This window comes from Malaclemys terrapin, chromosome 11 (assembly GCF_027887155.1).
Source record: "Malaclemys terrapin pileata isolate rMalTer1 chromosome 11, rMalTer1.hap1, whole genome shotgun sequence".
Taxonomy (NCBI): Eukaryota; Metazoa; Chordata; order Testudines; family Emydidae; genus Malaclemys; species Malaclemys terrapin.
The window spans coordinates 17,815,279-17,921,625 of NC_071515.1; the positions used below are offsets into that span (position 1 = coordinate 17,815,279).

At 44.3% G+C, this 106,347-nt stretch overlaps 3 protein-coding genes across 5 annotated transcripts; 2 read left to right on the top strand and 1 right to left on the bottom strand.

Moving 5' to 3' along the window:
- The first annotated feature begins 1,316 nt into the window (after nucleotides 1–1,316).
- On the top strand, nucleotides 1,317–3,549 carry FZD5 (frizzled class receptor 5). The gene is given in 2 exon segments (XM_054043874.1): nucleotides 1,317–1,458; nucleotides 1,460–3,549. Coding segments are annotated over 2 exon segments (2,055 nt in total). The 5' UTR covers nucleotides 1,317–1,407; the 3' UTR covers nucleotides 3,464–3,549.
- Nucleotides 3,550–13,513: 9,964 nt separating this feature from the next.
- On the bottom strand, nucleotides 13,514–62,894 carry CCNYL1 (cyclin Y like 1). The gene is made up of 10 exons (XM_054044275.1): nucleotides 62,523–62,894; nucleotides 46,601–46,675; nucleotides 42,271–42,305; nucleotides 40,106–40,206; nucleotides 36,942–36,977; nucleotides 34,528–34,579; nucleotides 28,216–28,335; nucleotides 24,576–24,742; nucleotides 17,578–17,740; nucleotides 13,514–14,431 (listed from the first exon to the last, which is right to left on the bottom strand). The coding sequence occupies exons 1-10, from the start codon at nucleotides 62,734–62,736 to the stop codon at nucleotides 14,315–14,317; spliced, it is 1,080 nt and encodes a 359-aa protein (XP_053900250.1). The 5' UTR covers nucleotides 62,737–62,894; the 3' UTR covers nucleotides 13,514–14,314.
- A 25,461-nt stretch (nucleotides 62,895–88,355) lies between these two features.
- METTL21A (methyltransferase 21A, HSPA lysine) lies at nucleotides 88,356–102,857 on the top strand. 3 transcript variants are annotated; one of them, XM_054044758.1, is made up of 5 exons: nucleotides 88,356–88,439; nucleotides 90,085–90,261; nucleotides 91,733–91,844; nucleotides 95,992–96,427; nucleotides 101,955–102,857. In XM_054044758.1, exons 2-4 carry the CDS (start codon nucleotides 90,103–90,105, stop codon nucleotides 96,387–96,389), a joined length of 669 nt encoding a protein of 222 aa, XP_053900733.1. In that variant the 5' UTR covers nucleotides 88,356–88,439; nucleotides 90,085–90,102; the 3' UTR covers nucleotides 96,390–96,427; nucleotides 101,955–102,857. The 3 variants fall into 3 exon arrangements, with proteins under 3 accessions (XP_053900733.1, XP_053900732.1, XP_053900731.1); XM_054044757.1 differs by lacking the exon at nucleotides 101,955–102,857 and adding an exon at nucleotides 98,017–98,816; XM_054044756.1 differs by lacking the exon at nucleotides 101,955–102,857 and having other exon boundaries at nucleotides 95,992–96,776.
- Nucleotides 102,858–106,347: the final 3,490 nt, after the last annotated feature.

A 106,347-nucleotide genomic window follows, 5' to 3' on the forward strand; every position in this document is an offset into this window, starting at 1 on the left:
TCATGGTCTGGTGTCTAGCAAAACTGGGAGCTGTTCAATTAGCTTTTTATCAAAGAAAGTGAGCTGATCCGGTCTGGTAGGGCCACGTGCTGCTGCTGAAAGAGCAGTTGGGATTCTGCAGGGCCAGAAGAAGCTAACTGAGAGTCCAGGAGACGCACCTCAAACAAGAGGGATCCAGTTAGATTCAAAATAGCTGAGACAAGGGGTTTATAAATGTTTCCCTGCTACGTTTGCTTATCCTATTACTGGGAGCTATTTTTCATAGCGGAAGGATATGTTGGCGAAACATCCAAAAAACTGTGTGTGAGTTTTGAATGAAATGTATAATTAATGAGCTCTCAGGCTCTCCGGAGTATGCATTAGTAGGTTATTGATGCACTTCTTAGGTGTTGAAAGCACAAAGCCACAGCTTATTTCTGTCCCGTTCCTTCCTGTTCTTCACTTTAACTTATCTCTGTGGAGGGAATCGGGTTTGTTTCAATGAGCTCCATTATCCCAGTCCACCTATCGCCAAGTTTATATATAAGGTCATATAAGCTATCTTTGTGGACATGCATGGGGTGAACTACATCTCAAACATATTAAACTTATGAGCCTTCTCTAGATGTTGAAATATTAGCAAATGAGGACACCTAGAAGGTTTTAAGAAGCACTGTCAGTTTACAAATCCCTAAGCTGAGATTTTTAAAATTCCTCATCTGTGTTATTAATCAACAGTCTTGATTATGACAGCTGCATTGATGGCACAGATCTATCCTCCTTATAGGGATTGTTTACTATTTATGTTTGTGGTAGCTGCAAAGAGAAGCTCTGCAAGTCAGTTTCGCGCTGTGGGTCTCATGCACTAGCACAGTGCTGTGATGTTGTGCAATCAGGGCAAGAGAAGGGACACATCACAACACCCAACTTTGCATTTGACACTGCAAGTCACTTCCCCCGCCGGTGCCTGTGTCGAGGTGAGAGCTCGGGTGCTCCAGGGTGGCCTGGATGGGGAGCTGTGCCTGAGGACTGGCAGTGGCTTCCCTTTGGAAGCGGAGACTTCCCGGTTGCTCGGGGAAGGGTCCCCGTTTAAGCAGATTCAGAGGTGGGGCGCCCCGCCCAGCGCCGGTGTGTGCCCCAATGGGAGGGGGGGAATGAGACGTTCCCTTGGGGAATCACCGCGGGGAGTGGGTGGGGCTAAACGCGGAGGGGCGTGGCACTCAGCAGGGGGCGTGTCCAGCAGGCGAGGGGGCGGGGCTGCAGCCCGTGCATTTGAGCGCAGGTGGCCGTGTCCGCGGCTCCACTCCGCCCGCGCCGGCTGTAGGGGTGGCGGTGGCTGCAGCGAGTGCCAGGGCCGGAGCCCGCGGGCGGCAGAGCGCAGCAGCGGCTGAGGGGGGCTACACGGTGCCGGGCGCCCGGGGCAGCCTGATGCCCTTCCCGCCCGACCGGATCGCAGTGGCAGGGACCTCGCTCCCCTTCCCCTTTCGCTGCAGGTGGCTGCCCGCGGCCATGGAGCCCCGCGTGCGGGGGCAGCGGGCCGGCCGGGGCTGAGCGCCGAGCCGCCCCTCGCGGGCGGGCCATGCCCCAGGGGCCGGGCGCGGCGCAGGGACCGCTGCCAAACTTCTCCGGGAGCCGAGCGCCGCCCGTGCCTAGGGAGCGCCCCGGCCCGCCGGACTCGGGCTCCCCGCCGCCGGCGGGCGCCGGGGAGAGACTCCGCGGCTCCTGCCCGAGCTCGTCTGCTGCTGTCCCGGGCCAGCCGCGGCCGGTGCCGGGGCGCGCTGCGCTCACGATGGTCGGCGCCGGCCGGGGGCTCCTGAGCCTGCTGCTCCTGCTGCGGCTCCCGCTGCTCGCGGCCGCCGCCGCCAAGGCGCCCGTGTGCCAGGAGATCACGGTGCCCATGTGCAAGGGCATCGGCTACAACCTGACCTACATGCCCAACCAGTTCAACCACGACACGCAGGACGAGGCGGGGCTGGAGGTGCACCAGTTCTGGCCGCTGGTGGAGATCCAGTGCTCGCCGGACCTGCGCTTCTTCCTCTGCAGCGTCTACACCCCCATCTGCCTGCTGGACTACGCCAAGCCCCTGCCACCCTGCCGCGCCGTGTGCGAGCGGGCCAAGGCCGGCTGCTCGCCCCTCATGCGCCAGTACGGCTTCGCCTGGCCCGAGCGGATGAGCTGCGACCGGCTGCCGGCGCTGGGGGACCCGGACACGCTCTGCATGGATTACAACCGCAGCGAGCCCACCACCCCGCCCGCCGCGCCGCCCGCCCTGGCCAAGCCCACCCGCGCCTCCAGGGGGCCCCAGAGGAGCCTGACCCCGGACTGCGGCCGGGTGTGCCGGTGCACCGAGCCCTTCGTGCCCATCGCCCGCGAGTCCCACCCGCTCTACAGCAAGATCCGGACCGGCCAGGTGCCCAACTGCGCCGTGCCCTGCTTCCAGCCCTACTTCACCCAGGACGAGAAGACCTTCGCCAGCTTCTGGATCGGGCTCTGGTCCATCCTCTGCTTCCTCTCCACCTCCACCACCGTGGCCACCTTCCTGATCGACATGGAGCGGTTCCGCTACCCGGAGCGGCCCATCATCTTCCTCTCCGCCTGCTACCTCTTCGTCTCCCTGGGCTACATCGTGCGGCTGGTGGCGGGCCACGCCAGCGTGGCTTGTAACCCGGAGTACCGCCACGTGCACTACGAGACCACGGGCCCCGCGCTCTGCACCATGGTCTTCCTCCTGCTCTACTTTTTCGGCATGGCCAGCTCCATCTGGTGGGTGATCCTGTCCCTCACCTGGTTCCTGGCCGCCGGCCTGAAATGGGGCAACGAGGCCATCGCCGGCTACTCCCAGTACTTCCACCTGGCCGCCTGGCTCATCCCCAGCATCAAGTCCATCGCCGTGCTGGCCCTGAGCTCGGTGGACGGGGACCCGGTGGCGGGGGTTTGCTACGTGGGCAACCAGAACCTGGACAACCTGCGGGGCTTCGTGCTGGCTCCCCTGGTGGTCTATCTCTTCACCGGGACCCTCTTTCTGCTGGCGGGCTTCGTGTCTCTCTTCCGCATCCGCAGCGTCATCAAGCAAGGGGGCACCAAGACGGACAAGCTGGAGAAGCTGATGATCCGCATCGGCATCTTCACCGTCCTCTACACCGTGCCGGCCACCCTGGTGGTGGCGTGTTACGTGTACGAGCAGCACTACCGGGAGAGCTGGGAGAAGGCGCACAACTGCTCCTGCCCCGGCGACCCCAGCAAGCCCAAGCCGGACTACGCCATCTTCATGCTCAAGTACTTCATGTGCCTGGTGGTGGGCATCACCTCGGGCGTGTGGATCTGGTCCGGAAAGACGTTGGACTCCTGGAGGCAGTTCACGGGGAAGTGGTGCCGGGGGAGGAAGCCCTCCACGTACAGTGAAGCCGGCTCCGCTTTGACAGCGAGGGCTGGGGGCGCCCCCGCCGCTTCCTACCACAAACCAGTCCCGCTTTCTCAGGTGTGACGAGCACCGGGACCGCGCCAGGCTCCCCCGGGGCCAGGGTTTGCAAAGCAGGAGAGTGGGGGCTCTGCTCCGGGGGCCGGGAGCTGCGGCATCCCCCAGCCCTTTGTAATGGGAAGGGGATCCCGCTGGGAAGGGCCAGAGGGTCCCCCGAAGCGCCTGTGGCCACCTGTCTGAGCGGGGAGAGCTGACTGCTCCGGCCGGCCCCGCTCAGAGCCGCTGTACGATACCTGAGCTAGCAGGTAACTCCAGCCTCTTGATCGCGCCCCTCTCGCGGGTACCAGCAGGGCCGTGTCTCTGAGGCGGGCTGGTAGATTTCACTCCCCGTTGCCCACGGGCGGATGTACCAGGAAAGGGAGCCCGTTGAACGGAGCCTTTTATCAACGCACTGGAAGATCAGCTTCCAGTGTAACTTTATTCAAAAACCCTGGCTGGCGGGGGCGGAGAATAAACACGGGGTTTTCGTGCCCTTTTTACCGATCCTTGCTGCCTTTTTCCGCGGGATCCCGCCCCAGGGGCATGGGACGGGCAGTCACCTAAGCATGATGGGGGTGACCAGCCAGAACGTGTGAAAAATCAGGCTAGGGGGTGGGGGGTAATAGGCGCCCCCCTAAGAAGAAGCCCCAATCTCAGGCCTGTCCCTATAAAAGCGGGACAGTTCTTGGGCTAATCCGTTGTCATCCCCTAGAGCAGAGCCCGAGCCCAGGACGTGGGATGAGCTGGGTTCCTAGGGTGAAACGACCCGGCCCCCGAGATTGTGAAACGGCTCCCTGCTCTCAGGCCAGACCCCGCTGGTGGCTGCCCTAGGCAGGGACACCCCGGTTACACCGCGGGGCTTTAATCAACTGCGTGCGAACGGAACCCCCCCCCCCCCTGCTGGGTGCTCGGCCACCCGGCTCCCTGCCCAGGAACCAGACCAGAGCCCGCCCCCACGCAAGGCTGGGGCCATGGCAGTCCCCGGGAATCCTGCCCCGTGGAGGGGGGGGGGGAGTTTAAACCTCGGTGAGCTCTTGCGAAGCAGAGATTCGTAGTTTACAAGGGGCCTTTAACAGTCCGCCTGTTCAAAAGAGAGTCAGTCCCCCGGGTTAGTAAAGCGGGGGGGGGGGGGGGGGGGGGGAGGGAAGCAAGCGCAGGTTGCAGTTACAAAAACCAAGTGTCGGGGGAGGGGGCGCTTTTCATCCTCCCTTAAAGGGCCGGGGAGGGGAAAAGGCCCCGGCTGCCAGCGGTCGCTTATTGGCGCTGCGCACTTAAAGCCTAACCGTGTTTGCAACCTGGAAGTTTTGCCACCGTCTTGAGCTGGGCAAAGATCTGCGCCTGCCCCAGCCTGCCCGGGCGGAGTTTACTGCCGCCTTTGCCCCTCGCTTTCCCTCCTGCTTGCAGTGGGTTAGGGCTTTGCCGAAACCACCCGAGGCGAGCCTGCCAATCGCCGGCCAGCTCTTAGCGGACAGGCCCGTTCTCCCCCAGCCGGGCAAGCAAAGCTCAACGCGCCCTTTGCCCTTTCTGCGGGGGGAGATGCCGAGCGGCCGCTCAGAGCGGGCTTGAGCCCAGGCCACGGCCTGCTGCAGTAGCACTGGCCTGGCTCTCACTCCCCCGGGGAACCAGGGCCAGGGGGTTTCTATTGAAACCGGCTTTGCCATTTCCTCCGCCGCTCTGGTCTAGGCAGGTGCCGCCCGGCCGGGTTTCCGACTTCAGCAGTAGGGCTGGGCTGGGCTGAGGGGCGGATTAAAGCGCCCTAGAGCCAAAGCAGCGGCCGCCGGCCTTGCTCCAGCGGCTGGGCGCTGACAGGAGCTCTCGCCCGGGACACGCTGGAGCGGGAGGCGACTTTCCACCACCGGCGTGAACCAGGCTGCTGGCTCCTCTGCGGTTGCCCCTGAACTGGACACACTACTCGGGGCCCGAGCACCGCCCCTTCCCCGTCTATCCCCTGTCAGCCGGAGCACGTGGCGACTTGCCTCGGCTCATGTCAATGTCATGGGCTGCTCCTAAGCCAGGCTCCCCGAGCGGGCAGGGAGCACCAGGCCCCTTTGCCTGGGTTTTTAGCCCTGGGAGGGAGAATGAGCTCCCCGCCCCTCCCCCTGGAAAGCTGGCAGCAGTGGCTCACTGCTCCCTCCTCATGACTGGGGCACAGGAGTGCAATTGATAGGGCGCTTCCCCTCCCTGTGCACCTGCCTAAACACGGCCACACATGGAGGCGTTTGCTCCCCCTACAGTCAGCCAGTGCAGAGCAGGCCGCAGTCGCAGGCCTGAACGAGGTCGGAGGAAGGAGCTATTGCCAAACTGGGCCCTCCGCTTTACCCAGCATGGGGAGCTGGATGCGAAGCTCCTGGCTGCTAAGGGGCAGGAATTGCCAACTCTATCAAAGGAGCAGCGCCCCCCCCCACCCAGCTGATTTGAGTTTCCCACGAGGAGCTGCTTCCACTCCCTGGAACTAAATTTAGGAATAAAACCCCAGGGTGCTCTTCAGTTTCTGCTAAGCCAATGCCTAATACCTCCCTGCCCCCAACCTGTCCTTGCACCAGCCTCCAGCTTTGATGCAATGTGGCAGTAGCCCAACACCTGCTTTTGGACTATAAAGTGGTGCAGGTTTAAAGCTGGCACTGAGCAGTGAGCACTCAGTCAGCAGGACCCACATGGGTAAGGGGACAGGGCTGGTGCATTGACCTGCACTCCCCAGACACAAAAAGGGACATAGCCCCTCCCCCCAGCAGCAGGATATTTCAAGGCCCAGGCCCCTGAGTCGAGAGGCCTCTCGCTGTGTGGGCAGTAGGAGGAGTGAGGGGGAAAGCTCTAAAAACCCTGATTTCCCCAGAAGCAGGTGAATGTTCTCTGCTGAGTTGCACCACCTCAGATAGCCATGGCAGCGCCAGAGAGCACCTGCTCCCTGAGCTGGCCAGGCTTTGAAAGCTCTACATCCCTTCCTCCCAAGGCAGCTCTATAGGCAAAATTCTACTCCCCTGCTTATCAGAAACCAAGATGGAAAGCAAGCCCCCAGCCAGCCAGCAAACCAAGGATGGCCAGTGGTAGTGGTGGGAATATGAACAAGCCCCCAGCAGCTGGGCAATAACTTTCCCCAGCACAAGTTAGCAGCAGCTGTGACAGAAGGGTCCTGCCATGCAGTGAGCGTACAGTACTTCACCTGGAGATGGCTCAGTTACACGCTGTAAATAATTGTACTATGGAAGCTGGTCTGTATATAATAGAGAGTTTTAGTGAACTTCGAGACGGGTTTGTTCTCATTAATAAGGCAGTTTCAGCCTAGCTCCACTGGGGCTAGTTGTGGGGTGTAGTCCAGCATCCTGACTCATTTTACAGTGGTCAAATTCAGGCCCAGTCTTACCCGGCTCTTGGTGTAGTGGCCTTGTGTAGGCACAGCTAGACATGCTTCATTCAATACTTTGAACAAAACCACAGCAAAGGATTTTTCTTCTTCAAGTGTAACTGCCTCAGTGCAGTTTTTTGTTTTTTTTAAATCAGCTGCAAACTGTGGACTACTGGAAAAAATTTGAGCATAGGTGAAGCAGTGGTCAAGATAGCTCTAGGCTAGTGACAAATCTTTGCTACAGACAATCATAACAGCTGAAACTTTACTTGCCCTGGCTTTCAGGATTCTCCAAATTTTCACCACTGCATTCTCAGCAGCAACTAAAAGCAGGAGGTGGGTAAAGAGACATTAGTTTGTGCCCAGCTGGGTGGGGCCTACACTTATCCGCATTAGACTTCACACACTTCAGTTGCTGACCCTGTGACTTTTTTTTGTTTAAGAAGTAACTTTGTATGTATTCTATTTTGTGAAAAGTTGAAGAAAACCTGAGATTTTATTCAAAGAAAAAATATGGAGATTAGCTATTTATGAGAAAACAAAAGTGTCTATTTTTATTTCTTTGTTCCTGATGATGGTAGAGCAAAATAAAAGGAACAACAGAGGGGGAAATGAACGTGCTGGAGAATGTTTTCCCCCCATTTCTTACCAGCAGGAGGCACTGAAAGGGATGTGCTGAGACTAGCCCTGAGGCAATGAAATAGGGCTTATAGGAGTAGTGCTTAGCTCCATGAGGCCCTATTCCCACATTGGGGACTCCAGGCATTATTATACAAATAATAAACATGTCACATTTCCCTGCAGGAAATAGGAATGCAGCTAGTGGAATCCCACCAGAAGTCTTCACACAGGTTATAAACAAAGCCTTGTAAGGCAATGTTACAGAAATGGGGGGGGGGGGGGGAGGAGGGAAGCTTAGGTCTGTTCTGTGACTTTAAAAAAAAGGGGGGGGGTAAACACACATAGATGAAGAGTTACTTTCAAGGCAAGCATTGCTGTTGGCTCCTGTCCATAACAGCTCCTGTAAAGTGCACTGCCCTGACTGTTCCAGGTAACACTGCATAGCTAGAGCATAGGCCTTACTATAAAATGTAAGTGTCTTTTGACTTGGAATAGTGTCAGGTCCTTATCAAGCAATAAACTCAAGCACCACACACCTGTCCTTTGGTACTTACCAGTTAACACAGTCAAGCAAGTCTCAGTCAACTAGGAGTGTATGCCAATCTCAGTCTTGTGTCCAGATTTGGTGCAGACCCACATAATCCACAAGACAGACCCTGGAAATCTTCCTCTGCAGGAGCTAACATCTCATTTTGCAAGGATTCAGTCTAAAAGGTACCCATGCTGTAGGAAGAGCATTTAAAATAGGGAGGCTCGGCATTCAGACTTGCTCACTTGTGACTAATCACGCAGCACTCAGCTATCCAGTTAGCTTTGAAGTGTGCACGCCTAGCATCGGCTGGATTTCTGTCACCCAAGCAGCTCTATCAGAAGTGATCATGGACAAAATATGGACACTGACCCCCAAGATTACGATTCCAAGGCACCAATACCTGTCTGGCCATTCTCCATCAGTGCAAATAAGATGGTCACAGGGTCTGATCCTGCCGTGCATCAAGATCCACATCTTCCTTTGGGTAGAGAGGCTGCAGTACCTCTCAGAATGGGGCCTTTTCTAATAAACTAGGGCACACTCACTTCCTTTTAAATACACCCTTTAAAACACACACTGGGTCTCGTCTTGTTCCAGCCTTCCCCTCTCCTGGAGTCTGCCATACTCTGTGATTTGGAGGCCTGGATCTGCATGGGGAGTTAGAATGCGTAGGTGAATAGGAGGTGTACAGAAGTGGCACACCAGGAATCAGCACAGTGCTGGTCCAGAGTTCATCCCTATAGCTGGGGAAGGAAACTGGTTACTGTAGGTGGCAGGTTGCTAGTCACCTGAGCTAGTTAGTCCCTTACTAACAAGCCATTGGAATAGTTTATCCCCCAATTAGGCATCTCATCACTAATCTAGGTCCCCCAGGGTGCGTTCAGTCCGTATCTGTCTATTCAGACCAATCTCAGGGCAGCTGCTGCCTCTTCCATTGTCTTGCACAGCACGTAAGAGCTGGCAGGGAACAGGTGCTGTAGAGATCTTAGTCTTGTGAGGCAAGAACTGCACTACAGGGGACAAACTTCTGTATCTTGGATTAGTCTCCTCCTGCTGCTGCCCTCCCCCCCAGTTGTCTTAGAACTAGGCATAGCCTTTACAGACTGACAGGTTAGCCTAATTCGCCACCCCCAGTACAGCAAATCAGCAGTCATTCAATGGAGCCACAAAGATGCGAGAGACAGGAAGATCAGGTCCAATGACCCAGAGCGCTCACAACTTCTAAGATACCATGCACCATGAGAAAGGAAGGTAAACGTGAGTGTTAAGGACAAGAGTGACAACACTCTTAAGAAAAGAGGGGTGTAATTTGGTGCACTCTATAAATCCTTTCTGCATTTATCTCTGGTATGCCACTTGGCAGGAGAACATGCGTCACGTAAGGATGGATATTTCTTACAAAAACTGGGTACAGGTCACGCAAGAACTACATGAGCAACAGGGAACGGATCACTTGATGATTACCTTTTCTGTTCATTCCCTCTGGGGCACATTGGTCACTGTCAGAAGACAGGATACGAGGCTAGATGGACCTTTAGTCTGACCCAGTATAGCCGTTCTTGTATGGAAATTAGGTCTGAAGAGATACCACCACCTCCTTCTGGTGGAGCTCTCTCCACTATTCAGATTTGCACTTCACCATTGACCAGCAGCCATCCCTACTTCAGTGCGTGGAACATACGCTGTAGCGCGTACTCCACCTCTCCCTCCTTCAGCGCTTGCCTCAAATCGCTCCCTTCTCCTCCTCCTCCACTTGCCCACATTATGCCTGATGCCTTTTCTTGGTAAAAATCTGGGTGGTGTTGACATTTATTCTATCCCAGGAGTACTTGTCCTCCTACCTGCCAAACCCACTTTAAGTGGGTCTCATACTAAATTGCCGTAGCAACAAAACACACAGTTCCTGTATCCAAAGGGCAAAGGTTGCGCTGAAGCAAGTTTGCATTCTTCAGCTGGGATTCTATCAGACTAAGCCCGTATCAATGAATGGTTGACAGAGCGTTGATCTCCACCTAACACTACTTGTGGATGGGAGCGGAGTTGATTCTAACTAGCCTGCATTGAAGCAAGCACATAGCTGGGCAATTTGCTGCCAGCGATTCAGTGTCACAGCTACGACTAGAAGATGACAGTGTTGCAGCTCAAAGATTTAAGTATCCAACTGTTGGATTGGTGGGCATTTTTCATTGGGTTATCTATACCCAGTACACATAGCCCAATGCACACACTGATCTATCCTGCCAGGCTGGCTCATAGGCAGAGAGAGAAAAAGAATTAACTTGTCCTCTATAATAAAATCTCATTACTGTTTTTAAAGGGACATTTCCAATAGTGATTATGAATAAATTCCCTCTTAGCAATGGCTTGTTTTTGAAACAGCACGGTTGACACCTTCTAGGGAGCCTTTTCTAAAAACACCAGGCTTCCCGGGGAAAACCTGGGTAAGATTCCCTTTGAAACACACAGATGCTGTCTCTCCTTAAGGTGTCTTACAGCACCAAAAAGCAAAACCCAACTTCTTTGCTGCTTCTATGTATGTAAAAAGGTCCAAAAGATTTAATATCCCCGATTTCTCTGAGGTTGAAGAGCAGATTTTAAAGGTTTGTCTTTTGTGTTTTAGCTGGAAAACTAGAGCACTGGAGTGGGAGTTAAGTCCTCAACAAAAAGGGAATGGATGTTTCTCACAAGCGGTTGTCAGTTTCTTTTGTTAACTCCTATTTAACTCTTTTAAATAGATTAAAAATCACTTCCCCCTCCTCAATAGCTCAGATTTCAGTTTGGTTATAGCAAAATCTCACTAGTTCTCCAATCAACCACCGACTCCTCTTGCAAAAAACAGGGTAGTAAGGACTTGCTTTTCCAAAGCAAGTGTTCTAAAAATATTCATGTCTTTATACCATCAAGAAGCAGCAAAAAGAGCATACCTTTTATTCCTCCCTAAGTCATTTTCAATAGCTTTTAATGCAAAGATGTAAACCAATGGGTAAGGAGACTCAAAGCATCTATAATATAGAAATATGATCACCTACACCTAAAATGAAGAACACTGAAATATCAGTAGAAATGCAGAGAAAGTAAAAGATGATTCCACACAAATATCTTACTGTGTAGAAATTTCATACAAGATATTTTTCACAGGTTGGAGAAACAAGGTGGATGAAGTAATAGCTTTTGTTGGACCAACTTCTGTTGGAGAGAGAGACCGGGTTTTGAGCCACACGGAGTTCTTCAGGTCCGGGAAAGGTCCAATAAAAGATATTACTTCACCCACCTCGTCTCTAATATCCTGGGACTGACAGCTAGAACTACACTGCATATAACATCTGTAGGGGTTGGTCACCAAAGGCTGGCTGAACAGTGGATTTCCATATGGGGGAGGTGGAAAGGAGAGAATGAGCATTCTGACTGATAAGTAGCAATTTGTTAGCCAGTCTGTCAGATTAATGCATCAATGAAAGTTGATTTTTAAGGTAAACTGACTTTTTCAAATTCAGATTTTATCTATTTTGCACGTGTTATCAGATGCCCTATGCTGTTGCAGCCCCACATATCAGGCATGATACTTGGTAACTTAAAATGCCACTGAACAAAGGCAGCTCCTGATTTCAGTCTGGTGATGAGGAGTCAGACGCAGTTAGCGCCTGTACTAGCTACACAAAAGATTAGCAATACGCCCTGCAGATTCATGTTACTTTGTGGGGAGTTTTTTTCCAATCCTCCCACACTGTTAGGAAGAGGTCTATTGACACATCCTAAGATCGGTCATGCGCCTACAAACCAGGATCATAAATCTCTTTTCTTACTGTGCTATTACATCCTTCACTATTTCATCTGTCAAAGAAAAGATGAATACCAGGCCCAGGTGATGCTTTCCTTAGAAGTGCCAGAAGGCACCTGCTACATTTGTGAAAGCTGTATAACCAATCAGCAAAATAAGCACAGGAAAAGTGTGTTTATATTCACCTCAGAAAGTTCAAATCAGGTTGCAGAGTATTAACTAAAACACAGACTTGTAAGAATTAGGTTACAGGTCAACCTGAAAAATCAGATTGGAAATTAAAAGCAGCTAACCTCGCTCCAGAGTAGATTCAAAAGCAGGACTAATGCAGCAGCGTGAGACAAGTTACCTCCAGCAAGTTTCTTGCATTTAAACTAAAAATCTACCAGTCACCATTAGTTAAACATTGTTGTTCACAAATGTTAATAAATAGGACCTGGAATCACAGAAGTTGTCAGCCAGCCATACCCTTCCTTCAGCTTAAAACACACAAACTGCAGTTGACTGCAAACTGTATGACCCCAGCACACCTCTAATATTCATTTTTGGCTCCTAAGGGATATTTTCAGATAAAGGTGGTAAGACAAAAACTTTAATCAGCTCATATTGGGGTGGATTTCACACACCATAGGACTAAGATTTGGTGAGATTCTAAAGTAGCCACACAGGGCCACGTCTTCATTTTAATCTGTTCAACAAGTTATTTGCAAACAAACTCAGAAAATGGTACAGAACACTCTAACCACCTTTAGCTTTAATTAAAATAGAGTTTATTATTAGCTTTTTTTTTTTTTTTTAATACAAACATGAGAAAGGAAAACCACCTGAAGATGTAGCATTATTTTCAAAATTGAATCGTGATCAATACCTGAAGTTCCAAGTTCCATGGATTGCGGGGCTGGAGCTGGTAGATTTGCAAACTTTAAAATACTATACATATTTAAATAGTTTGAATGCTGCCAAATTGTTATACTCAGAAGTCCCTAATCTCAAAGGCATGGGGACTTGATAACTTACTGGACCTTGGATGGAAGCAGGGTTGAACAGAATTTGTCCTAGGAACTAATGTCATTTCTAGGCACTTTGTGCCATACTGATCTATCTAGAACTGGGAGAAGGAGGTATAAGGGTTAGTAACAGGAAAAGTCTATTAATACTTATCCTGTTTAGAGTTTTGAAGTTTGAAAGGAAACTTCATCCCAAATTCTCATTCTGGAGGAGTAAACTCTATCTTCAGGAAAAGCAGAGTTACACAAGTTATAATGTTCACTTCTCCAAAAAAATAAGTCTGACAACTTATACATTTGAGTTTTGTTTTTTTTAAGAACTCCTTTGAACGAAATCTTATGTGCTAATTGGGAATAAGTATCTACCCCTATCAGGGAGTCCAGGATCCTCGAACTCACTGTCCCACCACAAAAGTAAACCCCCATCTGAAAGCAAGAAGTCTAAGGGAACCAAAACAGACACGATAATCTTATCAACTTTGTCAGAACTCCACTGCATAAAGCACAATGGATCTGTAGTGGAAGAATTCAGAGAAGCAATGCAATAGGCTATTCATCACTGGATTGCCACACTGTTTGGGATAGTGACTTTGTTTCCAATTTCAGAGTAACAGCCGTGTTAGTCTGTATCCGCAAAAAGAAGAACAGGAGTACTTGTGGCACCTTAGAGACTAACAAATTTATTAGAGCATAAGCTTTCGTGGACTACAGCCGGGCTGTAGTCCACGAAAGCTTATGCTCTAATAAATTTGTTAGTCTCTAAGGTGCCACAAGTACTCCTGTTCTTCTTTTTGTTTCCAATACAGCTCTCTCTCATTCAGTGCCTCAGAAAGATATACAGGATGCATATTTTCCTAAGCAGTAGTAAAAGTATTAGAAAGTGAGAAGCACCATAGTTCACAAGAAATGCAGCATGGACCCTATACATTTGAACAATCAATATGTAACACCATTTCTCTGCTTCCAACCAAAACATTCCAAATCCTGTGACAGTCTCTACCGGAACGACACTGCTGGTACAGTTATTATATCCTGCTCAAACAGCTTCTTGGTTTTGAACTCATCACCAACAATAGCAGCTTTTGAATAGCAAAACCCCTCAACACTTATCTATGCTACCATTTCGAACTCCAGAGTGGCTTTATACTTTGTTAGAGTCCTCTTTTTTTGTGTGTGAGAGCACTGCATTCACTCTGAAAGGCAAACGCAGCAGGATTCTGGATGACCGGGAGAAGAGGGAAGAACATTGTAACTATCGTCACGTGGTTAGTGTTTAAATTCTAAAATTTAAAACTACTCATTATTAAAAACCTCATCATTCACAGCTATAGGCCTACACAGTAAGCAAACATCTGTGGGGGGGAGGTGGGGAGCTTGTTTTTGCACCTCTGGATACATTTAAAGGAGGAGCACTGATTTGACAAGGTCCCATTTTTTGAATGGAATATGCTCCTCAGGCCCTGGGGTCCCTTGGCTGGTTTTATCCTTCCTCCCCTTACTGGAAGACACCATCACTGCTGGCTTATGTGCATGGAGTGGTGGTATTCCTCCGGTTCATACGTACGCTGGCTTCACGGTGCTGCACCCTTCTCTCTCCTCAGGAGAGGATGGCATTAGAACGACGGATACCAACTAAATTATCAGCACTGAAAGATCGTCTCATAGCAGCTTTGGACAAGTCTTTGTATTTGTCCTCACAGAGCCTGGAGATAGCCTGTAAATACATTCAGATACAAAAGAATGAATGCGGGAATTAGAAGCGTTCAAACATTTTAAGAAAGCTCTTACAACGGCAACGCTAATGGACCAAGCACTTACAGTGCCTATATCTTTCAGTGACGCTACTGGCTGCTGCCCTGGGTAGGCTATTACCAAAAAAAACCTTTTGTTGAGGGAAACCATTAAGGGGCTGTAGAAACTGCATCTTTAAGGATCTCTCCCCATGTTCACCCGTATCATTATTAGTCACAGGAGATTATGATTTTTAAATGCAGTTCAATCTCCACATCTCTAAGCAACTTAAATCTTATACCAGCCTCTACAGCTTAATGGAAATCTTGGATCCAACTTGAAGGATGTGTGTTCATGTGCAAATTCCACTCACAACTCCATGTAAATAGATGGGGTTTGGAGCCCAGGCTATGGATATGAGGCTCAGGAGGGATCCTAGAGATTCCCAAGCCATGAAGGAAGAGGTTACAGGCGGCTGCTGGTTCCCCACCACCCCCCTCTCAACATAACCATCTAGGATTCTTAGGGTGTATAGTGGAGAATTTGAAAGGGAAATTTATTAGGGCTGGTGTTTTTGCACTTCCTGAGCCAGACAACTTTTTGCTGACGTTTGTAACCCAACACAAAGGGTTTGTGAATCCAATAAGGAGATCCTGGTGCTGAACTGTACAGTACCATCCACCCTGCTTTAGTGCAGGCAATGTCCTATTAACACAGGTCTGAGAATTGTATTTAGTATTTGAACTGCTTTAACTAAACTGCAGAGTAGCTCCGTTTATTGAACGATTAAAGCAGCATGTACACTGGGGTGCAGTTATTCCAGTAGTGAGATTCCCATTAAATCTGTGTGTCAACTAATTCGATTAGAAACGCTTCACGACAGTGTGATTGGGGCCTCTAGGGGCCATCATAATGCAAATAAATACATACAGAAGGGTGTCACTTTCTATTTGTATGCTGAGCTGTTACTATTAGGCTCAGAATGTCAGTTGTGAGTATTAACTTCCATTAAAAATTTACCACCATCACCAGATGAGCTTTCACAGCTCTTCATTCAGTAAAGAGACTGCACCTTCCCTCTAGGGTAGCACCCATTCTGCTCAGCCCAATATTCTCAAAGTTCAAAAGGTGAGCAGTGCTTCTCAGCATGAATAGATTGCTAAGTGTATTCTAAAATAATTATTTACATTTCTTTCTGTCAGCCTCCTTCTGGAGGCATTCATTTGGCTCAAGAGTGGCATGCTTTGAGACACTGGCTGCACAAGCCCCCGCTGCAAGACCAGACAAAACCTCTCTTTGGCATTAATGCGAGCACATCCATCAGAAAGGAACCCGTGTGTCACATTAAGCCCCACTCCCCCATATGGTGCAAATCAGTTTTCAATCTGCTGGAATACTAATTCGCTGCTTAAGACAAGCTCCCAAACCGACCTTTTTGTGTTTTTAAGCCAAAGGCAGGTTTGTTTTTAAATTCAGAAAAAAACGTTTAGCAAATACTTTGTAAATTGTAAACGTTTTAAATCACAGAATATGCAGTAAATATTTTTCATATATACACACATTAGTGAGTATGTTGTGGCAAATCATATGCTGTGCTGAGAACCATTCAGTGAAGTAATATTGAATAACAGGCACCCAAATATTTGAAGCAAAGAAGTGCAAAACTGGGGCTCACGCCTGTCCAGAACTCATCCACCTCTGCCTATGTACTGAACAGATTAGAGAACAATTTTCTGAGGAATAGATTAGTAGTAGTATTATTGGCGTGCTCAAATATAAAAACATTTATTATTTGTAGCACGGTAGTACCTGGGAGCTCCCCGTCCTGGACCCCGCTGTGGTAGGTGTTGGTACAAACAACTTAAAAAAAAAAGACATTCCCTGCCCAGAGCTGCACTATAATCACAGAAGCAGTTAGTGACAGTATTAGCTTTAACGTTACTTAAAGGTTGAAAAAAAACAAAGAAAAGCAAAACAAAATCTGCGGAAAAATCATGAAGTGATATAGTTCCATTTTTAGGCATCTCTTGTCTACTGTTTCAAAGGATCAGTAAGTGATCACACCTTCTGAAATGCAGCCATTTCTGAAATGGAGTTAAGAACCCAGCATGCTGCACAATTTTTGGGGTGTGGATGAAAAGTGGTTTGGGCCAAGAATAAAGTAGCAAAACTCTATTATGAAAGGGGCTATCGGACCTTTTAGTGTCTACACAGAGTGTTTGTTTGTAAGGTCTCAAATTAAAGACCAGACTGCATGGTAGTCAATGTATCTACCTCAGAAAGAGAAGGGATTGAGTTGACCCAGACAGAAGTTTTGCCTGGGGTTCCCATGTAATTTATATGCCGTTCAAATGCTTCTCCTTGTACTCTATCATGTTAAAGCAACCATGAAGAAAGGTTTGTGCTGTGAAAAGCAATGTCTGTTTTAATTAAGTGAGCTTGGATCCTAGAGAACAGTAATGGAGCTCTTAAGGCAGTCATGAGGACTCTCTGGCAGGGGGTATTTTTACTAGCCAAGTTCTGCTAGGTCAGTTATAGTACATAACATTTAAGTAGAGATTCAAGATTATTCATAAAATAGTTCTTTCCATTGATAAAGGATATTAGTTCACAGTGATTTTTTTCAAGTTGTGAAGTGAAACTACCACCTCCACATCCAGTTTAATAAATCATAATTAGGAGCATTAAGAACTCCTTTAAAGCTCAAAAAGGAGCTGTGCACTAGGTGCTATGGAAACCTGAATTTCAACAGGTTTGAAATGGATGTTTTAGGGCGCTTGGAAAGGAGAAGTGACCAGGGAAAGAGAAAAACAGTCCATTACGAACACAGCTTTTACTATTAAGTGGCCTAGCCGAACTACAGTTCCAGAAACTAATGCCTTGTGTTTTATTTAAGGACCTAAATAGACTGAAGCCCCTCTTACGCCGTCTCCTCAGGATATATGTTTCAGTTATAAAGCACCAATGTGTTTTACAAGTGATAACTCCCATTATTAAGGGGTTAAACCTCTCTCATACACTACTCTAAAAGCTTTTTAGTTTTGCTAATCACCACATAATACAATTAGCCAGAGAAGCTGTTATTATGCAGCCACAGAGTGCCCAGCTCACCAAGTCTCAGGCCATTACCTCCAGTTTCTGTGCTCTCTCTTTACTAAGAGGCTCCAGCAGAAAATTCAGGTTGTTGTCATCTGCTAAGGAGCGAAGGTCAAAGTAGTATTTGGCATAAACACTGGCAGGAACATTTATATTAAACTGCAGCAGCTCCAAGAAGTGTCTTTCCATCTCATTCCTAAAAGGGGTAGCAGGGAAACAAGGAAATGGGATTCAACATTTGCAACCAAGTCAAGCTGAACAGACCACAAATCACTTTCACAATGACCGGTTATACAACAGCCCTTCAAATTCTGTACTGTACTATGGTTTTCAAAACGCAATGGATTAATTCACTAGTGCTCAAAACCAGGTACAGCTTCTGAGCCCCCGCACCTCTAGCTTAGGGAAAAAGGTCATTGCACCGTTGCACACTCACTCTACTGACTTAGAAGGTTCATTCTTCAGACTTCCATTAGGACAGCTGTACAATTCCTACTCCATTCTTGTTCTCTCAGAAGGCCCTACTCTAGCAATCAGATGAAAGGAATGATATATGCTGTTCATTAGCTCTGAAGAACTTGCAGACATTTTCACCGGGCGGATAACAGGAAGGGGGTTTATTGAAGTAGAGGCGGACCAACAAAAGGAGTAGTCACATCACCACGGCAACAAATGGATCTATGAAGAGCTGCTGCTATTATCTCAGAGAAAAAAGCCTCTTGAGGCGACATGGATTCATCTCCAATAGGTAAATAAATAAGCAAGCAGCATTAGGTGGGAAAAGGAATTTTCTTCTCAATGGCATTAGGCAGGATAACAAAGTACTCTGTCAGAGCACAGGCACTAGTTTTGACTCACTACGCTATCTGTAGTGTCCAAATCATTTGGGGTGAGGGAAGTGGGAAGTGACCTGTTACATGGGGGGGGGGGGGGGGGGAGGGGGGAGGCTTTCTTTGGCTATTGCAGGTATCGAACAGGTATAAACAAACTGTATGCAATTTGAAAGGTAAGTCACACACACAAAAAAATCAGTAAGTTGTTCTTGCTCTTTGGAAGCTTTTAAGATGGATGTTTTTAAGATGGCCCCACCAGAGAGGGAAAACAAATTGAGGAATCATCCAGATTGTGTCTTGGGTTGGATGGCTGGTCTCATAATGTGAATAGCAGCTTTATGTTAGTTTCTAGCAGGGTGGACTTGAGTCCCATTGAACCTACTGCCAAAATTAATTTCCTGTTCATATGGTCATAAGCCTATAGAAATGTAAATCAGATAATGTTTTGATGATCGGCTGATCAGGGCTTGATTTATCCCATGAATAAATGCTCTTCATCAACCCTTTTGTTCTTGCTACACTAATACATTTTAATTGTGTAAAAATACAATACTTCATAGAATTAACAAGTCTATTAATAGCAGTTTTTAAAAAAAATCTAGCAAAAGCACCCATGTTTTTTCTGTACAAATGTAGGTAGCCAAAAGAATGAACAGCATGTTCCCTCTTTTGCACAATGTAATTCACAGGATTAGCAGCTGCACGGTTAATTTTGTCACTGATTAGAGACAAAATCCATCAAGGCAGAAAAGTTTATAGTAAAGAAGGGTTTCCAAATATCAAATTAATTTTTTTAATTTTTCAATTAAGAAATTAAGAAAGTGTCTCTAGGTCCAAACTTTCTGCTGGGGAGACTGAGGTGAGGCAGAGGATGAAGATACGCAGAATGTTGATGCTTTACTTTTGGTCATGTTGCCTCTCCATTTGCCCTTCATATCAAAATTAAATTCATATACCCATAAGAGGACTTTATGTAGCGTTCACTTTCCACAGCTCCAAAAAGCTAATTTTCTAACAGCTAACCAATGCATTTGGGACCCCAAGTACTGTACCACACTGCAAAATTAAGCACTTCAGTGGCGTTATAAATAGGGGAAAGTGAGTTTATTTCTGAAATATGCCTTCTTCTGTGGCACTGCCTACTTGGTTTATAAGTGGCTATAGAACTGTAAAGCATCTTTTTCATCAGTTCTGCAATTACCACTCAGGTAGGTAGGGGTGTGAATGATAGATCAGTCAGTCCTCGAACTTCCAAATTTCAGCTCAAAGAGAAAATGAAGCACACAGGCTACTAGGAATCAGCTAGGTCTAACAGCTGCTGTAGAGAGTGAAAGGCTTTATTTGCACACAAAAGTTGCACCAAACTGATTTAAGTGGAACTGGTATAAATCCTTGTGACACACAAACGGATTTAAGAGTGTTCACACAAGGAGTTACACCAGTTTAGTTAGATCGGTTTCTAAATTGATTGAGGGCTTGTCTATACAGGGAAATTTACCAGCAGAATAACTACAGCAGTATAATTATTTAGTATGGGTCCACTGGTAAGTTTCCCCATTTAGACAAGTCCTTAGTTAAAATCGGAGCAGCTTGTGTTTAGACATGGCCCAAGTGTTTGGAAAATAAAAGTTGCACTCGGACAGCTGCTCTGGTGTCACTCAAACAATAAGGCTCTGCTTAGCACTTGCAGCAAACTTAGCACTTGCTACAAAGTGGTCTCCAACATCTGAACACGACCATTTCTGAAATTCTTTCCCAGGTATTTCGCTCAGTAGGATTAACATAATAAAAGGACTTAATTCCCACTATTGGAAAAGTAGTTTAAAAACAGCAGAACAGCTAATACTGGCAAAAAAAAAAAAAAAAAAAAAAATACACTGCCAAGTACTAATTAAAGGGAGACAGACTGAATTGGGCCTAAGTCAGGTTTGGTTAAGAGGAAATCACTTACCAATAGCAGTTTCCTAAAGATCTAGATCCCATTAGGCCACCACAATTGGGTTTGTTTTGCACAAACTCCAAACTCAGAGTTCTAAGCTTCTAGTTTCAAGCAGGGGCTAAACCCCTGCAGTGAAACATAAGCCACCTCCTTTCAATCTAATGGTGGAAAGTTGTTCATGTGCATGAGAGGCTTGATCAAAAAGATCACAGAACCTTCAACTCAGCAACTGTCTACACTAGGGAAAAACCCATCTTTAAAAAATAAACTTAATTTTCAGCCCTATGTGAATTCAATTTGCTCCTAGCAGGGTTAGAGGATGAGATGCTGACTGTTAACAATCAGCAGGATTCCCCAGCATTGCCAACACCAGTTCAGCGGTACCAGGGATACCTGTGTGAAATTTTTCAAGAATGCTGTTAGTGTAGACAAGTGCTTTGAGGTAAGATGAATGGCGATTTATCACAACTGGTATCTGCTAAAAGAACACCAGTTCCACTTCTCTCCTCCAAAAACAGTCAATAGAGCTCCATTCTTGAAGACCAGTCTGCAGGAAAGGGGTGTGTATAAAACAAGCAGACAGAGTAAAAGCCAAGGGAAATACCTTGAACAGTAACAAAGGAATGTTTTTGGTGTGAAGGATGATAAACACAAGGTTGGTTGGTTTTAAAAGGATCATTATCTCAAAAACTCTTTTCTGATATTTTATTGTTTGGAAAGTACAATTACTATTTGGGAAGTGAAATGTGTGACCCTAGTCCTCAAAAAAAATCCTGTAAAACCAACAGGTCAAAGTTTGAGTCTCAGTTTGAGGCTGAATCCAAAGTACAGTGCTTAGGAAACATACGCAGAGTCCTTCACATTTCTGCATTATAAATCTACTACTGAGAAAGAAACCAGACGCCTACTGTTATAGCACACACAACTGCTTTATATTGAATCAGACTGAATGTGTACTTGGAATTATAGCTCTATCAGGCTGTTAATTTTTTTTTTTTTGTTAACACATAGAAGAGCCAGCTAGAACCTGGGAGAAGTGAAGCACCGAATCCAGTGTGAAGTTCCCCATGTACAATGCTTTGTGGATTCTCTGAGGTGCTTAGATACCATGACGATAAATAATTAAGAACAGAGATAAAACCAAGATTAACTAAGAAATATAATTAAACTGCGGCTTTGACAATGTTCTCTTGGAGACCGAGCCTATTGAGGTGTAAATTGAAACCAAGAGCTGATGGGTTTTGAGAGCTTAAGTCCTCACCATATAAAAGTCTAGTGACATTGGTTTTGGGGAAAAGGGAAAGCAGCTAGAATAAAGTCTTCCCATTTTCTGATGGCCTTTCAGGAGGGAGTTGTTGTCTATAGTCTCAAACTGCATTCGCAAGGGGACACTTTGGAGAATTCTCTGAAGCTAATTAGCCCTGCTAGCTAATGCCTAAGAGGCACAAGTCCACAGCAATGCAAGCTTCCTGGGGAGGTGGAGGTAAAAAGGCTTTTGGTGTCCCTACAACAGAAAGATCCTTTGAAAGAGAGATCCTGGTAGTCTGGCTGGTTTCCCTACCTCAGAAACCTTGACGCTATTTCTTGTCTTAGAGCCTCGAAACACTTTGGCTTTTCACAGGAAGGCAGAACACCAGTTTTGGATGTTGTAAGCAACCCTGCAACCAGACTCGTGGGCCGGCTTCTGTCTGATGCAGTCTCTTTATTCCATACTTGATTGGAAGAGGACTGGATGACTGAGCTTAGCATCTGCGACTAGCCTTTAACTTTTGCCTAAAAGACGTTCCCCATCCATCTTTTGGCAGATCCTCGAATTTCTGCTGAACATGTGTGTGAAGTCTTAAAAAAGGCAGTCTTGTTCTCATGAAAACCATCAATACTGTAAATAGTTTATCATACTATCATCTCACTGATATCAAAGGGGATAGATACCACTGCTGTCGCCACACTGCCAAATCAGCTTTTTGAGAACCTTTATTCTGTTTGGGAAGAGAATCTAACAAGTGCCTGGGCTGTCTAACACAGCTCCAGTTAGCATCTGTCCATGAAGTACAGGTAGTTTCCAATGACATCTGCCATTGAGGTGAACTGGCAAATCTTCATCCAAAGGTGACCCAACGTTTCTGATTATGGTCCTGAAGTGCTGTAATCTGTGTCTAATCTGACAGCAGTAGTCATCAGAACCAGGATCGAAAAGGGAGTGTGATGCAACAATCTTGGTGTTCCTACCCTGAAGGTACTACTTACCTACCATCTTTGACCCAGCTGGGGTTGCAGGACACAGAAACATCAAATAGCCCAGAAGGAAGTGGATGGGCAATGCTATCCTATCCCCAGATACCCTAATATGTATGCTTTGTATCCTAGATGGTCTCCAAATTTAAAGGACCTTATCTTCAAGTCTGTAGAAAGTCAAATCCAGAAAGTTAGAAGATTTCATGTTCAGAGTCTTAAAATACTATGTAAACATTAAATATCATCCTGGAAAGAGTTTGCTTACTGGCTTCTTCCCCAGCAAAGAAATGCTTTGCATCAGAAGAGTCCTCTTCCTCCTTAACATCCAAATCTCTCCAATCATTTTTAAAACTGCCTTAATCCCAAACAGGCATTGCAGGTTTCTGCAAACGCAGGAGCAGCTAAACTACCCCAGTAAGTGTGTTAACACTAGGACCATCACAGCAGACTTAGACATAGACATCAGCCCAGAGACCAATGCATCTTGTGGGAGTCCAAACCTCTACTTCAATATACTCAATGCTTCCACAGCACTGGAGACAACTGGGTCTCAAGATACCATGTCATAAAGTGGTTTAGTGTAGAAATCTGATGCAACAGGAGTTCAAAACAAAAAAAGAAGGCATCAGGCTGATCAATACTTCCTGCTGTCTTGCACCGGAAATCTTGCTGACCAGAAGCTGAGGCACCTGAAGGTTTTGACCAGTTGCTTGCTGAAGCCAGCATAGACCAGTCTTAATGCATACCCAGTTCAGAAGAAGAGACATTTCTCTAAACAAAGAGTCGGAAACAATCACCACTGAAGTAGTATGAAACTTCAGGACGTCCTAAGGAAAGCAATATACTGGGTCTCTTTCTGGCCACTGAGGGAATCCCAATCTTTCAGCCCCTATTGATGGGAAAACACACAAGATGCCAAAAGAACTAATGACCAGCTGGTTCACACATGGCAAGAGCCTTTAAGGCTTTCTGAGTTAGGCCAGAAGAGATTCAAATGGTCAGGTCCTGGCCTGAGTGCCTCCGGTAACATGTGAGGAAGTGTCATAGCAAATCAGTCATGAACTGCTGTGAGGCACAAAATACAAGTCAAGCTTCTACATGAGGGACACAGTGTGACTGTTCAAAACATTCACATTGTTTTGTGAACCAAAAAATGTATTACCCCCCAACCCAGCTCTTCTCCACACATTTTTATCTATCAACACAAGCACAGAATACCACAAGAACACAGCAGGAGCTGTGGGGCTCAAGGCCTATTTGTAATGACAGAGGTGGTTCACGGTTTCCTAAGATTTGCAATTGGAGAACCTGAGACAAAACGAATAGGCAAGAGGAACATTTATTTGTAGGATGAGCAATTCAGCTGAAGAACTGATTGCAGAGACCACGGGAAAGTGCTTTCAACAACTCATTCAAAAGAGAAAGGCAGTCGCAGTACTAGGGGTGCCTATGTGCCACGGTAGGTTCTGGCACAAGACACCTGTTTCTGGACTAAACGGAAGGGGGTGTCCTGATTTGGCTGAAAGCTGGAATACGGATCCAGGAGTGAGAAATCACAGCTAATCCTGAAAGCTCTTACAAAAAAATCCAAAAGCAACAAAAAGTATTTTAATCAATTCTTAGTTTAAATTTCAATGGATTTTTTTTAAAGATGTCCATTGTGTCTATAAACCAAGTATTTCTTTATTGCACTAGCAAATAGAAACCTGAAAGTGATATCGATTAGTGACTAGCTTGTTTTTTTATTATGAGGCTAAAGGAAGTGAAAATGGCAGACACTAATAACTTTTAATAAATTTTTGCTAACACCAACATGGACTTGTTCTAAGAGAACGCTTTTATCCGGAGTTTCCCTGTTAACAGACAGAGAATTCTACTTTCAAGGGAACGAAGCTGGACAACATGAACTATTTCAGTTCTCCATACTGCATACCAGCCTTAGAATGGACAACTTTACAATAATGGCAGCTCTCCAAAAAACATTGTTTTTAAGAAAGCAGCAAATTGACCAACTTGCAACTTACATGTCCTCAACCGTAATGTCCTTCAATATTTGGCAGTAATCCACATTCCACACAGCCTGATCATCCCAAACTTTAGAAGCCAGCAGAATAGCTCCTAGAACTATTCTTTTCCAGTTACTAGGACAGATGTCAATCTCCGCATAGGTTAAGAGTCTTTCCAAGTAAACCTACAGAAAGAGAACTCATCTTAGACATCTCAATCTGAAGTTTGAGTTCCAAACAAGTGTTCAGTCAGATTTAATTAGACTTTACCAATTATGTTCGTTTATTTATCCCAAATCCATTAAGCTACCAGAATTAATGGCGATTACTGAATTTTAGCATTCAGACTTTCAAAAAGATTACACATTCCATTTTAAATGCAAGATATTAAAGGACTGAATGATCCTGAAGTGCAGAATACAATGCATGAAGTAAAACCAGTTTCTAACAATAAGCTCTGCTGTACCAGTAAGACTCATAATGAAAGTCATTTACAACAGTGTGACGTTTTCATTAATGCCAACCCAGGATTATTAACCACTCCACTCTAATGCATTAGCTTTCTCTCTTCATGGCTGGGCTGGTGTGTTTAAAGCAAGATAGCAAGTATCGCAGCCTGCATTTAAGCCATTTTTTCCACAGCCTTAAGCTGTATGGCATCTATTTGCCCCATGCCCATCATTGTGGTATCCAGGTTCCATCACATCACAGCTCCACTTCGATCTGCATGAAGCAGATTGGTAGCCACTGCACACACATCTCAGTAAGCGCTGCCCTCATGTCTCAGCTTGCCGCACTGAGAGGTAGGTGGTGACAAAACCTCAAGTAGAAAACAGAATTTCAAAGTTCCCAATGGATTTTCTACCTCCTCAGATACGATTTCTACCAGCCCCCAAGCAGCTTGAATCTCAACGGTTTCCTTACAGACACTGCTCTTCCTAGAGGTACATACAGGTTTACTCCAGGGCTACATGTGCCAAGCAGCTGGCACATTTATAGAAAAAAAAATTACTTTTGAAGAAAAAAAAATCTACTTGTGAATCAAGATTTTAAACTCCATTCACAAGTGGGTGCGAGGGCCTGGAGAGAACCATAGCTTAGTGACCTCAATATGTTTTCAATACTTTTTCATCTACACCTCTACCTCAATATAACGCGACCCGATACAACACGAATTCGGATATAACGCGGTAAAGCAGTGCTCGGGGGGAGCTGCGCACTCCAGCGGATCAAAGCAAGTTCGATATAACACGGTTTCACCTATAACGCGGTAAGATTTTTTGGCTCCCGAGGACAGCGTTATATCGAAGTAGAGGTGCATTCATAAGACGTTTTTGAATGGAAAAAATTGACTCAAATAGTGAATTAACCTTCTGCTTGTAGCCTTAGACTGGAATCCCAGAGGTTTTCAAATAGCTAATAGAGCCACCTACTGGCTGAAGTCCACTTTTTAAAAACAAACTTCTTCAGATCAGGGGAAATGCTAATTTCCAAATATTTGTATTGGCCAGAATGCCTGAGGTCAAACACAGGAAAGCAACACAAAATGTTTGCAGAGTTTCAGTAGCTCAGTGTAATTATTTAGCCTTCGCAGTCACAATTTTGATTAAATCATTTCTTAACTTTAGGAGTCTGCTTCTTTGCCACACTCAGTTCTGTTCTCTCTTTTTGGTTGTAATTCTTTCCTCCTCTACTCATCTCTGCATTATTTCTTCCGCTCCCAGATGTGAAACTAAACTGAAATTACCACATAGTTTTATAGTAGGCAACTAAAGCCCACATTTCAGTAGTCCACACCCCCAGAATAATTATATAAATTCAGAAGTGGTTTTTGGACCATCAGTGTCAATCTTCAGTTTCTTTATCTGCTGCACTTTTCAAAGTCACATAGCAAGGACATAATGGGATGGATGTATGTTTTGGGTGGGGTTTTTTTAAGATACTATCAAACATACCTGCAAGCAGCTATTTGTCAGAGGACTAAACTTAACAGCTGGATATTGATAAAATGGGTGGAGGGGCTCCAGCATTGCAATGGCAAAGCGGCTCAGCTGCTGGGATTCTTACCAGAGCGCTGTTCCTGGACCCACTTAGGGGCTCGATCGTCTACATCAGTCTCTGGCTAATATACATCTGATAAATTAGAAGCAGCCCACCTCCCTCAACTGATGGAAGGGGAAAGGAGTTAATTCCCCCCAACTCAGGGCCAGCTCCAGGGTTTTGGCCACCCCAAGCAGCCAAAAAAAAAAAACAAAAACAAAAGCCGCGATCGCGATCTAAAAAAAGCCGCGATCGCGATCTGCTGCGGTAATTCGGCGGGAGGTCCTTCACTCCCAGGCGGAGTGAGGGACCGTCCGCCGAATTGCCGCCGAATACCTGGACCTGCCGCCCCTCTCCGGAGCGGCCGCCCCAAGCACCTGCTTGAGAAGCTGGTGCCTGGAGCCGGCCCTGCCCCAACTCTAGAGGTGTTTAGGGTGGTGGTCCATTACTATATCTTCCTCTAAACTCCCAATTTCTGCAAAAAGTCTCTACTATATTATTATACACAACCACATTTTGTTTCTCCGCCACCAGTAAATGACTCCACCGGCCCTCTGGTATCATATGCAGAAGCAGAGTAAATAGGACCTGGTTAGTTTTACTGTTGCTCACAGGTTTCTGAATAAACCAGTTACATTCAGTGCACTGTGGCTTGGAAAAGTCATGATCAGCAAGGGCTCCACTGCTTCAATTTATCCAACAGTATATCTTAGTCACCATAAGGGCAAGCAGCTTATTTTTAAATGAAAGCTTAAAATGCTCTGAAACTGATTACTTAAGATCCCTTTAGAAAAGTTTCACTGCTCTCCAGGGAAATTAGCCTATATACCACCGGTGAGTGGATTTTGAGTGCCCTGCCGGCCTACCTCAGGTGAAATGAGACGTGATGTCAAAGGCCTTCAGCCATATTGTAAAAGAAGGTCACTGCTACATTTGCAGTTAAGAAAAAATAGGAAAGTCTATACGTGAATTTGAAGTTAATGTGCCTGACTGACAGGCCTGGAAACCAAATACTGCAGATACCACATGGGCAGACATTGCACGCTTCATAGTGTTTCTAGGATTTAGACCGAAGTTCAGTCAATTCAACCCTAGTCAATTCATCTGTGCGATGAGTAAGGACAATAACTTTCTAATGTGGATATTTCCCTTAAGAATTATATTGAAGCCACAACTCTGTTCTTATTGGCCAACGAACGGCCATTCAATAGTGGTTGTTTTTAATCACTACTGACAGGGGCTAGATTCAACCTGTGGCCCAGCGGTTAAAGTGCCATAACCCCTTCACCATTCCCCTATAACTGCATCTCACTAGTAACTATTCACTTTTCATTAATTTTATCAAATTGGAACAAATGGTTCATTTTACAAACTGACCAGACCTTGCATATGCAGACACAGGAAAGGAAGTGTAAGTGCCATTCCTGAAATATCAGAAAAATTATAAATACAATTTTGCAGCGGATTGATAAACGCTGATTTGTGGTTATATCTGCATTACATCCAGACAGACGCCTTTTTCAATTTACGTATACCTTATATTCAGCAGAGTTTAATCAACTTGTTCAATGGAAAAGAAATGTTGACAGCTTGAATTGAATGATCGAGCATGGCTTACCAGTGTCACTATTGCACATTCAGCTGTCAGCTGCGCTGCACTAAAAAGCGTCCGTACAAAACGGTAAATGTGCTTGTGATCAGGGTCATGCTTGCTGTAGTCATTTGGAACTTCTTCCCGCTGAAACAGAAAGCGCCTAGAGTTAGTCATTTAAATATACAATGTTACTTGGCACTGCTTTTTACAGCAATACACTATTGTTTCCTTTCACCAATCTGAAAGGCAAATCTACACAAACTTTTGCTTTGGAAAGAGAAGGAACAAAATCCTATACAAAATAGAAAGCAGCACTGGCCATACAAGTAAATATTAGGAGAGTCCTCTAACAAAAAGCAATAGTTTTACCTGGTCTTTTGTAGTCCAGTTTTAATTCACATTTTGCTCCTATAAGAATATAGGTTTGAATGAAAGGCAGACTACTGCCTGTCATCCCGAAGTTACATTTCTTGGTTATATCCTTGGAGTGATGATTAGAAGTATGTAATCTTGACAGGCGAGATGGTGGGTAACATTCTTGGCATATCAATGCCCATGCTGCATTCTTCTGTAGCCACACAGCAATTACATAACATCAGGAATCCCTAGGCATTCTGCTTCTCAGAAAGTACCATGCAAGATTTTGATTGCTCTGCATGAGCTACCTAGCACGAGGCAAGGGAAATTCTAAGTTCTGAAAAGGTAATTCTTCTTGAAGAGCTGTGGGCAAGAGCATGAACCACCCCCATGGGGGACTAACTCATCCATGGAACTTTCCTATTTAGCAGGAAGCAAAAATTCCATCCCCAAATAAACCACAATCACAAATATTGGCCAAACCAGACAATCTCTACATAAAAGAATAAATGGACACAAATCAGATGTCAAGAATTAAAACATTCAAAAACCAGTTGGAGAACACTTCAATCTCCCAGGTCACTTGATTACAGACCCAAAAGTCGCAATATTACAACAACAAGAACTTCAAAAACAGACTCCAACGAGAGACTGCTGAATAGGAATTAATTTGCAAACTTGACACCATTAAATTAGGCTTGAATAAAGACTGGGAGTGGATGGGTCACTACACAAAGTAAAACTATTTCCCCATGTTTATTTCCCCCCCTATAGTTCCTCACACCTTCTTGTCAACTGCTGGAAATGGGCCATTTTGATTACCACTACAAAAAGTTTTTTCCCCTTTACTGCTGGTAATGGCTCACCTTAACTGATCACTCTCGTTACAGTGTGTATGGTAACACCCATTGTTTCATGTTGTGTGTGATCTCTCTCTATAGAGACACAGACAACATGAAACAATGGGTGTTACCATACACACTGTAATGAGAGTGATCAGTTAAGGTGAGCTATTACCAGCAGTAATTATATAATTTTATTTATAATCTTCCTACTGTATTTTCCATTGCATGCATCCGATGAAGTGGGTTTTAGCCCCCAACAGCTTATGCTCAAATAAATTTGTTAGTCTCTAAGGTGCCACAAGTACTCCTGTTCTTTTTACAAATATTGGAGGCACTGACTTTTCAAAAGACAAAGTGATACCTCATAAGGTTCCCCATACAAATACCTCATAAGGTTCCCCTCCAGGCTGAGGGGAGGGTGGTGGATGAGAGTAAATCCTGCAAAATGATCCCAGAAAAACAAAATTAGAAGGTACCTATCCTTTCTTTAAAGATACCATCCCTGAAGGATTCTTACTCCTGGCAAAAAGGAAGTTTAAAGGAAATCCCAAAACAGTTTCAGTAAGACAAACCAACGGCTACATTAAGACCAAAGCCAAATATAAAATGTTTTTGAAAATGGGAGAAGACAAGCATAAGGCTTACAACAAAAATAATCAAAGTCTTCAAAAATTCGGTCAACTCACATAAAGGACATCCTGGTATCTAAAACTTTATGGTGACGTGAGAGAGTTTGGGCTCTGCTGTTTTAAAAACAGGTTTTGCAGGACTGAGATCGAAGAGAGTTCTTCCTCAAGTCCAAAGCAAAGCAAAAGGGCAGCAAATGTATGGGATGAGAATTGAACGCCTGCTTTGCACAGGTCTAATAGCAACAGCCTTAACGTAGGCAAGCAGAGGCTGGTTTGTCTCAGGTCAAATGAGCTGACATTGACTTGGCTGGCTTGAAACGAGGCTTTAAGAAAGCAAAAGCAAACTAAGTCAGACATGGTGCTCTTACGTAAGAATGCTGTCCAGTGAAGAGATGTCAAAAGAAACAAAAATGATGAAAACAGTTCTTGCCAAATAGAAACCCAAGACTTTCTGACAAACCACACATGAAGAAAGGCCTCTCCAGAATGGGCATGCAAACATGGGAATACCACCGGCAGAATGTTCATCTGCATCAAAGGCCACACCACGCACACCTGATGCTGAGCCAGGCACTGACTTTGAGCGCCTATCATTTGTCTAGAGAAGCAACAACCTGGTAAAAGGCCTCTGCCCTGAGGTCCACCTGCCTTTTGGCCATGAAGGCCCAGCTGCCCATAACGTAACATTTTACTGCTGCATACTGGTTAACCTGTCAGAACAGATTCCTGTATGCAAGCTCAGGTTTCCTGGGCACAGTACTATAGTTTCTGTTCTTCCCTCTGGCCAGACCATCCACAACCAGCCAGATTTCAGGTATAAGGTGGAAGACATAACCAGAGTTGTGCTCAGCACAATATTTTCTCAGCTGCCTTTGAAGCAGGGCCAGTGGAGAGAATTATTTACCAAAGCTTCACTCATTGGTTTGAAATAGGGTACACCTTTATTGGACAGGTATCTCTTGAACCCAGTTCCTGCAAATTCCTGGACTGGAACCCACTCAAACTGTCAACTTCATTACGTTTAATAACTTGGGTATAGTGGAATCCACACATGCAGAGTCAATAGCCTACTAGTCCTTTCCAGTTTTGAAATATACTTGGAAACACCCCCCCTCCAGCTCATTTTTGTTTAAGGGACCGCCATTGCGGCTACTCAGACCCAGATGATCTGGAGAAGGACATATTTCCAAGTATCTTGACAGATTAGAAACCATGATCAGCAAGATGATCAGGTTCCAGAATGCCAATGCTGATCTTAGCACAAACAGAGCTCAAACTTGAGAGCTCTGATGAAACACAATGTACAGTAGTTTTAAGGACAGCATCGAAGGTGGTACCGCACTCAGATGGCTAGGTCTCTGGTTCTGAACTTGTACAGAGAGGGGAGGCTGGAGTCTTTGGGTACGTCTACACTGCAGTTAGACACCTGTGGCTGGTCCATGCCAGCTGACTCAGACTTGTAGGGCTCAGGCTAAGGGGCTGCTCAAATGCGGTGTAGAGGTTTGGGCTGCAGCCGAGCTCTGGGACTCGCCCACCTCACAGGGTCCTAGAGCCTGGGCTGCAGCCTGAGCCTGTACGTCTACATTGCAATTGAGCAGCCCCTTAGCCGAGCCTAAGTCAGCTGGCACAGGCCAGCCTCGGGTATCTAACTGAAGTGTAGACATACGCTTTGAAGCGGAGCTACCCTAAGTTAAAGGCTTTAGTGGCTGAGAGTCAGGGGCAACTAGTCGCTTGGCACCTCCTGCTGATGCTTCATTTGGGAACGTAAAGTCTTGTTCGAGACAGACAGACCTCAGTACTACTGACTTCAAAACAGACCAGAGGATATTAGGGACTCTGCAAACGGTGGAGTTCCTATCTTTGTAGGGGATGATGTTGGACTCTGACCTCTGGGCTGAAAGGGAAGCGGAGTCTGTGAGGGCACAAGTGGCACTGGCACAACCCAGGCATCCAGCTGTCAAACCTGACTCTGCCATACAATTCAAGGATTTCTCCAAGTCACTGAGCCAGATTCATAAGTCTCTGGGGTATCTAAAGGAGGGAAGAAGGGATGCTTTTCTCCTGTCCCAAGTGGCTGAAACAGAGGATGATATCCTAAACCAGGGGTGGGCAAACTTTTTGGGCCGAGAGCCACATCAGGGTTGCGAAACTGTATGTAGGGCCAGTTAGGGAAGGCTGTGCCTCCCCAAACAGCCTGGCCCCTGCCCCCATCCGCCCCCTCCCACTTCCCACCCCCGACTGCTCCCCTCAGAACCCCCCACTCATCCAACTCCTCCCTGCTCCTTGTCCCCTGACCACCCCCTCCCAGGACTCCCTACCCCTAACCACCCCCCAGGACCCCGCCCCCTTATCCAACCCCCGCTCATTGTGCCCTTACCGCCCCCTCCGGAGATCCCCCTGTCCCTAACCGCACCCTCCCCCCCCAGGACCCCACCCATTATCCAACCCTCCCTGCCCTGACTACCCTGACCCCTATCCACACCCCCGCCCCCAACAGGCCCCCTGGGACTCCCACACCTATCCAACCCCCCGCCCCCGTCCCAGTCCCCTGACTCCGCCCCACCCCCCCACAACCTCTGCCCCATCCAAGCACCCCCTGCTCCCTGACTGCCCCCCGGGACTCCCTGCCCCATATCCAACCGCATATCCAACCCCCCGCTCCCTTACCATGCTGCTCAGAGCTGCAGGAGCTTGCAACCACACGGAGAAACGGGCCAGAGCGCTGGTGGCATGGCGAACTGAGGCTGCGGGGGAGGGGGAACAGCAGTGGAGGGGCCAGGGCTAGCCTCTCCGGCCAGAAGCTCAGGCGTCGGGCAGGACAGTCCCGCGGGCCGTAGTTTGCCCACCTCTGTCCTAAACAAAGGAATTCTAGAAGCAAGTAGCAGTGAAGTGAGTGAACTCTAAGGCAAAGCTACCTGAAATGCCTGACACCGGAAATAAAATACAGAGCACAGAAACAAGATTCCTCAGAGACTGCTGGAGCATGGAATCCTACCGATGATCTTAGGCCAGCATATTCAGGAGGGAATAAAGGGGGAAGTGAAGGAAAAAGAGTTATGATCTGACTGGAAGGCAAGGAGGGCCATGGAAAAGGATACCGGGAACAGTCAAAGCTGGACAGGATGAAGTGGTACTGAAACATCTGCTGAAGAGGTTCAGTTCCTATAGGGAGGACCTTTCTTTGCTGACTAAAATCAAGCAGGAACAGCTGCAAAAATTTCAAAAGCTTAATCTCCGTGGTGACGGGTGATCAACAGGCAGAGGTGGCTGCACTCCTACTCACTATCACTGTCTTTAGGGACAGAAAAGATGTAGAGCTTGCAGATTTCTGCAGGCCTCACACACGGAGTTGAGACACTGGAGCGAGACTCCTCTATGGAAGGTATCTTTACAGAATAATTCTTTTGCCAAATTAAACTTCTTTTAAAGAAGTTTTAGATAGTAGGAGGTCAAACGCTGCCGCTCCACAGACACTGTAAAGAATGATTTGTAAAGTTACTTTTAAAAGGATGAAGCTCAGCTAATATAAGTCAATACACACCCCACACCAGAAATATGTATATTTTTAACATTAATAGTAATGTTAATACTAAAGCATATTTTTAGGATCTGGCAGGAAGATTAATCAAAGCTTTATCTGTTTGAATATTTGAAAGGCAAACTGAATTTTTATTTTTATTTTTTTAAAACCACAAAAGTCTTTTAAACCAGCACAGGCACTTCTACGTTCAATCCTGATGAAAAAGAAAACAAAGTAAACGATTAGGACTCGGCCAGGCAGTCATAACTTGACACCACTCAACAACTGCACACTGAAGCGCACAGCCTTCAGCTCAAATCTACTATCAGGTTTTGTACCTTAGAAGATTGTCTGTAAACAGGAGCATGAAAACGAATAACTTTAGAATAATATGTTGAATGCCCCAAACTGCCAGGGTAAGAGACGTTAAGCGTATTTACTTTAAAATTTTGCCTTTCAGGTTCATTAAAGGCCAGACTCACCGTCTCCTGCTTTGTGTGATGCTTCATGAACTATTTGCTATCACTTAAAGGTTAGGCACAAGGGCTGTAAAGGTAAAGCATGCTTCCTCCAAAATGATTATACAGCCTCAGCCAAGTGCTTGGCATGAAATAGTGTTAAAAAACCCAGACATGTGAATACACACGGAACTAACATGATGCATGTTAAATGTCACCACTTCACTTTTTGTTGCATCTTATTCTTCAAATACCATGAGGAAAAGTGAAGACTCTACTGCAATTCACCTACTGACATAATAGTTGGTTGTCTATACATAAACCAATTTGGTTTTAGAAACTCCAAGAGAGGACCATATATCTTTGCCTGCACTTAGATCTAGATTAACAAAAAGTAATTTAAAAGAAGGTGATTTTACTCTTTTAAAGTGAATGCTATTTATACTGGACACACAACACCGACAAGGATGAAAATAAATACATGATTAACAAAAAAGAAAAATATAAACTCAAGAAATTACACTTACCGTGAGAGGATGGGATTTTTCATCAAAAATATCCAATGATCTGGCTGAATCTCTATCAAACAAGAGTATGCATTTTACCAATGGAGATTAACTATTGGCAGAACAAAGCATTTGATATTGTAAAAATTGTTTACCACATTAAAGTATTTTTTTTTTTTTTTTTTTTTTTTAAGTTTTGTAGGTTTTTCCTGGAATTTGGCACTAGGTTTTGCTGCATTCCCATAAGCATGATTATGAAGAGATTTTCCACAACTGACAGAATTTAATAAGCTAAAGCCGGCATGTGAACAGCTAGCTAGGTTCTCACTACCAGAAGTTAAATTAAGCATCTGCATAAAGGCCCTAGAGTTGACGTTCTATGAAATTTATTTACTGTATAGGCTCTTCTGAAAACAAACTTTCATCTCATTATAAAGCAACACTTCTCATAGTCATACGATGTATGCTGAAGCTAAATATAACGCGACACAAGCCCTGGCAGCACAGCAGTCAATGGACCTATGGTAGGCCCTTGCCGCAGAAAAACGAAAACATGTTTTTACATTGAAACCTCTGTCTTGAGTTAGCGGTCTTGATGTAAAATGCTAGCAGAGACAAAGCACAGGTGGTTTGCACTCAGTGTAGCTAGCTGAGGCAAACCCCAGGTGAGGGGTATAGTGCTGACCTCGACTAGCGGCATCAAGGCAAAAAACTACCTGCACCTTGTCTCTACTTGGATTTTACAACAACATGGTTAACTATCTCAATGTCAAAAGCACCTTTTTTCTAGGGGAGATATAGCAAACATTACATTGGTGACTCCCTCAGCTGCAGCTATCCCTCCTGGGAGCTTCCGTTGGCCCTGTCCTCACTTGGAAAAATGGTGTGGTTATTAATACACGTTAAAATCCTAGTATAGGCAAAGCCACTATATTTTTAATGTGTTAGCTAGTCAAAATAAAACCTTTGCTCCCCAGAATCTACCTCATCCAGCTAACGTTCGTAAAACTACAACAGCCTTGCCTACAGTAGGATATTAGCTAACATGCTTTAAAAAACACATCTTTTTTTCTAGTAAAGACAAGGCCCGAATGTACTTTTTTCAATCGTGTTAGCTGAATTAAGTTAACTGAACATGATTGAAAAGCCCTCTTACTGTTCCTTATGATGTTCGCTGGCCACATTGTAGCCTAGGCTTCCCTTAGACTTTAACTAGATTAGTTTAATATATGTTAAAGGCAGTGTATGCCTTGTCTACACAAGACTTGGTACATATCCCATCTTAAAGCCTAGTCTATACAAGACCTCAAACATGAAGAGTACTTTTCAAACATGTTACACTAACTCGATTGAGCTAACAGTGTTAAAACATGCCCCATTTTTCCCCAACCAAGAAGGGTGGATACCTTTTCAAGGGTATTCTCCCCTCCCTAAAAAGAAGGGCTCTGTAAAACCTGTAGGGGTGAAGTAAGATGACATGCATCCTTGCTCTACCCAATCCTTGGGGCTGCCCACTCTCCACCCTGAGAGTTATTTATCTCAAATTAATCTATTCATAATTGATCAGGGCAGTTTATAGGATTGTAGAGGCTAGCTTGGACAGTCCCCAGACATTTGCAGTTTACTCTAGAGACTAGTCTCCACAATCACACTGGCAGTTCTCTCAAGGTAGTTAATCTTAGGTAAGACCTCTAGCAAAATTAAGACTGCAGCAGATCCCAACTTTACAAATCGTCACAAAGAGGGACAGTGACAGAGATGGCTGGCACCCCTCTGCTGCCAGATCTTATAGACATGATTGGGCTTGTTTTTAAGAAGCTGCTGATTGTTTGTTTAATACATGATCAGACAGTTCATGTTCTTCTCTATTTCCATTCTCTGAAAGGGCATCTCTAGCAGCTTCATTTGAGGGGCAAAATGTTCTACAAGGCTCAACATTCACTTCCCAATTCAAATATTTAGCATCATACCATGGAAAGGGATTAGATCATATGTAATGAGGTTACTAGTATGTGGTATTTGTATATTAATGTAGTACACAGGACAAAATTTTCTTATGAACATCTAAATTGTAATAATCTAAACCCCATTTTATTTAGGAGACGACCAGCCAAAGCCCAGAGCAAGTGCTGGTACACTTAAAAGCAGCAGCAGGTTTTAGAACAAGTTCAGTATGTTTTTCCAACACTGCCACTTTAATTTTTGTGCTTCACCCTCGACGTAGTATTGAACATAAGCATTGGTTTACAAAAAGGTTGATCAGCCTATGACATAACTATGAAGGAAAAGCAGAGGCTCCATAAAACTGTATGATGTTTTGAACCTAAATTACTTACTAATTATGCCAACTACAGCTCAAATGACTTGGACATACAACTGTTAAGCCACAGTTATGATTTTGCTTAACTAGAGAGAAGTTTATAGAGAGTGCTCACCTGTTCTTTATGTGGTAGTATATTGCTAACGTCACACTGCGAGGAAAGGGGGAAAAAAGGTTATTTTACCGAAGCATATTCTGCCTTCACAAGATGTTGCTCAGGACAAAAACATTTCTAGAACCCATTTAGAGTATGACTTTATTCTATTTCTGAAGTTGAAATGAAATTAGTGATTCCCCATCTCCCAGGTACATTTTTTTCCTTAAGTTCTCATTCCCTGGTTCTGGTTCTCTCTGTGAACGGAAGTTAGCCAAGACAGATACAATCTGATTTGCTAGCTACACTCATTTTAAAACTACATGTATACATCTTTGTATCATAAAAGAAGTCTGAGGTACCTAGTTGAATGCATGTCTGATTAACCACTGACAAAAAGCTTCAGCATGCCAGAAGCCCGATCATAAGCTCCCTTTGGAGTTTTGTTTTTTTAAATAGTGTACTTTAATGGTAAGATGGGCTTATTGGCTGAAACATCTGTTCGTTCCACAACCAGAAAGCAGCCAGTCCATAATGGTACTCAGACACTACGGCGACATGGGCCATATAAGTGGAACAGATGCATTGGTGGAAAGCGGCTAACACCCACTACTGTATGGTACCGACATACACCAGAAACAAATCAAGTTATTGATCCTGAGTTATACTGACAATATCATGCTTTGAAAATAAACATGTCCACATTTATTGACAGGGCACCACTAGTCTAGCAAAATAAACAATTCAGTTATAAACTGTCATTTTAAATTGGTCATGATTTTATTTTATGCCTAGTTCACTATTAACCCTCTAAATTAGAGCGGTTGTCGTCTTCGTTTCCAAAAACTGGCCAAAGAAAATTCTGAGTAAGTCTCACTTCATCTTTAAATCATCCAACTGGGCCCAAGTTCTTCTGTATGGTAGTTTCTAAGAAGTGAGCAGCCTTAAAAACTGACTCACGCAGAGACAAAAACACATTAATTACATGTAAGCAGAGCTTCAGTTTGGAAGTTCCCTTGCTACAAATATACTCAAGATCCGATTTTAAAAGTTTCAGGTATTTCAGGTACTTGCCCAAGCTCCCCTGCCAATTTTTTTTCCTGCTCGTTTCCTACTGTGTATGAGACCCACAAAAACAAGCTAAATAGTAAAACGGACTATAATGTCACATGTACAAAGTCAGAAGTCTGGAAAAAACTGTTGTAATTTCAGTCACAATAACCTTGGGTAAAAATTTTCAGACAAGTGATTTTTCCCCTTTCAATATCCTTTATAAAACTAAAATCAAATGACCCTGCATTTAGTCAGTGGATTGTTCAGTGGCTGAACGGGTAGGAGCACCGCAGCTCTTCAGAGTGTAGAGTACAGAGAAAAGCCCGGTCTACACAGGTTTTGCTACAGTGATGGTCAGTTTTGAGCTATGGTTTATTTTTACTGATGTTGTCACAGCAGTTTGATATGCAGCATGGACACAGTTAGACCAAAAGGTGTCTTATGCTGGTATAGTTCGTTTCCCCTGCCCAAATATTTACACTGGGGGGAGGGGCTGTACAAAATAGTTAAAGCAGTACAACGCATGCAATACAATTGTTCTCTTATTACACTTGCTGAGATTTGGTGCAACCCTTTGTTTGAGTAGAAGTACAAAATTTAAAAAGCCAGAACATTCAGAGTAATGAATTTAATATTATGCAACATTAAATTGACAGCTGTAGAGACTAAAGTATCTGTTTAGTCAGAGAAAAAGGGCATAAGGGGAAACTCCAGTGCCCGTTTCCCCACCAGGGAGTGTCAGTCATAGCCCCAGAGGCAGACAGGAGTAGAGTTCACTCTCTTGTCCATTCAGTCCTGGCCACACCTGTTGCGACTCGAACAACTCATTTCACATGGGCAATGAAACAGCCTTCAGACGGCAGTGACTCACTGCTAGTACTGGCCAATAAAAGGGGAACTGGTGATTCGGTTTTCCACTTTGGCTGGAAGACTTCCTTTTGAAACAAGTCTGACAGTTCTATTTGTCTGGATCAGATGTGAGAGGCAAGCTGTAGGTGCAGCTTCCTAATCCCATTACAATTCTGAGCCGCAGAGCCCTCTACTAGAGTAACCTCAGAGTCCTACCAAAAGAAGAAACTTACCAAGTCCTAAACAAAGTTAGACATGCCCAACATGCCACCTAACCCATTGCTGAAAGGTCAGCCAGGCATATGGCAAGGCAAGAGAGGACAAGAGGGGATGGGATGGTTTGAACTCTTCACCTTCAGCACCTCCCTTCTGGCCAAGCAGCAGCTGTGTCACTTTCAGGTCTGGATTCCAATATCCAAATCAGCAGCTTAATACACTTCCAAAATTTGTTCAAACTTTAGCATCTGCCTGCAGGTGCAATGCCTTGGGGGAGCTACCAAGTCTTCCTCTTTGTTGCATCCAGGAAAGGAAAAATCACTTCTCAGCTTTGGCTCCCTACCAGCTATGTATGAAACTAATTCTCACTATGCTATCAGCAGCACGTGGATCAAAAAGAAGCCTCAGATGGGGAACAACAGAGGTTGTATTGTCACTTTTTAGATGAAAGATGTTTTATAACTATACTCAAATACATGACGACAACTGTGGAACCAGAGCTAAAACTATGCATTAGTTATAGTCTTCTACCACTAGAGGGCAGACTAGCACTACAGGCAGCTTGGGAAGAAGTTCCAAAGGGCTGTATTATATAGATCTCCCCACAAAACCACTTCCCGTTTTTCAACCCAGAGTTTTTGCTTTGCTTTCATTTTAAAGAATTAAAAAGCCCCTTTTTATTCAACATCAATACTGCAATTCTGCAAAAAATCATCAAGTGACCTGAGCGTGGTTGTAACTAAGTCTTGTCTCCACAGCACATTAGTATGCAGCGGAGTGTGAATCTACAGTGCACAGGCCTGCCATGAAGTAATATCCTATGCAGACAAGCCCTGACATGTGAAAACACCTTAAGCTGCATTACTGGATGGCAAGGGAAAAGCTCAACCCTCACACCTCCCGAAACCATAGCCCCAAGTCCCTTTCCGTGTCCAAACTGTCAGGATGAACTGTAAAAACAGAGCCAGTTGAATGCCTTGACTGACAGAGACCAGCATGATTAACTAACCCCAGGCTCAAAGCCCGCAACGTCACTCTGCCTCTTGCATGATCAGAATGGTACTTACCATTTTATTGTGCTTCTAAGATTAGGCTGGCTGACTGTGCTGTCGTCTATAAATATGGTTGAGCATGAGCTATACTTTTTCGTAAGCTGCCCTGGAGAAACCTTAAAAAAGAGAGAGACAGACAGACAAATTTAAGAAAAGTTTGTTTACAGAAATTTGGGTTCTGGGTGTACAACTTCATTGACATCCAAAATACTGTAGATGGATACTAAGTAGCAAACAGGAGGCACTTGGAGATGAATGCTCTTTGCGTCTAAACTGCCCTATATCAGTACGGTCAGTCAAGATGCTGCTAATTCAGCAACACAGACAGAAATGTTCATGTACACAAACGCAAGACACACAAAAATGTAACTGTTCTAATTTTAGTTCGGTATCAGCCTTTTCCCTCCTTTAATACATTTATCTACTTCCTCTATACCAACTGCTCCCATGTCTCCTTCTCCCACTCCTTGTTTATCCCCTTCTTTTATACCACACCCCACACTTTAAACATGCTCCCATTTTCTGGCCGCTCCATCCTCCCTTTAAATCCCAGCTCTTCCATAAACTTTTCATAACATTAATCTCTTCCTTGTATCCTGTTTATCATTTTGAACCAGAACGGGAGTTATCTTGAGATCTTTGTTTTAGTCTGCAGCTGTAATCTCAAGCAAAGAAGGATCTGTACTTGGGATAGGAAACCTCAGAAGACACCTAAGCATGCTGAAGGATGCAATATTGGTAATTTCATTACCAATGAGTGCCTCTTCCCTAGTAAGGTATAATTCACTTCCTGTCCTCCAACTACGTAGTGTTTGATGTTTGAACAAGATCTGATTGTTTAAAAAAATATTTAAAGGATTTCTCTGCCTTTTAGTATTAAAAATATCAGGATTTGATTTCCCTCTTTCTTGGAGGACTCCCTGAACAACCAAAGGGATATGACCTCACAATCACGTTGAAGAGATTTAACTGAACAGTGTAAGGTTTGCCAACCTCTACTTAATACCAAACCTCAGTCACTGAGAAATCTGTGTAAGCTCCAACACCTTTCACCCCCTCAACTGAGGCCTGGGAAAAGATCCCATGGCAGTTCTTAAGTCCTCCAGCAAAAACAAGAAAGTCTTCAACCTGAATTTTGGAACTTTTATATATATGAAAATAAGAATGACAAAATACACAAGTCATTGTGCTAACAATGTGGGCATATACATTTCACCTTCCATGGCACATCCAAAAACTTTCAGCACCAAAGCAGTTTTACTAATTTAAGTTTGGTTTTTTTAAATACCAAGAGTGTAAGTTATTAGAAGACATCTCCCTGGCCTATTATCCAGTGGCATAATAAAGTCTCATGCATTTCTCTCTCTGGTGAGATGTCAAAAAGGAAAAAAAATGGGAGAGGGGGGAAGGGAGCTAGATGTGTGAAGTATCAGCAAATGAGAAGATCAGAACAGTTTGGTCTACTAAAAAGTTACTGCTAGGTTATCGTGGTCCCAATTTCCAGAGGTGCTGAATACTTGCAGCTCTCACTGAAGTCAGTGGTGCTATGGACGGACGCTCAGCACTCCTGAACAGCCAGATCACTTCTGTTTATTAGAAGCCATCGCTCAATTTTTTCTTCCTTTTAACAAGAAAGTTTGCCCAGAAGAAATGTCATTACTTCAATGAAGACTAGCTGCACTGCCTAAAATTGCCTTTAGATAGCAGCACTCATAACAGCAAATCTTTCTCGAATTAAGATTTAAATAGCTTGTCATCTCAGGTTTTAAATGTACCTGGTTTTACTTCTGCTTTAAAGAGACATCAACTTAAGAATCACACTTGTCTGAATTTTGCCCCCTACTACTGTTTATAATTAATACACAAGGTCAATAGAACTGAAAAAAATATATAAATATATATATGCTATTTTGTGTTTTGACAGCTCATTCATCGCTGTGCTCTCCTGTGTTTGTTTTCTCCATTTGCGTAGATCTTTCACACAGCAATCTAAAAAAACCCTCAATCATTTCTTTCCTAAACTTTGAAAAGGTAATTGTATAATCAATAAAATTTGCAGGGACTTTAGGAGACATAAAGGACCTACAGCTACTCTGAATGTGTTTTTGAAATTTGACTAAGTTCCAAGTTGACAATATCCCTTAAACAGCATCTTACGTCTGATGGTTTGTTTTACTTACATGATTGATGTGGTTACTCTTCCTCTTCTCTCGCACTAGGAATGGGGGAGGAAAATGAACTCAGTTATAAATTAAGAAGTTCCATAGCAAGGCACGCAGTGGTATCAAGCAAGCTGTAGTGTTTTCCCAAAATATAAACAAGCAACACATAGGATGCTATCTTAGTTCTTGTACTTTCCATATCCGGAATTCAGTTTTGAGGACAAATAAATCAATACACTTGTTTTTAAATGTTTCACAATGCCATTATTAATAAGTACTCTCCCACTTATCCAAACAACCTGGGGACAGCCAAAACTTTCTGCTAACTGGGCATTTGGATAAATGGAAGTGCCAGAGCTTTTAGTGCTAGAAGCCAGAGGAAGCAAGAGACAGTGGTTGGACCTTCCTGTGCTCTGACCGTGCATGCTGCATGGACAGAGCCCAAAGGGAGGTAAAGAGAAGGGTAACGAAGCAGAGATAGGAGCATCCTTGACAGCCTCAACCTCTGCAAGCACCAGTACAAATAGGGACGGGTAGGACTGGCCCCATCCATTAGGGCTTTCAGTGCCAGGAAGCGCTCAAGCAGCACCAAGGAAGCTATTCCCCATTGCAGCTACTCCTCCCTCTGCCTCTATCTTTCCTTTCCATTCTCTCCCCTTCAACCTCCTCTTCCTTCCTCCTGCCCCATTCATTTTCCTTAACCCATCAAGTCTCCCTCTGTCCTTTCTCAGTGAACCCCTCGTTTCTTTCTTGCTCTCTCCTCCCCTATGTTCTCTCATTCTCCCCCCACATCTCACTTTTCTCATTCCTATCTCTATACATCCTCCCAAATCCCAGTTCCTGCAACCTTAATGTTAACCAGACAGTAGGTGATAACCGAGCTTTTTTTGGGAGGGCGGCGAAAGACACTGTGGCTTCGTATAACTAGGGTTTCTGGATAAAGGCAATTCAGATAAAAAATTATACTGTTGCTCAAATAAAATCAAATGACAGAGTCTAAACTCAGTTTACAACCACAATTAAGAATTGCGCTATTTCAGTTGCATAGTCTAAAAAGTGCAGAAGTGTTGAAAATATGTATGGAGGCTAACTGAACTATTTGGCAGCCAGAAACACTTGATAAAAGCTTTACATTCAAGACATTATCTCATCTGTAAAAGTTGGACATATTTTACAACTAGCTGTTAGTTTTCATATGCACAGATGGAAATATTCTCAGCATCAACTTCTGGCCCTACCACACAGTTCAAGGATAACTACCTCCGTTTTGGGAAGACTTCAGAGGTTCAGAAAAAACCCCAGCCATTTCCACAAACAGAGGCTAGGGACACCATCCCTGCCCATCCTGGCTAATAGCTATTGATGGACCTATCCCTCCATGAACTTATCTAGTTCTTTTTTAACCCTGTTATAGTCTTGGCCTTCACAACATTCTCTGGCAAAGAGTTCCACAGGTTGACTGTGCGTTGTGTGAAGAAATACTTCCTTATGTTTGTTTTAAACCTGCTGCCTGTTAATTTCATTGGGTGATCCCTAGTTCTTGTGTTATGAGAAGGAGTAAAAAACACTTTATTCACTTTCTCCACACTAGTCATGATTTTATAGCCCTCAATCACAGCCGCCCCTTAGTCATTTATTTTCCAAGCTGAAGAGTCCCAGTCTTATTAATCTCTCTTCATATGGCAGCTGTTCCATATCCCTAATATTTTTTGTTGCCCTTTTCTGAACCTTTTCCAATACATCTTTTTTGAGATGGGGCAACCATATCTGCACGCAGTATTCAAGATGTGGGCGTACCACGGATTTATATAGGGGCAATATAATATTTTATGTCTTCTTATCTAGCCCTTTCTTAATGATTCCAAACATTCTGTTTGCTTTTTTGACAGCTGTGGCACACTGAGTGGATGTGTTCAGAGAACTATCCACAATGACTCCAAGATCTTTCTTGAGTGGTAACAGCTAATTTAGACCTCACCATTTTATATGTATAGTTGGGATTATGTTTTCCAATGTGCATTAATTTGCATTTATCAACATTAAATTTCCTCTGCCATTTTGTTGCCCAGTCACCCAGTATTGAGAGATCCTTCTGTAGCTCCTCTCAGTCTGTCTGGGACTTAACTATCTTGAGAAGTTTTGTATCATCTGCAAATTTTGCCACCTCACTATTTATCCCTTTTTCCTGATCATTTATGATTATGTTGAATAGGACCGGTCCCAGCACAGACCCCTTGGGGACACCACTATTTAACTCTCCCCTTTCTGAAAACTGACCATGTATTCCTACCCTTTGTTTCCGATCTTTTAACCTGTTACAATCCATGAGAGGACCTTCCTCTTATCCCATGACAACTTAGTTCGCTTAAGAGCCTTTGGTGAGGGTCCGGTCATGCAATCTTTTTATGCCACAAACTTAATGGCGGGTGAAAAGGGACTTCTCATTCCAAAGATGACACAAGCCAAAGCTCATGGCCATCTGGCCACATTTTTATTTGTTATACAAAGTCTACATGAGGATTGGAACTACTTTAATTTTCTCATGATACTGTCTTGGTCTTTTTAAAAATACAATAAGGATGAAAAGCCAACGATAAAGTAGCAGCAGTAAACAGAACTAAAACTAGCTAAGCAAAGGGAGCAGCTGGGGATATTTATATGTACAGAACAAGCTGAAAGATAATCAGCAGTCTGGCTATCAGCTTGTACAACGTACCCTCTTTCCAAACCTTCAACCTTTGACTTTACGGATTGCTAGCTCCTGAAAGCAGAGAGAGTCTTCCTACCTGTCTGTAGAAACTAGCACATCTGACACCAATGTCTAACTACCACTTTTAACAAACAAGAACTGCTGGCCCGGTTAAGTGTTAAAGTCTCAAAGTGAAATCACTGATTTTATTGACCTGGCAAAATGTTCAGAGATAAAGCAGATCCAGTACAGTCTACATAAAAGGTTCTGCATCTTCTACTCATGGAAAAGTCCTGGCCACTGTAGCGCTAACAGTTACTAATCCTTAGCAGGTCCATACTACTTTTCCCAAACAAATGTTTAGACATCAGTTCCAAGGAATACTGAACATGTCAGACCCACGTTTAAGACGCAGCCTCCGCCAGCGGGACTTTCGTATAGTTTAACATATTTCTGGCATGGCTTAAAGACTGCATACTGCACAAGTAAACCACATTCCCAGATGTGTCAAGTTTTCTGATACAGTTTAAAGTGGTATTTGGTTACTAAGTTCTAACATTGGCAACTTCATCTCTATAGCTGCCCCAACCTCTACCTCTTTTGGGGGGGCTTTTTGGTAGGGTGGGAGCTAGCTGGAGTCCACCTTCCCATGACTAACTTCAGTGCCCACCTCTCTCGCTTAGAGATTTCCCAAGCAGCATAATCATGATGCTGACATGACTGAATCACCCTAGAAGGGGGATTCTGAATCGCAGCTCTGAAACTTACAGATTTGTCAATTTAACTCTACTGTTCTTTGGCAAAACTATAAGCAAGCAGCAGCCACACTGAAGCTTTTTGTCAAGGCAAATAGGTACTTCATTCTTATGGTTGCAAAGATAACATTACAAATAAGGGTTAGAAACTTTAAAAGAAAAGAACTGAACCTTAAGGGACCAATCAGTTTAAATCACTGATTTTTTTTTTAACACTACTATCATTACAAATAACAGATTTCTATAACTAAGAGATAAGAATATATTCCTCCATTATTTCAGTTTGTTTAACTTGTGCATTCAACAGCCTTTTGTGATCAGACAGCTTCACTGTTTACCCTGAATAGTCAGTTTCCAATGTGTGGGTCTTTCACAGAAAAAGGGAATTTTTTTGAAGTTAGTAAATCTATTCATGTGTTTAAGGGGGGCTCAAGAATAGGTGTGCTTTCTGAAACTACTTAACACTTACAAAACTGAACAGATTTCAAACGGACAGTGTCCCTTACAGAATTCATGGCCTCGGCCCACCATTCACCGGGGTAAGATTCCGACTTGCAAGGGGATTTTTTCAAGCCCTGGTCATAAGACAACTGTCTTCTGCAGCTAAATACCAAAGTGAGTTAAGGCAAACCTGTTCCCTCGGACTACTAGAAGCAAGAAGCTTGAATCGCCTGATACTGGATACCCATAAAGCACAAATGGCACTGTCCTAATAAAATAGCCTATGAAGACATTACTACGAAGAACTGCACATTTTAAAGCTAGTAACTCCTTACTGTGACTCAGGTTAAACACAAAGTCAACTTCTGTTTCTATGACTCAGCTTGACCCGCAGTTCAAATATCCAGTTATTTTTCACTGTTCTCCCACCTCCTTTCAAAAAGGAAAACAAGTGTTCGCTTACCATCTGTTTGGGACTTGCTCAGGAAAATTGTGCTTGCTCTGGGATGGTCAGATGGATTTGATTCCAAGGCTAAATCTGAAAGACAAGGGACAAAGAGATGGCATTTCAGTTTGGGATGGACAGAGACGAAAGGACCACGGAGGGGTAGTGAGGGTGACTACTGATGAGGCTGAGGTGAACATTCTGAAGGCCGTCAGACTCTTGGAGAGCTGTATCAGCTTTCAAATCAATGAGCCGGTGTTAAAATCCTGGCTTTTTAGCTTAATGTCCCAAACAAAAATCCAGTCTACACTACCAGTTTTAAAACTATAAGCAAATGGAGGTACAATTTACAAGCCAAGTTATTTAGGGCAGAGGATAAAAAATGGTCTCAATAAGTAAACAGGTTATTTTTCACTTTACTAAAGTTTCCTTTCCCACAAAGAAAAGCTGCCTGAGATGTGCAAATGGCATCAGTCCTGAGAAGGAGCAAGATTCTGCCACTTCTTGCTGGTGCTATCACACGGGCTAAGAAGCAGTCTCCTGTTATCCCCTGCTTTAGGAATTCCCCCATCCCAGGAGAGGAGATCCTGTTTTTGTGGAAAGCGGAGTAAGAAGGTATCAGGGGGTAGCCATGTTAGTCTGTATCTACAAAAACAAGGAGTCTGGTGGCACCTTAAAGACTAACAGATTTATTTGGGCATAAGCTTTCGTGAGTAAAAACCTCACTTCTTCGGCATCCGAAGAAGTGAGGTTTTCACTCACGAAAGCTTATGCCCAAATAAATCTGTTAGTCTTTAAGGTGCCACCAGACTCCTTGTTGTTTCTGAAAAGGTAGTTGCTGTTGTCATATCCCTCTTGCTCTCACACCCCCATTCCCAGCCAGCCTGGTTTCACCACACTATACTGCCTCCCACTAGGGTGGTTTAATCGGTTTCAAAGTAGGTTCTACTTAGCTATAAGCATGCTCAAGCCTCACTTGAATCTCAAAGTGTTTGATTTTATCTCCTCACTAGTCCTGCCTTTATAGTGCGCCTGGCATAGCTTCAATTCCCAGAATACCATGTGGACAAGCTAACCTAGCTTTAAAAGCTGTTTCACTAACTGGGATAAATACTTAGTTTCAAAGCCAAACTGCTTTTTAACTACATCTCTGCCTGCACTAGTGGAAAACTTATCTTATAAAACTTAAATTAGATGAATTTTAGGTAATCAAGAAATGTTTACAAATATTTGAGATGGAAGGGGAGAGCACTTTTAAAAATCTTACCCACTCAGAAACGAGCATTTGCGAGCCTGCTCACTAAAATTCCAACTACTCTATGAAACATTGATGTAGGTTAAGTAGTCAAGTAAGGAAATGTCAGAATTAAAGTTGCTTTAGTCTCTTGCCATGATGAATCAAAGAAGACATCAGAAAAGAATCTACAACTCACTTAGATTGAGACCGGCACAGTGCATGGAAAAGTTATAGTACTGAAGGGGTTGTAAACATCATGCTACTATCAAGCTGGCACCAGATTTATGAAAGGCGGAACAGCTGTTCTGAGGGATTCATGTTGTAGAAATACCAACCTATGCTTCATGATCCGATTCATGTATGTTCTGGTGGGACTTTTTTTTCCCCTTCCCTAAACTAGGCTCTCCTACACTCTAAGAAACACAATTCCTGACTATTTACATTGGTCATGCTGACCAACCCTCTTCCAACATATGCTGCATTTACTACATAAACTATACAAACCAGGAACAAGAAGTCTAATATCTCAAGACAACGTGCTGGTGCGGTGGTGACTCCTTCAAGGGTACAAATGAATGTAAAATGCCCCATACACTTTCCCCAGAAGTGAAGGGAGATTAAACTGTTTACACCCTTAATCCCGATGCCATCCCCACACTAAAATGCTGATTACATAATTAGCAGCCAAAATAATACAATAACGTGATAACTCTTCATGCATCTCTCTTGGATTCTCCCCAGGTACATACATACAAGCCTTCTGTGCTACACACCATCTACTCATAATTCAGCTGTTCCTCATGTGTCATGGTAAGAGCTGGTCTACACTGAAAAGTTAGGTCAACCCAGCTATGTGACTTAGGGGTGTGAAAAATCCACATCCCTGAGTGATGTAGCTAAACTGACTTTCTTCCATTGACCTAGCTACTGCCTCTCAGGGAGGTGGATTAACTACAGCGCTGGGAGAACCCCTCCTATTGCTGTAGTGAGTGTCTACACTGAAATGCTACAGCACTGGGCTGCTGTAGTGTTTAAAGTGTAGACATAGCTTAAGTCAAGTTACTGGTTAGGTGAACGTACTCCTCTCAGTCCTTTCATTCAAGATTCCCCAATGGCACACTACATTGGTTTCTAGCCATGGACACTTGCCAAATATTTGGCTTAAAACATCACTGATCATGGCAAACAGTATTGTTTTGACATTAGTCCAGGATTGAACACAGCAAGTTCCAGAACAGTGTAATTCTGAACCTTACTATACAAATGTGGTGCATAAAGATTTATTCTAGCAATATGAAGGTTTGGGTTTTTTTTTTTTAATTCTTCCAGCCCTCCCACTTCAAATAGATCATAATCAATTAAGAAAATTGATCCCTTTGATTTTGTTTTTTATAAACTTAAACCAAAATTTCTTGGTACAGTTTTACACACACACACACACACACACACACACACACACACTAAGTTGAGTGCTCATGGTGCCTATGAAAAGCTTCCTCATAGTCCTGCACAATGAGCTATAACAACAATTTGGCAGGATCACCTCGAAAAGAGTGGTTTCCTCTCTCTGCCCATTAATTCCTTTGTTTCTATACTCAGGATTGTCAACATGAATATCAATTTTAATACTTCACAATATTTTGAGGATTTATGTGACATGGACACCTGCGCACTAGGAAATGGACTAAGAGCAACACATTTTATATATGACTGTCTGGATGGCTAAGATGGTCGCTACTTTGACTGCCAATCACTACCAATCTGGATGGGAAAAAAGCTGCAACCCAGAAGTGGAAGTGCTCTGTATCTCATTACTAGATGCCAGTTATCTCCTCTACCATGCAAGTTACATTTCATCACTAGCTAAGCAGACTGTATAGCATATCATCATTCAAACCGATGTTTATAAGTCATTGCAATACAAAGGCTGTGGGACAAGTATCGTGGTTTTAAAACAAACAGACAGCTCTTTTAATCTGTCACAATGGGGCAATATCTCAGTGAAAAGTTCTAAGACCAAAGAGTAATGCTTCTATTTTTTTTCTTTTCTTAAAGTCAGTCAAGATATACCCCCTATTGCTTCTTTCACATCGCTAAGGTTTCATGGAAGTGATGTTTGTCTAACTGACAAGACACACTGGTGGGTTAAATTGACCCTGACCCCACCTCCATTATTTTGGCCTTCTCTCATTCTTCTCTTCTGCCAATCCTCTCATAGTATTAGATACTAGAAGCCAACGTGGAATGCTAAAAGTGCTACCAGAAATATAGACACAGCCCTTCTTGCTTCTAGTTACACAGGCTAGTAAACCACTTTGAGACAACATATTGTGCTGTCCCTGGGACAAAACCCCAGCAACACCTGATCGGGATTGCTGTGTACCAGTGCTTCTCAGCCCCCGAGCAGTGTGAAAGGCACCAGCAGGAACAGCAGAGCTACATTCCTCCACAGCAGCTGAGAATGCAAAGGAGGAAGAGATGCATTTGGTAGCTCACCACTCCAAAGCCATGGAGGATTGGCATCTATATGGCTGCACTGTTCCTCCTGCACAGCGCAAGCAGGACAAAACAGGTAAGCTGTGGCAGTTTCACTTTTTTAGTACTTCCGTCTGTGTTACTGGGCAAGTGCTATAAGCAGGAGCAACAGCAGAGGTGATGAACAAAGCAGAACACAGGAAGGATGTCAGGAGCAGTGAGGAAGAAGACAAGAAAGCAAGTGGAGTGCAGGGAGAGAAAAACCAAGGGAAAGACTGACCTGCTAGTAACACAGGGGATTCATAACCAAACCTAGCCCTTTATGCCTGCAGCATCTGTGAGCCAGAAACCAGCACACTCAGCTTTGGAGACTATGTGCTTTTAAGTCATTGTCCGGCTACTACTCCAGGACAACTGAAAGATCATCGAGTTTGACAAGTGGCCTTGCAGACAGAGGAAGTAAGAGGACTATCTTCTGAAAAAGCACAGAATTACAGGGAGGGGGAAAAGTGAACTTCTGCTGGACTGGTAGCCAATAAAACTAAGAAGTCAAAACACTCGAAGTCTCCCCATAATCATTTTTTTCCAGTCAAGGCCACAATTTGAAGTGGAGAAAGGAAAGCTCCCAGACAACTGTGAAATCAAGTCACTGCAGCGTACAATCACAACCATAGTAACTACAACATTACTAAGACATTTCGTCCTGAAATCAGAAGCAAAATACACAATTTAGAGCGCACACACACACTCTTTCTTCCCATTCCTTTACTTCTCCTTGGAAAATGAAATTTATTCACAAAGTGCCTCAGCTTGTCAAATTATTAGATCACCTTGCTCGAATAAAGTGGTATGGAACTAAAGTAGGTTTCTGATCATGCTTCATTATTCTACAACACTTTCATCTATGAGCATCTTCCCCACAATGGCTGTAGTCTGAAAGGCAAGCAAACAGTAATCTCTACAAACATCAGTGCTGCTATTCCATGCGCGGATGCTAATATGCATCTTCCCCCTCCCCCGGGAAAATCACATTACTTCTAAAAGCAACCATCCTTTACCGGGTCACAACTCGAGATTTTATGTTCTCGCTACAGAGGTGCTTTACACTGTATTATCCAAGCTACCTTCAGGAGTTAGAACAGGAGTCTCAAACATGTGGCCTGTGGGCCGGTGATTTTCTGCAGCCCGCGAGCCCCTCGCAGCCCCCCCGCCCTTCCCCAGTGTTTACCAGAGCGGCGGCCGGATGTGCACCAGGAGCAGGGCAGGCTCCCTGCCTGCCTGCCCTACCCTGTGCAGCTCCGGGAAGAGGCTGGAGAAGAGGGGGCGGAGGGGCTGTGTGTGGCTGTTACTTCAGGCAGCATCCCCAGCAGCTCCAATTGGCCGGGAACAGGGATCCGCAGCCAATGGTAGCTGCTGGAGGCGTTCCCTCAAGCAACAGAAACACACAGCCCCTCCGCACCCTCTTCCCCATGTTTCAGCCTCTTGCGGGGGCAGGGCAGATAGGCGGGCAGGAAGCCTGCCCTCCCCCAGTACGCGCCAGGCCAGATCCTGCCCAACGAACCCTTCCTGCAGCGGAACCCCCTGCCGCACCCTGACCGCCTGCCGTACCCTGCACCCCTCCTGCACTGACCCCTGCCCTCAGCCCCCGCCACACCCCGACCTCCTGCCGTACCCTGCACTGACCCCTGCCCGGGGGGGGGGGGGGGGGGGGAGGGAGAAAGATTACTTTAGTTGCTAAAAATGCAGTAAACTCATATGGCTCTGAATACAATAGGTCTGCTGAGTAAGAAAACTTTAAACCAAGACTTGCATAGGAGTTTTAAAGATCCTGCTCTTATCAGTTCATTTTCCATTGAAAGTCCAATCCTATTTTTGACATCAAAGAAATACACCATTGGTCACTGCTGAAGAAGTGATAATCTCCAAGGACTAGGACTTCAGATGATAAATAAATACAAAGAGAAATTGCTTTTTGTATGAAACAATGATGAAATAAATAAGGATATTGCAAAGTATTTGTATACTGTTCATGGATTGACACTGGATGTGGTATTAAGGGTTCTGCATTTTCAGAAGTCCCTGTGGTACTGAATCTCTTTCACAACAAAACCAAAGTCCTAGTCAATTTAACTTTTAGCCCCCTGCTGGGGAACCTAAAACAAAATATATGCCCATTCCACCACATGCACTAATCAGGCCTAGGGCGCTACGATTTAGGGGGCGGCGACCGCAGCAGGATTTCGGTGGCGGGACCTTCCGCCGCCTCTGTGGGGGGCAGCATTTCAGGGCAGGACCTTCCGCCGCCTAGGGCGGCAGAAAAGCTGGCAGCGCTCCTGATCAGGCCTTTCAGGGATTGAGAGAAATTGAACAGGATTCCATCACCTGAACCTCTCTGTGCAGTAGCAAAAGTATTTTGGATGGGCAGAGTCAGAATGTGAAAGGGACCAAGAATTCCAGAGGGAAAAATAAAACCAATTACAAAATGTATAGGAGAAAGACAGACATCCTCAACTTTTTGTTTCTGGGGGAGGGAAGGAAAATGGAAATCCAGATGAAATAAGATGTGACAAATGGACCACGTTTTAATACCGCAATTAGAAAATTAATATAAACTCAATGTGACATTTAATTGGGTGGGTAGAAAACCAACTTTAAACTGTCCACTTTTTCCTCCCTGTTTGCGCCAACCTCTTGAATTTGCTCAGCATTTGGAATTCATTAGCATAAGTTAAAATAAACCCCTGGAATTTTTAGAAGGTTAGATTTTTAAATTTAACAACATACTTTTGCACATTAAAGTATGGGTAGCCATATCTCAGGCTTCTCAGCCAAAACTGATCACTCCAATGGTAAGAAACGCATTCCCTCACTGTCTCTTCATGTTCAGTTTGCCTGGTGTACTACAGGGAATGCTTCAGAAGGAAGTCAGGTGTTAACTATTACCAGAAATTTACCAGAATTGATGAACCAATAATCTGGTAGGTCAGATTCCATCTAGTCTCTATAGATAAAATTAAAATAATGCAGTGTATTAGGTACTAATTTGCATAGTGGGCCATCTGATTATGGGGAGGTTATGGGGGGGGGGTTAACTTCAGTTTAAACAGTGAAGTGAAAATGTAACAATACCTTCCCTCAGTAAAAATTTTATATGCTGAAAATATGAGGCTTGGGCTTTTATGAAAGTTACTAGAGGACTTTTCAAATTTCCTTTTAAAGGTCACTTCAGGCACCAATTCAAATTCTCCCTTCATAGTAGTTTTGGTTATTGGTAGCCAACATTTTGTTTTGTAAGAGGTTCGATAAAAATGTGATTTTTAGTTTAAGATTTTTTTTTTTAATTTTGTAAGGGCTGCTCAGTTTCAACAGTGTAAAGGGTTTACTCCTGTCACAACTGATACTGAGCCAGTATTATGTAGAACGTTACACAAAAACAGTAAAAAAAAGTCTTATAAGAATTCCAACAGTGGAAGACAGTGCTGTACATCAGTATGTTTCATTAACAACGCAACTGAATTTTATTAAATTCAAATTGGGATTTTTTTTAATCTAAAAATCCTAATTTGTATCAACCCACGCTCTTGAATTTATTAATTTTAGTATTCTTGCTTTACTGTATACTTGAATTTATGCTAGTCGAGTTCTCTAAGCGCAGTCATCACCTTCTTTCCGATGTGGGTTTTCAGTTTAGCTTCCTTATGGACACTGAAAATAGTGTTTTATTTCACTTTGTATATCTTTTTCTATACAATATTTTTTTCATATTCTCAGTTCCATTGGTATGGATAAGGAATAAAATAATGAAAAAAGTTACCTCAGAACCATGAAGAGTTCTAAGGCGAGTGATGTGTATCCGAGATCTCAGCTCCAATTTCACACTAATGTTCTGCCCCATGCTCCCAGTCCCACTTCCCTGTTCTTCCCAGCTACTAAATGAAGTGCTCTCAAAGGCCTGAAGTTAGCTCCCACACCCAGCAGCAAAAAGCCTCATGGTCTCCACCCACTTCCCATTAGCCAACTTTTTCAGCAGGTGCTAAGCAGGCTCTGAGATATCCAGGGAGGCTTACGCTCTTAGCCACCTTCCCCCTGCTGCTTCTGGGCATGAGACCTGGTCAGGGAGAAGCAAGACAAAAGCCGCTTAAACAAGGCAAAAAAGGAAAGGGGCTCTCATGGCGAGGGAGTCAGGGTGAGGGGCAGACTTGAAATGTTACTTTAAAAGCTCCTCCTACTTTAAATTTTGAAGTTTATTCCAGTGATTTTTTTCTTCACACTCATATGCACTTTTCAGTTACTATCCCCATCTGTCCCTGTCCCCGTCCCCCACTTTTCTGCAGCAGGGTCAATACTTTACAGTAACAAAAAATGTTAAGTAAGCCTATGACAGGTCTAGCCGTCTGTTTTTTGTTTGTTTTTTGTTTTGTTTTTTAAATCAAAAGGAGTAAGTCTTATTTAAAATGAGAGGAATTACAATTCTGAGTGAGAGAGGAAACAGCTCACACAATATTTGGAGGAAGCAGAGAGTTGAAATTTAATTCTGAATTTCCTTTACTTTGTAAGTTTAATCAAACCAAGCTACTGTGGTATGCTCTTATTGTTGAATATTTTAGCTAGCATTTCCAAAGTTACATGGAAACCAAAGCAATCTTTCTTGGAATTTTTATAGCCAAGAAAAGAGTTCCACATAGCATGATCCCGCAGGGCAGTAGGGCTACTATCATAAATTAATAAAATAAGTTGCCTTCCCAACTACACTTGGCTTTTCATGAACTGGAATTGTAGATACAAGCCACAGACAGATTAACATGTCACATAAGATTCCCTGGTTACGGAATATTTGCAGAACTTAATGGAGGAAAAATGGAGAGGAGAACAAGAGATTCTTTGGTTACCAGTAGCATCTAAGCATGGAAGAAATAAAATGGGGTACACAACAACTGACATTTTTCTTCTTCATGGTCATGGTCAACTACCATGTGAATACAGTACATTCATGGGAAGACATTTCAATCCGCCCCCTCACTTCCACCTATCCAATGGGAACTCATCACCTCTGATCAGGTGTCAACTACAATAGAACCTCAGAGTTACAAACACCTTGGAAAGGGAGGTTATTCGTAACTCTGACATGTTTGTAACTCTGAACAAAACGTTATGGTGTTTTTTCAAAAGTTTACAACTGAACATTGACTTAATACAGCTTTGAAACTTTACTGTTCAGAAGAAAAAATGTTGCTTTCCCTTTTTCCCTCCAGTAGTTTATGTTTAAGACCGTACTATACTGCTGCTGCTTGATTGTGTACTTCCACGTCCAACTACGGTGTGTGGTTGATTGGTCAGTTCGTAACTCTGAGGTTCTACTGTACCAACTACCAAGAAGATGCATTTTAGGTAACGTAGGGAGTCAAGAATTGAGCAAACATGCTGCAGGTATGTGTGAAGATGTTATACCATTTGTAATTCTGGGAAAAATAGAAGATCACAAGAAGGAGATATTAAAGAGACGAGCAAGAAGATCATAAGGATAAAACCCAGAATGCAAACAGGATAGCAAGCCTGAATAGCACAAAAGGGACAAGACAAAAAAAAATAAAACAAAAACAGATTGTGATTGTGTCAAGCAAAGCTTGTCTTCAACCAGCAACTTCATCTTTTACCTCAGCAGACAACTGAATGCACCAGTTCTTTCACTGCTGATCTTCAAATACAATGAGCCACAAGATAAGACACAATATAAGCTGGTTAAACCTTTGATGCAAGCAGTTTCCAGCATGGGGAAAAACTGACTCCTTGCATCAAAGTTTATTTTTGATTTAGCTTGCAAACAGTTTTACCAAGATCAAAAAGAGCAAAACGCCCACACGCTTTAGGCTATTTAACATGTTCTATAAAATGGAATAGTGCTTAGATATCTGAAATGAAGATTTGCGGATAGACTATAGTTAGTCAATGTATTATTGCACTGTATATTCATCGTTGAATAGATAACTAAGAAAAAGCAGGAAGAGTCTTCACAGATTATGCCCTCCTCTAGGCTAGGCAACTGCTCCTGCACTCCTCTGGAGAGCCTCCATCTTTTGAATGGGATTGACTAGTTAGATAAATTATTCTAATACTGACAAAGGGGAAGAAAATAGGATGACATGTTTGTCAAAACAAGAACCAAGTACTGTGCTGTATTCCAGTAGTAAGGTTCTCATCCTAGACAGACTTCACTTCTCTCCCCCCTTCATTATGTTTCCATTCTTTTTTAGCACTGGTCTTCTTTATCTTAACCGCAAGTGGTTATTTCACCTCACCTGGTGCCTCTCCTAATCTTGCCTGGCTTTCTTCCCCATTCCTGGTTACCCCAGTTCTTAGTTCAACCCAGTGCTGGTTATCTCAGATCTACCTCTCATTTCTCTTCCTTTTCTCTTCAGCTTCCTCTCTTTCCCACATATATCCTCCAAAAATACTGACTTGTTTGGAATTCAGATTTGATACATGTAATCAAAGTAGTGCTATTAACGATCCTTGCTGGGACAGTGCACCATACTGTCCTCCCTAGGAGGACGCGAATAGATTGATCTCAGATCAGGACCGTAAGCCATCAGCCTGCAATAAATACAGGAACTTTTTTAAATGACTAACTTTAATGAGTATTCATATTGAAGTCCAATGAGCTGTAGCATGTGTCATCAGCACAGTTTTTAATAGATGCTAATCACAAACTGACTTACTGTGATTCAATCTTGAATATGGGATAGGCCAATTTGTGGTAACAAAAACATTAGGGATTTATTCAGCTGTACATATTCACTGAATATGTAACTCAAATTACAATGGGAGTGAAGATGTTTCTTCAGCAACAAAAATAGATCCTAAATGGTTTGGATTTATGCAGTGTACTTTGAGCACTGTCTTTTCCTAAGCATCAAATCTTGGTTTATCCGTCAAATCAACAATGGCTTAAAATGTGCTGTTAAGATACTATGCTGGTAAACTGGGGACCATTTCCAATTTGAGATACAGGCATACATCACCACCACACTCCATTGCAAACAGGTTAACAGTGCTAAGTGCTAAGTCTCCTTCAGTTCCTGTTGCCACTGAAACACTCAATTTCAGCAAAACAAAGGCAAGAGAGTTAAAGTGTGGATTTAAAATGTAATCCCTGCTTTGTCATTGTTCCTCCCTCCCCTCCCCCGAAACAGCACTTTAGAGAGAATTCTGTTCAAGCCAGAAATTGAGCAAGATGTCTCTATCATCACTTTCAGACACTAGTGTTACCTGTCAGCTCTGCGTTCTTGGGGAACCAGGGCACAGTATCCAACCTGTCTGACTCATGAAGGAACCCCCCTCCTACTCCCAGCATCTGCTTGAGCCAAAGCCGATCAGAAGAAAGACTTACAAAAAGCAATGAAAAGACAGTGGGAGATCCATCTAAACCCCTCCGGACTAGGGTGACAAGGAAACTCCCCTAGCCTCATCTGCATCAAAGATGGGACAGGGAGGCATCCCTATTAGCGTACAGGATGGAGAACAGAGATTCCAAGACAAGAACCGCACTGAACTCTGGGACCAGAAAAGCAGGGAAGCACTGCATGATGAGGGAATCTCTGCTCCAGATGTTAATGAACCCATGGCTGCACACACCCAGCTCAGTAGTTATCAGACCAATTCTAGTAATAAATCCTTTATTGGTATCCAAAATACTGATGCTGTCTAACTGCATTGTGAGCTCCCTCGAAGGAGCACCACCCATAGCCAGGAATGATCAGCTCCTATTGTCTAGCCTAAACAAAACAACTGTGGTATACCCCCTTGAGCCATCAGTTTACCCAAAAAACAAATCTAGTGTTCTCCTTGAACCATTGTTCTTTCCCTACAAAAACCCCTACCCATGCTCAAGTAAGTGTTCTCTTGCCTGTATCCAACATCTGCATCAGTTCCATTGGGACTTCATCTTCTCCAGACTGATCATGCTGGGGGCTCTGCCTGTCTCCAGCACTCCGGACCCTCAGCTACCACCACCATCTGGGAATCCCGATAGATTCAAGCTTCACGGAGTGGTGAAAACTCAGCTCTCGCTCTCTAGATAGAGCCTTCTGACCCTGACTTGTGTGATCAGTTATAGTTTTCTAAACCTGACTTTTATAAAATTAAAAGTAACTTAAATTTGTTTATAACTGTTTTGTTTGTTATTACCTGGCAATAAATAGCTTTCATGGTTAAGCTGGTTGCGTCTCTCTCTTCCCGCCCAACCGTGGGTGTTTTTTGGCTTCCTCATTTGCTCTGCAGCAACGCTCCTCATACCTAAACTAAAAGATCCCTGCAGCGCCCAAAAATCCTGTGAGATTTGCTCATCAAGTGGGTTACTACCAGAACAACTGTAATGTGAAAGTGGGGGTAGGGACGTGCTGAACCTGGGACATATGAGGGTGGCAGCTTAGAGGTACTGTTCAATCAAGCCTACTGAGTCCAGGGACATAAGGGTCAGCTTGGGAGTGCTGATTAACTTGATCCTCTCAGACATGGGTGTGTGGGTGGGTGGAAGAACCTAGGTCCTGCAGGATAACTCCATTGGGAGAGAACTTGCAGAAGGGAAAAGTAGAGTGCCGTATGAGAACACAAGTGACACAAGCAGTATATTGATAGAATTACAGAACACTTGCCCCCCACTCTCCCAGAAGAGTAACCCTAACAAATGAGCGTACACTAAAGTAACTGGCAATCTGGTAACACTAGCTGCCTGCTCCGTAATCAATAAGTGAATGTTCTCAAAAAACCCTGAGAATAATTGACAGAAAAAAATTGGGATGATTATTACTTCCCTCCCTTGAATTGTTTTACTCATTAGAGAAAGGCAAAATGGCTAATAAGTTCCAACCTGGCAGTTACTAGTAGAACTGGAAGCTTCCTCAACCATCACATCACTCCTTTCATAAAACCCTTTCCATGTAAACTCTTAAATTGCTGGGCCAAATCAACCAATATCAGTAATGCTGTAATAGTCAAAAGTATAGAACTTGTGTAGTTATAGTGGACGCTTGTATGCCATGTGACAAAGCTAGCATCTTTCAACGTCATGATAAATACAGGGATCTAGTATACAACCGCTACAGTTTAATTTAACATTCTATAAAATGACAAACTTTTACTGACACCTGCATAATCTGAACCTCTATGAGAAGCCCTCCTTCATAATGTTTATTTTTAAAATCTTGCATATTGGGAGTCCTTCATGGTGTGAAGTGAACCACTCCAAGATGTTATTGTAACTACCAAAGTCACATTTTAAAGTTACTTGCTCATTTTAGAACTTTAAAAATACACTTGTAGTGGTGGCCCACCGTACATCTAATTTCATGACTGTCTCATTCCAAGTTTATCTGGGACAACTCAGTTTTGTTTTGCAGCCTCATAAACAGGAACCAAATATATTGAAGACACACAATAATATTAATAGAGATAGGAAACAGTCAGTGATTTATTGTAATGATGCCTAGCTTACCAAAGGCAACATAAAAATGAATTAAGAGCAATGTTGTGTGAATAAGTATGCCTCTGAAAGTCTCTTACAACTTGTCTAATTTGTGCCCATCACAAATTATAGAATTATGTCCAACCTTAAGATCAAAGTTTCCACAACCCCAAAGCCAATCTGGGTTAGCTATTACGTTATCCTTTGATTGTACAGTACTGTCATAATACACCTCTACCTTGATACAACGCTGTCCTCAGGAGCTAAAAAAAATCTTACCGTCTTATAGGTGAAACCGTGTTATATCGAATTTGCTTTGATCCACCGGAGTGCGCAGCCCCGCCCCCCCAGAGCACTGCTTTACCACATTCTATCCGAATTCGTGTTTTATCAGGTTGCGTTATATCGGGGTAGAGGTGTAGTCTGCAAACCCAGAAAATTAACTGTGAGTTCATCCCAATGTCAGAATTGGCCTTGGAGAAGGGAAGCATTTAAGCTTACCATAGCTATTCAGCACTGGATCAAAACTGAAGTGATTACATAGTTGAGAGATTCAGACAAACACAGCCCTTATTTCTGAGCAGCTTTATTTAGTTTAGGCATTTTTGATCAGATTACTAGAATCTTTATTAGAGAATTTATCCCACCCAAAAAGAATTAGGAGAGAAATAGTTCACAGATTCCCTAACAGTTTCTTGCAAGATTAGAATTTTCCTTTTCCTAACCTGTAAATGTGACTTTTCCCATTGCTGCATTACACAGCTGTCTCAGAGAAAATCTGGAAAGTTGGCTATTCTATTTAGTTTCATTTCTATAAAAACAGCTATGCCATATGGTCTGTGTGCAGAACCATAGATGTTTAAACCTTCCATTTCTGACAGTTTTCTCACACTCCTCTGCAACCAGTTTCTAAATGACTGCCAAAAATGTGTCCCTAAAATTCAGGAACAAGAATGGAAGACCAATGTTAAATGTTATTGCAGGCATCCTACACACCAGATGGCAAACATGCTGTCTCTTTCAAACTGTGTATTTTGAATAGTGTTGGTTGTTATAATCATGAAATGGGATGGCAAAGCTCTTATACAAGTCAGAAGTTAAAGATGTCAAGCAGTCATGAAATTTGAAAGACTGAGTATAATAGCATTTGAACCAAAGTTCACACACACAGCAGCACCAGTAAGACATCAGGTCATGTCTAAACAATTCCCACCAAGGCATGACCCTGTCAGCTCTTCTTAGGCGGTAGGTGCAGTTGAGAGATTAGAAAATGTTTTCACCCCTCAGCCATAAGGCCGAGAAGCAAACCACAGAACAATTATGTTCACAAGCACACCCAAGTTTGCTGTTCAGACTGCAGTGAAACATCTGGAATCCTTGAGCCAATGGGGAAGTAAGTGCAGAACCACAAGAGCTATGTGAAAATGGACTTTCAGTGCAATGAGTCTACTGCTGTAATTTAGCTCCCTGTGGGGCTAGTTTATAAATTGTCCTGGTCTCCCAGAGTGATGTCACATTACACACAATCTTTATAATTTATAATCCTTTTACCCTCCAACCCTCCTCCTCCTCCTTCTTTCAGCTAAACACAGATTAGGAATGCAGCAACTATTGTCAGCTCCGCAAAAGTTATGAAGTCAGTTAGGACTCCAAAGTTAAAGGGCTATCATCAACGTAAAAACACTTCCACCTGAAAGTATTTTACTTACTGATATTACCACTGGCAGCTAAAATTTAAAGAAAAACTCTTCAGAGATTGCTTGTCTATAGCAAGTTTCACTGTTTTGTCTGTTGAGTTGGCCTCTCCTGCTTGGGTGGGGCTTCCACACAAAGTCTAGGAGGAAAACCTTGTGAAGCCACAAAATTTGACAGTGAATTCCAGGTTAAACTGTAGAACCTACAGCTACTTTTAAAACTTTTTTTTTTTTAAAAAGACACTGACCAAATTACCCTTTAAGCTTGCCCGTAGTTTTCCATTCTGAGCCTTATTTCTGATTCTCCCCTAACTTCCTAAAGAAAAGTTCCTTGAGATGGAATTTCTCATGTTTCGTTTCAAGCCAAAAATAAATTGTTCCAGAAAATGAAAAAAAAAACAAAAACACGCAGCAATCTATAAGAATTTTAAAATGTACAGATACCCAATGAATCTTTGTTTCAGCTACATCACGATCTACAGAAGACCATCTAGGGGAGCAGTGCAACACTAAAGAAAATTAAGATGCAAATTATAGCACAGATCTTCAGAGCGCCTCAAAAGCAGTTACGTGCCCAAATGAGACGCTGATTCAGTCTTTATCCACCCAAGGAGCAGAAGATTGTATGCTGCATCTTGCCTCGACAGCTCATTCCCTGCAGCCAGCCCATCGATGGGGCAAGGGATGAAAGAGGTGGCTGGGCGGCACCCCCTGTACAGAGGTGGGTATCCATGGGGACACATCCCAAAGGAAAGGGGGGGAACCTCCAATAGGAGATAGATTCATCAGGTAACAGCATCACCCCCTCCCACCCCAGTGCTGGGGGCTCCCTCCAGGAGTGGGGTGACGCAGGCTCCAACGCACCGCAAGGGCCAGGCCGGTACCACCCCACGTGCCACCCCACGCACACGGTGCCCCCAGCAGAAGGGCGCAACCACATGCAGCCTCCCGAGTGCGGGGACCCCCTCGCTCTGCCCGGTCCCTCTCTACATCCCCCAGGCAAGGTCCGGTCCGGTCCGCCCCCCCCGCGGCTGGCCCCGGCCCCCCCCTCGGGCCGCTCGCTCCGCCGCTCACCATCCGGGAACTCCCGGTCGCTGATGTGCTGCAGGTGGGGGCCGCCCCCAGGATCCGAGTCCCCCGACTCGGCCTCCGCCGCGGCCGCCGCTACCTGGTAAGCGTCCGCCCGGCGCTCGGCCCCCGGCGCAGCCCCGCCGCCGCCCCCCCCGCGGGCCCGGCCGAGCTTGGGGCTGGCGTCCGGGGACACGCAGCAGGTGACGGTGTTGCCCATGGGGCCCGGCCGGAGCCCCCGGCCCCGCTACGCGGCTCCCAGGCGGGGGCCGAGCCGGGCTACGGGCGGGCGCAGCGCCGCATCCCGCCACGCACCCGGCAGCTGCCTCAGCTACGGCTCATAGAGCGCGAGAGCCGGAGCCGCCGCCGCCTTCCCAGGAGCCCCGGGGAAACGCCCCGCCCATCACCTGATGCCGGGCAGCCAATCAGAGGGCAAGAACGGACTGGGGCCGCTGTGTCACGTGAGCCGGGGAGCCCCTGCTCCTCCCTCTCCCATCCTTGCTCCTCCCCCTCAGCCCCTCCCATCGCTGCTCCTGCTCCCCCTCCCACCCACACTCCCGCAGCGTGGGAAGGGCAGGGGCAGCTGCAGGCTACACTAGTCGCTTACCCGGGGCGGGACGTTTCTGACCTGGCCCTGCCGTGCTGCTAAGGCTCATCCCCGCAGCCTCCAGGGGAAGGCCCTGCACGGGAGCGAGCGAGCATGGAGGTGAAAGATGCAGCAGAGGGGACCGACTCAGGCCGGTCCATATGGTTCCCTTATCGCCCACTGAGCCTGGGCAAATTTTACAACTCATTTTTATGCTGATTAGAGCCTTAGTGTAGACGGGATCTGAGGTGACTTCAACCAAACAAAATCAGTTTACATAGTCTAGCCTCAGCCAGCCTTAAAAGCTGTTCAGCTCATCCGGTTTTAATAGTTCCCTAGGGTCCACACGTGCCTATATTGCACAGACACTCCTTGTGCTGCTCTCCCCTTCTCCCCACAAGGGAGAAGTTTTCATAATAGGCAAGAGAGATCAAATCTAACAGTACACTACACAAAAGTGGGGGGGAGGGATAGAAAGGTTTTGTCGGCATGAATGTGGGGTGGTCAAACTGCCAGTGCCCAGATGAGTGCTGAGAAAAATGTTTGTAGCATAGCATTCCATATATGCCACACATTTTTTTAAATTTATATTACAGTAGCATGCAGAGGCCCCAATCAGGGACTGGGGTTCCCTTCTGGGATGCAGTGTACATGTACAACCCAGAAAGATGGTTCTACCAAGTTTCAAATCTAAGTTCATTTTACGGAAAAATTGATATGTTTAAAATGTTTGAGTTTTAAACATTTTTAGTGGCAATTCATATATTTATCCCACAACCTCTAAACCAGGAACCTTAAGTATCAGAAGTCCAACTGCATGGGGCTCAGAAGAAGACGGCTCTAAATTCATCTAAAGTCACAATTTTGACATTGTAAGATAAGGTCTCCCAAGCTGCTTGGGCTAGAAACAAGTGCTGTATCCCAGTAGGGAAATGGGATTCCCATGAGAAAATCCATATGCCTAATGGTGATGTTTTGAGAGATAAGGAACCATAAATCCATCACCAATTCAGGACTGAATATTTCCCATCCTACTTTTAAACCAGTGTGGTTTGGAGGGGGAAACCCCTACAGTTGATGGAAGGAAAAACCTACCCTTCCCCAATAAATGTTGGGGTTTTTTTTGTTTGTTTGTTGTACATAGCAGCTATCTGACAGCTGCTCAGAGGTTTGGAATGTTAGATTACACCCTAGGGAAGATGGATTACTAGGCAAGATACCTTTGACACAGTCAAAGTTCATGAGAAGTACAGCCTATGCATGACTCTGCAATGTATCACCACAAAAAATGTATAACTCTAGATACTGATAAGAATGAAACCACAAAAGATTTAAGAGAATAAGATTTTTGCAGGAATATATTGAAATAAAGGACCCTAGAACACAGGCATGTATCCAAAAATTAGTGGAATTGATATCCATTTTGTAGTAGTAATCCTAACAACTGAAGGTGCATCTTGCATATATGAACATATAATTTTAGAAACAAGATAACGTCTTCTCTTCATAAGGTGGATATAGATGCTATATGACTAGAGTCCAGCTGAGTTAACAGTGTTATAAATATAGGAACCTATTGATTTATATAGTCCTAGTCTTACATGTGGGTTAAACCCTCATACTGATAAATTATGTTTTTCACCTGCATGCTAGTTCTGCTAAACTTTAGTGCCACCTATGTCCATGTAACATGTTGTTAAAGTCGAAAGGCATGTTACCCTAGAGAAATGTGTCATTTAATACAAGAGTGGTTTGGAGTAGACCAGAGGTTCTCAAACTGTGGGTCAGGACCCCATAGTGGGTTGTAACCCCCTTTGAATGTGGTTGCCAGGGCTGGCTTAGACTTGCTGGGGCGCGGGGCTGAAGTCCAAGCCCCACTGCCCAAGGCTGAAGCCAAAGCCCGAGAGCTTTAGCCCTGGGTGGCAGGGCTCAGGTTGCAAGCCCCCAGACTAGGGGCTGACGTGCTTGAGATTCAGCTTTGGCCCCCATGCCTGGAGCGGTGGGGCTGGGGCTTGGGCTCCCCCCATCGCCCAGGACAGTGGAGCTGGGACAGAGGCGACCCCTGCCTGCCTCAATACAAGCAGCAAATTGGGGGGAATGACCCTGCCCGCCTCCCCCTACACGTGTCCCCTGGGCTTGGGCGGGCTCAGGCTTTGGTCCCCCCTCCTGGGGTCGTGAAGTAATTTTTGTTGTCAGAAGCGGGTCATGGCACAATGAAGTTTGAAAACGCCTGGAGCAGACTTTTAGGGATTGTGTACACAAAACACTAGGTCTACACTCCAGCATATATTCGCATAATTTATGTCACTCAGGGGAGGTGAATAAATTACCCTGCTTGGCGGACCACCTGAAACCTGCTCGCAGACCCCTGGTTGAGAACCACTGATGTAGACAAATCCTGGCCCCCGAGTCACTCTGTTTCAATGCGGTCTTAAGGGGCACTTTGCCAAGACTGAGGTTTGGGGATGCAAAAAATCTGCTGCAGGTTAAAACACAGACAACTGAATGAGAGAGGTGAGGAACAGTGGTTAACCAGACTCCAGCCCAGCTGATCATTAGGACTCACCCTATGATAAAGTACCAGTCATAAAAGCCTGATGTATCAGTACAGCTATACAGAGGTAGATGGGAATTGGGAACCAACTTTGATTAGGGTGTTTTCTCCCACAGTTACCAGCAAGTGGAAGTGTATGATTTGCACAACTCCCAGAGGCTGAAGTTTCTTGCTGGATTTTGCACTTGATGCATCAGGCTGCAAAGGAGATTGATTAAGTTAAATATATTCCTTCTGCAACAAGCTCTTTACAAAGGGAGCAGGATACAAGAAGAAAAGAGAGGAATCAGAAGTCAGTTTCCCTTTACAGCCTTATTCATAAAGATCAAAGTCCAAAAGGAAACTCCAACCCCTGGGAATCCCAAAACAGCAAACTGTGTGGCATGTCAGTAACTCCAGGAGAAGAACACTTTTCCTAGTATCTAGTTTAACCCTTTCCTTCCACATTCCCCAAGTATGGCCATACATTATACTTCCCATCCTATAAGAAGTCATATCCAGATCTTTTTATGCCCCTTTAGGTACAGAAATGGAGGGGGAGGGGGTCTTCAGTTTGTTCCCCAAGTTAACTCTTGGGGTATGTTTATACTGTGATAAAAACCCATGGCACGGCTGCAGCTGGCCCAGGTCAGCTGGCTCGGGCTCATGGGGATCAGACTGTGCGGCTATAAAATTGCCGTGTAGACATTCAGGGTCAGGCTGCAGCTTGGGCTCTGAGATCCCGCGATGGAGGAGAGTCTGAGCTGAGGCTCCAGCTCGAGCCGGAACATCTACACTGCAGTTTTTTAGCCCTGCAGCCCAAGCCCCGTGAGCCCAAGTCAGATGACCCACCCAAGCTCTGCGACTCGGTGCTGAAAGTTTTTTATTGCAGCATTGTTTTACCCCTGGAGGCTTTGTTTCTTGATAAACCAGACCCTTCAGATCATGAATCAAACTTGGCACCCTCTGTACTCTCTCCAGGACCAGGATATTCTTTTATACCCAGGCCTGTGGACAGGGACCATTATATCTTTGATTGAAACATTAGTCCCTTATTTATGAAATTTCACACCCTATTGACTCATTGCTAATAGCAATACGGTGTATCTACTAGCACAATTTATTACCAGCCCTAGGTCTCTTTCTTCTACAGTCTTACTTCTTTTGATTTTCTGCTTGATCTAACTCGATGAATCAGACAGTTCCCACTACAAAAAAATCACTTTTGATCTACAAGTATGGACATTATGTACCTTGTTCCATATTTCACATGATAAACGGGGGTTTTGAATATGATCAATTCCAGCATAATGAATTAATGTGCTGCCAGTAGTTTACTATATACATGAGATTTGAACCATTGTTGTGCTGCCTCAGAAAGCCTCCACCACTTGACCTAATGGAAAATGTCCATAGTTGCTGCTCTTAGTAGATCTTTTATTCTCTGTCCGACAGTCACTAGAGAGCAACTAGTCACCTACTCACACCCAGCCAGTGCCACACCAATATGTGGTCCAGTGGATTGGAATCAATATTTTCTTGACTATTTGTATGAAAGAGGAATTGCCCAGTACATACACAATCCCCTTACTACACTGTTTTAACCTGTCTGGGCCCACAGCATATATAGGACAATTGAAACTACAGTTTCACCCTAAAGTGCGAAGAAGTAGAGCTCAATCCTTAGCTGCTGTAAATAGCTACATTGAAGTGTGCCAGTTTACACCAGCTGAGGATCTGAGCTATAAAAGGTCAATATAGCTTTATTACAGATCTACAGTTATAATATACTACAGTGGGAGGGTTACTACTAATTCTATTAATTAGGCAATTAAATCTATACTCATTATTTACAACACTGGGGTGTGGGTTAGTGCTACACTGCTATGAGAACTCTACCTTTTGACTATAGTTAGTTTAAATTCATACCACTCATGCTCAATTAACCTTTTGTGAATTACATTTTATTTTGTCATTTGAACACACAAGTCCACACTGCACAAGACTAATATAGTTTCATAGATTCCAAGGGCAGAAGGGACCACTGTGGTCATCTAGTCTGACCTCCTGTCTGACACAAGCCACAGAACTTTCCCCAAATAGTTCTTTGTGAACTAGAGCATCTCTTTTAAAAAATAAACATCCAATCTTGATTTAAAAGTGACCAGTGATGAGAATCTAAGGGGCAATTGAAACAAGAAGTGCATAAACCAAGCACCTGGATTCAAACACCGCCATATCCCTAAATTAGAGTAAACTTTTCCATTTTTAATCAAATTGCAAACAAATTGCAGCCACTCACTAAAGAAGAGACGAATCATTGAACATTATTTTCTTATGAATGTGTAATGTGAACTTAAAAAGTGGTATTTACATGATTGTTCTCACGACACCATGTGATATTGTTAATATAAAAATGAATGCTTTCTCAAGATTAGATCATGCTAGGTTTCCTTTACAACATGCCATCCTATGGTTAGATATGTACTTCTCAATATTTTTTGGCCCCACAGAAAATATCTATTTGCTAGACAACTTAAACTGATCCAGTTGAGGTGACGACACAGGCAATATTGTGAATATCAGAGTCTGGTCATACAGCAGTGAAAACCAAGAGCAGGAATCCCATTAACTTATGGGAGCAGGAGCAAGCCCTAAACCAGTGTTTTCCAAAGGGTAGGGCATACTCCCTCCCAAGAGCCAAAGGGATGCAGATAGGCCTCTTAATTGTTCTCCAGAATCTCAGCTTTCACAAAGAAAAAAGTAAGTCTCTTGTTATTATGATTACAAAGAAAATCTGACCCAAGTGTAACCTATGCAGCCATGAATGTCTGAGTTTGCAGAGAGCCTGACATAATAGTTCACAGGTGAGAAGTCCTCATGCATTTCAATGAATGCTAACAATGATAGTTAATGTTGACACCTAAAGTATGTCTCTGTCAAAGTATGTAAGAAAGGAGAGCAAGTACATTGTGTAGATCTGCGCATTCTACTCTGACTGCTCATTTTGGGTAGGGGTTTAACAACATAAGGTTGAAGGCAGTGTGATTGGTTTCATTTTCCTGAAAGGGGGATCAACTTTCAAAAGGCTGGAAATGCCGCCTTACATCACCAGGGAAACTTCAAGCAGCCTCTGAATATTGGTCAGGATTCTGAGGTGGACCTAGTTGTCGTGTCACAATGACATTAGGAGAAGCAGCCTATATTCTAATAGGCCCTTTCTGTCTCTAACGTCTATGATTCCTTTAAGCTATGAAAATATAATGGGACAAATTCATTCCTGGAGTAACTCCAGGGAGGTCAAAGGAGTTATACCAGGGAGGAATCTGGCTCAGTGACTATTGTGCATAGCATCAAGGTGAATATATAAAATAATTTGTAGGATGCATATTAAATGAAGACTGCCAAGGCTGGACAGACTAATATTAGAGCCAACAGCTGTGGCTGTGCATACATGATAGCATGTCCTTCTGTCTTTTCACTCTGCCTGCCTGCTCCGTACATAGAATCAGGCAGGCTGTTGAAAAGAATCCTGTGTCTCAGATGAGTCTTTTACATTTAGTATCCCCACGCTGTCCCTGGTGTGGTTAGCTCTCTCTGTTGATTTTTATATGTTTTCATTCACTCTCTCCCCCTTTATAAGCTCAGCAGTAATGTTCATAACCACATAATTAATGCTGTTTCCTTACACCCTTGCGCCACTGTGTAAAAACATTCTCTCCTGAAATCTGTGGGGAGGATGGGGGGGGGGGGGAATAGTCTCCTGGAGAGAAAAAAAGATACAGTAGCTGAAATCATAGTTACCGGAATTCCAGTCTCAATAATGGCTCCTGAAAAATGCCAAAAATTTAGGGTATATTTTTACCCAAACTAATTGCAGCAAGGAATTGAGATGCTCCTAAAAGCTATTTCAGAACCAACAGGGACGCTGTATGCTTCCCCCTGCTCTTCCTTTGTAGTGGCACTTACTCCTGAAAGGGGAGAATGGCTCCTTGAAAAAAATCTATGCTGTGCTTCCCATTGCTAAGAGACTCTCATCTCGCAAATTCTAACTGAGGTCTTGACACTAAGGGGGCATCTTCACCCAGCGTTGGATGTAGAATCCGCACCCTCTTTTCCAATGCACACCCTCCTCTCTCACACATCCACCAGTTTAGGAGTGCTTTTCCTTCATCTTCTCCCTTCTTAGAAAGTATCTCAGCTGTCACAGGTGACTGTATTTCTGCTCTTCCTCTCAGGGCATTTATGGATCCTTTGGACAGGAGCCAAGACAGAAACATAGCTACAGGAAGAGTGAATCAGCAGGCTGAACCTGTATAACCAACTGAAAACAAAAGCTCAGATGTGTGTGTTTTCCTGTGGCATACAGCGGGCATTCTGGGGAAAGAAAATCTTCTGTTTGGAAAATCCACCACCAAGCAACAGGACAAGAATGTTGGCTAGAATGATTTTCTTCTAAAGCCGGCAAATAATGCAATGAAATTATAGCAGGCAGGATCATGGCCGTTTAAGTGAAAGAGCCCGAAATAAAACAGTAGTTAATGGTGAAGTATGAATTTCTGACCTATTTATTAAGACTTGATTTAACCATTCATCAGTGAGGGTGTGTGAAACACACATGCCTAGATTTTCAGTAACCACATAAGACCATAACATAAGAACAGCCGTAGTGGGTCAGACCAAAGGTCCATCTAGCCCAGTATCCTGTCTGCTGACAATGGCCAATGCCAGGTGCCCCAGAGGGAGTGAACCTAACAGGTAATGATCAAGTGATCTCTCTCCTGCCGTCCATCTCCATCCTCTGACAAACAGAGGCTAGGGTCACCATTCCTTACCCATCCTGGCTAATAGCCATTCATGGACTTAACCTCCATGAATTTATCCAGTTCTCTTTTAAACTCTGTTATAGTCCTAGCCTTCACAACCTCCTCAGGCAATGAGTTACACAAGTTGGCTGTGCGCTGTGTGAAGAAGAAGTTCTTTTTATTTGTTTTAAACCTGCTGCCCATTAATTTCATTTGGTGGCCACTAGTTCTTGTATTATGGGAATAAGTAAATAACTTTTCCTTATCCACTTTCTCCACATCACTCATGATTTTATATACCTCTATCATATCCTCCCTTAGTCTCCTCTTTTCCAAGCTGAAAAGTCCTAGCGTCTTTAAGCTCTCCTCATATGGGACCCGTTCCAAACTCCTAATCATTTTAGTTGCCCTTCTCTGAACCTTTTCTAGTGCCAGTATATCTTTTTTGAGATGAGGAGACCACATCTGTATGCTGTATTCAAGATGTGGGCGTACCATCGATTTATATAAGGGCAATAATATATTCTCAGTCTTATTCTCTATCCCCTTTTTAATGATTCCTAACATCCTATTTGCTTTTTTGACTGCCTCTGCACACTGCGTGGATGTCTTCAGAGAACTATCCCCGGTGATTCCAAGATCTTTTTCCTGATTCATTGTAGCTAAATTAGCCCCCATCATATGGTATATATAGTTGGGGTTTATTTTTTCCAATGTGCATTACTTTACATTTATCCACATTAAATTTCATTTGCCATTTTGTTGCCCAATCACTTAGTTTTGTGAGATCTTTTTGAAGTTCTTCACAGTCTGCTTTGGTCTTAACTATCTTGAGCAGTTTAGTATCGTCTGCAAACTTTGCCACCTCACTTTTTACTCCTTTCTCCAGTTCATTTATGAGTAAGTTGAATAGGATTGGTCCTAGGACTGACCCCTGGGGAACACCACTAGTTACCTCTCTCCATTCTGAGAATTTACCATTTATTCCTACCCTTTGTTCCCTGTCTTTTAACCAGTTCTCAATCCATGAAAGGACCTTCCCTTTTAACCCATGACAACTTAATTTACGTCAGAGCCTTTGGTGAGGGACCTTACATTTGCACTTTTCTATCATCTCCATGCTATTCTTGGCTACTGGTAAATATAGCCTAACTAAGGGTACATATATACTTACCTCCGGGTCCGGCGGTAAGCAATCGATCTTCTGGGATCGATTTATCACGTCTTGTCTAGTCGCGATAAATCGATCCCGGATCAATCCCGGAAGTGCTCGCCGTCGACGCCGGTACTCCTGCTCGGCGAGAGGAGTACGCAGAGTCGACGGGGGAGCCTGCCTGCCACGTGTGGACCCGCAGTAAGTTTGAACTAAGATAGTTCGACTTCAGGTACGTGAATAACGTAGCTGAAGTTGCGTATCTTAGTTCAAAGTGGGGGGGTTAGTGTGGACCAGCCCTGAGGCTACCATCCTGTGCTTGATAGCACAAAGGCAGACTGCTATGCCTCTGTCTTAGATTAAATGAGGAACCTTTGTTGTCTCAGCAGCAATCTAAAGTGCTATCATGGGCAATGTAAAGGTTGCTGTATTGATATCCACAGTATGTCAAAACACAACCCTATACAGGGGTTTGGTTTGACTTTCTCTCTTCTGACCCTACCTTAAGTTTGTCCTAAGTAGACTAATTTTGTGGGTAGCGAAGCAGAACAACGAAGTGCAGCTAGTAGAATCAACCGACTCTTTAAAATGCTTGCGAGGGAAATGTGATATCTAGTCAACTCAGGTAAGCATAACGCTCTAGTTAGCTATATTGTGTGTAAACCGAGGCAGGGAACTGGTAGAACCACTTCTATGACTTACCATCCTCTAGCAGAAAAAATATTTGATACTACAAGTCATGTTTTAAAGTTTCCTTTGCTCTGAGGAAGAGGCAAATCTTTCACAGCACTTTGGCATGGGCTGTGGAAGGTCGTTGTGAAAGTTCTTCTGAAGGGATAATGTTGCAGGAGTAACCCTTTTATTAAGCCTGATTAATCAGTGCTGTTAGAGTCCTCATTGCATCTCTGGCCTACCTCTAGTACCACTCACCATTGGGGAGGGGCTATAAATGAGCCTCAGAACAGCTTTGAGTTACTTGAAGATGTTATTATGTAGACTTGATTACAGCCTATCAGTGGTGTGTAGGGTTTAAAATGCTTAGAGAAGAGAAAAGACATATAATTAATGCAGCAGGCATGGTATTTGATATTTGTGTTTGTAACCTAGGACTTTGGTTGTTTTAATTGGAAAACTTTGCACAGGTGCAGGTTGCTTCTGGGGATGGTATTTTAAAGGACTCTGCTTGTTTCTGCTGTAATTTCTTCTCCAATTACATAAGATAGCAACTGTAAATAAAACTGCAAATCTGGGTGCCTAAAGTTTAAGCTTCTAAATCTGTATCTAGGCTCTTAAATAGAAATGGAATGTAGTGCAACTTTTAGAAATGCTGAACACCCACAAATCCCAATAAAGTCAATGGGAGTTGCAGGTAGAATCATAGAACTGGAAAGGACCTCGAGAGGTTATCTAGTCCAGTCCCCTGCACTCATGGCAGGGCTAAGTATTATCTAGACCGTTCCTTACAGATGTTTGTCTAACCTGCTCTTAAAAATCTCCAATGATGGAGATTCCACAACCTCCCTAGGCAATTTATTACAGTGCTTAACCATCCTGATAGGAAGTTTTTCCTAATGTCCAACCTTGAACCTCTCTTGCTGCAATGTAAGCCCATTGCTTCTTGTCCTATCCTCAGAGGTTAAGAAGAACAAATTTTCTTCCTCCTCCTTGTAACAACCTTTTATGTATTTGAAAACTGTTACCATCTTCCCTCTCAGTCTTCTCTTTTCCAGATTAAACAAACCCAATTTTTCAGTCTTCCCACCTAGGTCATGTTTTCTAGACCTTTAATCATTTTTGTCACTCTTCTCTGGACTCTCTCCAATCTATTTTATCAGCACTTTCTAAAAAGAAGCCAAACTTTTATTTAAGAGACTAGTTTTAAGCACACAGGTTTGAAAGTGTTGTTATTTACCTTATAGTATCATTTAGTTCCCCAATTAACATCAAGGCTCCACTGTGCTAAGCACTATATAGACACATAGGCCCGTATCCTCAAAGGTATTTAGGTGCCTCGCCCCCAGATTTAGGTGCACTTTTGAAGATCTGGGCCATACTGAGAGACCATGAAGTGCGTATAAGACAAAAGAAAAATGGGCAGAAAGGAAATATTATCCCTATGTTAGGTAAGATGCTGAGGCAGGGAGGGATCAAAGCCCAGAGCCTCAAAGGAATTTGGGCTGCTCACTTCCATTAACATTAATGTTTGTAGTGTATTTGTAGCCATGTTGGTCCCAGGATATTAGAGAGACAAGGTAGGTGAAGTCGGCTCTTTGAGCTGTGGTCAAGTGAAAAATTCTCTAAGTTATATCTTTTATTGGACCAACTTCTGTTGGTGAGAGAGGACAAGCTTTTGAGTTTACACAGAGCTGCCCAGGGCAGTAGAATGCATTACACCACCTCAAACCCTCTACTTTAGTGTTCCTAGCACTTTTTGGAATGACCACAAGGCTGATCCTTGATACACTGCTCTACAGCCAAAATGCTTCTGAAATAAATGTAGTCAAACTTTACTAATTCTGGGTTACTGAGAATGAAAATGATGCTTAAAATTGTTGATTGGCTCTAGTTTTCAAGATTTGCTATTGGGTCAGTATATACGACCCTTGACTTGGGAATGGCGGAGGATAAGTGAGTTATAAAGGGAAGGGATCTCAATTTAAACCAGAAATGACTAAAATACATCTTTGACTGAATCTATGAATAAATCTATGACTGGGTTTGGACAGTACTTGCTTTTTAGGCAAAACAGTGAATGATGCAATCTGAAGCTGGTATTGCGTCATCCATTATATGAATTGCATCATGTTATTCCTAGAAGTCATGGATGATGCAATCATAACGAAGCTTACATCACTCTGTTGAACAAATTGCCCCATATCAGCTCTAGAAATCATAGTGTCATGCTGTCTTATTTGTCAGTGTTTGATTTTGCAAAGGGACACATTTCTGTTTAGCCAAAATGAGCAGAGATGCCTCGTACTTGTGTGACAGTGCAGATAACTTCTGTTATGTTTGTGGTGAAGTGACTTTTGCATCACAAAAGCACAGTATAACCACTATGGTTAAGGAAGCCTATCACCTTTATTTTGGCTGCAAAATTGGAGATCAGGACAAGAGGTGGGCCCCACACATATGCTGCAACACTTGTGCAACAAATCTTCGCCAGTGGTTGAACAGGAAAAGGAAATCTATGCCTTTTGCAGTGCCAATGATTTGGAGAGAGCCAACAGATCATACCAGCAATTGTTACTTCTGCATGGTGCCTCCAGTTGGGAAAGGTGTGTCAAAGAAGAAAAAGTGGACTGTGCATTATCCAAACATTCCATCAGCTATACGCCCAGTACCCCACGGAGAAGGACTGCCGGTTCCTGATGCACCAGAATCATTCTCACTTGAGTCAGACGAGGAAGAGGATGAAAATTCTGGTCCTGAACCATCAATGTCACAGGACCCACATTTTCTCCCATCCTCCTCCTCCTCTGAAGCACACCTCATAACACAAAGTGAACTGAATGACCTTGTCAGGGATTTGGAACTACCCAAGAGTAAGGCAGAGCTTTTGGGCTCCAGACTACAGCAGTGGAATCTCCTGGCAGGTGATGTTAGGGTTTCCATGTTCCGTGACTGTCAAAAGGATCTTGTCCCATTCTTCTTCATGGAAGGTGATCTTGTAGCCTTCAACAACATCGATGGTGTGATGGCAGCCCTCAACATCGTTCATGATCCAGATGAGTGGAAACTGTTCATTGATTCATCGAAGAAGAGTCTTAAAGCTGTTTTACTGCATAATGGCAATGTTTTGCCATCAATTCCAGTTGGTCATGCAGTCCATATGAAGGAAAACTATGACAACATGAAACAACTTTTGAGGTGCATAAACTATGACCAACATCAGTGGCAGCTTTGTGGCGATTTGAAGGTTGTTGCTTTCTTGCTTGGTCTGCAGACTGGATACACAAAGTACTGCTGTTTTCTCTGCGAATGGGATAGTCGGGCAAGAGATTCCCACTACATCAAGAAAGATTGGCCACTCTGACAGTCATTGGAGCCTGGGAGGAAAAGTGTTCAGCATCCACCACTTGTTGAATCAAGGAAGATTTTGTTACCACCCTTACACATCAAGCTGGGTCTGATGAAGAACTTTGTCAAGGCCATTGACAAAACACAAGCAGCTTTCAAGTACCTCCGTGGAAAATTTCCAAGGTTAAGTGAAGCTAAGATAAAGGAAGGTGTCTTTGTTGGTCCTCAGATTCGTGAACTTCTTCGAAATGATGCATTTGACCATGCACTGCGTGGCAAGGAAAAGATGGCATGGAAAGCCTTCCAGTTAGTGGCAATAAATTTTCTCGGAAACAACAAGGCAGACAACTACAGGTTGTTGGTGGAAAACCTCCTCAAGGCATACAAAAGCCGTGGTTGCAACATATCATTAAAGATACATTTTTTGCACTCTCATCTAGATTTTTTTCCACCGAACTGCGGAGCAGTGAGCGACGAACACGGCGAGCGATTTCACCAGGACATTGCAACAATGGAGAAACGCTATCAGGGCAAATGGAGCCCATCAATGCTTGCAGACTATTGCTGGACAGTGACAAGAGATGCTCCATTTAATGAATACGAGAGACAAGCCAAGAAGCGCCGAGTAGACACTGAATAGGACTAAACTATGTACATAATAGTTTTTTGCCTTTTGTTTCATAATAAATTTTATTTATATACCCCTTTTGCTGATTTTTAAAGTGTTACATAAACAGGACAGGTGAAATATCATGTAAAGCAACCATAAACACATGAAAAGACCTAGGTTTACAATTTATGATTAAAACTCTACTATCTACACCATATACATAGACATAAAATGTAAAAACAAATATCTTAGAAACAGTAGCCAATCAGTTGTTTTAATTGTCATATTTGAATTCAGCACATCAAAATACATAATAAATAGCACATTTTATCTCTGAAGCAGACGACTTCTCAAAAATTGTAGACCAGTGATACCAGCAATAGTTTTTTTGTGGGGGCCTGGGGTATTTGATTCAGATCCTGGCGCTGTGAGAAGAAGGTAATATTTGGGTACCAACTGGTAGCCGATCATGTTTAGCCTCACATCGTGAGATTCTCAAGTCTTTTATTACAAGGGGTGGTGGCTGTTTGCTGATGGTGGCTGCTGTTGAGGGGAAAATGGGGAGAGTAGCGTTGTAAACATGTTCATAGTTTGTGATCTAAGTGACAGCACATGGATAAGTATTGCAGCACATCAGGTTTGCATGGAACTCCTACTGTATCATGCTCATATCCAGTACGTGTTCATTTGTTTTGTTCCTTGTTATCATTACTTAATTAAGCCTTCAGATTAAGTTATCTTTTAAAATTGCAACACCATTGAGTCATTGAATATATCATGCAAAGCGTTTCTTGTGTAACAAGGCATTTTCATAAAGGTGGAGATTATGTGTGACTAATGATCAAAGTGAGGCTTCAGGCACTTATATAATATTACTGAAAGAAACTATTCTGCAGAGGAATCCGAAATCACTTACATTTCAGTTCATGCACAGCTCTCTGTTATTAAATTGTGCATCTGTGTATTTTTGTAGCTGATAGTGTGAAGGAACACGCAACTAGAATTCCTTTCCAATATCCAAAAATTCTTTGCAGGAGTCATACTAAACAGGCAGGACAAACTGCCATTTCTCAGTTCAGTTTCTGCAAAACTTAAGCTTTCATCTGAAACAAAGATTTTGGCCTCCCTGGTTTCAAAGATAACCTCAATTTGATCTAATGCTAACTTCTTGCGTCTGCAGACTGACAGATACAATGAGCCAAATTCATCCCGGGTGTTACTCCATTTGCTTCAACAGAGATTAATTTAGCTCAATGGCTCTGAAATGTAAACTGCCCATCCATCTTATTTGTGTGATAAAATTGAAACCTAATGATGAATGTGTAAATGTCCAAATTGTTAATTATTTCACTGCTGAATATTTGAGCAGAACCATCCAGTTGTCTGTGACTGTGGGTGGCGCTTAAGTAGAATAAGTCACTGTCTTTTTCTTGTCTGTTTTCTTTGCTGACTAACCATAGTTTGATGAAATTTTCATAGCAAAGTATCGATGTATAAAATGTTTGTTTCAAAGATACTTTTCAATAACTCAGCAGAATGAAGCACAGAAGGGACTGATGTTCTTGTACAGAAGAAAGAAATAAGTAGCATAAATAACTGGACATCTTTACCCAAATGGTTGTTGCTAGTCTTTTGTTGAGCAGAACTGTTTGGAATAAGCTACAACTATTAGGGACTTGTGGACAACATGGGTTTTCATGAGCAAAGTGAAAAAAAATCCAACTGTTTCTATTTATATCACATTTTCCCTTGGTAACTAGAGATTGCTTGTTTAGTGCAGTATTTTCTCCACATCACAAATCACTGCAAGCTACCATGTGCAGTCACACAATATATGAAGTAGGTAGGATTTCACATTATGATCAAAGTAATTTCAACAGAAGCCAAGGACTTTAGTTATTAAGCAGGAAAGAGAAGATTTCAGTAACGTATTTACAACTATTCCTTTAAAAATAAACCTTATTCATTTTTATCCCATCTACCTGACTCTTTGATCTTCTGAATATTATTTGCACAAAAACTCTTAAAAGAAATCATTAGATATCACTTCAGAAGCTTACATGCTTCTGAGCTGGCAGCATTCACTGATAGTGAGATACAGAACCTGATGATCCCAGCAAGTGGCCAACTGAGCGAGAGACACCCCCCCGCCCCCATTAATCACATGACAGTGTAGCTGAAGCAGTGTTTCTTGATTTAAACCTATTTCACAAAAAGAAGAACAGGAGTACTTGTGGCACCTTAGAGACTAACAAATTTATTAGAGCATAAGCTTTCGTGGACTACAGCCCACTTCTTCGGATGCATATAGAATGGAACATATATTGAGGAGATATATATACACACATACAGAGAGCATAAACAGGTGGGAGTTGTCTTACCAACTCTGAGAGGCCAATTAAGTAAGAGGAAAAAAAACTTTTGAAGTGATAATCAAGCTAGCCCAGTACAGACAGGTTGAGAAGAAGTGTGAGAATACTTACAAGGGGAGATAGAATCAATGTTTGTAATGGCTCAGCCATTCCCAGTCCTTATTCAAACTGGAGTTGATTGTGTCTAGTTTGTATATCAATTCTAGCTCAGCAGTCTCTCGTTGGAGTCCACGAAAGCTTATGCTCTAATAAATTTGTTAGTCTCTAAGGTGCCACAAGTACTCCTGTTCTTCTTTTTGCGGATACAGACTAACACGGCTGTTACTCTGAAACCTATTTCAGTTCATCCTACAGCAGACAAGTATCTATCTTACAAGTTTATTAAAAAAAAACAAACAAAGAGGGAAAGCTATCCCAGTAATTTACAAATATCACAATGCTGTCACACAATAGATCCAGGTTCAAGGATGACTTCAGGACTGTGACTCCTCCAGTCAGCAGAGTTCAGCACTTGCATACCCCACAAAAAAGTTGTGCCAGTTTAATGTAGGGCATGAATTTAAACCAATCCAGTTAAACTGCTGCAAAAGGCTGCATGGCTGCTCTTACTTTGGCATAAGGGGGTTTAAGTCGACCGGGAACGGGATTAAACATCAATAAGCCACTCTTACGCAGAACTAAGACTCTCTGCAGAGCCTTTTGCTCTGGTTAAACTACATCAGCTTAAAAGCAGAGTCAAGTAATACTGATGCAACTTTCGTAATTAGCTAAACCCTTAACAGAAGAGAGATGAAGTAATTCAGCTCTCGGCAAGGGTTTCTGGATCAGTTCTCTGTCAGTGCCTCTCACCAGTTATTTTATTGTTCCTCGCTGTGGTGGAAGCCATGTATCTCTTCTCTGCTCCTGTAATACCCAAGATAAGATATCATGAGAGCAGACAAGTTTGGACAGAAGAAAAAAAAAAATCGGTGAATAGCAGATTTAGAATGACTAAAGGGAAATTGTTGCAGCGAGGGCCAGATCTATAATCCGTCTCAGTCAATGGAAAAATTGTCATTCACTTTAGTTCGGATCAGGAACCTAATCTGCACTGGCCTTCTAAGCAGCATGGATGGGCTCCATGAAGGGGCTTACTTAGGAGTTGCAGCACTGAGCATCGTAGCAACTACTTTTAGGTACCTAGAAAAATCACAGGAACAACACTGCAATCCACAAAGCTAAGTCAGGCACCTAGGCTCCCTACACCATGAATGGGGAGAGATAGGCGCCTAAGACTGCAAGCCACAAAAGCCAGCACGCTAAGTGGGGAACTGCCTAAGGTAGCCAATGAGAGATGCCGACAACAGGGGTGTGTGCAGTGCTAAGCCCCTCCCTTCTTGCAGAGATAGGCGCCTAAATCCAGGCTGCAGGGAGGTGCCTCGTTCAGCTAGTGATCCACAAATGGGAACCAACTGTCTGGACGCAGGCACCTTAGGCCCCGCAGCCACTTGAGGGAATGAATTCGGTGCCCGAGGAGGAGGAGGTGGTGACCTATAGCTTTTAGTCTAGTGGTTAGAGCACTCACCTGGGATGTGGGAGACTCACATTCAATTTCCCTGGGTCAGCCAGAAGGGGAAGAAAGGATTTGAACCTGGGTCACCCATATCTCAGGAGAGTGCTCTAATCACTGAGCTATGGGATATTTTAATATGGGACTTCTTCAGGCTCTCCTGGGAGAATGATTCTGTAGAGCAGGTCACCAGATCCCCTGCTCCAATCACTCTCAATATTTATCTCAGCTTCAAATCCATCTTCTCCACCTGCAAAGGGGTTGGGGGGGGGGGCGGAATTGAGCCTGGGTCTCCCACATCCCAGGTGAGTGCGCTGATCACTGGGCTAAAAGTTACCATCACCATCTCCTCCTCTGGATTTTGAATAAGACCCTATCTGGTAGACATGATGCAAGGCCACCTATGAGATTAGGCCCCACATGCTACTTAGACAGATGAGCACCTATTTTCCACCAGATTATTGTGATCCCACCCAGTAGGCATGACCAGAGGCCATCTACAAGACTGGGCCTTGCATGCAACTTAGGCAGACAAATGCTTATCTTCCCCCAGTTCATGAATCACTCTGGGCCTTACGAGATAGGTGCCTGGGCACCTAGAGGGTGACAGCAACGCATCTGCTCCACGGTCTAAAACTCAAACACCTAGGGAACTTTCAGTGGGAATTTAGGTGCCAAATGAGTTTAAGCAGGGTTAGGTGGCAGCCAAGCGAGAGTTTCACAGATCGAAGTAGTGTCATGCATGGGGGTTTAGGTACCTAAACTGCTTCCTGGATTGCACCTTGTGAGACTAATCTACTTCCTTTGGTTCAAGGGAAGTCAGTACCAAACAAAGACATTACCTGGGAAGAAGGTAGAAATCAAATAAGTAATTTTTTCAATGACATAGAGCTGGTCTGGTAGGGTATCCACTGAAGGTATTTAAGGATCCCTGACTTATTCATAGCGCTGTCTTTTTAGCATGTCATTCCCCAAATGATCTCCTTTGGGAACAATGCTGTAACATTTGATGGACAGCCTTTTTTTTTTTCAGGGTTGGTGGTGGTGTCAAATAACTTACCTCATGGTAGGTCTTCTGAGTTACCTTATAATAAGGAGATTACTCAAGAAAAGAAACAACCACCGTGCCTACCACATCCTTTCTGGAGTCATGATAGGCACAGGTAAAGTGATTCCAAACTAAACCAATCTGAGATTTTCTTCCAGATGCGATTGCTCTCATCACTAGGCGAGAGCTTTTTCTTATACTGCCCACACATGTAATATCCAGAAATGCAGCCAGAGAACAGCATTAGCAACTCGAGTTCCCACTTGCTGTACTAACAGCAACAAATCGGCCCTTAAGGCACTAAACCTCAATATGCTGAATCACTACACCTGCCCTGGCATGCTTCTAATCATGGGGTTTACATAGCATGAGGCCTGTATAAACTGGTTTGGGGCAAGTGAAATTCCAGTTTCCATTTCCCTATGGCAACAGTTTTTTCTCCCAAAAAGTTTGGTTCATCCCATCCTTATGCAGACCATTATTGTATCTGAAGAGCTTGCCCTGATTTTTGACCAACTGTTGAAAATGAGAGGTTTCAGATGTTACCACATCAGTTTCATCTAGCTTTGGACAGGTTCTCTCCTGCAGCCAACCTGTGTTCAGTGCAGAAGAGCTACGGGACATCTGGGAGCTGGTTCTGTTCCCTGATCCTGAGGCAGGTCAGCGCTGGCCCCAATCCTGATGAGGTTTAGAGCAGCTGAGGAGGCTCTACAGAGTCTATGCCAGTGGCGGATCGATGTAGTGGAGCCCTGCCATAGTCCCTTGCACCCTGACTGGGGAGACCCAAGGGGGTGATGCATGTGGCATAGGAGCTGGCAACAGCAGCTTTATGTCAGGTGGGAGAGTGACGGGTTCAGTCACAGAGACCCCCTTGAGGCTGTCATCTGACATGCTTGAATTACCTCTGAGCCCGTTTTCCCTGCCAGCTTGGAACTCCAGAACCCTGCCTTGTTGGGCCAGACGCGCTAGTCTGCCGCAATACAGACCCAGGTCTGGTCCACGCCCCCAAAGCTGCAGACTTTAAAACTGCTCAGCAAGTCACCTATCTCCAGCACCCTGACACCCAGCTCCCAATAAATAAATCCATTTTACTCTGTATAAAGCTTATACAGGGTAAACTCATAAATTGTCCACCCTCTCTAATACTGATAGAGAGATATGCACAGCTGTTTGTTCCCCCAGGTATTAACCACTTACTCTGGGTTAATTAATAAAAGTGACTTTATTAAGTATAAAAAGTAGAATTCAAGTGGTTTCAAGTAATAACAGACAGAACAAAGTAAGTTACCAAGCAAAATAAAACAAAACATGTATGTCTAAGCCTAATACATTTAAGAAACTGAATACAGGTAAATCTCACCCTCAGAGGTGTTCCAATAAGCTTCTTTCACAGACTAGACTTCTTCTTAGTCTGGGCCCAATCCTTTCCCCTGGTACAGTTCTTGTTAATTCCAGCTCAGGTGGTATTTCTCATGACTGCAGCCCCCTTTGTTCTGTTCCACCCCCTTTTGTAGCGTTGGCACAAGGTGGGAATCTTTTGTCTCTCTGGGTCCCCACCCTTCCTTCTTAATGGAAAAGCACCAGGTTTAATATGGATTCCAGTACCAGGTGTCATGGTCACATGTCCTGTGAGACCCCAAGCCTTCATTCTTTCTGGCCTGACTCACAGGAACACAGGAAGGCTTACAAGTAAACAGAGCCATTTACAACCAATTGTTCTAGTTAATGGGAGCCATCAAGATTCTAAGACACCATTAATAGCCCACACTTTGCATAATTACAATAGGACTTTAGAGTAATACTTCATATTTTTAGCTTCAGATACAAGAATGATACATTCAAACAAATAGGATGATCACACTCCGTTATTAGCTTTATAATGATATTTTACAAGAGACCTTTTGCATAAAGCATATTCCAGTTACATTGTATTTACACTCGTAAGCATATTTCCATAAACATATGGAGTGCAACGTCACAGGGAGTTTCCCTACACCAAGGCAATTCCCTGCTGTCCCTTCACAGCTAGATTCTGTCTTGTTTGCACTGCCCGAGGGATCTCATTTAAGAATCTGATCCTGTATCTTTTCAGGAGATAGACCTAGTCTGTGCCGTAAGGGCGAGACCCACAGCTCAATGAAATCAATGTGAAGACACCCAATGGCTTCAGTTGGCCTTGGATCAGGCTCCACATAACCAGCTATTGAAGATGGAAAAAGAGAGACGCAGTATGTCAGGCCCCATTGCTTTCCTAGGCCAAACAAGTAGCGTTTGAACAGAAACGGGGTAAGATGGACAAACACCCCCTACACAAACAACTCTGCAGGGACGTTTACACCAAACAGCCACTATGCAGAGCATCTTCCAGTCCTGAGATATGCTTTGACCAAGATACACAAAACGTTCAGTGCTGCAGTAATGGTCAACTATGGTCACCCAAGAGCCATTTAGAGACCAGTAATGAAAACTTCCAGGTGCTTAGGTCATGTTCATAGCAGTGTAAATGCAGATTGAAAGATAAAGCAAGTCTGCTTTTTCAATAATCCAATTGACCTTCTACAAACCAAACACATCTGAAACCAGGGAGAGGCAGAAGGAACTTCCAAACAGCTCTCAGGAATTTTGATTTTTTTTTTTTTTTACATACATTTGCTTGGTATTTAGATATCAAGGTGATAGATGCCTATCTAATACATTAGGGAGACTCCAGAGACAAAGAACCTTTATTTTAAAAACTGGTGAAGGTTGCTAAGTAACATTCTGTTCTTACACATCGTCTACAAAACTCGGGCTATTTAAAGTAAGGCAAGGGATAGTTAAAGAAATCATAAATCTTACACTGCCCACATTATATATAAATCACATTATTAGGGCTGGCTGAAAATTTTCTGTCAAAAACAGACTTTGACAGAAAACTGGATTTCTGACTAAACAAAATGTTTCAAAGAAAAATATCTGTGCGCGTTGGAAAATTTTGAATTTTTTGTAAACCCCGCCCCCCACCATGAATATCAGAATTAAAAAAAAAAGGTTTTTTTGGCCCCAAACTGAAATATTCTGGACAAAACCCCTAATATTTTAATTCTAAAATGCTGTTATCGTGGTACATATTCCCTTCCTCCTCAATTGGCCCCCAGCCAGACTACATCTCCCATGAGACACATGGCTTGACACATGGGCTCACCATAGGGAAGACTGTGGTGCATCAGGGAGATGTAGTCCAGCTGAGGAGTTCAGTCTGTAGAGGACAACTCCCAGAAGAGGCGCCCGTGGACGGTGTGAGCCCGGTAGCGGCCCCCGGCGTGCCGGGACCGGGTCTTCTTGGAGTCAGGTTGCTTGGGAATGCAGCCCAAAGCTGGTGGTAAACTCCATCTAAGGCTAAATACTGGCACAACTCCCATCAGATCCAGTGCGGGCATTTCAGATTCAAAATAGTTCCATTTTTGATATTTTTCTGTAAACTCAAAATCTCCCCATGGATAGCCCATAGAGCTAGTTTTGCAGTAGCGCGGGAAGAAAGAAAGCCTTTCCAGACCAGCTGTGATTGCTATTAAATATTTGTAACCCTTGTGGAGCCATCCCAGCCCCCTCGGTGTGACGCCACGAATAGCAACCCTCCCGTTTTGCAACTGGGTGTGATTTCTGCCACGCAACTTGACATCTGGTTTACTTGCTACCGCCTGGTCCATGGGATTGCGAATCAGGAGGGATGGGGTATGTGGTCAAAAACAATCCCGATCTGCTTCCTGACCAGAGTGGCCCCTTTCATTGAACATGTGAAAAGGGAGGTAAGGTTTGGGGGTACGGAGCATGCCCCCAAGCCCAAGGTGATAGCAGAGTGGCCCCTTTCATCGATCTGCTTCCTCCAGGATAGCATGCCCCTGAGCCCAAGGTGAGACCAGAGTGGCCCCTTTCATTTTTTCCACTGGCTTTCTCCTTGCTTATTTCCAATGACTTGGCTGCTCATGCATCTGTCACTGGTCCAGGGAGGGTTGCAAAACGGGAAGGATGCTGTTTGTGGTCGAAACCACTCACAATCTGCTTCCTCCTGGCTAATGTGCCAAATTGATCTATTGGACGATTGAGGCATGCTGTTTCACTTTTTTGTGTGTGAATCTGTGAAAAGGGAGGTAAGGTTTGGGGGTACAGAGCATGCCCCTGAGCCCAAGGTGAGACCAGAGTGGCCCCTTTCATTGAATTTGTGAAAAGGGAGGAAAGGTTTGGGGGTATGGAGCATGCCCCCAAGCCCAAGGGGATACCAGTGTCCCCTTTGATTGATCTGCTTCCTCCTGGCTAGCATGCCCCTGAGCCCAGGGTGATACCAGAATGACCACTTTCACTTTTTTCACTGGCTTCCTCCTTGCTTATTTCCAATGACTTGGCTGCTCATGCCATTGGTCCATGGGGTTGCGAATCAGGAGGGATGGGGTTTGTGGTCAAAAACACTCACGACCTGCTTCCTCCTGGCTAATGTGACAAATTGATCTATTGGACGATTGCTATATCCTGAATAGTGGTGACTGGGAATGGGGGGGCTGGGGGGTGGGGAGTATAGCAGATGCCAATTTGAGGTGAATATTCTCTTGGCCAGATTCTACTGGGTTTATGGTGCTTTGTGCTATGGACTGGAGCAAAGTGGCTGGTGAATAACCAAGAATCTGGTTAATAATTATTCTCTAAATTCAGCTTTTTTCTTTCTCTCTCTCTGAATTATCACTAATTCAAAATAGTGGTGTGCAAGTTGACTGGATAATGGTAATAGCATAATCTCTTGTTAGAACATTGTAAACCTTACTACCTGATTTTTATATTAAACACTTACTATACATAATACAATAAATCCCTGATGTTAGAACCTGGCTATGCCGCTGCTGTAGAGGGCTCATCACCCAACAGCGGGGGGCCACCATGTGGGCTCGGCAGGGCTGCTGGCCACGGGGCCAAAGTGTGGGTGGGATCTCGGGATTCACGTCCCAGGGATCTGCCCCACTCTCCAGCACTGCTCCAGCTCTGAGCTGTCTCCACTGCCTGGAACCTGTGGGGCCCCATCTGCTTCCCCAGGGAAAGAGCCACCTGGACTGGTGCAGAGGCTGGGCCAGTCTCAGCCAGTCACAGGGGACGGCGGGGGGAGGGGGGAGGGCTCAGCTGGGTCCTGCCAGGCATGTGGGTCCTGAGGGAGCCTGGCCCGGGTAGGCTCTGCTCCTGCTCCAGCCTGGCTGATTGCACCCCCAAGGGGCCGGAGTTATCCTGCCCCAGGGCCAGCTCTGGCTGCGTGCCGGCTCAGCCTGGCAGACACAGTCACCTCCCATCAGGGCCGGCTATTGTGGCTGGGGGTTAGGGTGTGGGAGAGTAGGTCTCTAGTGGGTCTGGGGGTGGTGCTGTGCAGTGGAGGTTGGGGAGATCTGTGTGTGTTGGGGGGGCTGTGCAGTGGGGGAGATCTGTGTGTGTTGGGGTGCTGGGAAGCGTGGGGGGGTCTGTGCGGGGCACTGTGCAGTTGTGGCAGCGGGGCGGTGGGGGGCACTGGGCAGTGAGGGAATCTGTGGGGGGCTCTGGGCGGGGAGGTGCAGGGCACTGTGCTGTTGTGGGAGGACTGTGGGTTGTCTCCAGCTAGGGGGCACTGGGCAGTGAGAGGATCTGTGGCGGGGTTCTGAGTGGGTGGGGGAGTGGTCTGTGGGAGGGCACTGAGCATGGGGGTTTGTGGGGGTCTCTGGGTGGTGTGGCACTGGGCGTAGGGAGTCAGAGGGGTGCTGGGCAGGGGGGTAGCATGGTGCAGCATGGGACTGCCCCGAAGGGGAAGAAGCACAATGGGAGCGCAGGGCCGGGCTGGCCAGTGTGCGTCTGGCAGTTTCCGGTTTGTAAACAGTGCCCTTGTACTGCGCTGGGTGGAACGGGGCTGTCCCTGCTGTGCCATGACCCATCTCATCTCCCATTGCCCCCAGCCAGCCTGTCGCTCTGAGGACTCTGCCCCCCCTGCCCCATGTCCCCATTTCCCCCATGGGGGCTCACAACTATGGTTAGCACCAGGCCCACAAAAGGTTAATCCAGCCCTTTTTGGGGTGCAGGCTCTGGGATGCAGGGGGGTTGCAGGCTATGGGGAGTTTGAGTGAGGGGTGCAGGCTCTGACCTGGGGCAGGGGATTGGGGTACAGGAAGGGGTGCGGATATGTGGGCTCTGGGAGAGAGTTAGCAACTCAGCATGTTATATAAGAGAAATGAGCTGCAGTGAGTGATTTCATATAGACATAGAAGACACTTTTACATATTCAAAATGTGAGAGGCAGAGTTTGAGGGAGGGAGTGTCTGTACAATATTTCACCGCATTCAGGCTCCTGGCTGGAGCAGTAACGTAGCCCTGCACAGGGCTGCCCAGAGGATTCAGCGTCCAGGAGTGGCGTTGGACAGCGTTGGAGCCACGGCGTTGCAGCGCGCCAGGGCCGCTCCCGGACGTGGCCTGCTGAGACACAGGGGTTTGGGGGAAGACGGAGGCGGGGGCAGCCTCCAATATACTCATGGGAGCCCCTGTGGAAAATTGCCCCACTTGCCCCCCCCCCCGGGCAGCCCTGGCCCTGGCCCTGCATCACTTGTATAGGATAGAGAGGAGCTGTGGTGATTAAGCTTTGACAGGCTAGGAATTGGAGGCCTGTACCTTTAAGATCCCAGTCCCAGGAACCCGCCCCCTGCTCCGGGGCTGACATGCAGCGTCCCTGTGAGCAGAACGAAAACCTCCTCTGCACCCCCCACACCCCTAGATTAGCGAGCACAGTGGGTGGCTCATCCCACGGGGTCACTGTTCCCCCCCTCCCCCTCCCTAAACGGGGGTTTTGTCCCTGCACGGGGTCTGGCAGCGTCTCCCCCGGGCTTACCCCCGGCTCCCACCCCCGAGTTTTCCCCTTCAGCCCCTCTTCTGCCGCTAGCTACAGTAGCGGGAGCCCCCCGGGCAGTAAATGTGTGCCCCTGCTCAGACCCTGACAGCCCCGCCCCCCGCGGCGATTTGCCCCCCCTTCATCCTTTTAAACCCCTCCAAAGAGGAGGCAGCAAACCGCAAGTAGGAGTAAGGGCAGAGAGAGGGCAGTGGCTACAGCGAAGGTTACTGGGCATGCTCAGTTCGGGTGCGCATGCTCAGTACACCCAAAGTAGGGAAAGGGGAGCAGGGTTTGTTTGCGTCGCTACGGGCGCAGGCAGCGACACCGCCCCCTTGCCGGGGCGGGTGAGGCGGGACTCAGCGCGGCCTGTAGCGAGGAGGTGGCGGTGAGTGCCCGGCCCGGGGTGCAGGGCGGGACAGCCGGGCGCCCTAAGGGCTGCAAAGAGCCCTCGCTCCCCGGGCAGCCCCTAGGGCTCGTTGCGTGGGCTCCAGTGCGCCCCCCCCAGCGTGTGCACGGGGGAAAGGGCGCTGCGTGCACCGCCCCGGGCAAGCCCTGTGCCGCAGGAGCGGCTGCGGAGAAGCCCCTTAGCGCGTTGGTAGCGTGCATGGCCCGCCGAGCACTGCCCTCCGCAGCCAGCCCTTCTCCCCGTCGGCACTCGGCAGCAGCTAGATACACATTTCCTTTGCACTACAAAGCTCCGCAGATTAAGCTCACCTTGCCCCCTGCGCGCTGATGCGCGCTTTGGCCGAGACCTGGGCATTCTTACAGGAGTTAGTAACTGGCATTACTCCCAATGTCCTGGCTAAAGTCCACTGGGGATAATTTACCTTCTCCTTGACTTCCTTCCGCAGCGTCCATTAGATACCATAGCATTCTTTATGCTCTGTCTGAACCCATTGTGGTATTAAACTGGCTTTGTTCCACCCACAAGAGTGGGCGATGTGATTCCCAGGAGGATATGGGATTGAGCATCATCCGAATGCATGGCAGTTTTGGGCAGGAAACGTAGACTGCCGTCTCCAGGGGGTTCAATCAGTCAATGGTACCAGCGCTCTTTACAGAGCATGGTGTATGCGCCAGTGAGTTCTTTGATGGCTGCTGAGTCCAATGGGCTAGTGACAGCACCGGAGGGCACACCCACGCACGAGCAATGCTCTGAATCCAAGCAGCAGATTCTTTCCTCCTCTGACGCTGGTCATCACAAAACTTGATCCAGTCCACCTCGCAATGCTTCGCTCTATCTACAAGCTGACTCCGTCAACCAGAGCGGCACTCTGCATTCCTTTCCCAATCATCCACAGCGATTCCAAAGGATACAAAGTCCTCTTTGCAAGCATCCCAAAATCTGCGCAGTGGTCTGCCTCTCTAGACCCTTCGCGAGTTTCAGAATACAGCACGCTCTTCGGTAGTCCAGCACTCGCTTGACCTGTCCAAGCCACCTAAGTCTTTTCTTACTAATGAATGTTCCCGTGAATGACGTACCAGCATGATTTAACACTTCCATGTTTGTCACGCTATCTTGCCATCTTAATCAAAGAATTTTACACATGTATCTGATACGAAGTGGGGAATATCGGCATTCCTCTGTCCAACTCGCCTGAGGGGCCTATCTGGTAAGTGTGCTCAGAGAGCACTTACCGCATGAGCCCTTATTCGTGAGTTGACACAAAACGGGGTGGGAGAGGAGTGCCTTCTTCCAACACTTTTAGCCCAGAGGTTAGGGTACACAGCTGGGATGTAGGAGACCCCCAGTTCAAGTCTTCCCTCCAGCTGAGAGAGGAGGAAGTTGACCACCTTTTAGATGAATGCCGTAACCACCGAGCTAAGGGATAGTCTCACGTGGGACTCCTTCAGTCTCTTGTTGAAGCTGTTCCACAGTAGCTAAACAATGAGCGAATCGTTAGGATCCAAAGTGGTATTTGGAATCTTCCTCATGTTATTTAAAACAAGCCAAATTAGTTTGTGAGGACAAAACAGATGTTCTTTTCTCACTGAGGTTTCACATAGACTTGTTCTCCCTTGCTCCATAGGTCAGAGAGATTTGATAGATGGATAATAAAATGGCGTTGGTTCCCTATGACGACAGTGCGGTCTGGGGATTGCAGAAGTTCCATAAATCTTCATCTGTGTATCACTTTGCCAGCCACACAATCCAAATCAAACAAAACTGGAAGCAACTGGGTGTAGCAGCAGTCGTATGGGACGCGGTACGTATGATTAAAATACAAATATTTCAATTTGTGCAGAACATGTGTCTGTTTCAAGTCCAACTCCTAATAATACTGAGCTTTTATGTAGTGCCTTTCATCAGGATACCTCAAAACTCTTTACAAAAGGAGGCCAGTACAATGATTCCCATTTTATAGACAGGTGAAATGACATGCCCAGCAGCCTAGGAGAGCTGGCTGCAAATTTTCTGCATGAGAAGTTTTTTCCCCAATTGAAAAGTGCAAAAAAAATCTTTTTATGGTACATTGTCAGCATGATCAAAACTTTCCATTTTGCACAGTTTTCTGCAACATTTAAAAATTGATACTTTGATCTAAATGCTCAATATTTTTAGATTTTTTTGTTGTTAGATTGCTAGTGTACTGGAACCTGTATTTTCAGTAAGAAAATCCATTTTTTTTGGTAGATGAAAAATGTTGACAATTACTGCAATAGAAAGTTTAACATTTTGAAAAAAAAAAAAACCCATGAAAGACTTTGTGGGAAATGGGGCCACTTTCAAGACTTATCACAAAGTTGTTTTCCCATTTTTTTTAACCAAGTCTTAATAATAATAAAATAATACTTAGTATTTGCATAGCTCTTTTAATCTTCAAAGCACTGGACATCCACTAATCCCCACACCACCTTGATGAGATAGTTAAGTAGCGTCATGTAGTAGCTAGAGAACCCGAAGCACAGGAGTCGTCAGTGATCGACCTTGTATTGGAATTTAGCTGTACCTGTGTCGTAGTCCTGTGCTTTGACCACTAAATCATGCCTCTCTCTCTGATCATAAATAATGAGTTTGGCAATTTAACTGCTCGTATTAATTGGAGCGTATACGCTAGCACAGCTATCATTCCGTTCCTAAGGATAAGTCTGATATTGATGAGACAGAATTTTCTATAGCAGATGCTCTTGCGAAGTCCTGATTTGGGTGTGGGAACTTGCTTAACAGTAGCTCACATTGGATTTAACTTGTACTTAAATAGAAGTGCTCTTTAATCCATTACGCTCAACTGCTTGACCTTCACACACATTATGGAAGAGCATGCCAAGCATGCACCAAGATTAAACCGAAAGGTTTTGGAAAGTTGTAAGAAATACGATAAAGGGCAATGGTGCATCTCAACGGTTCTGCAATTTTGCATTCATTTTTGCATCAACAAAAATCCTGCTTTTCCTTTCTTAGTGCAACTATTTCTTTTTCTGCTTCCTTCTGTTGTGTTTTGGATTTAATGAAGAAACAGTCCCATGTCATTATTTTAACCTACTTTGCAGGATTGATTGGACATTCCTCTCTGCCTCTCATCAGCCTTTGTATAACATGGATGGCAAAGTATACCTGTAGACTTGAGGTGTTTGATTGTATCTTGCAACCTTCTCTACTGGTTTCAATCAGAAATACTGTGGTCTGGCATCACTAAATTACCCCCAAGTCTTAATTAGTCCTGTCTCTTGGTTCAGGCTGTCGTCCTGTGTACTTATCTGGAGATGGGAAGTATTGATCTACAAGGGCGCTCAGTGATTGAACTAGGAGCAGGAACTGGATTGCTGGGAATAGTGGCCACGTTATTGGGTAAGTTTTTCTTTAAGAAATCGGTGCTGCCGTAAAATTCACACATTAGGTGACAGGGCTGCTGTAACAGCTAAGCGATGTGACCGTTACTGTGATGTTTCCTCTGTGGCTCATCTTCCTTATTAGGCTTTAGAGCCTCCTGCATTATTTATTGTGGTGATGGTGCTACACCAGGTTTCTTCATAGTAGAACCCCCTTAAGGCTGCCTGCTGTTTCCGTGGCAGTGAGCTCAATGGCATCCCCTTCTTTTCTGTAGCTGTTCTCCCCCAGGGAATAAATGCTGTGCTTGTGTCCTTCAGCTTTATTAATACTTCACATTTTGTATACTGAGCTCCAGCAACAGATAGCAAAGCACTTTACAAAGATGCATAAACGTTATTAACCCTATTTTGCAGGCAGGGAAACTGAGGCATGGAGCAATTAAGCAACTTGCCCAAGTTCTGTCAATCACTCAGTGGCAGGGCCAGGAACTGAACTCAAGTCTCCTGATCTAGTCTGATGTCCCATCCACGGTGCTGCGCTGCCTCCCCTTTACAATGGATGTGCATAGTGAGTCACGGCATCGCTAGACCAACAGCGGGGCCAGTCATAAGTCTGGTATCTCACAGCCCTAGCTTTGCTTCCTGCTGTATTCGCTCATTGATTGTTTCAGAGTTTCATTAGACACCCTAGCGGTAGCACAGACTAAGAGTAAAGGTAGCACTGGACTCCTTTGCCTGACCACCGACAGCTCTTGGCAGATGCTCAATTCCAGTAACATGAACTAATATTAGTTTGATTCTCGTTTGAAAAGCAACCGGTATTTAATCATTTTAAAACTAGCACCATCTTTATCTGGGAAACTCACTCGTTCTAATTGTAATTAATTCCTGCACTGTATGTGTTAACAATACATTATTACCCCACGCCCCCCTGGGAGGCATGGATCAGCATTCACGTCGCATGCCTCCTCAGTACCCAGTCCAAGCTGGGGAGCTAATGATCCAACCAGCGGACCAAATTCAGGGATGAATCCTGGTCATGTGCCGCCTGAGTCACGTTGCACATACGCTAAGAAGACTCCCCCGCTCTTACTTCTTTTTTCTTACCTTTGCTGTAACCATAGGATTTGATCCTGCAATTGGTTCTGTGTAGGTGGACTTGATTGGAGCCCTAGGTGGGGATTTTCAAAAGCATTCAGTTTAGCCTAATTCTGTACCCAGTGTAGTCAATGAGAGTTTTACCATTGACTTCATTAGGCCAATGAGTTCTTCTGCTAATTTACATCAGTGTAGAAGTGGGGTGGGAGTGGTCTGACTCTGATCCCACTGAAGTCAGTGGAGTTATGACAGTTTACCCCGGCCGAGGATCTGCTCCAGTGTGCCAATTCTTAATTTTTAAGTCCTCTTTAACATGTGTTAACTAGCACAATTCTATAATCTAGTGCAGACAGCACACAAGTTTGTGTACTGCCTAAACTTGCCATGCTGATCATATCTCATTGAACTAAAATAGGACTACATTCAAGTGTAGATGTCCCTTTAGTCATAAATTCTAGCCACTATGACAGACTTCCTTTTAAAATGGAAATGAAAGGAAGGAACTCAAATGTGAAGTTGCAGGACTACTAACTGTCATCTGTAACCTATCATTTAAATCAGCTTCTGTACCAAATGACTGGAGGATAGCTAATGTGATGCCAATTTTTAAAAAGGGCTCCAGAGGTGACCCTGGCAACTACAGGCCAGTAAGCCTCACTTCAGTACCGGGCAAGTTGGGTGAAAATATCGTAAAGAACAAGATTGTCAGACGCATAGATGAACATATTTTGTTGGGAAATAGTCAATGTGGTTTTTGTAAAGGGAAATCATGCCTCACCAATCTACTAGCATTCTTTGAGGGAGTCAACAGGCATGTGGACAAAGGAGATCCAGTGGATATAGTGTATTTAGATTTTCAGAAAGCCTTTGAGAAGGTCCCTCACCAAAGGCTCTTAAGCAAAATAAGCAGTCATGGGATAAGAGGGAAGGTTCTCTCATGGATTGGTAACTGGTTAAAAGCTAGGAAACAATGGGTAGGAATAAATGGTCAGTTTTCAGAATGGAGAGAGGTAAATAGTGGTGTCCCCCAGGGATCTGTACTTGGCCCAGTCCTATTTAGCATATTCATAAACAATCTGGAAAAAGGGGTAAACAGGTGGCAAAATTTGCAGATGATACAAAACTACTCAAGACAGTTAAGTCCCTGGCAGACTGCGAAGAGCTACAAAAGGATCTCAAAACTGGCAGATGAAATTTAATATTGATAAATGCAAAGTAATGCACATTGGAAAACATAATTCTAAGTATACATATACAATGATGGGTTCTAAATTAGCCTGTTACCATTCAAGAAAGAGATCTGGAAGTCATTGTGGATAGTTCTCTGAAATCATCCACTCAGTGTGCAGCGGCAGTCAAAAAAGCGAACAGAATGTTGAGAATCATCAAGAAAGGGATAGATAATAAGACAGAAAATATCATATTGCCTCTATATAAATCCATGGTACGTCCACATCTTGAATATTGCGTCCAGATGTGGTCGACCCATCTCAAAAAAGATACATTGGAATTGGAAAAGGTTCAGAAAATAGCAACAAAAATTATTAGGGATATGGAACGGCTTCCGTATGAGGAGAGATTAATAAGACTGGGACTTTTCAGCTTGGAAAAGAGGCTACTAAGGGGGGATATGATAGAGGTCTTTAAAATCATGAGTGGTATAGAGAAAGTAAATAAGGAAATGTTATTTACTCCTCCTCATAATACACCTCTACCTCGATATAACGCTGTCCTCGGGAGCCAAAAAATCGTTATAGGTGAAACCGTGTTATATCGAACTTGCTTTGATCCACCGGAGTGCGCAGCCCCGCCCTCCCCCCCCCGAGCGCTGCTTTACCACGTTATATCCGAATTCATGTTATATCGGGTCGCGTTGTAGCGGGGTAGAGGTGTACAAGAACAAGGGGCCACCAAATGAAATTAATAGATAGCAGGTTTAAAACAAACACAAGAAAGTATTTTTTCACGCAATGCACTGTCAACCTCTGGAACTCCTTGTCAGACGGTGTTGTGAAGGCCAATACTATAACGAGGTTCAAAAGGAAGCTAGATAGATTCATGGAAGATAGCCATTGTTGGACCTATTAGTCAGGATGGGCAGGCATGGTGTCTCTAGCCTCTGTTTGCCAGAAGCTGGGAATGAGTGACAGGGGATGGATCACTTGATGATTACCTATTCTGTTCCTTCCCTCTGGGGCACCTGGCATTGGCCACTGTCAGAGGACAGGATACTGGGCTTGATGGACCTTTGGTCTGACCCAGTATGGCCGTTCTTATGTTCCTATGTTAAAAAAAAAAATCAAATATTTATTAAACTATAAGAACATCAGAATGACCGTACTGGGCCAGACCAATGGTCCATCTAGCCCAGTATCCTGTCTTCCCACAGTGGCCAATGCCAGGTGCTTCTGAGACAATGAACAGAACAGGGAGTCATCGAGTGATCCACCTCTGTTGTCCACTCCCAGCTTCTGCCAAACAGATGCTAGGGATACCCAGAGCATGGAGTTGAGTCCTTGACCATCTTGGCTAATAGTCATTGATGGACCTGTCCTCCAGGAACTTATCTAATTTTCTTTGAACCCCGTTATAGTTTAAAACCGTGCCCAACTTCAAATAAAATATTGCAACCATTAACTTAAACATCCATTGAAAAAAATAGCTGTGTCTAAGGCTCTTTGGTTCCCCATCTGCTCTGTCTGGGTGCCTAGGGGTAATCTGATGCTGCTACACCAGGGCAAAAATCAGATGAGATTTTTTTATAATCATCTCCCACCATTTATTCTGTTGTTTCCTTCAATTGGCAATTGGCTCCGTCTTTCTAAAAAGAAATAGTCATTTATTCCAAAAATGATTTTGATCTGATAGTACTATTTTTACCATTAAACATAAATAAAACTAAATATTCCAAGTGTCAGTTGACTTAAAATCAAGCATCTCAGTAAATATTTTCATTGTTATTCAGTAATTTTGTTAACTCTTAATGGAAACGAGCAATTGTATTCCAAAAGCTGTATCGGTGGGCATCAGTTATTTGTCTTGACACTTACACTCCTTGTGCCACACAGGTGCTCATGTCACCATCACAGACAGGGAAGCCGCACTGGAATTTCTCGAGTCAAACGTTCAGGCTAACTTACCTCCCGACCTCCAGCCGCGAGCTGTGGTAAAGGAACTGACTTGGGGAAGAAACTTGGGGAACTTCTCACCAGGAAAGTTTGACTTTATCCTGGGCGCAGACATCATTTATCTGGAAGACACCTTTGCAGATCTGCTTCAGACACTGGAGCACTTGTGCTCAGAACATACTGTTATTCTGTTATCGTGTCGGATTCGCTATGAACGGGATCAGAATTTCCTGGAGATGCTGAAGGGACGATTTTCGGTACGTGAGGTCCACTACGATCCTAGTAAGGATGTACGTGTATTCAAAGCACGGAGGAGCATTCACAAGGAAGACTTTTGACTGCATTTCTTTTCTCTAATATCAAACACTACTTGAAGGTTTGCTACTATTATTTCTACTACATATACTCTACTTGTACCGATGAGCTTAATTTCAAAGGGATCCATCCACTTATGCCATATCTGTCGCCATGGTATCTGAGCCCCTTTGAAGTTTGTATGCTCCGCCCCTCATGTGTATAAGACTCATTGTCAACATTCTCATTATCACTGAGTGAGCTTAGAAAAGGTCATTTTAAGAACCGGTTTAAACTTTTTCAGCCAAGAGACTCCCTGTGAAAAATAGAGTTTAATTGAAAACAGTTGTTTTGCTGGAATATATCATTTCATGAAGGTTGTTCAGTTGTTTGACAGAAAATTACAAACAATTTTCTTGTTTCAAAATGAACATTTCCTTTTAGTTCTTGTAAATTGATTTTCAAAATATCAGATTTTGGGGTTTTCCTCCTCCTCTTTTGTCCCCATTTTTGCCACCAAATAGAATAAATAGAATGAAGGATGTTGAGGGTTTTTCCTTTCACCACTTCTATTTTTCCCTTCATTGTTTTTCTCTTTCCTTGCTGTAACTTTTCAAAGCTCCCTGATCTTTGAAAAGTTCAAGTGGAAAAATGTAAACTAAACGGTGTAGAGACAAGTAACTGTCCCAGGACATCCCATTGTGGCCTAGGACAGCCCAAAGGCACCCTGCCTTAGTTTCCCTCTGAGTTCTGCCAAAATAATTCAGTCATAAGCAAAGTCTTTGAAACAATATTCCTCTTCTCCTGGAGTCTGATTTGTTCAATATAATTCGACTCCCACAAAGCTTCCTTTCTACTCTTCTTCAGATTTAGGGTCTGAGTCTGCCTTGTGACTGGGGCTTTAAAGTTTGGCCTCCCCAGCATGTAACTTACCTCGCAAATCTGGGATCTCACAGTCCTCCATCCTGTGTGCTGGTTGACTTCTTTATCCAGCAACTCCTTAGTGTCCCCTTAGTGCCTCTCCCTTATATATCCCTAGGCGTGGCCTGACTTAGTCACATGACCAAAATCATTTTCTCACCTGGGGAGGCAAGTTAGGCTTGTCACAGGAGGACTGAGGCCCATCTTCCCTTAAAGGGCCAGCTGCAGCTATTGCCATTGTAGTGCCGTAATATGGACGCTTCCTACATCAACAGAAAGTGGTAGCTAGGTCCTATGGGGTGGAGCTTTTGCCTCCCTTTTATCCTTGCTCTCCCCAACTATAGGGTGCCAGCGTGAGCCCTGGTCCTCCCACTCCCACCAGGTTCCTAGGGAGGGTGTGTGGTGTCCCTTCTGATGACCTAGCTGCATCTACTCTGGGGGGTAGGTTGACCTAACTGTGGTGCTCCGGGCATGAAATTTTTCACAACCCTGAGCGATGTAGCTAGATCAGTCTAATTGTTCAATGTAGACCAGGACTAAGAAAAAGGAAAAAAGTGTCCAAAAATCTGAAGCCGTGGACGCTGTTCATTTTATTGCACTCAGTAGCAAAAGGGAAAAAGTGAGGGGAAAACAAATAATAGTTTGAACGTTTTCAAAAAACATTTCATGAAAATTAAAAAAAAAAAACCCTGCAAAACTGAAACAATTTTTTTTTTTTTTTTTTTTTTCTTTTTTCCCCACCGGCTGTAGGAACTGTGACACTGAAGTCCTGTCAATAGCAAGATACGCCAAATAGCAGGGTGATTTTAGAGCAAGACATTTTAGGATTCACACAGAGAGTGAACATTCCTTGGTGCACCCACGTGTGTGTGTGTACACATGCACAAAAAGAAGAGATATTGTGAGATGAAGACAAATGGATTTTTAAAGACCTAGTCAGCCTTTGGGTCTCAAAGCGCGGTTATCGCATAGTGTTCTAAGCATCACCACCTCAGTTACATTATTGCCATGAAACTGCTTCTATTTTTCTGACCTGATAATTTTTCAAATAGGTTAAGGGCTCTCAGAAAGAGGATGGTGATGAATTGTTCTCCATGTTTGTTGAAGGTAGGACAAGAAGTAATGGGCTTAATCTGCAGCAAGGGAGATTTAGGTTAGAGATTAGGAAAAACTTCCCAACTATCAGGGTAGTTAAGCTCTGGAATAGGCTTCCAAGGGAGGTTATGGAATCCACATAATTGGAGGTTTTTAAGAACAGGTTGGACAAACACCTGCCATGGATGGTCTAGGTTTATTTGGTCCTGCCTCAATTCATAGAACTGAACTAGATGCCTCTTGAGGTCTCTTCCAGCCCTATATTTTTGTGATTTTATGATTCTCTATCCTAATTGGTTTATGTCATCTATTTTGACTACTATCCTTGAGAATTGCTATTTCTGGGTGGGGTTTTGTTTTTTTGTAAACAGACCTCTCAGAGTCGGGTCATTCTGTTTGTAATTTGTAATACAGCCGAGGGTCCCCATGGAAGGGACCCCATCCAAAACCACCAACCAAGATCTAGTAATGGTCCATCACAGTGATGGTATAATTTACTCGGCAGGAGAGAGCCAAGATAATACAACTGGTTGTCAAAAAATAAATAAAACAAAAGGGATTTTACTTAAACTGGAACAACCGGAACTGGATTCCACCTACCCACAATAACATTAAATAGATGAAGAATGTATATCATAAAAACATTTATAACAGGGTGTGTGTGTGTGTATATATATATATATATATATATATATATAAATAACTTACTACTAAGTGTATTTAACTCAATATAACCCGCTAAATAAAGAAATACACCTCTACTTCGATATAACGCGACCCGATATAACACGAATTCGGATATAACGCAGTAAAGCAGTGCTCCGGGGGGGCGGGGCTGTGCACTGCTTTACCGCGTTATATAAAGCAAGTTTGATATAACGCGGTTTCACCTATAATGCGGTAAGATTTTTTGGCTCCCAAGGACAGCGTTAGATTGAGATAGGGGTGTATATCTATCTCTGTATGCACAGGCTATTATCTTATAGGTTGTTGTTATTATTATGTTAGTTCAAGGTTCCCCTTTCCCCAGATAATTCGCTGGGTCCTATATAACGCTCAAGGCAGTCTTTGAGCCCTGGAGGGATGGACTTGACTTCAGTGGTGCTCGCTTGCAGGGGTGGACATTAGACCAGACCCATGGGATCTGAAGGACCTTTGCTTCTCCTGTTCCAGTTCTCTGGCACCACATGTATCAATGTTAGGAGACAACCAGAACTGAGGATCAGGAACGGAAGCTCAGGAACTGGCCATCGAACATGGACTGACTTGACCAGCCAGCTTTAAACTAAAAGAACCTTCTTCTGTACGGCTGTCTGCCCTGCTCAACCTCAGTCACTCCACTTACTCTCGGTTTCTCTCAGTCTGGTTTCCCTCTGTCTCTCTGGCTGCCCTCTCCTCACACCCTATTTCTCTGCATTTACTCCCAGACTCTGTGTTTCTTTCTGTCTCTCAGGCTGCCCCCTGCCTTCCTCTTCTCCTCCAACTGTCACTTCCCATCCCTCTGAGACTAGGGGCCACCTCTTCTCCATAGCAAACTGACAGTACATTCACCCTGAACACACCCTAAATCATATATCCCCACACAAGGTCGAGTCCGTTGTTTACCATTTGTTTTGTTTCCAGGAGGTCTTATTTTTTCCTAACGGCAACTACTATCATCCTTTGTATTGTGGTAGTTCCTAGAAACTCCAGTAGGGTGACCAGACAGCAAATGTGAAAAATTGGGACAGGGTGGGGGGTAATAGAAGCCTATATAAGAAAAATACCCAAAAATCAGGTCTGTCCCTATAAAATCGTGGCATCTGGTCACCCTAAACTCCAGTCAAGAGCTGGGCCCCATTGTGCTACGCACTATGTGGACACACAGAAAGAAGCAGTCAGAGCTCCAATGAGCTTACAGTCCAGCGCTGCCTTCTTGCAAAGACTCATGCACATGTGTAATATTAACCAATGAATGAACAAACAAGTTACCAAGTTAAAACAGAATTTGATTAGAAAAAGGAATGGGGCGTGGGGAAAATAAACAGAAAATAAAATCAGGAAAAGATTACAGGAAAATGAAGAGAGTAAAGGAGGAAAAATATGGGTGAGAAAGCAAAAGTATTCAAATATCAAAGGGTAAGCATCAATATCTCCAAATGTATTTGTAAAGCATAAAAAATATACAGTTTCTTATTTGAAATACTTTTGTCTATTGTACGCTCAATATATAAAGGCCCCAGTTCACAAAAGAATTTTAAGCATGTGCTTAAGTCCCAATCAAGCCTGTGCTAAGCTGTTTTCCCTGGGTCCATTTCCATCAGCTGAACTGGGGCCATAGTTCTTATTTCTCGGCATTGAAGATTACTCAGAAGTGATCTGGTAAAAATGTTAATTTTAAGCAACAAAGGAGGATGTGACCCGAAATGCACTGTTCTGTGGATCTGTTCTTAGGAATATTTTCTTGTAATTCACAAGCCACAAGGTGTCACTAGAGCTGTAGACACATCGCTCAAAGAAAACCAGCATAATGAAAACAAATATTAATTCCGGTTAGGTGTTGGGAAAACTGCATCTTCAATAAAAACACCACACCTCTAAATCATAAGCCATAATTTAACAGCAAATAAAGCTCATTCTGTAAGTGAGCTTGTGGATCAGCTGAACAGTGTTAAGAAAACTGTAGAACGTTTACGTTCTCTTCCTGGGTGCATGGCTGGCCTCCAGATTCTGGCTTTCAATTACCTCCCTATTAGCCTAATTTCCAGTGCTGTCCACCCTTATTCCTCTCACACCCTTGATCTGTCATCACTGTACATTTAGGGCTTGATCCTGCAAAGAGCTTTGAACTAGGGCTGTCAATTAATCGCAGTTAACTCACGATTAACTCAAAAAAATTAATCGCAATTAAAAAAATTAATCACGATTAATCGCACTTTTAATCGCATTATTAAACAGAATACCAATTGAAATGTATTAAATGTTTTTGGAAGTTTTTCTACATTTTCAAATATATTGATTTTATTTACAACACAGAACACAATGTGGACAGTGCTCACTTCAATTATTTTTTATTACAAATATTTGCACGGCAAAAGTGATATCACCTCATACAAGTACTGTAGTACAATCTCTTTATCCTGAAAGTGCAACTTACAAATGTAGATATTTTTTTGTCCCATAACTGCACTCAAAAATAAAAGTAAAACTTTAGAGCCTACAAGTCCACTCAGTCCTACTTCTTGTTCAGCCAATTACTCAGACAAATATGTTTGTTTACATTTGCAAGAGACAATGCTGTCCGCTTCTTGTTTACAATGTTACCTGAAAGTGAGAACAGGCATTCGCATGGCACTTTTGTAGCTGGCATTGCAAGGTATTTACATGCCAGATATGCTAAACATTCGTATGCCCCTTCATGCTTCAGCCACCATTCCAGAGGACATGCTTCCATGCTGATGGCGCTCGTTTAAAAAAACGCTTTAATTAAATTTGCGACTGAACTCCTTGGGGAAGAATTGTATGTTTTCTGCTCTGTTTTACCTGCCTTCTGCCATATATTTCATGTTATTGCAATCTAGGATAATGACCCAGCTCATGTTGTTTGTTTTAAGAACACTTTCACAGCAGATTTGACAAAACGCAAAGAAGGTACCAACGTGAGATTTCTAAAGGTAGATACAGCACTCAATCCCAAGGTTTAAGAATCTGAGGTGCCTTCCAAAATCTGATCGGGACGGGGTGTGGAGCGTGCTTTCAGATGTCTTAAAAGAGCAACACTCCGATGCAGAAACTACAGAACCCAAACCACCAAAAAAAGAAAATCAACCTTCTGCTGGTGGCCTCTGACTCAGATGATGAAAATGAGCATGCGTCAGTCTACTCTGCTTTGGCTCGTTATTGAGCAGAACCCATCATCAGCATGGATGCAAGTCCTCTGGAATGGCGGTTGAAAAAGGAAGGGACATATGACTCTTTAGTACGTCTGGCACGTAAATATCTTGCAACACCAGCCACAACAGTGCCATGCAAACACCTGTTTGTAAACAAGAAGCGGGCAGCATTATCTCCTGAAAATGTAAACAAACGTGTTTGTCTGAGCGATTGGCTGAACAAGAAGTAGGTCTGAGTGGACTTGTAGGCTCTAAAGTTTTACATTGTTTTATTTTTGAGTGCAGTTATTTTTTTGCACATAATTTTATATAAGAACATAAGAATGGCCATACTGGGTCAGACCAAGGGTCCATCCAGCCCAGTATCCTGTCTGCTGACAGTGGCCAATGCCAGGTGCCCCAGAGGGAGCGAACCTAACAGGCAATGATCAAGTGATCTCTCTCCTGCCATCTATCTCCACCCTCTGACAAACAGAGGCTAGGGACACCATTCCTTACCCATCCTGGCTAATAGCTGTTAATGGACTTAACCTCCATGAATTTATCTAGTTCTCTTATAGTTGTAAGTTGCACTTTCACGATAAAGAGATCGCACTACAGTATTTGTATTAGGTGAATTTCTTTTGTTTTTTACCAAGCAAATATTTGTAATAAAAAATAAATATACAGTGAGTACTGTACACTTTGTATTCTGTGTGGTAATTGAAACCAATATATCTGAAAATGTAGAAAACATCAAAAAATATTTAAATGGTATTCTATTATGCTTTAACAGTGCAATTGTGATTAATTTTTTTAATTGCTTGATAGCCCTGCTTTGAACACTTTACCCTGATCCAGTAAAACATTTAATTTTGTGCTTAATATTAAGCCTATGGGTAGTCCCATTGCAGAATACTTAGTCCTGCCTTGAGTGCAGGGGACTGGACTAGAAGACCTCTCGAGGTCCCTTCCAGTTCTATGCTTAGTGTCTTGCAGTACTTTGTGCTGTGGGCATCTACACCTGTATGTTGCCACTTGGAAACTATTGACACAATGTAGTAACCCTAATGCAGCAGAGCAGAAGAAATGCCAGCAAGGCAGTCCTACACCCTGGAATAAACAAGTAGCCTCCATACTAGATCTTGGTGCAAAGAGGGGCTTTCCAACTGGAGAACAGTTTGACACTTAGGGTACATCTACACTACAGGGGGGAGTCGATTTAAGATACGCAAATTCAGCTACGTGAATAGCGTAGCTGAATTCGACGTATCGCAGCCGACTTACCCCGCTGTGAGGACGGTGGCAAAATCGACTTCTGCGGCTTTCTGTCGGCGGCGCTTACTCCCACCTCCGCTGGTGGAGTAAGAGCGCCGATTCGGGGATCGATTGTCGCGTCCCAACGGGACGCGATAAATCGATCCCTGAGAGGTCGATTTCTACCCGCCGATTCAGGTGGGTAGTGTAGACCTAGCCTTAAACTTCAAACCCAGGGGTTTGTGTCATTTCTGCTAAGGATTTAACAATTTGCAACAAAGGTTTTCCCACTTCAACCCAGCTCCTCCCAGAGCTGACACAGAAGTCAGAGGGTTGTAATGGTCCAGCTTCCCTTACCTGCTATGGTGGAACAGAAAAGGGGGCTGAATTCATGTGCTCTGGGCTCCAACCCGGGACTAGGTGTTAATGGCATCCCAGACAATGCTAGGGGATTTGTGGTCATCAGCCGTAGCAGAAACGCTGATCTAGCAGAAACAAAACAAGTTACATAGTGGCTGGCAAGTGTGACATCTGTGTGTAAAGTGCTACTCCACCCAGCTCTGTATTCGTACTGGGAAAAGCGAGGTCTGTTCACCAGGGGCCAGATTCTCTGTTTCCCTGCACTTCGTGTAGTTCTTTGCATTGCAAAGGGAGCATGAAATACCACCATTCTGATTCGGCTGGGCTTTGACTACATGAGGTGCAGAGAAATGGCAAATGGGAACCAAGGATTGTAATTATTGGCGGTCAATGGAAGATGCTGCTGAACTCTACTTCAACTCCTGAGAGCACCGACTGCTCCAGGCCGAACAGCAGCTGAGAATTAAAGCTGCCCACCCTCTCTCATTTTCTTTGTACTTACCAGAGGAAAGAGCTGAATTACTTGCCCAGGTCAGCTTAGCTGTTGCATATGAGTATGCTGCACTCCGGGAAGGGTACAGATGGCTTGTTTGTTCTCCTTCAGAGCGTAGTGTAGGGTACCACTGCTTTTCAGTGCCTATTGGAAAGAAACTGATGCAGGTGACAACTTTCCATTGTCAGCTGCGGCGCAGACATGTATGTCAGTCAGTTCACCCACGCTTGTAAAGTGGAGTTCAGATCAGAAACTTGCCCCGGAGGGAAGGAAGAGGCTCAAAACCAGACAGGAACTTTCTGCCCTGGGTGTCAAAATAAATTTTCCGCCGGTGAGAAGCAGTGGTAGCATTTTGCTGTCCTCATCACCCGCACCGGCTGCACTCAATGTCTGCGTGTGTCTTTGCAACTTTGCCATCTGTTTGTTGAGTGGCGATTGTGTGGTCTCACCCACACTGTTGCTGTCTCTAGTTAGAGCTTATTGCTGTTCTCTCCTGCCCCCCTGGCTGTGTGCTGCTGGTTCACTCAGCTCACATCACTGCAGGATATCTGGGGAGCGGGGAAGTGATGGGGGAGGCAATAAGAAGCCACCCACAACACATATCCACACAGGAGTTTCTTCTTTGCTCGTGGGATGAGAGTTACTTTTAAGTGTAAAGAAATGAAAAAGGACAGTGACTGACTGAACTTAACCATACATAGATTAATACACAACTCATTTTGATACCTCTCTGCCCCCGCCTTTGTTCGAGGCTGTCATATGGTGGCCCTTCTCCTGGGGAGCCCTCCTGTGGCAGGCCAAAGTACAACTGCCTCAGTGTCCCCTTTCTTCCAGTGTTCCCATTAACGCCATGCCTTTGTTTCCAGGTATAAATAGCCCTCTGCAGCGTCAATTTATTACAAAAAAAATCCCGCAACCATAATCTAACCTTCCCCCATACAGTCTAAATAGTACAGTCAATCTTTCAAGTCCCAACAGTCTATCAGCACCCCACGTACAGCGCTGGCATCTCAGCACACTGCAGCTCTCCTGTACTGCTCCGACATCTCTCACCAGGCCTCACAACAGCCCCTATAGTACAGCTCCAGCATCTCTCACCATGCTCCAGCTCTCAGGTACAGCTCCGACGTCTCTTACCATGCCTCACAACAATAGTACAGCTCCAGCGTCTCTCACCACGCTCCAGCTCTCAGGTACAGCTCCGACGTCTCTCACCATGCCTCACAACAATAGTACAGCTCCAGCATCTCTCATCACGCTCCAGCTCTCAGGTACAGCTCCGACGTCTCTCACCATGCCTCACAACAATAGTACAGCTCCAGCGTCTCTCACCACGCTCCAGCTCTCAGGTACAGCTCCGACGTCTCTCACCATGCCTCACAACAATAGTACAGCTCCAGCGTCTCTCACCACGCTCCAGCTCTCAGGTACAGCTCCGAAGTCTCTCACCATGCCTCACAACAATAGTACAGCTCCAGCGTCTCTCACCACACTCCAGCTCTCAGGTACAGCTCTGATGTCGCTCCCCACGTCTCACCCTGTCTAGCTGCGGTGCTTCTCTGCCCACTTTCATTCTCAGGACTGATTCTAGTGCTTGCCCAGAGACATCAGCTGTCTTACTCCTCCATCATGCCTCAGCCTTCAGCTCTCCGGCTCAGGAAGCCAACAGGCATCTTCCTCTGCCACATTCAGCCCTCTCTGGCCTGGGGAAGTTTGTAGGTGACCCCGACTGCCTTTCTGCCTTTTGCTTTCACCAGCCTGATCTGGCTCCGTTGCTCAACCAGGGAACTCTGACCACTCTCTCCTTCAGAGGCATCCCCCCCGTGTAGCTCTCAGCCCAGCTCTGCACTTCTTCTGTGCACTGTCTCAGGAGTCTGAGTTCTGAATTCTCCTTCAGGGCATCCATCGCTGAACATTCTTCACTCTGGGTTCTGGACTCATAGGCAACTGGAGCAGGAAAGCTGGGGCTGATTTCATGGAAGGGATCAGCTACCCTGTTACAGAGGACAACCATAGTTTATCAGA

Coding starts and splice junctions, on each gene's coding strand:
- CCNYL1 (XM_054044275.1), bottom strand. CDS start 62,736: ATGGGCAACACCGTCACCTGCTGCGTGTCCCCGGACGCCAGCCCCAAG. Junction 40,207..42,270: donor AGAGTAACCACATCAATCAT/GTAAGTAAAACA, acceptor CTCTTTTTTAAG/GTTTCTCCAGGGCAGCTTAC. Junction 14,432..17,577: donor AGAGAGCACAGAAACTGGAG/GTAATGGCCTGA, acceptor ATGTATTTACAG/GCTATCTCCAGGCTCTGTGA.
- METTL21A (XM_054044758.1), top strand. CDS start 90,103: ATGGATAATAAAATGGCGTTGGTTCCCTATGACGACAGTGCGGTCTGG. Junction 90,262..91,732: donor CAGCAGTCGTATGGGACGCG/GTACGTATGATT, acceptor CTCTTGGTTCAG/GCTGTCGTCCTGTGTACTTA. Junction 91,845..95,991: donor AATAGTGGCCACGTTATTGG/GTAAGTTTTTCT, acceptor TGTGCCACACAG/GTGCTCATGTCACCATCACA.